Source organism: Trichomycterus rosablanca, chromosome 2 (genome assembly GCF_030014385.1).
Source record: "Trichomycterus rosablanca isolate fTriRos1 chromosome 2, fTriRos1.hap1, whole genome shotgun sequence".
Taxonomy (NCBI): Eukaryota; Metazoa; Chordata; class Actinopteri; order Siluriformes; family Trichomycteridae; genus Trichomycterus; species Trichomycterus rosablanca.
In genome coordinates, this window is record NC_085989.1 from 36,546,032 (window position 1) to 36,690,210 (window position 144,179).

The 144,179-nt window shown below is 38.7% G+C and overlaps 3 protein-coding genes across 5 annotated transcripts; 1 reads left to right on the plus strand and 2 right to left on the minus strand.

The window, feature by feature from the left end:
• Window positions 1-4,332: 4,332 nt before the first annotated feature.
• Window positions 4,333-25,223, minus strand: snx13 (sorting nexin 13). Of its 2 annotated transcripts, none has more exons than XM_062990800.1 (22): window positions 25,140-25,223; window positions 24,474-24,595; window positions 24,017-24,121; window positions 23,801-23,889; window positions 22,878-22,961; window positions 22,420-22,558; window positions 21,629-21,717; window positions 21,405-21,504; window positions 19,866-20,059; window positions 18,346-18,450; window positions 17,890-18,022; window positions 17,773-17,810; window positions 16,684-16,753; window positions 15,073-15,251; window positions 13,616-13,723; window positions 13,394-13,504; window positions 12,276-12,437; window positions 11,069-11,140; window positions 9,438-9,583; window positions 9,160-9,228; window positions 8,223-8,335; window positions 4,333-5,163 (listed from the first exon to the last, which is right to left on the minus strand). In XM_062990800.1, the coding sequence occupies exons 3-22, from the start codon at window positions 24,069-24,071 to the stop codon at window positions 4,931-4,933; spliced, it is 2,289 nt and encodes a 762-aa protein (XP_062846870.1). In that variant the 5' UTR covers window positions 24,072-24,121; window positions 24,474-24,595; window positions 25,140-25,223; the 3' UTR covers window positions 4,333-4,930. The 2 variants fall into 2 exon arrangements, with proteins under 2 accessions (XP_062846870.1, XP_062846872.1); XM_062990802.1 differs by having other exon boundaries at window positions 15,073-15,215; window positions 25,140-25,222.
• LOC134301507 (sorting nexin-13-like) lies at window positions 25,136-32,475 on the minus strand. The gene is made up of 5 exons (XM_062986233.1): window positions 32,464-32,475; window positions 32,139-32,251; window positions 31,934-32,036; window positions 29,953-30,042; window positions 25,136-25,261 (listed from the first exon to the last, which is right to left on the minus strand). The coding sequence occupies exons 1-5, from the start codon at window positions 32,473-32,475 to the stop codon at window positions 25,136-25,138; spliced, it is 444 nt and encodes a 147-aa protein (XP_062842303.1).
• Window positions 32,476-54,567: 22,092 nt separating this feature from the next.
• LOC134333177 (histone deacetylase 9-B) lies at window positions 54,568-116,085 on the plus strand. 2 transcript variants are annotated; one of them, XM_063015045.1, is made up of 12 exons: window positions 54,568-54,611; window positions 57,221-57,297; window positions 83,106-83,317; window positions 84,440-84,608; window positions 86,979-87,096; window positions 87,384-87,505; window positions 100,351-100,485; window positions 101,757-101,863; window positions 104,628-104,750; window positions 109,206-109,347; window positions 110,471-110,682; window positions 115,580-116,085. In XM_063015045.1, the coding sequence occupies exons 2-12, from the start codon at window positions 57,225-57,227 to the stop codon at window positions 115,949-115,951; spliced, it is 1,785 nt and encodes a 594-aa protein (XP_062871115.1). In that variant the 5' UTR covers window positions 54,568-54,611; window positions 57,221-57,224; the 3' UTR covers window positions 115,952-116,085. The 2 variants fall into 2 exon arrangements, with proteins under 2 accessions (XP_062871115.1, XP_062871107.1); XM_063015037.1 differs by lacking the exons at window positions 54,568-54,611; window positions 57,221-57,297 and adding an exon at window positions 71,000-71,099.
• The last annotated feature ends 28,094 nt before the right edge of the window (window positions 116,086-144,179 follow it).

Consider the following 144,179-nt stretch of genomic DNA (forward strand, 5'->3'; position numbering starts at 1 on the left):
TATTATTCAAACTCATGCATTAAAAATAAAGAACAAAAAATGTAAAATTACATATCTTCTACATAAAGCAGAATTAAGATTTGGATATCAGTATGTCTGTGCAAGTCTATGTGAAATGTCTTTTGGTTGTAGAATTAAGGCTGGCTCTATAATTCACACACATCTCGCTAATCACATCAGTTTAAATCTATTAGTGTTAAAAATGTGCACAAATGAAATTAGTGTTTGAGCTGAGTGTAAAACATAGGCCTAGCAGAGGCAGGTTTACCAGACATGTAGATATGCTTATTTTTAGCACCTATGCTATAACTAATGGCTATAGCGCGCACACCACACAAAAATTTCAGCTGGTTGCTATAGGGACCATAGGATGTGTCTTTTATCTGCTCCTCCTGCTGAGGCTCTGACTGATCAGACTTTTCTATCCTCACTACAGATCCCCAGTCATTCCCAAACCATCCATAATACAATCCTTGCAGTTAGTCCTGGGTCTGCTTCGTGGTCTAAACCACTTCCACTGGCTTCCTTAGATCTTCACAAGCAGTGACTTTGCTTTCTCATTGGCTGAGCATCTTATTCTGTTACAAAACGGACGTCCAGCTGCTTGCTGCATGATATTATAATGTTTGTGATGTTAATACTAATATTCCTTTTTTCTTCTGCATTAGAGAACAAAATGTACTAGAAGCACACCCACATCCTTCATTTTATTAAGGAGCTCAGCAGGACCTGCGTTTTGCATAATGTGGCAAACACCTCACAGTAAAAGCTGAACGAAATTCATGCACCCACTACAGTGCATTTGGCCAATAAGGGACAGGCTTTAAACAATGAGAACATTTATTCGCCATGTTCTTATCAGCAGCAAGAAGAGGAAAAGAAAAAAGCAACTGGACACATTTAAAAAAAGTATTTAAGTCGCTCAGGTGGCGCAGCAGTAAAATACGCTAGCACACCAGAGCTGGGATTTTGAATACATCTTATCAAATCTCAGCAGAGCTGGGCGGCCACATGAACAATGATTGGCTGCTGTTCAGGTGGGATGAGCAGAACCAGGGTTCCTCGTAACTGGTGCAATTATGACCTCTGCTGACTGACTGATGGCGTCTGAGCAGAACTGGGAAATAATGCTGATCAGGGTGTGTCTCTCCGTACACAAAGCTGATCTGCATATGAACTCGCCTCGTGCAGGTGAAAATAGGCAGTCGGTACTGCACACGTGTTCATGTCGGAGCTCCTCAGTCAGCAGTGGGGGGTTGTATCGGTAGAGGAGAAGCGTAATGCTATCAGGGTAAATGGATTCAAATCGATTAGGGGAGAAAATTGGGGGAAAATCGGAGAAAAAAAATAAAATATACAAAAATAATTTGAGGTATAAAACATGCGTTCAGTTTGCAGGTTTAAAACTATTAAAATTAGGATTAGCTGTTCTTGTAGTGAATAGTGAATTAGAGTTTTCTAAAATGTTGCCCTTCATAAAGCCATTAGAACAAAGTGTGCACTTATAGGGCTTAAATTGGATTTTTGACCAGGGCCCTTGTATATGTGTGTACATCACGCTGTGTATGAATTTGTAAAGCCATGATAAAGTTCACATGGACATTTACACTGGATTAAAGAAAATTCACAAGCAAATATTTGGACGAAGTCCTTTTAAGTACCACATCATTGCAAAACCAGCAATATGTGTTGTAGAGTATCGTTTGTTTAAACAGTTATTCCCATATAGTGTAGTGCACACTGCATAAGGTCAGACACAATGCAAGATCTCATTTCAGCAGAAACAACAACAACAACAAACTCAATTAAAATAAAGAGAAGAGAGTTTAGTTTGGGGAATTAGATCAGGAGTGGATTTCCAGGTTGAGTGTTATACTTGATTATACTATCATTATACTAGACTGGAAAACACATTTAGCAGGGAGCGGTGGTGCTGCTGCTGTTGTGCTGAGAGGATTTGTCCAGGCTATAATAGTACCTAGACACTGTTTCAAATACAAACTTTAATTCCAAATGTTAGGACAGTGTGTGAAATGCTTTAGAGACTAGCAATTCAGTGAAAAACATCTGAAACAGGTGATGCAATCATGGCTGGGGAGTGAAGCAGCATCAGTGAAAGACCTTGTCCTGAACTAACTGGACAACAACAGGTCTAAGCTTGCTGCATTGCTAACAAAACAATCCACTGTTAAAACTAGATTAATGTGTCCCTAGACTCTAAGTGATAATTAGGTGTTGGTGCAAAAATGTGATGCAACAAAGTGCTCCTGGTCCAACTTTTTGGAACCTGTTGCAGACATCAAGTTTGGAATAAACATATATTTGTACAAAAACAAAGTGCGTCAGGTAAAATATTTATAATGTTTCAGTATTTTTTTTAATGCATTTCACATACTGTCCTGATTTTTCTGGAATTTAGATTTGTAGTAGTCACCACCAGTGTGTGGTAATTTGACACACTATTAAAGTCTAATATGTTTCTTGAGAAGTGCTTAGTATGAAAACCAGCCCAAAACAAACTTTAAAAAGCCTGGAGGATTTAGATTCAACAGAATATCAGAATGTTCTTAGCTGTTGATCAAACAGTGGGGTGGGTGGTGAAGAATAAATAGCATTAAATGTGTGAATTAAACATTTTGCAGAACAGTTTTAAAGGCTTCACATACAACTGGGGTTTTTTATGTGAAACAAAGCGCTTGATTGAATTACACTGCTCCCAACTGTCTAAATGATGTTTCACGGCAATAAACCAAGTATTTTACAACACCCAGGCTTGTTCAATCTGTTGGAATCTCTCTGTTTGAAATAAAATCACACTGTCACACACATCTTGGGCAAAATCCTTCAAAATTAAGTTACTCTGCACTAACAAATGCAAATCTAAACTCGGTTCTGTACACAGCTACATGGGCTAGTTGCTTGAGAAATGGCAATTTACATTTATATTTTCAGCATTTATCCAAAGTGACTAACTGTACAGAGTCTAAGCAATTGAGGGTTAAGTGCCTTGCTCAAGGGCCCAACAGTGGCAACCTGGCAGTGGTGGGGTTTAAACCAGCAACCTTCTGATTACTACTCCAATGCCTTACCCACTAGGCTGCAACTACAACTGCAACTTGGCAGATTAAAAACAGCCTGTGTGTGTAAATGAAATGATGAAATGATGTGTTTATTAAAGCTGTGCAGCTAATTGGGTAATAAAACAGATACTTAATTTAAAAAAGAATAACATGAGCACTTCAATAGGGGGGATTTACCAGTGTTCTACATGCATGTTGGCCTTTACACAAACCAGATGCTCCATCCCAAACTGTCACTACTGTATATCAGTGTAGTAGCACCACTTGGTATACAGATTGGGATTGAAACAACTTAGAAGTGAGCAGAAGGTTAATGCACCACCCACACCCAATCACGCATCTTTACTAACCAAGCACCGCATGTGGGCAGCGAGTCAGTGCACTTGTTCTTTAGCCAAGCAGTGCTAAATGTGACTGCCCAAGGGCTTTAAAAAATGTATCCCACCATAAGACAGGCTGTAGTATGGTAGTGTGTGGTTTGGGACACAGCCAAGCATTTTGTACTGTTGAAATGCTTTGTTTTTTCTCTTACACTCTCGATAGCTGTTGCTCATCGCTAGGCTTTTTCTTATGCTTTATCTTGGTTTAGATTGTGGTGGATCAGGCATTAAGCACTGGGCAGAAATACCCCCTGGACAGGGGGCCAATCAACGGTATGTGTGGTACTGCACATATCATTTGACAATTTAAAAAAGCCAATCATATTCTTCGCGTCTATGCAAGAGTCACACAGACACAGGAATACTGTGACCACGGGTCAAACCCAGTATGGAACCCAGGCCACCAGAATCAGCAGCATGTAGCAGCACCCACACTACCAGCTGTGCCACCTCACTGACTGGTGCCAGGAAAAAAAACACATTCCTAAACTAGTCACAAATGGTAATGATAAACATGTAGTCACAGATGTACAGAAGCCTCGGCCACCTCCCCAATATTTGACGATGACTGCAATATTCAGCTCCTTTTGTTTACAGTGTGCACTATGCTTCAGATTTAATGTCATGACAGTATATTTTGTTTTTATAACATCTTATTCTTCATATAACTCCTCTGTTATGTAACAAATCAATTTTGAATATCATATATGCCTTACGAGTAGCCAACTAGGACTTTTAAAAACAAGCTGTGTGTGTCAGTGCTGCAAATATATTTGGTTATCAAATAGTTCACAGACTGTACACAGTCATACACTGACATGGTTTTACTTGTAAAACATAATCACGGTGCAATTAAAATTCATAGGCATGATTTCAGTTCGTAAAAAGTGACATGTGGTGCAATTAAAACCCAGCTGCAAAACCCTAAAATAATTTCTCATTACCTTAGCTATGCTTTTCATAAATGTAGCACAGTAAAGGTATCAGCTGACCTTTCTTTCATTCTCCACTCATTTGTTCAAAATCATATTGTACACATTCTAGGGGGTGACTGACCTTTGTGGACACAGGTCCAGGGAATCTTCCCACATTGCAACTTCCTCCCAAAAAAACTAAACAAAACAAATAAAATACTAATATGCTGCCATTACAGGTCAGACGTTGCAGCTTCTTAGTGGTGCAGGTGTGCACGTTTTTCAATGAACGCTCCACAATGCTAAACGGATCGCCTACGCTAGAGCCGCGTGGTTACAGTGCTTCTCTGAAGAACAGGGAGGCCTGAGCGGGCCGACAGGGAGGAGAACAAGGCAGGGGCGTGCCATCCGAGCACTCTAGTTCTGAGTCAGCACACAGACACACAGACAAACAAACACAGACGCACTTCCTCGGCCGTGTCCCCTGCTCCAGCCTGGCCGTGGGCCGGTCCCTCCTCTTCTGTAAGTGGTGCCTCCTGTTGGCTGAGCTGCTGCGTCACCTTTTCTGTAAGCTGCGCACTTTCTGTGTGTAAGCCTGGATGCGCGGCGAGCGTGAATGCAACTTGATGAAGAGCTCTGGGAACTTGTACTGAGGAAACATGGTCTCCAGAAAGCCCTCCAGGAAGACGTAGACGAGGCGGCGGTTTAGCTGCTGGTGCTGGAACATTTCAAAAACCCGGAGGATGCCCTTACGTGTGGTTTCTGCGCCGATAATGTGCTTCAGCTCGTCTGAGAAGAAAGTAAGGACAAAGTATTAGATGTATGAATACACCGATCAGGCATAACATTATGACCACTGACAGGTGAAGTATAAAACACTGATTATCTCTTCATCATGGCACCTGTTAGTGGGTGGGACATATTAGGCAGCAAGTGAACATTTATCCTCAAAGTTGATGTGTTAGAAGCAGGAAAAATGGGCAAGCTTAAGGGTTTGAGCGAGTTTGACATGGGCCAAATTGTGATGGATAGATGACTGGGCCAGAGCATCTCTAAAACTGCAGCTCTTGTGGGGTGTTCCCATTCTGCAGTGGTCAGTATCTATCAAAAGTGGTCCAAGGAAAGAACAGTGGTAAACCGACGACAGGGTCAGGGGTGGCCAAGGCTCACTGATGCACGTGGGGAGGGAAGGCTGGCCCGTGTGGTCCGATCCAACAGACGAGCTACTGTAGCTCGAATTGCTGAAGAAGTTAATGCTGGTTCTGATAGAAAGGTGTCAGAATACACAGTGCATCACAGTTGCAGAGCTGTTTTGGCAGCAAAAGGGGGACCAACATAATATTAGGAAGGTGGTCATAATGTTATGCCTCATTGGTGTAAGTACCAGTAACACTCATTACATGTGTCTAATTTAATCTTACCGAGCACTTTATTAGGTACACTTATCTGATATGTACATATGTATTTGTATGTTAAGTGTAGCTTATAAAATAATGAATAAATGTATGTACCAGACAGTTGTTTCTAAGAAAGTGCTTAGTGGGTGTACATTACAAAAGTACAGTATGACAACCAGAAATGAGGCAGTCTGTTATGTAGATCCTACAATTAATGTTATATAATATTACTTGTTTCCTTTTAAATGACCATTTTAAAGGCGGGTGGTGCAGCAGTCTAATGCGCTAGCCCTTATACCCCTTTGACAGGCACTCACACACTCTTAAAACAAAGACTTGATAATCTCAGTGATCTTGTATATTTTATTCAGCTGCTTACTCAGCGTTAAATGTTGTAGCTAGTATGAGATGCCCTACCTAAACCCATGGCCTATTTGACAAGCAATAACACACCCTGGGTTTGATGGTAAAAATGGTAAAACCTATGGTAAAACCTAATTAGATGATCACTTAATTAAAACGTTTGAGGAAAAGCATGTCCTCTTTAAGACTGCATTCACATGACGCAAAGTCGGCTGGTTGTGTCATTGTTTTCTGTGTAGCAGGATGGTGCTGCTTACCTTGCACTACACTTGAGCATCATGTGCCACTCATATATAGCACTTAGACGCTCGTTTTTTACCCCTTGCTGCTGCACTTAAAGGTCTGACTGAACTTTGACCCAGTTTGCCACTGTCACTGATGATGTTTACATAGCAGCAACAGAAGTGAAGCACAAACATAGAGGAGTGAAACTGATCGTCATTATGTCAGGAGAAAAACAATATGCCACAGCGACTTGTAAACCGGAAAATGTGAAGACAGGGTTGCATTTTAGATAGCAATCCCATATTTCATCCTTATTTATTTATTTATTTGGGATTTAAACACGTGTGTCATTTAATGGCAGGAACTGGGTATTATATATCTGTCTTTTTTTTTTTATCTTGTCTATCATTTGGTCCATTTTATATTTTCATTTTTATGGTTTCAGGCATGTTACTGGTTGTCTTTCCTTTGTGTATTTAGGGCATTCTATTAAAATGTGTTTTATTGTTGTAACTGTTTGGCAGGTTTCACATGTTGGTGGGTTTTCTCCTTTCACCAGGTATTGGTGGGTTACTCTGGTGTGGCCAATTCTGCATCTTGTGTGTATGGTTTGGTCTATGCGTCGACTTAGTTTTAGGTTGTCTATGTATGGTTTCATTCGGATCCCAAATGGTTGGATTTTATTTTGTCTGTTATGTCGGGTTAAGGGACGTGGTGGCTGTATTATTCTGTATACTGGGTTTCTGGGGTTGCTCATGATTTTGATTGTATATTGCAATGCTAGTTTTATTCTTCTGAGTTCAAGCAGGGGTTCTTGTGACTCTATGTGGAGACTTTGGATGGGAGAGGTGCGGTATGCTCCTAGGGCAATTCTGATCCCTAGATGGTGTATCGTGTTCAGGCTCTTGAGGTAGGATTTTCGGGCTGATCCATATATGAAGCATCCGTAATCTAGTTTTGTTCTGATTAATGTTCTGTATAGGCACAACAGTATATTAAGATTAAGATCCCCATTTAGTACTGGCTAGTACGTTTAGTATTTTTAGTTTTTTGAAACATTTCTCTCATAGTGCTTTAATATAAGGAGTGAATGTGAGTCTCTGGTCTAGTGTTAAACCCAAGTATCGTGTATACTATCGTGCTATTTTTATGGGTTCTCCATCCAAAAAGAGTTTGGGATCTGGGTGTAGTTTTCTGTTCTGGCAGAAATGGATGCATGTCGTTTTACTTTTGGATATTTTAAAACCATTTGTGTTTGACCATTTGTGTATTTTATTGATGCAGGGTTGAAGTTTTTTGTTCTACTGTTTTTATATCGTATTTCATCCTAGGATCACTTCTTATGGTTTCATAGCTCTTTAATAAGGTTTAATTTGCCCTTTGAATAAGGCACTGATTTAAAAAATTTTTTATTTTCCCATGTCTCCAAATGACAACACTGCAGAGCTTTATTGTTTTAAGAATACATTCCATATAAAACTGCATGTAAAGCAGTGTATCATATGAAAGGATTAGGCACAGTGTAAGCCTTACGGAAAACAAAGTGCAAAACACTCATGTGAATGCAGCCCAAGTGTTAAATTAGCATAAAGCTGTGTGTCAAACAGTGTCAAATGCCACACCTTATTCAGCCTCATAGCTTTACAAAGAAGGTAATAAAACAGTGACCGGTTATTCTTCCAAATTAAATAAGGGCTTGGTAAAGTCAAAAGCATGACGTTTACAGGTCTAGAGAAAATACAATCACATATAAATCTACCATAACACAAATCATCAAAGCAAACATAAGCTAACGATTTATTTTAAAACAAATTGTAGAGGTTGGCTGGAGGGCATCTTTTCATTGTGTGGGTGTGTACATACCTGGCATGATGCCTAGGAGGTTAGTCTTAGCTGCTACTCGTGTTCTCATGCGAATGTTCTTGTCTCTGCGTGGTGGCGTCTCTGCCAGGATTCCATTAGGCCAGTAGGAATCTCTGTAAGAAAACATGATCAATATGACTTAAACATGCTTTTTTCTATTTTGCACTGCAGATGTCTAAAAGTACCCTATAAACTTTGGCGAACAGTGGCAGATTTTTGCAGACAGCTCTAACAAGTACGGAGGTATTTGCTAGGCCCTCATGGTATGCCCTCTGTGGGACAGTGGTAGCCAAGTAGGTAGCGCTTTGGGTTATCAATTGAAAGGTTGAGACTTTGAATCCCAGCTCTGCCATGCAACCACTGTTGGGTCCTTGAGCAAGGCCTTTAACCTTGACTGCTCCATGGGCGCCGTACAATGGCTAAACCTGCACTCTGACTGCTTTAAAATGAGCTAGGATATGCGGAAAAAGGATTTTAATGTACTGTACACCTGTATATGTATATATGACAAACAAATGCTTTCTTTCTACTAAATATGCTGGCACCAAGTTCCTTTGGCAGCACCAAGGAAGAGACTACCCATCCAGCTTTCCCTCCCTGATACACTGTCAGCTGTATTTGCTGAGCACCTGACCACTGGGACTCAAACTTCTTCAAAGTGGTGGGCTAGCATATTAGATAGGTGTGCCACCTGACTGCCGCAACATTTACACTAATAACATTCAGCAGACGCTTTTATCTACAGCTACTTACATTTATGACAGATACAGTGCAAGAAATGGTTTAGGGCCTTGCTCAGGAGCCCAACAGTGGCAATTTAGTGGGGTTTAAATCATTGACCCTCTGATTACTAGTCCAGTACCTTAACCACTAAGCTTCCACTGCTAACAATATGCTATAAAACAAAAAAGACTGCAAAGTAATTTCAGAAGTTTACCTGAATCTCTTGACATAGTCTGCTACTTGTTCAGGTGAGGTCATGAAGTCTACATGATCCACAATTTTCCTAAGATGTCATAAAACAAAGATAAGTGCATTTGCAATTATTAATCCTTAAATGAATGCCTTTGTAAAGTGGACCATACTGAAGTGTTCAATTAAAATGATACTTTTACTACTTTACAATAATACCATTGTCTATTTTAATATATTATCAAATATAGTATATTTGTAAGTTTGATTCAAAGTATTGTGTGAACTGTGTGTGAGTTTTACCTGTTGATAGTGTCTCCATATGTGGCTTTGATGAGCTGCTGTAGAAGGTTCTTGATGTTCCTCCGGAGCCACTGGTTTCGTTCCTTCAAGTCAAACACCTCATCCATCAGCAGCAGCATCACTCGCAGAGGAATGTTATCATCCACCTTTACACGACCAGAGATAAGTCATACCATTCAATCAGAAACAATAAGACTACTGAGCAAAAAGTTTAGTTTAGTTAGGTTTAGTTCCTACTAAACCTTTCATTATCAGCTATTTGGCCATTTAGTTTTTGGCTATACAGTCAAATCCTTACCCCAGAAATCTCGGTGTTATTTTTGATTCTGAACTGAATTTCTCAATGCATGTAACAAAGCTTGTACAGGCTTGTTTTTTTCAATTGAGAAATATTGCCAAGGTCAGAAAAATGCTATCCTTCCAGGATACAGAGCGGCTAATTCATGCTTTTGTATCATCACGTCTTGATTACTGTAATGCTCTTTTTACTTGTCTGAGTCAAGGGGAAATGGCACGGCTGCAATTGGTCCAAAATGCAGCCGCCCGAGTACTCACTAAGACTAAAAGACGGGAGCATATTACCCCCATACTGGCATCGTTGCACTGGTTGCCTGTTGCTTTTAGAGTTCAGTTTAAAATCTGATCCTCCAGTCAGGGGCTTTTAGTTGTCCCTAGGACAAAGCGGAAACGGAAGGGAGACTGTGCGTTTTCCACGTATGCTCCCAAGTTGTGGAATACCCTGCCCTTGGATATTAGACTTGCTGGGTCAAAGAAAAAAGGCTTAAGACATATTTTTTATACCTTAGCCTTTGAGAATGGACTCTAGATGACGTTTCCTGTTTTATGGTTTATTAGATGAAGCTGCACTGTTTGGATAATTTATGTCTGTTTTTATTTCACCCATGGATGTATCTGGGTTGTTTTTCTGGTTTTATATGTATTTTATGTTTGTTTGATTTCTTTTAATTATATCATATCTTATTGATCTAATTGATTGTGAAGCACTTTGTAGCATTGCCTTAAAAAGTGCTATATAAAAAAAGGTTTACTTTACTTACTTTTTGTTTCAAGACACAAGAGTGTGAGACTTGAGTGGGGTGAGTTTGGGCTAAGTAAATTCTCAAACAATAAAAAACTAAATTAAAAATAAGGTCCTGGTTAACACCCAGTGAAAATATACCTATCTACAGCTTGGTTGCTGGAAGTTCTAAAGTGGTATCACATTTATCTTACATGTAGAATTTATTTTCTTTCATTCTTTTAATAATTATAGTTCTAAATAGAGGAACTCAGAAGTTATGCAAGTAAAAATAAATTAATACATAAATAAAAAAGGAAGAAGGATAGAGAAAGACCGCCAGTCTTTTAGCATCCCCCATGAACAACCTTTATTGGTATACTGATGTCCTAGCACAATTCTTTGTAACTTGACCTATGGCAGTACAAATGAACCATTATTTATCATGCCAATAAAACACTTTTGTATTTTAGTTTTGTTTAACAAAGTTTCAGAGAAAATATGTTCACTTCTGCCACAATTTGCTTTGTACCCTAATTCAATGTATTAAAGCTGACTGACTTGAATTCAAATTTCAGGTAAATAAAATTGTTTATTGCAAGTAGCCACTTACATTGTCATCCAACTGGGCAGAGACTCGGCAGTGTTCAGGGTCAATGTCGGACTTTGGAATTAAGGGCGGAACCTGTAAACGAAATCATATGATTAATGGCATTAAAAACATAAATACCCTGACTGCTAATGTCTGTGAAATTGCAAATTACACAAAGTGCATTTAATACATTAAAACTCATCAACTTGTATATAAATACAAGCTCCATTTATGGAAAAGTTGGGACAGTTTGTTACATGCAATAACAACAAGAATCAGTGATCTGACAATTGGATAAAGTTTTAATAGAATTAACAGAAGTACAAAGATTTCCAGTGTTTTTAATTATTGTTTTTCATTGTATTTTGTAAATGTAAACAGCCTACATTCCACTCTCTTTTGGTCCATCTCAGATGAGCCTAGGCCCAGAGAACTCAGGGGTGTTTCAGACTTGAGGTATGGTTTCCTCTATGTGTAATTGAGTTTCATGTTACATTTCTTGATGCAGGGGTGGACTGTGTTAAGTGACAATGGTTTTCCCCTTATCTGTTACCAAATCACCTGCTTATTGTAACATTTCAAAATGGTATGACATGAACATTGTGTAAACATGCAACTTTTTTCCTGAACTTTGAGTGTGCATCAAATTCAGAATTTGTTTATATTTATGAAAAACATCAAGTTGGTCAGCCAATATTTAGTTAAATATTAGTCAGTTGAAAATAGTTTTAACAGAATTTAAAAAGAAAAATATGTTATTGCATGTTTTTTGCATTTTACAAAGTGTTCCAACGTTTCCCAGAAATGGGTTTTGCATATAAAAAAACCACTGATAAAAATGTGCATGGCAGTGCTTAATTTCTATATATTAAATTTTGGGCTGATGGTAGTTACACATAGTACATTTGCTAAATGTAGCAAATACAATCATAATAATGACCTGAGTGACTCAAAACTATTAGATTTAACTCTTTTGGCATGGTCAATAGTTATTTTTTGATTCCAGTTACTTCTGAGATACTATTACTAGCACTGTTTTTGCCACCCTGCTCATTAAGCAGAATAAGGTGTACCCCTGTTAGAATTCAACAGAAATTGGAATGGAATGGCTGCCATATATGTTGAGATGCTGAGATATAATATATTTGTTGTGTTAATAGGGTTTCATTAAACAATATCTGTAAATATAGTTGTATTAAACATTCTAGCACAAAAAATATACTCATGCCTTAAATATGGATTGTTTGAGGTCCTGGCCCAGTCTCTCAGACATTCGCCCCATATTGTCTGACACTTTTGTCATTCCTTCAGCCAGACTGTCAGGAATCGATTTCACAGCATTTGAAACATTCCGCATGGAGCTACGAAGAGGGTTAACAAATGTGTCCATCTACAAAAAAAGAATAAAAAGTAAAAACCCCCAAACAACAAAAAAATCATTTAATCTGATCAAACCAATCCTTTTACTTGTACACGAATTACCAATTGCATTCAACAGTTATATGAGCATGGAGTGTGTGCAGACTTCCTTAGATCTTAAATATAAGCCATTTTAAAGACCTATAAAGCCACCTCAAATGTTGTTTTCCAACAGTGGTAAGCAAGCTGTAGAAAACAGCTGCACTACCAGCACTAAATGCGTGTACACATTTAGCATGTTTTATCAATTTAAACAGTTTCTTCTTCTTGTTTTCAGTTTTAATACCAAGTATATAAACTGCATTTTCCCCTTGCACCTGGTCTAACTACTGAGGAATCTGTATAGCCAAACGCACACCAGCATGGTTCAGGGTAAGAAAGGGAGTCCACCAAGGATGTAACCTCTCACCATGTCTAACATTCTTGAAGAACAAGTGATGGGAAAAGGCACTACAAGGAATTGCCTGATTCAGGATTGGTGGAAGGACCATTGGCAGTCTCAGATATGCTGATGACATTGTATTATTGGTCACATCAACAGACGAACCACAGAAGCTGGTGTGTTGTATAGAAAGACTGCAAAGCAGGCATCTATAAGATTATGTATGCTTTAGTCTCCTTCAGGACTTGGTGTCGTATGATGAACAAGACCTAACTAGTAGGCTAACAGATACTTAAAATAAGCTTTATGAATTATGAAACAATAGATTAATAATAAAAAATATTATTAGGATATGAAAAAGGGGCATCAGCCATGCCATTTCAAAACCATAAAGATCTTAATAACTCATCTGCCTTCCTGTGTAGTGCAATAATCGTGTCTTTACTTTCACAATAGACTTGTCAACTAAGCTCTTTAAGGGGTGTTAAGACTCAACGCATCATTGCTATTTATATCCAACAGGTAGGGAAGTAAATCTCTCTGACCTTCCGTGCAAAATCGCCCTTGCCCTTGCTGTACGCCTTGTTCTCCAGGAAGTCATGGACGTAAGGTATTAAAGTGGGACAAGCTTTCACCATCTCTGGATTTAACAGCAGCTAAAACAAAATAAACAGCCTTTTGATTTTACACATACAATAAGGGAGTCAACATGAATAACATATACTATAAAATAAATTGTGTATACCCGCTTTTTAACGTAAGCCTACCTGCAAATACGCATTCAAGTCCTTCTTCCTTCTCTCCAGGAAGTCCCTGTCCATATTGTTGAATGTTTTCTTTCCAGGAAGTTTTAATATAGTGTTGATGTTCTCAAACTAGAGCCAACAGAGGAACACTGAATGAGTAACTGAAGCCTCACTAATATCTTATTTAGTTGTTGTATTTAGACAAAAATAACACACTGCACTTTTAATTCTATACATTGTGATCATAATATGCTTGAGGAATAGGCATTATTTTAATATCTGAACAAAATATTTAAGCTGATCTGGTACTTGAGTTGGGTACATTATAAAAAACAACTTGCAAATAGACTTAATGTTATTTAAAACCATCACGCAAATAAAAATCAACACAGAAAAAACAAACTTAAGTAGAACATTAATATGTAATGTAAATGTTGATATTCAACCACCACATTGGTTACATGTAAATTCCTACTTGCTATATATTAAATAAACTAGTAAACTAATACAATTTATCAAAGTACCTAGAGAAAACATTTTTTGGAAAACTTCTACATTGATCTGAACAAAAAAAAACAATGATGGAAAGACTGAAGGCTATAGCTTATAATTATACGATTTCTGTGAGAATATGGTCCATTTCATGAATGTTTGTATTGCAGACCACTGCTTTAAGTGGGAACTTATTCACATATCAGTGCCTGTATCAGAAAGTACCAGCAAATAATTAAGAATTACATTCTGATTTAACATTACTTAGATTAAAATTAACATTACTTGACTTGTACTGGCTAATGAACCAGTTTATACCAGGTTTGGTGTATTTCAGAGTAGTTAGGTATTGCAGTGTTCTGGCAGCCATCGGCCAATTGTGTTTAGAGAAACTGACAACTGAGATTTGTCTCAAAAATGCACACCAGCACGAAATTCTGAGCTCCCCGGTTCGAATCTCGGCTCTGCTACTGGTCGGCTGGGCACAATAGTAGGCACAATTTGCTAATGCCTGCAGCAGACAAAATTGGCCTCTGCTGGTGGGAAAGACCGACCTATGGGGTGGGGTTATTAAAGCTGTGTAAGAACCTTTGCTGCCCAGGGAGCCTGTACAGAAGGGGAGGATAGCAGAGATTGGGGTGTGGCTCTCTAAATGCGAAGCTGATTTCACACGCAAATCCACCGAAGTACGGGAAAAAAAAAAGAAGGGACTGGACTGTGCACACATTGGAGGGGGTAAAATGCATTAAAAAAAGCTGACTGGTCTATCTCTATTACTGTCACTGATGCAAAGCACAAGTCTAACTGGACTACAGTTCCAAAAGCCCCAGAAATGTCTACCTGTGAGTTACAAGTCAGGTCCCTAAGGTGCTTGGTATTTAAAAAACTATAATCAAGGCATTTATGACATAGAAGTTGGCATTACACAGTGATTCCTACAACAGCATATAAAAAACAATATTAACAAACACATTATGGTCCCTCACCTGCTCAGTGATGCGCATGTGGAAGTCGTGGAAGTCGCTGTAGCGACGGTAGGTCTTCCAGGTGTCCTCACTACCATCTGGGTTCTTGCGGACAACGGTGATTGCGTAGAGAGCGTAGGTCTTCCCGTGGTCATTACACACTCCTAGCACGGGAATTAGGTTTAAAGAAGCATCAAGTACTGAACCAGAGGGGCACAGTAGGGGCATGGATGGGTAGCACCATGATGTTGAACGAGTGGGAGAGCCCAAGAGGGTGGAGGACCGTGTACGGTAGATAGTAGCAGATGAAAAAGAGTGACATGGCAATTGGTGGCAATGACAAGGCAACATATGACACAAGCCAAAGCAGAAGAGAAGGTAACCAGAAGACCAACAAAAAGTGCCAGAAATGAGATGAAGGCAGAGAGGCAGAGAAAAAGAAAAGAACAGAAAAAATAGTAAACTAATGGAATGATGAAATGAGGAAATCAAAAATTGAACACAAAAGGAGTGAAACACATGTGAGAAGCAGGCAGAACAAATGTGTGTGAAGTCGAAGGGACTAGGGCTTGAATAACATTACATGTTCTAATATTTATGTAGAAGACACATTTACATGTTAAACAGTCCTATTTACAGTTGCCTAATGTAATTCAATTAAGATGTTTCCTATAGTGTACAGGTGTTGTAGTGGTCTAACACACTAGCACACCACTGCAGTGTCTGAACTTGCAAGGTGGAATCTCAGCAGAGCCAATGACCTGGCTGAGCATCCATACAATAAATAAAATGTTTTCTTACAGTATAATCTGGAGAAAACACTATCCATATGCTCGCCAAAAGTTGGAATTGATTTGACGCCTTTTATAATGCTTCCAACATTTTTATGCACTGTTGGAGATTCAAACCCTGGATCCCATTAATTGTGGGCTAGAGCGCTCTTACTAGCAGATCTGATATTAAAAATCCCTTTAAAGCAACTGACCTTACATGTCATGTAATAGCTACTGCTTTGTTTTGCTTATCTAAACAATTTAAAGAGTTGCTGTTAATCAAATTTTGTTATGTTTGCTCTCAGAAGTCTTAAGCAGGGTTCACAACATTGTTGAACAATTGTGTTGCGTGACAGAAAAGATTAGGCTGGTTAGGATTTACTGGGGAAGATAATGATAGTGGAGTTGGACCATCCATATGACAGTATGATGCTGTAATATTTTAACGCGCCATGATTAGCATGCAAATGCACAGGTTGTAGGTTGATCAGTTTACTTGATAGATTTTAACAGCCCTGCATCATGGTATTAAACCACTAATAACCTTAAGCAATTACATTTTCAATGGACAGCCCTAGTGGAGTGCGATATCAAAACTGGATGAAACATGAATACGTATATAAAGGGTCGACAATGTGGACAGAAAGGCTAGTAAGGGGAACAAGAGTCACATAGTGTAGAGCATCGAAAGAGCTTTCAGCTTAAAGCAAATTCAATGCACAATGCAGATTTACTCGACACAAATATTACACTGCATTATACAGCTTTTGAATTCTACAGCTACTCATATTTAACACATAAGAAATAACATTGAACAGCTGGAACTTGAACACGTTTACACGAGGTGGAGTTTACCTACCAGTATCAGAGATGAAAGCATGTATTATCACAGACTCATCTGTAGTGGCGTTTGTGAGGTCATCCAAAGACTAAAGCACAGGAAAATGAAATGAAAGAAATGGCATTTTTGCTGTTGTTGTTTTAATTTAGAAGTAGTTTTACCATTTTATTAGTTAAATTGAAAATTTAGTCTTAATTAGTCAAAACTTTTAATTTTATTCTTAATAAAGAAGCATACTGTTTTGGGGAACAAAATCATATTACACTTAATTGCAGGCCACATTTCTAGAGAAGCTGGAACATTCTGTACAACTTTATTTTTTTATTAGCATTTTAACGTCAGGTTTTACACACTTTGGTTACATTTATGACAGGACAAGTAATTACTGGTTACTTTTTACAAGTTAAATGTCAAACACAGTCATGGACAATTTTGTATCTCCACTTCACCTCACTTGCATGTCTTTGGACTGTGAATGGAAACCGAAGCTCCCGGAGGAAATCCACACAGACACAGGAAGAACATGCAAACTCCACACAGAAAGGACCTGGACTGCTCCACCTGGGAATTAAACCCAGGACCTTCTCACTGTGAGGCAACAGTGCTACCCATCAAGCCAGTGTGTTGCCCGTAAAACTTTATTTTTGCTCATTCATGCTTGATACTTCAACTTCTCAGCACACACACTCTGTCAATAAAGCCACACTGTTTTAGTGTGTGGTTAATAAGAACGGGCATTGCTGAAATAACCATGAATATACATATAGAATATAAAACATATACAAAATATTACAGAAACATGCAATGGTAGACTGTGTTGAGTGACAGTGGTTTTCTGAAGTAGACAGAGCCCATGTGGCTATATATTTGTCATCAACACAGTAGAGAGCTGAAGGTCATGCAATCCAACAGTGTCATTTGTAAATTTTGTACTTGTGTTAGTTAAATAAAGGTGCGGGAGGACTGAATCACAGATTCTTATTTTTGGTCCAATAATAAACAACTAGCTTTTGTCAGTAATTTTGTTGACAGGATTTCCCACTGCATATAAATTAAAACACTATTACTGAGCTTGAGCAAAGAAAATGAAAAATTCAATTTCCCTACCAAATTAATACTTCCGGTTGGAGATCCATTAAAAGACTCTGTGGAAGAAAAATAATCCATTAAGCTTTGTAAATAGAATAAGTGGAGTGTGAAGAGGTATTGTGCAGGTCGGCTCACCCGCATCTCCATCATCAGACCCCCTGTAACTGGGTTCCTTCAGCATGTCCAGCTCGGCCAGCATGCGCACGTAAAGAGGGTGCTGCCTAAAAGAGGGGTAGAAGCGCTCATCTTTCAACATCATATCATACACCTGTGAGAAAAGCAAGTGGAGAGGCAGAGGGAAGAAGATCGAATGTACAATTATTAATGCATTCATAGCTACAGCAGTGGTCAAGCCATTTTGCTCACCACTGCACGGTGTAAAGCATGCCATTAGTATAATTTTGGAGGGGGCATAGTGGTAATGTTGCCAGATGGTTTATTTTATGGTGTGACTTCGTTCTAGAAATGAGGGAGTGCTAGCTAAGGAAAGAATTCAACCAACTTTATGCTACCTAAAAAAACTGTGTTCCATTACTAGTTGAATATCCTCAACAAATACACACAGCATGAATAAACTACTGTATATCTCACCTTTCTCTGGATGTCATCAAACATCTCTGGGGTTGGATCCTCTTTGTTAAGTCTTTCAGTCAGTCTATCTAGTGATGCCTGATCGACCTGCACTCTAGGAGAGGCCTACAGACAAAAGCATAGTTACACATACACATTTAAAAATTGTACATCATTGATTACAGACATTTTACATTTTAAACAATTAACCCACAATCATAACAGAACCCCTAAGACGATAAATTAAAACAATAGCATTCATTTAACATCAATCAGCATTAGAATGTATAGAATTTATAGCAGTCAGTGAAGTGATGTATGCAGGAGATAGAGGCATAGTGAACAAAAATGAAACATGCTTATGGTTTTTTGTTTACTGCAGTAGGTTTGTATTTGGAAATGGCAGCCTGGTGCTCAAGTGGCAGTAGCCTAATGCGGTAGCCAACCACCACTGAGATCCAAGTCTTAGCTGTGCTATCCACCAGTTGGATGCCCACGAAGGTTTGCTTTGGTTAAATACACCAATCAGGCATAACATTATGACCACCTTCCTAATATTGTGTTGTTCCCCCTTTTGCTGCCAAAACAGCCCTGCAACTGCGATTCACTGTGTATTCTGACACCTTTCTATCAGAACCAGCATTAACTTCTTCAGCAGTTTGAGCTACAGTAGCCTTAGACCACTTTTGATAGATACTGACCACTGCCGACTGGGAACAGCCCACAAGAGCTGCAGTTTTGGAGATGCTCTGACCCAGTCGTCTAGCCATCACAACTTGGTCCCTGTCAAACTCGCTCAAATTCTCACGCTCGTCAATTTTTTCTGCTTCTAACACATCAACTTTGAGGATAAAATGTTCACTTACATTTACATTTTTGGCCTTTAGCAGACGCTTTAGTCCAAAGCGACTTACAGTAGTGACAGTATACACTCTAAGCAATTGAGGGTTAAGGGCCTTGCTTAAGGGCCCAACAGCAGCAACCTGGATTACTGGTCCAGTACCTTAACCACTAGGCTACAGCTGCCCCACTTGCTGCCTAATATATCCCACCCACTAACAGGTGCCGTGATGAAGAGATAATCCAGTGTTATTTACTTTACCTGTCATAATGTTATGCCTCGTTGGAGTAAGTTAAAATAAGCTTGATATTTCACAATATATAGCTGTAAGCTGCTACTAAGAATAGCATGTATATAGGCTTATATAATTATAAACCTCTTTTGAAAGGTTAAATGTTACATTATGGAACACTGTTGGTCAGTAAGTGAGTTGTACCCTGTGACGGACTTGCACCCTGTCCAGGGTGCATCTCTGCTAAACTCACTACATGGTTAAAACAAAGAAAATGAGCATAGGAAGCAAGCAGCACATTACAATGTGGAATAAATTGAAATATTTATTCATTTATTTATAAAACTTAAAGGTAAAATAAATAAATAAAAGTCACATGAGTAGGTTTACCATTAAAATAGATGTTTGCCATGCCTTTTTGCAAACTGGCGTTTAAAGCCAAGCATGAGGGCCACAAAAAGTACTGACCTTCTCAGAGAGGTATTGTTCATAGACACCCAGTGTAGCAGCTTTTAACAGGCCCTTCGTCTGGTTGCTCTGTTTCCTGCCATCTTTCTGCCAGTTCTGCATGACCTCCAGCTGCTGCTGCGCCGTCACCCGGTAACCTTCCACAGTCAGCCAGAAGAAGAGATCTGCCTGACCCCCCATCTGCTGCATGTAGTCTGGATGTGTGTGTAAAACAGAGTGGGAGACACAAGAGAGAGAAATTCACAACAGAGAGAAAGAACAGTATAGAAAGTAAGTCATGCTTTCATTTTCACTTTTGTCCTGGTCAAGGTCATGGGGAGCATGGTTTTACTGGGGAAACAATCAATGCAAGACAGAAATACCCTGGACAGGGTGCCAATCCACCGCAAGACAACAAAACAACTAATATAACAAGTGGTATCTGTGAATTCAACAGAAAATCCCACTACTGACTAATGACTACTGCAGTCTCAGAATTTTTCAACCCCTTTATGACAACTGTCTTTAGTACTTAAGAGAGACTCATTTGCTGATATGACATGCTTCAAACATGCATAGCCAGACATTAGCTTCTGGCAGCATTCCTGAGGAATCTTTCCCATTCATCATATGCAGTGATCTTTAGTTCACTAATAATCTTGGATTTTCTATGTGAATCAAGTCAGGTGACTGTGACGGCCAATTAATAATCTTCCAGTGCTCCTTCTGAAACCAAGCCTTGATGGACTTTAAGGTATGCTTGGGATCATTATCCTGTTGGAAGGTCCAATAATGCCCAAGCTTCAGCTTGCAGGTTTCCAGTGCCAGATGAAGCAAAGCAGCACTAGAGGATCACTGAGCCACCACCATGCTTCACTGTGAGCAGGGTGTTCTCTTCAGCATATGCTTTATTTTCCCTCCTCCAGACATACCAGAGATCCATAGGCTTAAAAAGTTCCAGTTTTGTTTTATTGCTACACAGAACAAAATCCCAAAGCTTTTAAGGATTATTTATATGGTTCTAAGGTCAGCAGAGATGCATGTCTTGGAGTTTGAGAAATCTTGCTGCAAATCTTTTGCACTAATTTCAGGGGTTTTGACCACCTGCCCTCTTAGGAATCTGGTGACAGTCGGTAATGGCTACCTCTTTCTGCCACATTTGGGTAATTTAGCCAGTGTTCCTTTAACTCTGAACTTGCAAACTATGCTTCCAACTGTGTCTCTTTGCCATCTTTTTGTGTCATTTCCTTGTTTGTGCCAGACAATTATCTCTTAAATTTTTTGGACAAGTCTTGACTTAATATATCTCAATATTAAAGGTGTATTATTTTACGTAACAACAGCTACACTATTAATAGTTCATATTCTATTCCCTTTTATATCATTTAGTAAAATTAAGACTTAATTTAGTCAAATTATGAAACAGAAAAATAAGATGAAATAGGGACTGGTGCGTCCAACAGAAAAGTGCCACTGTAACCAAACACTAATATTTCTAGTCATCAAAAAATGCCATGTACTTGGCTCTCAGCAGTAAAGTGCATAAATGCAGACACTCACCCATAAAGAACTGCAGTGCTATATTGTGCACTAAGATGTGATCCAATGGGATTATACACAACTTTCCAAAACTTGCTGCAAGTTTCACAGCATCAACTTCCTGAAACACAAAGGTAAGATTAAAATGTAAAGAACATCATGCACATTTTTAAAATAATTAACAATATGGTAAATGACAGTTTTGGCAATTTTGCAATGCATTTGTGCTCTAGTTGAGTACTTGCCTTCCCTGACTGTAGTCTTTGTATTCTTGTATCACAGACTTTTTTCACAAATAATAAGCTGTTGATTTGATTTTTTATCATGTTGATATCTAGCCAGAAATAAAAGAGACATGATTACAGGATTAGACAATAAATGTACAGTATATGCTGTTGTACTGAACATGGTCAAACATATCTGTACACCAATATTTTAGCATCAAATCAGACAGAAAGTCCATTCATATTTGTTTGCAAACATTGACAGCAAAATAGCCTATACTAAAATACTTGGATATGTTTTATCCATAATGATATGCCATGTTAGATGGCAATGCCTCATGAATAAGCATAAAGAATTTGAGGGATTTATGCTGGCCAATTACATTTTTGTGCTGGGTGAGCCAGGCTTTCTCACCCAACATCATCATCTGACCTCACTAATGCGGCATTAAATGAACAGAGGTCAAGCATTTCAGAAGAGTGGTCTGAAAGGACCAAGGCCATACTAATGATGTGTTAAATGTATACAGTGTCTGGACACATAGGAAATACCAATAACTATAACTAACTAGATGCTTACTTAAATACACACACGTATATATTGCGTCACAAATAGCTGAAAAACACATTGAAGTTGTTATTGATTAATATTGTAATGATTTAAAATGTGGTTAAAAAATGTCTGATATTTATTGAAAATATGCATTTCGCCTATGTGTCCAGACTTTAGGGACACCCTGTAAAAACAACATGCAAGTTGAGGCATAAGATGCAGTAGCGGTGGTGGTGGGTGTGTGGGTGTGTGTGTGTACCATCTCCTGCAGTATCTAGTGAGCGTAGGTACTGGAGCTCCTCTAAAACTTTATCTTTGACAGCCTCTAGCTCATCTGGCTTGTCAGTCAGCTTTAAGATATTCAGAAAGGCTTCATAGTTGCAGCTGGAATCCCGAATCTACACAAAGAACACAGGGAACATGCATTCAGATACATGTGCATTTTAAAACCCTTTCACCCTAATACTGAAAAAGTATACAGTATATTCACAAATCCACCAAGTAAGTCTTTTCATAGCCTGTGTGTTGAATTACAGCAAATGCTGCATAATGGCTGCAGTGACTATTATCTTTATAGAACATCCACCCTACAATTCCAGTTTTTTTAAACAGATGTGATCATATGCAAACAAGGATTTAGACAAACAGAAGAAATACTGCTACTCAAACTCCTATATACAAAACAATAATGAAAAACATTAAAGAATACATGCTTACCATCCAGATGACAAACTGATTGATATAATCTGGATCACTTAGTTGGTTAATCAGGGGGAGCAATACTCCTCTTGACAAAATTTCCTATAAAAAATAAAAATGTTTACTTATCAGCAAATAAAAATATTGGCAAATATTGAACTTAAGACTTCAGGAGGGTGTAAAAAGACAATTACTGATACATTAAGATGAAAACTGTTTCCAGGAGCTACTGGTAACAAATTACAATATACACTATAACATTATGACCATTGACAGGTGAAGTGAATAACACTGATTATCTCTTCATCACTGCACCTGTTAGTAGGTGAGATATATTAGGCAGCAAGTGAACATTTTATCCTCAAACTTGATGTGTTAGAAGCAGGAAAAATGGGCGAGCGTAAGGATTTGAGCGAGTTTGACACGGCTCGAATTGTAATGGCTAGACGACTGGGTCAAAGCATCTCCAAAACTGCAGCTCTTGTGGGGTGTTCCCCATCTGCAGTGGTCAGTATCTATCAAAAGTGGTCCAAGGAAGAAACAGTGGTAAACCGGCGACAGGGTCAAGGCTCACTGATGGGGAGCGAAGGCTGGCCTGTGTGGTCTGATCCAACAGACGAGCTACTGTAGCTCGAATTGCTGAAGAAGTTAATGCTGGTTCTGATAGAAAGGTGTCAGAATACACAGAGCATCACAGTTGCAGGGCTGTTGTGGCAGCAAAAGGGGGACCAACACAATATTAGGAAGGTGGTCATAATGTTACACCTCATCTGTGTATTTCAGCCCACTCTTATTAGAAATTAGGCTGCATCTGCAGCTGTATACATCATTCACATTTTGTTAGCAATGAGTGGGGCTAAAACTCATCAACTCAATAAATAGAAGGGGTATTTTACATACTTTTAGCAGTTTAGTATTTTTGGTGTGAGTAAAACACTCACCCTGAGAAAGTATCTCATGTTCTTGTTGTGGAAGTCTCCTGGAGGTAGTAACAAATACAGCAGCACCTCGCACAGATCCCGTAGAAAGCCTAGGCCAGGAAAAGACAGAATTTAGCAACCTTAAAAGGGTAAATTTGTGGTACAGAAGCAGATGTGATTTGGCACGGTGGCTGGAATGTAAAGAGCATTTCCTGCTCCTGTTTCCTCTCGTTTTACCTTCCTCATCCTTGTTGGAGGTACACACCACATCTCTACAGATCTTTCTCTCCATCTCTACCTCCGTCTCAAAGAACACATCTAACAGCTCCTCAGGGGCTTCGCCTGGACCACAGAAACACAAACATTCATGTATTTTCTTTTAATCACATGTGACACACACTCTAAACTAAAGACTGAAAACTGGACTTATATGCACTTTGAGACAGATCCAGACACTATCCTGCAAACAAAGCTATATACAGATCTAGTCAAGATCTAAGTCCAACCTTCTGTGCCTTTGCATTAGCTGAGATCATTTACATCAAGCAATTTTTAACTATTTGCACCACTCACCACAGAACAAAGCAAAGAATGAAAATAACACATACTTCACCCTCAATAGCACCTACACATAAAATTAGCATTTTTAATATAAATTATATGCACTTCAAATGGCAAATGGTGGCAGACTTACGTTGTTTGGGGTCATCTATCTGGTTTAGCCTCTCCTGGGCCTTTCTGAAGATGCGTAGATGAGTGGCAAAGTCATCCACTAGCCTGGTGGTAAAATAAGGCTGCCAGTCCACCTCTTTGGACCTAAACAAGACAAAGTGTCATTACAAGCCTGTTTAATGCAAACAGCATTTAGAATCTCATCTACTCAGAAGGTCATTGAAACACAGTTCTTGTCATGTTGACTGAACAGACAGGGATGGAATATGTAGAGGTAAAATTTATAGACGAGATCCTTCCAGGATTTTTATTTATACAGAAACACATCTGATTTGTAGTTTAAAAAAAACTGTGTATCTAATTTGTATCTAATTTGTGGTAAAATTGCTTTTTCTATACACTATCTATATTTTTTGTCTTGGCAGCAGTTAAATAATGACAACCAAACGCCCACAGTCGATGATGACGCTTCTGGTGTGAACACAGGGCAAAGCAATCATCAATCTGGACAACAAGAGACGAAAAATTGCTGCCGGTCTGAGCGTAGGACAAAGTCTGTTTAGTATTACAGTTACTAGGAGACTGAAAAGGTAGTGTGTTCTTAAACACCTCAGAATAGAAGTCTCAACTTTGTTGAGTCTCAAGCTTGTTGCTGTAAACAGTGGAGTGGTGATAAGTGGTGTACTACCTTGTGGAAAACTGCACAAGGGCATTCTGCACCGTCTGTCTGATCTCCAACAGGAAGGACTCATCCTCACTCAGTGTGTAATACCAGTACTGGATGTAGTCTCTCAATGCAAACTGAATCACCTGCACAGAGACAAAACCATACAGAAAAACAGACAGACAGAGAGAAATAAATACATTAGTACACAAGGGGAATCTTAGTAACCTGTATCGTTAAAACAGACAGAGAAAGAGAGAGAGGGAAAGAGGGAGGGAAAGGGAGGGAGAGAGAGAGAGAGAGAGAGAGATTCAATTAGATCATTGAGTTACAACTGCACAGAGAATCCGATCAGCACAGAGCTCTGGGAAATCCCTGTTTTATATCTGATCATAGAAAAATGTAGCTCTGGTAATTTTACTCTGAGGATGTAAGATACCACCACTGGGAACACAATGTTGTCAATATTAAATGTATTATAATACAGTATATACAGTGATTAGGGACAGTGGTAGCGTAGTGGGTAAAGCTTTGAGCTATCAACTGAAAGGTTGAAAGTTCCTATCTCTGCCATGCAGCCACTGTTGGGCCCTTGAGCGAGGCCCTTAACCCACAATGTTCCAGGGGCGCCGTACGATGGCTGACCCTGCGCTCTGACCCCAGCTTTCGAACAAGCTGGGATATGCATAGAAATAATTTTGTTGAACTGTACTTCTGTATATGACATGGAATTTTATTCTATTCTTTTCTATACGATATTGAGTCAGCAAGATTCTTAGTTTACTAGGTAAACTATCATTTATTGTCTTCTTTTTAAAATCATCTTTAATTGAATACAGTGTAAAGAAAAATCAACAAATATGGTACACTGTAATCTATACACTAGAACAACCAGTATACTGGTAACAGGTGCAGTTTCTTTCCTCATGCCACCACCCTGACCAGTAATACCATCTGCTCAATCCATAAACTCATAACAATGTACTCTACAATCTCATACATGACAAACCAATGTTGTTTTCACTACCACTAGATCATTTTGAGTCTTTCTGGCATGTTAGCATGAACATGTACCATAAGTTTTCAGAAGGCAGTAACTAAGCACTGTATAACTGCAGATACTGCTGTTATGTTTACGCATTCAATGCACTCGCTACCCAACCTTTCACCTTCAACATCAGCTGATGCTTTTGTAGAGACATTTAACTCCAGGCTTATTAAGCACGTTGACATGGTCACACTACAAAAAACCAAGATCATTTCTAGCAAGACAAAAGCGCCCAGGAAAAACTCAATCTCCATCATAAAACCTAAACAAGACTGCATGAGAGCAGAGAGAAAACAGAGAAACACAAGGCTAAAGATTCACCTTGCTTTGTATAAAGCACAACTTAAAACCTTTACCATGAGATGAGAAAAAGCTCTTTCACAAATTTGATTGACAATCAGAAAAATAATACAACATTTATTTATTCCACCATAGACAGAGTACTGAACCCTGCTCAATCTAGCGCACCAGAATTGCACTTATCTGCTTAATGTAATTAGCTGCAACATTTTTAATGATATGATCGCTGATATTACAAAGAATACATATAGCATTTTTTGATGATGTGCAGTTCCAGTTTATTGCTGAACCGAGAAATCTGTACAACTGTCAACTAACTGGATTCACTATTAACACCACTGTGGATAAGCTCAAGTCGTTGCTATAAACCTAATAATGGGGGTGGTGAGAATGTCATGCCAAGTGGTTGTAAATGCATTGTTGCACTGGGCGACTGTGCTTCAAAATGTCAAACATTTCCCTGTGGAGTCCCTCAAGGATCACTGTTGTGGGCTTTGCTATTTAACCTGTATATGCTTTCACTGCTTGCTGTTATTAAGTGGCATAACATTTAAATAGTATTATATCCCAAGGACCAAATGCTGGTCTATCAGCTCACGGCTCATTTGGCAAAAGTGGTATTAATAAGTGGATGTCTTGCAATTTCCTGCAGTTGAACCGTTTCTTATTGTTGGAAGTAAAGAGAGGCTTATCTAGAACCTATGAATTTCGAGGCCATCCAATGTATCACGTTTCCTGAGGTTATTTTTGATAACAAGCTCAGTTTTGAAATATCACATTAGTTATATCTGTAAAACTGCATATTTCCAACTTCTGAATATCTCAAAGGTTCAGGACATTCTAATCCCTGTTGATAGCAAGGAACTTGTCCATGTCTTGGTAACATCTAGACTTGACTATTGTAATAATCTGTTGAGTTCTCTTCTACAGCTTTGATCTGTTCAAGAAAGTGGAATCATATTACTCCAGCACTTCAATCACTCCATTAGCTACCTGTCTCGCTTAGAATTGATTTTTTTAGAATTAAGATCTCTTTATTGGTTTTTATATGTCTCTATGGTCTTGCTTCATGATCTTAGTGAATTAGTTGTTAGATATGTTCCAGGGCTCTTAAATTATCCATATCAATATGTTGGTGGTTCCCAAAACATGACCAAAGAATAAGCGGAATCTATAAGTAAAAGCATCATTGCTGAAACTGATGTTAACAACATTAGATTAGATGATTTTTCTTACAGAGTACACAGTAACATAACCACATAGTGTCTTTAATGTGAAACACTGCTCTTAGTGACCCCAATTCTTTCAAAACACTGTGTGCTTAACTTTAATAAGTATGTCGGTATGTGAGTGGTCTATAGAATGCTTCCTGTTTAAGAAAAAAAGTAACGTTAATTTTCAGGTAAGCTGTGCATTCTTATTTGTTTAATTTGATTGATCAGAATGTCTGACAGTAGGGCTGGGCGTTATGACAAAGAATCTGTATCATGGTATTTTTTAAGATTCTGACAGTTTCACGGTACATAAAGGTATGTTTTTTTTGTATGACTGGGACTTTTTATATGTATGTGGCTTATTCTACTGTTATGAAGTACATAAAAAGTTTTAATTTTACTATGTATATAATGAAGGTTTTGAGTACTATAAGGTTTGCTTGGCCCCACAAAACGACAACATATGATGGAATCAGTACACGTGAAACAGTTGCAATATGTACAACTTGTTTATTTTATATTTAAGTATTGTACAATTACCCTTAGCTCTCCCTTTAAACGAATAAAACAATGTTTGCAAACTATACTGGACAACTTGACCACAGGTCTGTTGTAGAAAAGTGGACAAGTATTTTCGCCCCGCCCCATAAAGACATACCTGGAATCCAGTGTTTTAATTATTCTTCTGAAAGCTTCTTTCTCGACTGTCTATAGAAGAATCGTGCCCTTGCAAACCGTGCAGTATATAGTTTTTTGGTCTGTTCTAAACTGCCGACATGACTCATTTCTTTGGCAGGTTCTTCCGGTGCATATTTGGTCTTCCTCTCTTCATCCTCCATCTGTTTTTGTTTATTTTTTTCACCATATTAAGGAAATGTCTCTCACCTGTTAACACTGTAATGCTAACGCTACCTGGCTAACAGTGGCGGCTGCTGGTCTTTCAAAGAGGGGAAGCTCATTGTCGGCTTACATCATAAAATTTGTCAATTATTTATACATAAATTCTGCCCTCCGTCCCTTTTCAAAAAAATGGCCTGAAATGGGTTGCAGTTTGTCTTTCGACTTCACTCGCAAAATCTGCGATGGGACTGAAGCTCCCAGTGATGGTGTAGATCTCAAAATAGCTGTCAATCAAAACGGGATTCAGCTTTTCGACTGATCCTCCAATCATCTTGCAGAAGCTCAGCATCCCGCCCACAGCTCCATTCACCCCCAGAGACGCTCAGCGTCCGGGGGCGGGACAAAATTGTGGCATTTATCCAATGACCGGGGAGTTTCGAAGCAATGAAAAAAACCGTTCCATGCAGTCCCGTTGAAGTGAAGAGATGCTCAGCTTCTACGGGCAAATGCATTGATGCTGTGGGAATGTATGAGAAGTTAACATCGAGTCAGGCGATTTGTGATAAGTAGCTGATTCTGAACGAACTCGTCTTCGAGATGAACGTGTTGTAACGCATTTGTAGTCAATGAAATGTTAACACAACTGTACATATTTGACCATTTAATTTTTGACATTTTAGGGGAAGCTGAGCTTCCCTTGCAGTCTTAGATGAATCGCCACTGCTGGCTAACTAGCATGGCGCTCCATAGTGTTTTAAGTGGCAAACAACATTATATAATTTGCTTCCTTTTGAAGCCTACAGCTGTTAAAATTAACTATGTTATGGTGTGGCGGTATATGAAAAATCCATACCGTATGAGGAATTAAAGACCGTCATACCACCCAGCACTACCTGACATCATGTACTAATGCAGTACCTCAAGGCATCAGGCTTGTTTCATTTCTGAAAACTTGCCTGGCAGTAGGTGGGAATGGGATGAGCAAATCAATCCTAATATCAGTTTTAAAAATCTCTTTACACAAAACACCAGACATGCACAAAACAGTCGATCTAAAGTGCAGGATTCCTACTAAGGAATCATGAACCCACTGTGAACCCACAAGTTACTAAAATGTAGTTACAGACATGAAAATCAAGCAAAAGTGCTGAAGGGTGATTTTTTTAAAATAACACATGGTATGAAACTAAAACGCACAAAGGAACTTCTCCTAATAACTGCCCGAGTATGTAAAGGAAGGCAGCTGTGACCCTTGCCAACAGTTTGGTGTGTCTGCACTATTAAATTAGCAGAACTTCAACTGCGTGCACTGCTGCCTCCAAGGTCATGTGACCGTATTGTTGATGTGTCATCACTCTGGATAATGGGTGGTTATGCACGTTGAGCTTTCACACACTCATGACCCTGCACTTTCTAGAGCCTGTTCAAACTGTACCTGTTGGAGAGGCTCGTCGATAATGTTGGACCCCGTCAGACGCCGGTCTATCTTTATGGGCTTTGCTTCCTGCTTCAGCTCCTCCAACGTCTAAGAAAAGAAAGAGAATGTTGGTTTGCTTCTATTAAGTCACAGTGCATTGTAAGTCAGTCATAACGCTACAAGGATTAGCTTTCCTGTTGTAACAAGCTTGACTGTTTGCTTACTTATTAGACTTTTAACGTCATGGTTATATTCATGACAGGACAGGTAGTTACAGGTTACACATGATTCATCAGTCCAGATTCAATGACAAACACAGTCATGGGCAATTTTATTTCTTCACAAGGAGAGCCAGATCACCACATGTCCCCGCCAATACATGTCCAATCTGTGGCCGCTTTTTATCACCTGCCAGTGTTCAGTTCCCACACAAAAATGTAGGGCTGCTGCGATTAGTCGACCTAATCGATGACGTTGACGCATCAATATTTTAAATCGATGCATTGTTTTTGAAACTATGTTTATGAATGATCCCTTTTCATTTCTACAAGGTCTTCATTCATATAACCATTCATATGATTTCCCTCAGCACTAATTGTTGCGTACTACACAGCAGTAGTAGCACGATGTTGCATGTCTATATTGTTTCATTAAGCTTCTTAATCAAGAGATCTTGGAATACTGTATTCCTTTACGAGTTTAGTTTAGGGCGCATTCACGTGAAAAGCAACACGCGCCGCACACTTTTGCTGCGTTGGGCTAGAGATTTTTTCGGTTGCTGCAGCACTCAAAGCGCAAACAAGCTTCTCATGTGAATGCGCCTTAACGCTTGCCACTTTGATTACATTGCTTAGAATTTTAAGTTAGTTTTAAGTGAATGTGTAGGTTAGAATCTGGGCTCATTCTGTCTTTACTAGGGCTGTAACGATTCACCACACCATTCACCATACAGTTAATAACCGATTCAAAAATTCCACAATTCATATCGATTTTACATGTAAAATAAATCCATATTCACTTTAAACAGCAGAGGGAACTGGCACTATACACCTCGCCTTGATGACGTCACTGGCGCTATACGCCTGGTTGCCAAATTTGGGGGTTTTCAGCCAAATTGGGCTTAATTCAAAATTGTTTTGCAAAGTTTGTGCCTACCTCTGAAATAAAAGGACATTCATTATTTAGATAAATAAAAGATAAGCACAAATACAGTATTTCATTTTCTTTTTTAAGAGAAATAATAAAAGGAAACTTTGTCATAATTTGTTTTCAATTTCAGTAAAAAAAAGAAAAAAAAAAAAGGGAAAAAAATCATATCGTGAACCCAGTATCGTGAATCGCATCGTATCGTGGGTAGAGTGTATCATTACATCCCTAGTCTTTACTGTATGTTAGACTTAATGAGACATGCCCACCTCTAACTATTTTATTTCTGCTATAAGTTTAAGCACATTGCTTTGTGTAGGGAATGCCATAAACACGTGTTGCACTTTGTTTAATATGGATCACTTGAGAATTTGGTAATATGGACATAAACCCTGTTTACATTTAGTTTTGTGCCATATTATTATGCCATACAAGTTGTTGTTGAAATAAAAATTACATTTTTTGGAGGAAAATTAATCATTTAGATAAATCCACTAATCTGTAAAATAGTCTACAGAATAATCGATAGAAAAATAGTAGTTAGTGGCAGCCCTACTGAGGGCCAAACTTAGTTCCATGTGACTGTCTGACTGGTGGCTCTAACACTCCACAATGGTATGCTAGTGCATTAAACTGTGGCATTACCCAAGCAGCAACAAAAATTTTACTTGTCTATAATTACAACCCCGATATCAACAATACATCTACATTATCCTTGGAATTTCTTGAACTTCTCTTAAATATTACTTTCCACTTCATAAAACACCTCTAACGTGCATATTAGCAGGAATCAGCACATGTACAGGTACACATACCATTCATCTTAAAAAAAAAAAAAAACTGATGTTCCTACCTTTGCTATGCCTGTTGCAGTAGGAGGCAAGTAGGAGTGTTCACACTTCTCTAGGTGTTTTTCAGAATTTGTTTTTCCAAATAAAAGCGTGACTGCAAAGCCCCTGTAGAGAGAAAAAAAAAAGAGATTAAAGGGTATTTTCACATTTTTCAGAAACACATTTTACAGAGCCAGAAAAAGCCCTGCAGAGCCACGATTTACTTACCCGCCAAAAAAACAGAAGATATAAAATGCCAGATAAAAGATGGCAAATGGTCCGAATGTGATGAGGAAGAGCAAGACTCCCAAACCTCCCCATCCCCAGATGGAAAGATTGGCCTGGAAAACACACACAGAGTGAAACTGTTAATGACAGTAGATTGTAACTCATGGATATAGCTGCCGCCTGAAGAACACATCTAAAACGTCCATGGTCAGGATGAGCACTTGTATTTACTGTCCACACATTCCAGGTGAACTTAAATAACCCCACATCAAGAAATCAGATAACCCTAGTAAAAGAAGAAAGACTGTTTCTATAAGCAAATGACCTCAGGATACATCTTGGCTAGACTTAGCACTAAATACAAGTTGGTTGTAAGGCTAAAAAAAAGAAAACGCAGGCGCTTGGGTGGCGCAATGGTCTATTATGCTATATCCGTGTTCAAATGGCCGAAGGAGGATGGCTGAAGGATGGCCATGTGATGGATTGGTCTTGACCAATGTATTCCTGCCTTGCGCCCAATGTTTTCCAGTGGAACTAGACCCACGGTGACCAGGATAAAGCATTAATGTTTCATTGTTCCAACATTTTAATGAACATGATTAAAGAAGGGCAGTGGTAGCTCAGCGGTAGTGGACTAGTAATCAGAAGGTTGCTGGTTCAAGCCCCAACACAGGCAGATTGCAAATGTCAGGCCTCAGAGCAAGTCTCTGAACCCTCAACTACTCGAACTGTATTTAATCATAACTGTAAGTTGCTTTGGATAAAGGCATCTGCTAAATGCTACAAATGTAAACATGCGTACAGAATGACTGGCTGACGTGTTTAATAATAATAATAATACATTTTATTTATATAGCGCTTTTCAAGATACTCAAAGACGCTTTACATAAGACAAATAATCAAAACAAATACGTACATACACCATACAAATCATAGTACAAAATCAAAATAGTACATCAACATCAAGAATAATTAAGATAAAAACAAAGAGAGCAGCATAAGACAGTTCATTAAAAATTAGCTAAATTATGAGAGAGAACAACAAATATAGAACAATTTCTTAAAATTAGACAGAAACAGGACAGATTCACATGCAATCAGGAAACTGAAAACTTTATAAGTTTTAGGATCTAGGACTTCACATTTCTGTCGTGATCTAAGTATAAAAACTATTAAAAAGAATAGCAAAAATAAAAGCATTTATTTCGTGTTGTTACAAGTTAAATGCCATTTTGAATAGATGAGTTTTGAGAAGTGACTTGAATTTGGACAGGTCAGGACAATCTCGTAGGTGTTTGGGGAGAGCATTCCATAAAGATGGAGCAGCTATGGAAAAGGCCCCGTCACCCCAGGTCCGGTGCTTGGTCCTAGAGGGTATGGACAGTAGGTTAGCCTCAGAAGAGCGAAGGCTACGGGAGGGAATGTGCTGATGGAGCAGGTCGGTGAGGTAGGATGGGGCCTGATTATGGAGAGCTTTGTGAGTGAATAGAAGAATTTTGAATTGAATGCGTTGAGCAACGGGAAGCCAATGAAGTTTTTGGAGAACAGGTGTAATATGATCACGGGAGCGAGTATGAGTAAGGAGGCGAGCAGCTGAATTCTGGATATACTGAAGTTTTTTTAGGATTTTGTTAGATGTACCATAAAGGATGCTATTGCAATAATCAATTCTGGATGTAATAAAAGCATGAATCAAGGTTTCGGCGGCAGAAAAGGAGAGTGATGGACGTAGACGTGCTATGTTTTTTAGATGAAAGAAAGCAGTTTTGGTGATGTGATTTACATGGCGGTCAAAAGAGAGGTTGCTATCAAAAATTACACCAAGATTTCGGATGTTAGAAGACGGAGACAAAGTGTCATTATCAATGGTAATTTGAAAATTTTTTGTGGTTTTTGCCGGGGTTGTAGGACCTACGATGATCATATCTGATTTTTCACAGTTTAATTTGAGGAAATTAGCTTTCATCCACAATTTCATTTCAGTGATGCAATTTGTCAGAGTGGAGTGAAGTTCAGTATTAATGGATTTGGAGGAGATGTAAAGCTGAATATCATCAGCATAGCAGTGGAAATGTAAACCATGCCGACGTATGATGTCACCAAGGGGGAGCATATAAAGAATAAACAAAAGGGGACCTAACACTGAGCCTTGGGGAACGCCTTGGGACAGTGGAGCAATGGCAGAACTACAATTGTTGATATTAACAAACTGTTGTCTGTTTACGAGATATGACCTTAACCACAAAAGGGCAGTACCAGTGATGTTGACAGAGGATTCAAGGCGGGACAGAAGAATGGAGTGATTAATGGTGTCAAAAGCTGCAGTAAGATCAAGGAGGACGAGAATATTAATTTGTCCAGAGTCTGAGGAAAGAAGAAGGTCATTTGTGACTTTGAGGAGGGCTGACTCAGTGCTGTGCTGGGGGCGGAAACCAGACTGAAATTATTCAAATAGATTATTGGAATTTAGGTGATCTTTGAGCTGTGAGGCAACAACACGTTCCAGTATTTTCGACAGAAATGGAAGATTGGAAATGGGCCGAAAGTTACTCATAATGTTAGAGTCAAGTCCAGGTTTTTTTAAGTATGGGAGTAACAGCAGCCAATTTGAGTGATTGAGGGACTGAGCCAGAACTAAGAGAGGAATTGATTATCTCTGTGATAAGTGATGAGATAACTGGAAAACAACCCTTAACAAGTTTTGATGGAGCAGGATCCAAAACACAAGTGGAGCTTCGCATCCCTGTTAAGATCTCAGATAGGTCCAAATGAGACACAGGTGAGAACTGAGACAGAGGCTGGGTAATAAATTGAGGTGAGATAGGCGGAGAAACAGAGATGACAGGGGAAACTGTCAGAAAATTGTGGATATTCTCAACTTTTGTTTGAAAAAATGAGAGGTAAGAGTTACACTTGTCAACTGTAAAGGAATTGGTAGTATTGTCAACTGGTTTGAGAAGTTTATTTATTGTGGAAAAGAGAGTCTTAGGATTTGTTGATCCAGCATGTATGAGTTCGGAATAGTAAGTGGATCGGGTTTACATTCTTCCCCCGCACTCAGCATTGCTTTAGGTCTGTGGGGTTGGCTGCCATTGGTAGTACCACTTGTCAGTGCACTCTCAGTGCCGATCCCAAGTCCAGATAAAAAAAGAAGGGATGCATCAGGAAAGGCATCTGGCATAAAAACTGGTATGTGTAAAAGAATGGTCCGCTATGGCGACACCTAAATAAGCAGCCAAAAAAAACTAGATGTTTTATTTTTTTTATCACCAGTCCTTTCAGAGAAAAAAAACACAAAGAAATGTGAGCCAATGCAATCATGGTTTCTTATTTACAGCTACTTTAGCCTGTCCGGTGTCCCTTGAATTATCATAAACAGCTTGTTTAAACTGATAACTGAAAGTTTATTTTCTATCAAATAATCCAAAATTGTTAGTTAAAGGAAAACAAAATCTGGAACATAAACATTTTCCTCTGATGCATTTCGGTCAGTAAAATGTAATAAAACTAATCTTTAGTGTGTGATCATCACTCATTAAGTGATGACCAGTGTGCAGGTTTCCTGTTTTTGTCAGTGCAGGAAAGCCAGTACACTGGCCTGTTGTGTCACAGCACACTCCTGACCCATTACTTTTTACACATTTTCACAACCCCGAGGTGAAATAGCCCATGTGAACCGGACATACTTCTTTCCTTCAACTAGCTTAAAGAAGTGCATTATAGCTAACACATTATTAAGATGCCAAGTCAGGGTTTGGACACTGCTGATTATACTGGTCAACCCAGGAAATATTTACGTTATACCAGTAAAAAAGCATGCCTCTAAATGCTCAGCCCTCTGACCCCACATCCCACAGCCCTCTGACCCCACATCTCTGTCTAAAAAAAATCATACAACTGTGTTTTAGGGCCACTGATTTTTTCTTTTTTATATAATTGACATTGAGAATAAAGTCAAAATATTGAGATTTCAAGAATAAAGTAGTAATATTATAAGAATAAAGTTGAAATGTTGACATTTCAGTGAGTCATATTACAATATTATACATTTATTCTCAAATGTAGTATTTCAAATGAATTCTCAAAATATTATGACTATTTTTGAATATAAATATAAACAGATAAACATAATATGGCCCTAAAACACTGTTGTAGTGACCTCTCCTAAATCACTGCAAAAGTTAAAAAACAAAAAGGAAGACAAGAGTTCAGTCTTAGAATTGCAACCAGCATGGAGAGCGTTATCACCTGAACACAATAGCTCATTCATTAAGCAGATTGCAAATTCTCCTTACAAATAATTGCTTTATAACTAAAGCCCTACCTAATTCAAGGGCATTTATAACTGTAATGTAAAACTGCCATGAAATGAGGCACAGCGGTAAAATACCCTAGCACACCAGAGCTGGGATTTCGAATACATACGTATCGAATCTCAGCTCTGCCATCCGGCTGGGCGGCTATATGAACAACTTTTGGCTGTTCATACAGGGTTAGGGAGCCAGATAGGGACCTCATAACTGATGCAATTATGACCTCTGCTGGCTAATTGATGGCGAAGAGTAGAGGAATAATGCTGATCAGGGTCTGGCTCTCCATGCACAGGGCTGATTCGCATATGAACTCGGCTGGTGCAGGTGAAAAAATGCAGTCGGCTACTGCTCATGTATCAGAGCAGTAGCCGACTGTGTGTCAGTTCGCTCTCCTCAATCAGGGGCGGGGGTCAGCACCAGTAGAGAGGAAGCATAACGCAATTGGGTAAAAATTGGACACGCAAAAAATCGGGAGAAAAAGGGAGAAAATGCCTTAAAACAAATTAAGCACATTATCCTGTACATTTAATAGGGCCCTATTTATAACACAATCTTTAATACACTGCACCTGTTGATTCATACAGTTCACTTATACTATTAAACAGAACGGACAGTTAAAACAATCGTCTTTGCTTATATTATATTTGTTTACTGAAAATAAGAACAGCCATAATAAGTGTGTGACGTTACTATACTCGAACTTGTTAGACTTAAACATGTTCTTGTAGAACCATCTATATATTACAAATTGCATATTATATTATTGTTATATTATATATTATTATATTATTCCTGTGTCTGTGCATTACATTAGTGATAACACAGTCTGCCCATTTAGATGTGAAAAGATGTGATTGGTATATTTTACTGCCATTTGAAATTGGTCATAGAGAAACTGAAAAGCCCACAGAGAATGTGAAGCTGGACCAACATTCTTACTACTGCCAGCAGAGGGTGACAAAGAGGCTTCCTTCATTTAACCCTTTACATTCCGACATAAAATTGAGTAGGCAGGTGTGAATTATTTATTTGTTTAGATTTGTATTTGTTTAAATGTTGATTGTAAAATTATGAGTAAATAAAATTATAACTGAACACACACAAATACACATATGTCTAAGGCCCTCACATATGTCTCTAACCCGTCTGGCTTACACTAATTAATCCTCGATCCTGTCTTACAGGTTCTATGGGCAGAGAGGCCTTCATACACATAAAACAATTATACAGTCAGAAAAAGAAATCAGGCCAGGAAGTGTAAGGTGATCTTAAAAAAAACATAAACAACCTTCTCAGGAACTTTAACAATGCACAAAAGTCAGATTATTGTTAGATATCAGCACTTGGACTGCGGGCATAGAAGAGATCTAGATTGTTTAGTATTCACAACAGGCTTCACTACAGCTGCTCTTTTACTATTGACCGAAACTGGCTGGCTGACTCAGCCATTCAGGATAATTCTAGGATGTCGACACACTACAGACAGCACTTTATCACAATAGCTATTTTAAATGGCTATTATTGGTGGGGAAGCAAAGAAGCAAAATAGGTTTGGTGAGTTACAGTGCTGTGAAAAAGTATCTGCCCCTTCTGCAATTTCTTTTAGTCTAGTAGTGCACATTTTGTCACACATATGTTTCATATCCTTAAACTACTTTTACTACTAGATAACAATAACTCAAGTAAACAAAATGTTTCTAACAATGATTTACATTACTGAAGGACATCTGCACATCTGGACAGTATATAATTATTCTAAATTGAAGTTATATGCCGAAATAATACTTGAAACATTTACATTAACAGACACACAGTAGATTATACTATAATGTTGTATATCTGTACATTCATATCTTTACATGTATATATTGAACAGATGGTGCTAGTTGTATGTTAGTAAATGTGTGTTAAAACTGTGAGGGACTATGCACCCAAGATTTTCACTCACCTTTCACACCCGTGTTGATGTGACATGACAATAACAGTGATTTGATCTGATACATTTCTATACGAAAAAGTAACAACCCACTTATTTAATAAATTATTTAATTGTGTTTAGTCAGACATGACTACTGCCAGACCGGTTGAATCTGAACATCACTTAAATAGAAGCCGTCTGGCAAAAGTCATCATATAATGCCATATTCAGATGCAATACAAAGACACTGAAATCTGACAGTCTTGAAAAGGTTACAAAGCCATTGCTAGAACTCCGAGACAGCAAACTAGGACTGCAAGGCAGCAAACTAGAACTCCAAGACAGCAAACCACAGTAAGAGCCATTATACGCAAAAAGAGAAAACTTAGAAGTGATGAACCTCCCCACTGTCAACCAAAGTTTCAAGCATCTGTGACTTATAATATTTTAAAATGCCCACAAAACATAAAATAAAATAAAACATTCTCACAAACAAAGCTCCATCAAATCAATTCTGATGCTGTAATTAAAATTAGGATGTAAGTGAAATTAATTTACCAACTGACACTTCATTTGAATTAAGAGCGAAGCTAAAATGTGCTCTTCCTTTAAGACTCTCAGTGAACATGCGCTACTTAAGGATATAACTGTGAACATCACTACAGTTCTAATCCCAACATTTATATTAAATTATTCATATTTCTATAAGTCACAAAATAAAGAACTACATTTACATTTTCGGCATTTAGCAGACGCTTTTACCCAAAGCGACTTACAGTTGTGACAGTACACAATCTAAGCAATTGAGGGTTAAGGGCCTTGCTCAAGGGCACAACAGTGGCAACCTGGCAGTGGTGGGGTTTGAACCAGCAACCTTCTGATTACTGGTCCAGTACCTTAACCACTAGGCTACAACTGCCCGTGAACTATGCACACTAAATACACAATCTGGAAAGTATGGAGTCAGTCCTAGTCTGAATACTTTTGTAAAGAAGATATTTCTGTTTTTGCTTTTTAATTAGCCTTCAAAAACTCTAAAACATAGTTACAGGTTTATTACAGGTGATTAGGTGTACATTACTGGCTAAACTGACAACTAGCCTATATCCATTAAAATCAATAAAATGTACAAACATTCAAGGAGCCTGAATACTTTCTGAATCTACTGTATATTGTCATATCATCCAGCCCTAATTCTACCTAATCAGCGATTTGAAACCATCTGGGAAATTACATTTCTATCTTTCTTTTTTGTACTTTTGTCAAGTATTAATCATACCACATGGATAGAAGACCACTGAAGTAACACTCAGAATTACCTCAGCCATTTGTTTCTCCCAGATATGCTAAAAAAAAAAAAAAACATTGGAATAAACTCAGATGATTTCTCAGATTTGACTATCCAGGGAACAGAGTTATTTTAAGTTTTGCATTCAATGGTTTTCAGACAGGAATGCTGAATTACTTCCTTATCTTAAAGCTCTGAACATGTAGCTGTGATAAAGCTATTTATCAGCTACATTCCAAGCTACTGGACACTGAACTATTCATCATGCTCTCACCGGCTTTTCATAAAGAACACTCTGCTGAGGATTGATATCATTCTTGTAGACCCGACTGAGAAGAAGATAAAATGGTTTATTACACCAAGGGTAAAGCAATACCTTCTATCAAAAGCCATGTTACTGTACACTGAACATAAAGAACAAAATCCCACATTCAAATAGAAAAAAATAATGACAAAAAAAGTCACTTACACAGCCTTTTATAGTCACGATTGTCTGAACGTCTCTATTAATATTAATTCGAGTATTTAGTTAGCTCTTGTAATGAAGATCAACTTTAGACCAACTCTATATAAAATCAACATTCATGATGCTGAACTGGTTCTGCTCAGTGTTTATCTCCATCTTACTGTTCTACGTTACCGCCACCTTCACTACATTACACTCACGTTTTATATTTTAAATTTGTAATTGTAATTTTTATGGGGGAGGGGGACGGGGAGTAGCGTATTAGCTGAGCAGTTTACCATGTATAAGGATTTCGTGCATAATATTACCAGTGATTGGTCAGTGCACACAGGTTATGCTTATAGAACCTCTTATGAAGTTGATTACTGCAGCTGTATCCTCTTCCAAGCTGGACATGTTGGCTCAAGTCCCAGTCTGCACATGCCCATGTCTTAAAAAGCTCATTGCACTGGGGATTTGCCAGGACTACTTGGTGTAAGGACAGCAATGTTCTGATATCTTATTACTGTTTTCCATCAGAGTACAAGTACTGATGAAATAAAATGTCATAATAAAAAGTTGCTTTTATGATGACATGAATAGATAAGAACTGAAGTATTTCAGTGAAATACATATATTCTCACAGAGACCAAAATAATTTGTGCAAGGCCTACAGTAAGCTGACAGCCACCAACAATATTTCATTACATTTAATGTAATTTCTTGATGAGAGAACTAAGTACAAACCCCATTTCCAAAAGTGATTGATTGATGCTCGAAACACTCAAACAACTAGAAAGAGAGACATGATTACCAATGTTTTCCATCACCTTTCCTATTAATAACACTTTTTAATGGTTTGGAATATTAGTACACTAGTTGTTGTAGTTTTGTACTCAGAATTTGTGTCTAGTCAAAAACACAGCAGAGAAACCCATAATAGTTTTTATATTCATATAAATACCCTATATTATTTCATATACACGATATACTTAAAGCAAATGAGTCATTTATTAACAACAACAAATACATAACAGCTATTAAGAATAAGCTGTAGACAACCTTATGACATAGGACTAGTCGGCTAGATGCAACATGAGACAGAGAACATCGGAGAAAGCTGACCCGTCTGAGCAGCCAACCATTGCAAAGTGATGACGACATAGTAAAATGTTGTGCAACACCAAAAAACTACAGCAAACTACAATAAACTACGAAACAATTACAAAGTACATGCTTTAAAAAACTTGGCAGACACAGATTACAATAGGACGGCACAGTGTTGACTATACATGCTCTCATTCTAACACAAATAAGTTAATTCAGACTTTTAAACACGGCATAACAAATCAGCAGCATGTAAAAGTGGTCTCTATGTGTACACGTGATGAGCAGAAGCTTTTAATAAGATTTAGAAAAGTGTGCACACTTTTGGCAGCTTCAATAAGTGGTCAGGTGCTCTATGAATACAGCACTTCTATAATTCAGCTTTTTCAGGGGGTCTGTGCAAATAAGTGGCGTGAGGTTTGACTACTTAGCATGAAAAGCACTCAGTACTGTGTCCTAATAGAAGAGATGACTCATCAATAATTTGCTGAGCACTAAGACAGTTAAATAGCTGCTAATGTACTCGTGTTTTGTCAACTGTGCTACTGTATATAACCACATTGTATAAAGCAAGTCCAAAGGTCTTATCTGCGCAGACAAAAAAAATTCTACCCAGGGTGCTTGGGTGGTGCAGCAGTAAAACACAAAAGCACATCAGAGCTGGCATCTTGAATTTAGAGCATGGCCGCCTATATGGACAATGACTGGCTCGTCTGAAGGATGGTAATAATTTACATTTTCGGCTTTTATCCAAAGTGACTTACAGTCTAAGCAATGGAAGGTTAAGGGCCTTGCTCAAAGACCCAACAGTGGCAACCTGGCAGTGGTGGGGTTTGAATTAGTGACCTTCTGCTTACTAGTCCAGTACCTTGTTTGTTTATTAGGATTGTAACGTCATGTTTTACACTTTGGTTACATTCATGACAGGAAATGGTAGTTACTCATTACACAAGATTCATCAGTTCTCAAGGTTATATCAAACACAGTCATGGACAATTTAGTGTCTCTAATTCATCTCACTTGCATGTCTTTGGACTGTGGGAGGAAACTGGAGCACCCGAAGGAAACCCACATGGACACAGGGAGAACATACAAACTCCACACAGAAAGGACCCGGACCGCCCCACCTGGGGATCGAAACCAGGACCTTCTTGCTGTGAGGCGACAGTGCTACCCACTTAGCCACCGTGCCGCCAGGCTACAGCTGCTCTATAATGGAAATACGAATAGATTGGGAGAGAAAAACACTACACAGAGCATGTGGTCACTTGTGGAAACAGGCCTGTATTATGCACAAAATGTATGTAGGTTATCTTAACCTAGTTCCTGTATCACTCTTACATGCAACAGAATTTATTTAAAATGCTCATTAAAGGCCAGTTCCTCATGCACGATGCTTGTCATGCATGACAAGTTGTCTTCCCTGATGTACAGTAGCTAGTAAGACTTATACAAAAAGGTCTTCAACCATATTCAAGCTACTTTTAAGGTAATCAAGTCTCTGCAAACAGTTTATTCATTCATTCATTCTGTGGCAGGAATACACTCAAACTAGCCTAAGTGTTCACAGTTACGTCAAAAAAACTGGCACTGTCAAACAGGGTTTAACAAGTATAATGTGAAAGATCTCCATAGACCTGACCACAACCCTACTGAACACCTCTGGGATGAACTGGAATGTCAACTGCCAGCCAGGCTTTCCTGTTAAACATCAGAGCCTAATCTTATAAATGCACTGTTGACTGTATTAGCACAGATTGTTACAGATGCACTTCAAAATCTTGTGGAAAGGCTTTCCTTTTGCCCCTGAACTTGTTAGTCTAACACCTGCACTCTCACTAGTAAGCCACATGACAACAATAACACATGCACAATTCAGTTAGGCATTGTTGTGTTGAAGCATTAAATATCTGGTCTTTGTGCCATTTTAATTTCATGCCTGTAAAAGACAAATCAATAATGGGGGGAGTGCATTAATACAGAGTGAGGTTCACGTTGGGGGCAATAATGGATAAATAAAAACAGTTGATTATATTTTCTTTATTCATTTTTCCAATTAACATATAATATTATATATAACATATGATGACTGACATGATACCGATTTTGTACATGACTTTAAGACAAATTATTTTCAAGCAGTTTACAGTAGGTCACTAAGGGTTACTTTGTGCTTACACTAGCTGGCAACAAGTTGCTGATGTGGCTATAGTTCTGTCTCTTGTGGGCATGTAGCAAACCACTTCTGATTTTGCTTATGACTGGTTTTGGTTCCAGCAGGCATTATGTACAGAGAGCTTTTGCCATTATAATATTTTAATATTGTACTGAAATGATGAAAAAAGATAACACAGCAATATTTTTTTTCCAATAATGCAGGATAATGTTTAATAGAAACTAGATGCAGATATTAATGTAATGAGGGTTTTCAGATTCTAGAGAAATTCAGCAGCTTGCACTGTGGAATTGATCCAAGAGGATCATATGGATTTGTTCCTTGCAGTGTTCTTATAATTTGCATAAAATGCCAATTCAAATGCAGCCTATCGCCTGACTGGAAACTCACTTACTAAGTCACTCACATACATACTGGTCACTGTCATTTGCTGGTGTAAAGGCAGGTTCAGCTTATTTACTGTAAGAATGGCAACATCTGTCAATTTTAGGCATCTGCTGACTAACCCATATTTGGATAGATGGGTGTTCATGTCTGCATTTTATCCAAATATGGGTAAATAAGATTGCATTCAATTTTTTTCACACCAATGTCACTGTTTATTAAAAGCACTTACAGAACCCACAGATCGGTCAGAATGTTTTAGTAGTACAGAAGACACTGTGGTAAGTTACAGTGGGTATTTGCATTATACAGATCTCTATGGTGCTCATATTGCAGAGGCCCATCTTCCAAATGTACAAGGTTGTGAGCAGTCACATCCAAATGATAATTAGGAATGACTGAGATGATTAAAGACCTTTTTAAAAAATATATCAAAAGAACATAACCATAGATATGGGGAAAAACTAGGATGTCTGATTGCATTTGTTTAATATAAAGCTGACTTCACAGAAGCCAGCATCAGCTAAAATGTGTTGCTGATCTGATATTGGCATTAAACCCATCAATGGATCACAAAATATGACAAACCAATACATTACCAATCAGGCATTTCATGTTTACACTGGTATAAACGCTGGTACTCAGTACAAGATAAATGCACAGGCTACATTTCAATGTGCTTTCAGCAATGCTACATTGAGCAGTAGCTGAAATGTAAAAGCACCGAGACCTGATGATACAACAGATCAACAGTTTGTTTAAATAACAATATACACCAACTATGCATAACATTATGACCACTGACAGGTGAAGTGAATAACACTGATTATCTCTTCATCACGTCACCTGTTAGTAGGTGAGATACTGTATATGAGGCAGCAAGTGATCATTTTATCCTCAAAGTTGATGTGTTAGAAGCAGGAAAAATGGGCAAGCGTAAGAAATTGACTCAGAGCAGAGCATCTCCAAAACTGCAGCTCTTGTGGGGTGTTCCCAGTCTGAAGTGGTCAGTATCTATTAAAAGTGGTCCAAGGAAGGAACAGTGGTAAACCGGCGACAGGGTCATTGGAACTACTATTCATTAAAATCACAAACTTCATTTACATGTTTATTATATTGAACTGTTTGTGCACACTGTGTGCTCACTGTGATGATGATCATCTTACTGTTTCTTACATTTCTGCTATATTCACTACATCTGATGTTCATTAAATAATGTATACAGACCTGTTAGCCTGTAATGTCTAATATGCTTTACACCTTGATTAAATGCTACAAGCTTGTCAATTATCGGTTAACCATCAACTACATTTTACATTTATGATATTTATCAGACGCTTTTATCCAAAGCGACTTACAATTGTGACCAATACAATGCAATTGATTGAAGGTTAACAGCCTTGCTCAGGGGCCCAACAGTGGCAAATTGGCAAAGGCTGAGCATAAACCAGCTACCATCTGATCACTACTCCAGTAGCTTAACCCCTAAGCTATCATTACCCAAAGACTACTGATGGCTAGTTATAATAAAATGGTAAAATGTGTTCACAGTTTGAAATACTTCAAAGTTCAAGGTGTCAGACCAGTATTGGTCCAATACCATTACACAGTAACAGGCCAGCAAGTCAAATACACTTGAGCAGACTTGTGAGCAGAAAGAACAACAAAGATAGAAGCATCTGTTAAACACTACAATATATGTAAATATGTTGTAAAAGAAATACCAACTGAAGACACAATAAAGGTGTATTATTATGTGTTTATACTATAATATTGATATATTGCCCAGCCTCAGCACTAAAAACACTAAGTGTGTTTGTTTAATTAATTATTAATTATCATGTGTTGCCAGGCATTTCAAATGAGATGAAGCCTGAAAGCTAAACAAAACATTCTAAAACATCACAGTCAAGAAATAATTGCAATAAGGTAAACCACAAAAAAACTACTTGTCTAATAAAGGTCAGCTGGACCGTTTAATTTGGGATGCTCAGTTGGTGGAGTGGTCTAATGTGCTACTCCACCACAGCTGAGATTTTTAATTCTTTGTCTGAACCACTCAAACTGGCCAAGTCAATAACTGAAACTAGAAACAGTGGGGTAAAATTTACACTGGGTCCTGGGTTCGATCCCCAGGTGGGGCGGTCCCGGTCCTTTCTGTGTGGAGTTTGCATGTTCTCCCTGTGTCCGAGTGGGTTTCCTCCGGGTGCTCCGGTTTCCTCCCACAGTCCAAAGACATGCAAGTGAGGTGAATTGGAGACACTAAATTGTCCATGACTGTGTTTGATATAACCTTGGGAACTGATGAAAAGTGTAAAACATGACGTTAAAATCCTAATAAATAAAAAACACTCACACTAAACAGTCTTGACACTGCTGCACTTAAAATCATCCTCCCAAACCCTGATTAGGGTGTTTCAATCACTAAAATATAACATGCACAAATATCAATTTTAATAGAGGAATACCAATCCAGCATTTCAGGTCGTTATTGTACTGATGCCAAATCTCAGAACAATATTTGTACACTATAAAAACTACATGCTTAAGGAGATAATAGATTTTATTGCCTGATCAGTAAAGGCAGTAGTTATCAAACATTTTTTTTTATTTAGTACTAGTCCTAATTAAACCAAAATGCAGTGAGCACCTTTTTATTTTACACAGTGGGTGAGTGTGTGGGCTTGGTTTATCCTCTATCCCAGTAAAAGTAAATCCCATTCAGAGATTGCCGAGATGCTAGCAGTGCTTTTTTTGGTCCAAATCAACATCAGATATATGACTAATTAATAAAGGATTTTTTTAAACATTGGTGTGCTCAATCCCCCGTTTTCGAAGATGGCTGTCTGAAATGTCGAGGATCGCTCAGCTTGAGCGGTTGAAGTGTACTAGTGCAGCCACAACTGGGAGTACTGAGTCACTATGGAGTACATTTATGGATGTGGTAGGAAGGTCATAGGGGGATTTTTTTTTAACATGCTGTCTGTGCTGATTTACTCATTATTGCTTCTAGTGTAATTTTAGGGCGGCACGGTGGCTAAGTGGGTAGCACTGTCGCCTCACAGCAAGAAGGTCCTGGGTTCGATCCCCAGGTGGGGTGGCCCGGGTCCTTTCTGTGTGGAGCGTGGGTTTCCTCCGAGTGCTCCGGTGTCCTCCCACAGTCCAAAGACATGCAGGTGAGGTGAATTGGAGACACTAAATTGTCCATGACTGTGTTCGATATAACCTTGTGAACTGATAAACCTTGTGTAACTACCGTTCCTGTCATGAATGTAACCAAAGTGTAAAACATGACGTTAAAATCCTAATAAACAAACAAACAAGTGTAATTTTATGTATGGATTATTGTTGTTATGATTGTTTTTTTATTGTTGTTCTTTTTGAAAACTATAAACAAAATAATATAAAAAAAGAGATGTTTAGAGTGTGTCTAGCTTAAATATTAATTTAATTCAATGCTAAACTTGCACCAACTTTATTAGAATAAAAATGTGACACTTTAGATAATGTGATTTACATTATCTAAATTTTACATAAAACTCGACACCTGTTTCAAATATTTACTTTTCATTTTTGTGCACTTATCCAAATCTCCAAGGTCACCTGGTATAACACCTGTGGGTGCTGCAGATACCACCACTGGTACTCCCAACAGTAGAAAGTGCTGCATGATATAACTATATCACAGAATATTGATATATCATCCAACCCTCGCACTGGACAGCAATGCAAACTGGAAACACTGGGTGTGTGTGTGTGTGTGTGTGTGTGTGTGTGTGTGTGTGTGTGTGCCTGTTTAATGAATCATTAACGTGCGTCCAGGCTTTCAAATGGTGATGCAGACAGTAAGCTAAACACAAGCTCGATTCTCAATGCACAACTGAACTGTTTTAAAATATAACTGCATGCCAAGTGAGGTGCACAAAGCCTAATCTGTAGACAAGCCCAAATCTGTCACTACTGCACACCTTAAACACACAGCAGTTCCACCTGAACACTGACATCTGTACAACTCCACTTAACACACGTCAGCCAGTCTGGAGAGAAACGGCTCCAGCTGAGATTGGTTAATGTGTTTTATACTGCTGTATTGAAGTGTTAGTGAGGATCAGTCAAAGCTCCTGCATTAGCGCTGTAATCCACACACAGCACTGTGTTTACCTGTTAGCAGCTACACAGCTAGCGTGAATGCTAACGCCAACTAGCCAACTGCTGTCACACAACACGGCGGAAAACAAACTTGAGCCCCGGCAGCATAAGCGCACACTTACCTCAGTAAACATGGTTAAAAGCGTGGAGGCAGAAGCCGTTCACATTAACCCCAACACATTGTCTCAGTTTGTTCCAGCGCTGCTCTGCTTTCATTAAAAACACACAGCTCTACACACTCGGCACTCTCTCCCAACAGTCTCCATATTGCCAGGTTTACGTCCAGCATGCCCCGCCCCCTGGCTAAGTCGGAGCCTGATTGGTTCGAAACACGTGACGCAACAGGTTTACCCGTGATTAGTGTGATTAGTGCGAAGGCATTCAGCTCAGAGTGAGTGAGCCGGATCAAATTATAATAGTGCAGAATTAAATATCCATACCGAATGTGCGATTTGTATCAGTGTGATCAGGCTTATACAGCCTGGATGGGTGGCATGGTGCCTCACAGCAAGAAGGTCCTCGGTTCGATCCCCGGGTGGGGCGGTCCTGGTCCATGCTGTGTGGAGTTTGCATGTTCTCCGCGTGTCTGTGTGGGTTTCCTTCAGGAGCTCTGGTTTCTTCCCACAGTCCAAAGACATGCAAGTGAGGTGAAATGAAGATGCAAAAAAAGGTACATGACTGATTGACATTAAACTTGTGAACTGATGAATCTTGTATAACCAGTAACTACAGTTTCTGTCATGATTGTGTGTACACATGATGTTAAAATCCTAATAAATAAATACACACCCTGGATAGGGAACCCGTTCATCCCAGTGAAACACTCACTTATTTTCTCACCAAAGCCTCACAGGGGTGATGGGTTGTTCCAGCTTTGTGCCTAGTGTTTTTTAGGGGTGCTAGATCCACATCACTGATTTAATTTTGCTAGAATTAAGCAGTTACCAAACAGGTGTAAAAAGAACAGGAGAAACTTCTAAGACAGTGACCAGAGGCGAGGCTCAGAACCTTTGTGGCACCCACACAACAGGTGAGGATCAAAATCCAGGTCTAGAAAAACCAAGCTGCTGTGCGACACTCACTTTACCAACTGCGCCTCCATCCCACCTCTGTGTTTACTTGATTTCTCTCCAAAAAATTCATCCTTGTAGATGGAGTGGTTAATAACAGGCTTGTTAATTCCACATCTGTTACCGTTGTACCTCACAACAGAGTTCTTGCTGCACTTATAGAACCAAATATTATGAAAATGTTATATTTATTGTTCATATTGCATGACATGACATCTAATTTGGTACCTTGTGGCACCCACGCTACCCACTGCACCCACTACCTTCTCTGTATACTCTTTCCCCAACAGGCTGTTGTGTTTTATGTTTTATTCATTTACATTATTTTGGTTAAGCATCCTGTATATTGTGTTAAATCAATAACACCTGGCACCTCAGTAGTGTGGCATGACCAGCCCCAATAAAAGCCTGTTTAGCCAAATATTTATTATGTGTTGTGGTGAACCTATTAAAACCTAAATGAATCAGTTGTCTGCTCATTTCAGTGTTTAATGTGTCCAATTTAAATAAATGTAAATTACCTAGAGTTTGGTCTAAACTAGTCATTAATAAAATGCTTCAGTCCATAACAACATAATGCACACGTGTGGTCGTTATTTGCTATGCAGGATAAACATCAAGCAGCCACTGTTGGGGACATCATTCCTTGATCACTTAATTTAGTTGATCTCAACCACCCTTCCATAAGCCATTTGCTACATTAAAACGTAAAGGTCAAGCTTATAATTCTATGCCATAGGCCTATTATTCCTATTATTTCAATAAATTATTCTATTTTCCGAGCCTGTAGAAGTGGCTTTAAGTCACTGTTGTGGCCTGTTTCTGTCCAGCTAATAAGAAATGAAGAACCAATGGCTCAATTACTTTAATTGTGACCGCTTAATGACCTAAATTGTATTTGTGTCTCAACTATGAGTTGCTTTGGTCAAAAACGTCCCCCGACTGTGTAAATGTAAGCGTAAACTCAAATTAACTGCAAGTATCACAATAATTTATTCAACAAAGTGTTGGCACTATTTATTGATTTATTTATTTATTGATTAGGATTTTAACATCATGTCCTACACACTTTTGTTACATTCATGACAAAAACGGTAGTTACTCAATACACAAGATTCATCAGTTTACAAGTTCAATGTCAAACACAGTCATGGACAATTTTGTATCTCCAATTCACCTCACTTGCATGTCTTTGGATTGTGGGAGGAAACTGGAGCTTCCGAAGGAAACCCACGTAGACACAGGGAGAACATGCAAACTCCACACAGAAAGGACCCAGACCGCCCCACCTGGGGATGCAACCCAGGACCTTTCTTGCTGTGAGGTGACAGTGATACCCACTGAGCCACTGTACCGTGCTGGCATTACTACAGTTGTTTAAGGGTGCACTACAAGGTTACAAGGTAACTACTGCAGCATATTATGGTTTCCACATATTATGCTATCTATTTAGCCAGGGAGTCTGCCATGTTTTTATTTGTGAGCAGTAAGGATAAGGCCATTTGAAGCTGCAAAACCACTATCGTTTTAGGAAGGTGCTAAAAAACCTGAGTACCTAAAGAAAACCAATCTGGACATAGAGTCCATGGGAAACTCCTCACAGACAGTGACCACAGGTGAGGATCAAAATCCAGGTCCCAAGAACCCATGTTGCTGCAACACATAACCGCGTACATCACGCCTCTGTGTTCACATGATTTCTCTCCAAAAAAAATTCATTTCTGATGGATGGAGTGGTTAATAACAGGCGTGTTACTCCCACATCTCTTACTGTTCTACCTCACACCTTGCTGCAGTACCAAATATTATAAGAAAATGTTGTATTTATTGTTTGCATTAAATACCACATGGATCATTAACTAATTTGGTACACTGATCAGCCATAACATTAAAACCACCTCCTTGTTTCTACACTCACTGTCCATTTTATCAGCTCCACTTACCATATAGAAGCACTTTGAAGTTCTACAATTACTGACTGTAGTCCATCTGTTTCTCTACATACTTTTTAGCCTGCTTTCACCCTGTTCTTTAATGGTCAGGACCCCCACAGAGCAGGTATTATTTAGGAGGTGGATGATTTTCAGCACTGCAGTGACACTGACATGGTGGTGGTGTGTTAGTGTGTGTTGTGCTGGTATGAGTGGAACAGACACAGCAGCGCTGCTGGAGTTTTTAAATTCTGTGTCCACTCACTGTCCACTCTATTAGACACTCCTACTGTACCTAGTTGGTCCACCTTGTAGATGTAAAGTCAGAGACGATCGTTAATCTATTGCTGCTGTTTGAGTTGGTCATTTTCCAGACCTTCATCAGTGGTCACAGGACACTGCCCATGGGGCGCTGTTGGCTGGATGGCTTTGGTTGGTAGACATTTCTCAGTACAGCTGTGACAGTGAGGTGTTTAAAAACTCCATCAGCATTGCTGTGTCTGATCCACTCATACCAGCACAACACACACTAACACACCACCACCATGTCAGTGTCACTGCAGTGCTGAGAATTATCCACCACCTAAATAATACCTACTCTGTGGTGGTCCTGGAAGAGTCCTGACCATTGAAGAACAGGGTGAAAGGGGGCTAACAAAGCATGTAGAGAAACAGATGGAGTACAGTCAGTAATTGTAGAACTACAAAGTGCTTCTATATGGTTAGTGGAGCCGATAAAATGAACAGTGAGTGTAGAAACAAGGAGGTGGTTTTAATGTTATGGCTGATCAGTGTATCTACATTAAATATCAGAAAACAATATGCACAATTGTTAACAAGGTTCAGACATTTTTAGACAGTTTCTATGAAAGTTTACTACTAGATGCTCAAAATTTGGGGAATCCTAAAAGATTAATTTACATACAACATTCTTTCTTTGTTTCCATATCTGAAGGGGAAAGTGCCACATACACAGTTACCTGTTTCAGATTTAGTAAAGCTCCAAGTGGGTCACAATGCAGACATGGGTGCAGATAAACATAATCCAAGGCTCCATCCTCAGCATTGTAAGAGGTCAGCATAACCAGGTTCCCCATTGTACTGGAGCCAAACGTATCACTCACAAGCGTCTCATATTTCCATATCCATGTGTAAAGCGTCTCAGGTTAGCACATACAAAAAGATAATGCAGTTTTTAAAAGACCAAGCATCATGTTAACACAGAAAACACAAGTAGGAATTCTGGTCTGACTGGGTCACAACATTCCACATGACATTATCTGTCACAAGATAAACCTTTGAACCCTTTGCCGGTTTATGGTCACAAACAAAAACTATATATAAATGCACAAGTTCTCCTATAAAACATCAACTTTAAAAGCAATGAAAGTTGATTTAGACTGTAACATGAACACACATGACTGCAAATAGTTGGTGTTCATGAAACTACAAGACCAAAAGTATGTGAACATTTCATTTTAAAAAACATGCATTCATGGACTCATACAATGCTCTAGAATGTTACTGTTTTTAAGAACTGAAATTTCCCCTCACTGAAATGAAGAAACCCAGCTGAACCATTACTTCTCTTCTTCTCAGTAGAAAATAGCATTCCTCAGACATCTGTCAGTCCATTGGTGGTGTATTTTACATCTGTCCAGCTGACATTTGACACTGCTTATGGTAATTTTAGGGTTGTGTTCGTCTGCTTAGCCATGGGTGCTCAGTAGAGTTTCTGCATAGAGTTAATGTATTGCTTTCTCTTTGCGAAATAGTTTCAGGTTGTAATTCTTGATGCAGTACCAAACTGTGTTAAATGACAATGATTTTCTGAAGTACGAGCCCTTACATTCACATGCCAGTTTCTCATGCAATGTTATCTGAGGGCTCAAATGTCACTTACCTTTAACAGTGGTTTATGGTCTTGTCCTGGACTGGGATTTCTTTGGGTTACCTAAATCTTTTCACAATATTATGTAGGGTAGATTGTGAAAGACCTAATTTTGCAGTCTTGCATTGAGAATTGTTCTGTTTGATCTGACAGTAATGCCACATCTTATCTTTGCTTGTTAACACTGAGACTTTGGTGGATCGTCCTTTTAAACCCAATTATGATACCCTCACCTGTTTCCAATTCACAAGCTTGCACAGCCGGTGAACAAAATCAGAATCAGAAAGGAAGCCAAAAGAAGTTGCAACAGAAAAACTGTGTGATGTAAGGTTTCTTTGTTAGGCTGTAGATTATAATAACCAAATTAAATAGCAGATTCTTGTTTTTATTGCATTTTACAAAAATAACTGGGTTTGTATATGCATAGGCCTAATATATGCACAATTCATATAATCGATTTAATTACTGGCCCAAATAAATAAAATAGTCATATTCAATTATAATAAATAATGAATTACTTATTAAACCGATCATATGAACTTTTCAATTTGCATTATTTTAATGTAGTCAAATATTTTGTTCCAATGTTTATTTTATTTCTACATCTTATTTAATTTAATTCATCCAAGTCGTTCAGACCAGTACATTTGGACTGATCAATTTGAAGACATAGGTTTAAAGAAATAGGTGAGCAAATATGTGAATGGTCAACTGGGTGTAGTCTTGCCTTGAACTGGCGCCCTATCCTAAGTTGGGTGGCACGGTGGCTCAGTGGGTAGCTGGGCGGCACCGTGGCTAAGTGGGTAGCACTGTCACCTCACAACAAAAAGGTCCTGGGTTCTATCCCCAGGTGGAGCGGTCCTGGTCCTTTCTGCGTGGGTTTCCTCCGGGAGCTCCTGTTTCCTCCCACAGTCCAAAAACATGCAAGTGAGGTGAATTGGAGATACAAAATTGTCCATGACTGTGTTTGATATTAAAGACTTCAACTAATGAATTATGTAACGAGTAACTACCTATTCTGTCATGAATGTAACCAAAGTGTGTAAATCATGACGTTAAAATCCTAGAAAATAAATCAATAACTCTATCCTAACCCTATCTCTGTCTTGTGCCTTGCGTTTACGAGTGACTCCGGACCCACCTAGACCCTGATTTTGTTGAAATAAAATGTAAAGTGTCTTATTCTCTAAGCTTACATTTCCTAGACGGTGGGGCTGGTTGGAACAAGAGCACATACCATGATTGCGGTCATAAATGAACTTATTCTACAAACATAAATAACGTTCTGACGTATAAAGAGTGCCAAATAACCCTTCATATCTGTAATTCTATTTATTAGAATTAGGACTGAAAGGGTTGCTTCATGCTAGGGGTTTGTTTTGTGTGTTCTACAGTAGAGTACGTGTGTATCTGTGGAGTGTAAGAGTAGTTGTTTATGCATGAAGCGGACATGCTGCTGTCTCTATTGTGTTGCCTTGCTATATTTATTCAGTGTGGTCACCAACAGCGGCGACACGGAACACGGGCTTCCATCCTAATACTAACCTACTAAACAGTATGCAAGAAAAGCGCACCACTACAGGTTACCATAGTTACCGCAGCCGGTCTAGTAGAGCGTACTGTTTTTTTCGGTAGGGTAGTATGCGGACTGGGACGGAACTGTTGGATGTGCAGGACTGAGAGCGAGTACAGTACATGTATGCAGGCGGATTCAGTAAACAGTACTTGGACACTACTCTGCTCAGAACAGACCTGGTGAAAGTGAAAACTGTGATTTATACAAAGCAACGGGACATTGCAGGTAGGTTTAAATCATTTTACACTTTCTCGATCTTAACCGATGTATCACTTGGTAAATGATAGGCATGGTAAATTATCATCCATGAGTGTTTTACGGTTCCTATTGAATGTCGATTCTTTGTAACACATCTGATAGTATTATAATGCTGTTGGATATAAAATGCTATTTTATGTTCTTGTATTCAACTATTTTAAGTTGGTATATGTTGATATATAGTAAATGAAGGATTTATTTATTTATCAAGATTGTAACGTCATGGTTTACACACTTTTGGTTATTTTTATGACAGAAACGGTAGTTACAGGTTACACAAGATTCATCAGTTCACAAGTTTAACTTCAAACACAGTCATGGACAATTTTGTATCTCCAATTCACCTCACTTGCACGTTTTTGGACTGTGGGAGAAAATCGGAGCACCCAGAGTAAACCCACACAGGCACTGGGAGAACATGCAAACTCCACACAGAAAGGACCCAGACCGCCCCACCTGGGGATCGAACCTAGGACCTTCGTGCTGTGAGGCGACAGAGCTGCCCACTGAGCCATCAGTGTATAATCTTGATAATAATCAAGATAATCAAGACAATAATAATCTTGAGCCATGAGCTTGCTGGACATCATATGGAGTTGCTCCCCGCTCCCCCCTTGCGTCTATAACAGCCACAACTGATCTGGGAAGGTGTTTATGGATTGTTTGTATAATCAAATTCGTGCTAATTCAGTAAAAAAGCATTTTTTGTGAGGGGTGACACTGATGTTTTAGCCTAGCGATTAAGGTACTGAACTAGTAATTAAAAGGTTGCTGGTTCAAGCCCCACCACTGCCAGGGTGCCACTGTTGAGCCCTTGAGCAAGGCCCTTAACCCTCAATTGCTTAGACAATATACTGTCTTTGGATAAAAGCGTCTGCTAAATGCCAAAAATGTAAATGTTTTATGAGAAGACCTGGCTTACAATAGACATCCCAATTCGTCCCAGAGATGTTTATTAATGTTATGGTCAAGGCTCTCTGAGCAGAGATACTCCACATCGAACTTCAAAACTTGTCTTTATATATCCTGCATTGATATATAAGGGCACAGTCATACTGAAACAGGAAAGGGTCTTACTAAATTTTTTGACAGGACATAAGAGGCAATTTATTTTACATAGTTGATTTTACCTCTTGCCAATAGGTGAGGCTGAAGTACCCAAACTCAATAATTAGAAACTGTGTCCACACAGTTTGAGATAAGGCAATCACTTTTCACACTGGTAATATAGGTGTTGCAGAACCTGCTTCTTCATTATGTAAAATGAATATTTAATATGTTCTTTTTGTTTTATACTTTGTTTTGTAAAACAATATAGTGTAACAAACATGTAAAAATAGAACAATCAGGTGGGGCAAATACTTTTGAAGATACATTTTTATATACATAGTAATATACTGTAAGTCCAAGCATATATGAACATTTCAAATGGACACAGTTTTATACAGAATTTTGTCAGTAATCTTTCAGTGTGGCTTTCTGCTATAACATTTACGTGACTGAAGTATTAATAAAGGCTAGGCTGTTTTTACAGTGCATCTCTTCCTTTTAGTGTGTGTAGGGGAAACAGTAAGTGCTAAAAATAACACAAACACACACACAGAAAGAGAGAGAGAGAGAGAGAAGCGGATGGACTGATATAGCATGGTGAAAATCCCCTGATGATCAGTTTCTCGCTGTTGTTTCTTTACAGATCATAAATCTTGATATAAACCTACAATCTATTTAAATGCTGCAAGTTTTTAATCTGAAATGTTGTTTAAAATAATTATTTTATGCTAACGGGTGTATTGCAATTTAATTTAGTTTAAAAAGCTTCTTAATAGTTTGCCATTGGAACAGTTACATTTAGATTTTTAGCTCTGTACACAGTAAATAATTTATGTACATATGTACCGATACGGCCAGAGACAAGCCACATCTAAACACCAGTATACCAGTCAGTGGGCGATTTTCAAGGAGTGTTGTACTGTGTTGTATGTAGGATCATGCTTTACCCTATGTGTTCTTCCACTACTTGTGCTGGGGCCTTAGCCAGTCAGCAGGAGTCGCTGATGCAGTGGCAATGAGAAGAAACCCTATCCGACCTTTAGACATGGCCAGCTGTGTCAATTGAGCACCCAGTCTTGCTGGTAGCACCACTAAGACTCGAACTGTCTGTGGGGTTGGGCTAGTGTTGCCTGAGCATCTCTTGTACTTTAAATTCCTAATAAAAAGTACAGAAAAATATGGATCAAATAAGGTACATCTGTCAGACAGTGCCTTCACTGTAAAATGTGGTGGTAGTAGCATCATGTTCTTTATTATGCTTATTAGCAAAAGGGTCAGTCTGTCAGGCTGGATGAAAAATTAAGTGATGCATAAATCTTCAATAGGACCTCATATACTTTGCCAAAAGCTTAAACTGTAAAGAAAATGTAAGCATGCTGACCCATAGCAACACTAGAGTTGTTTCAAATAAAGTAAATGATTATCATTAAGTGGCCAAGTCAGAGCCTAACTGAACATCAAGAAAGGGTTGGGGATAAATACTGTTTTTAAGACACTATATAAATTTGTGTGTCTTTGTTCTGCAGGTCTATGGTCTTGCTTGTCTATGGAAGGCCATTACCACGTATAGATGCTGTTGATATGGATTCCACTGAACAACCCGGTAATACCTGCTTTACAGATTCTGCCTGTTGATTAAACACTATTATCATCTCTTTTTTTTGGTATATGGCATCTTTAAGGGAAGTTTAAGCCAGCGTTCAGGCTGTCAAAGGCCTCCCGCAGGCAGGCTGAGAGTTTGGGGATATTTTTAGCCTTCACTAACTGTGAGCCTGCGGCCCTCCTGTGCATCTTGGCATAGGAAAGCGAGCAGATGGGGTCCATACCGACAGGTGCCTGCTTTTATCAAACCACTGCAGATGCAATCTTACTATTATAAATATCCATCATCTTATTAAAGGCTTGTTTAATTTTTACTGCACATCATTGCATTTGATATGGATTGAACTTTAGTTATATTTTCTGTCAGAGTGTATAAACACATGAGCAATGAATTAAAAAATTTCTAATGAATTCATCTTCATTAAGCTCTTTATTCTAATTGGAGTCATGAAGGGGCCTAACACATACGATACTTGACAGGCCAGAAAAGGCTTTTGCCAATTTTGTCTCTCTCTTTTAGTCTTTCTGTGAGTTACTTGCTGTATGCAGAAAAGGCTTTTGCCAATTTTGTCTCTCTCTTTTAGTCTCTCTGTGAGTTGTCACACTTATATGTTTCAGATCATCAAACTACTTTTAGAATTATACAAAGATAACCAAAGTAACTGCAAAATGCTTTTTTAAATGATAAAGGAAAAATGCTGTTCAGCCCTCCCTCGCCCTATGTGAAATATAATTTTACCCCTTGGCTACTAAATCAACCAGTTAACCAAATTCAACTGACAATTGGGTTTGATTTTACTAGCCACATTCAGACCTGTTAAGATCACTTGAATAGAACCCATCTGCCAATGTAAAGCAGACTAGAAGGACTTAAAAAGCATATGGTGCAAGGTACTAAAGATGTTCAAATACAGATGTAAAACAAAGTCATTGAAATATACCAGTCTGGAAAGGGTTACAAAGCCAGCAAACCACAGCCAGAGCCATTATCCTCAGATGATGAAAACTTTGAATAGTGGTGAACCTCCCAGGATTTACCAACCTACCACAATTCTACCAAGAACACATCAACGACTCATCCAGGAGATCACAAAAGAACCTCTAAAGAACAACATGCCACATTTACATTTTCAGCAGATGCCTTTATCCAAAGTGACTTACATTACAGTTACAGTATACAGTCTGAGCAATTGAGGGTGAAGTGTCTTGCTCAAGGGCCCAACAGCAGCAACCTGGCATTGGTGGGGCTTGAACCAGCGACCCTCTGATCACTGGTCCAGTACCTTAACCACTAGGCTACAGCTGGCCCATTTGTCTCATTTAGGGTCAGTGTGCATGATTCCACTGGGCAAAATGGATCCACTGCTAAACAAAAAGAACAGAAAGTCTTGCCTTGCATTTGCCAAAAAAACATCTAGATGACCCTTAAGACTTTTGGGTAATGTTCTGTGGACTGATGAGTCAAAAGTGGAAGTTTTTTGAAAACGTGTCCTATTACATCTGGTGTAAAGTCAGCACTGAATTCCACCATAAGAGCATTATACCAATTATCAAACATGGTGGTGGAGAATGTAATGGAGAACATTCTCTCATAAGTTTGAGACCTAAAGCTCAGTTGTAGTTGGGTTCAGAGTAGGGTAACCAAGTCCAACTCTGAATAAGGCAATAGAAACAAAATTAAGGTTTTGTAGTTGCAGAGTCCTTACTTGAATTCTATTAAGATGCTGTGGCAAGATCTTAAACATGCGGTTAATGCTTAAAAACCCTCCCATGAAGTCAAATTAAAATGAACATCACACATTACTGCAAATGTTTGATCGCGGTTGACTTGATGCCACTGTACCAGGAGATTGAGTGTTTGTTTATTTGTGAAACCGATATGAAAGTATAACTTTATCCTCAGTGTCCCTCATTTTAACACAAGGACGTTAATAGCTATCTTTCTGTTGCACATCGTTTGGTCATAATATTTCAACCGTATTCTCAATGTATTCTCAAAAAAAGAATTTTAACCGTGACCCTAAAACACAGTCGTAGTGTCCTCTCCTAAATTACTGCAAAAGCTAAAAAACAAAAATGAAGATGATGATAGTTCAGCCATAAAAATGCAACCAGCAACCAGCACAGAGAGGGTAAACATCTAAACATAAAAGCTAATTTTCCAAGCAAAGCACAAATCCTCCTTATTCATAATCACTTTATATCACACAGGCTTCAATACACTGTACACATTGTTTCATTCTGTTCTCTTATACTCTTAAATAAACAGAAATTCACTGTTAAAGCAATTTCTTACCTTATGCTGTAAGAACAGCCTTAACCACCATGTGTGACTTCACTATATTCAAACTTGTATCACTATCACACTTGTGTTACTGTGTTCTAAACATGTTTGTGCGGAAACCATCACTATAAACAATTCTATATATATTACACCCAGCCCCGGTTCTGGACTGCTTTGCTTGGGGGGGCAGTAAAACCTAATGAGGGGGCATGTTGATAGTCATGTTTTTGAAGCCAGAAATATATTCAAGGCTTGATTTGTGCATGAATGATGACAGCCAAGCTATTGATACTGGCTTAAAGTGATGTATGAGGTAAAGAAATAAAAATGCATGTTTTCGAACTTAAACTTAAAACCCAATGATTAAAAAATACATGTTGATTATGTAAATGGCGAAAAAAGATTATCTAATTGTATTTCATTTTAATACGCCCCCGTAATTAAATTGCCATTACTAATAGAACAACTCTATTTCTTGAAAGGCTTTAATACAAATTTAAGTCAAAGCTGACAAATGTACCTACACACAGACTGAGAATATTCAAACGTGGAAATAGGAATGAGTGAGAATATTTATATTATTGGGAAATTAAAATATAAAGAAAACAAAAGAATACTAATTCTGTAAAAAAAAAGTGTTTACCAGTATACCTGCCTCTCGCTCACACTAACAGAACATATACTGCCGAACTGAACTGTTTGGGGCAGTCTGCCGATTTTTATATGACTCAAAGAGCCAATCAGGAATAAGCAAGGAAATATCTTCACACTGTAAAACAAAATGCATTTTTGTGATTGGTTCAGAGATAATTTTAAAAATAGCCGTTGCTTGCATTGTGCTTGGGGGGGCAAAGACACAATTTGGGGGGGCAATGCCCCCCTCAGCCCCCCCCTAGCGCCGGCCCTGATTACACCCGTGCCCGTGCAGTGGGCAAAACTCATCATGAAGAAACCCTGCCCATTTAGAAGGAGGATGTAATTGGTCAATTTTACTGTCATTTGAAATTGCTGTCTCATAAAATAAACTACAGTATGCCGCTCAGGTGGTGCAGTGGTAAAAACACACGCTGGAACACCAGAGCTGGGATCTCGAATACATCGTATCGAATCTCGGCTCTGCCTGCTGGCTGGGCTGAGCGACCACATGAACAACGATTGGCCTGTTATTCAGATGGGGGTGGGATATTAAAGCCGGATGGGGTCTCTCTCTCATAACTAATGCAGTTACGACCCCTGTTGGCTGATTGATGGCGCCTGCACAGAGATGGAAAAAGAGTGCTGTCAGGGTGTGTCTCTCCGTACACATTGCTGATCCACATTGCACTCGTCAAAGTGTAGGTGACAAAATGTGGCTGATTGATGGCGCCTGCACAGAGATGGAAAAAGATGACTTTATAGATGACCTAACGTTTTTTCTACTACCAGCAGACGGCGACAAAGGGGCTTCTTTAATCTGACCCTTTACATTCCAACACAAATTGAATATTTGGTATGAATGATTTATTTGCTTAGATTTGTATGTGTTTAAATGTTGATTGTAAAATTATGAGTTAATAAAATTAGAACCAATGATTGTTATATTACTATTTATATTATTTTATTTTTAGAATATCTTAGGCACCAGTCTTGCTTTTTTAAACTGTTTATGGAACCTTACCTGTTTGGTCTAGAAGGATGAAAATGTGTAGACTACACACATGCAGAAATACAAACATGAATACCCTAATCTGTATAACTGGAAGGGACCAAATAACATGGGGCCTCCACCCAAAAGCTTCCTGTTTTTAAGATACATTGTGTGTTTTTATTTTTTATATAGGGTAAATCATGGCCTAACACACCTTTGGGTTGTGTAGCAATTTAGTATTGGAAAATACTCTACAATTTTGAACTGATAAACACATGTTCAGCTAATTATCTGACAATAATTATCCTGCCGTTTTTGCCTTTTGACTGTTTAGGCTTACAAATACAAATGTAACTGTAATAATTACATGTTACAAATCACAGCTAAATGGTATATTTAAAACCACACTTTTTCTTTTCTATGTTTAATGGCGGGTTTCAAAGAAGGGGCATGTTTATGGGTGGGCTGAGGTGGGCATTGCCTACCCAGAGTTAAAAATTGCCCATTTAGAAGAATCATTTGCCCATCCAATGATTAAGAGGGTTTATAGTTTTCTGTAATTTTGTCACTCGTGTCAAAAATGCACACCGGCTCCCTTTGGCTGTTTAGAATGTGTGAGTGTGCTTAGTCGGTGGCTCGGTGGGTAGCACTGTCGCCTCACAGCAAGAAGGTCCTGGGTTCGATCCCCAGCCAGGGTGGTCCCAATCCTTTCTGTGTGGAGTTTGCATGTTCTCCCCGAGTTTGCATGGGTGTCCATCGGGAGCTCCGGTTTCTTCCCACAGTCCAAAAACATGCAGTTAGGTTAATTTGAGACACTGACTTGCCCTATTGGTGAATGTGTGAGTGTGTGTATGTGTGTCTGCCCTGCGATTGACTGGCGCCCCGTCCAGGGTGTTACTGTGTGCCATGCTCCTCCTTTACATTATCGCCAACAGAGTTGCCAGGTTCATAGTTTCCCCTCCAAATTAAGCTTGTTTAAAAATGCAGAAAAAGGCTGCAGGGTGTAATTTCATGGACTACTTTTAAACTTACTTAAACTACTGTGGCTGCCAAAAATCACAAACAGTTTGTTTATCACAAAATAAAATAAAACAAAATAAAAATGAGAAAAACAAAGTACAAATGTTTAGATGAAAAAGCTCTAAGACTTTGTAATCGTTTTTAATAAAACTCAAAAGTAAGGTGGTAGAAAGAGTTTGGAAAGGAATCCAAAAGACAAAACAGAAATTAGCAAATGATACTTTTTCACACATGCGATACCAACTTGCTTAAGTGAACCGCTAAACTTGTTTGTAGTTAGCTGCTCTTAGCAATCCAACTAAAACTGTTCATATCTTTAATTCATGTTTATTCTTTTCTTTTAGTTTATATAAGATAGTAGTCTTGTATAGTTTCACGGTTAAGGTTAAAAGTTTTGCAAGCTGTGTGTTTAAGTTACCAGCTCACTTAGTAATTAGCCAGCCAGCTCCAGACTAGCTATAGCTGATTTGTTGTTATTCACTGGAGCAGGCTTGTTGGAAAGGTATAAAGTAATATTACAGAATTCTCACATGATTAGTTTTATTTAGTTAGCTAGGTAAATCTTCCAGCATGGATATGTGACTCTGGTAATTGTATTCATTTTGTCCCCTTAAGTTACACCCTTACTGACATACCCTGTTTGGACGGCACAGTGGCTTTGTGGGTAGCACTGTCGCCTCACAGCAAGAAGGTAAGGTCCTGGGTTTGATCCCCAGGTGGGGCGGTCCGGGTCCTGTGTGGTGTTTGCATGTTCTCCCCGTGTCTGCGCGGGTTTACTCCGGGTGCTCCGGTTTCCTCCCACAGTCCAAAGACATGCAAGTGAGGTGAATTGGAGATACAAAGTTGTCCATGACTGTGTTTGATATCAAACTTGTGAACTGATGAATCTTGTGTAATGAGTAAATACTGTTCCTGTCATGAATATAACCAAAGTGTGTAAAACATGACGTTAAAATCCTATTAAACAAACATACCCTGTTTAGGAAAAGGAGCATATTTGTTGTTTGTTGCCCACCCAAATAAGACAAATGTTCACCCAAATGTGACATCATATTGACGCCTTTGTTACAAAAGATTCATAAACGTGCATATGAATGTTTGTCATTTTTGGAGAATGCCCAACTGGACACACTTGTTTGTCGACATCTTTTGGCCGAGCAGCATATTACATGAATTAGAGAATTCTTCACCTAGTTATGATCTCTGTGGTTTATTTATTTGTTTGTTTATTAGGATTGAAACGTCATGTTTTACACTCTTTGGTTACATTCATGACAGAAACGGTAGTCATCCGTTACACAAGATTCAATGTGAAACACAGTCATGGACAATTCCGTATCTCCAGTTCACCTCACTTGCATGTCTTTGGACTGCGGGAGGAAACCGGAGCTCCCGGAGGAAACCCACGCAGACACGGGGAGAACATGCAAACTCTACACAGAACTCCACACAGAAAGGACCCGGACCGCCCCACCTGGGGATCAAACCCAGGACCTTCTTGCTGTGAGGCGACAGTGCTACCCACCGAGCCACCGTGGAATTCTGTGGTAAAACATTGATTCCAAAACAAATTCTCTTATCATAAAGTTGCAGAAAATTTAAAATTGTGATGTCTTGATCATCAAACTGGTGTATGTGTATAGCAATGGGGTGTGTCAAAGAATTTTGAGATTTACACTCCGAGGGGGTACTCACTAAGAGGTTTAGGGGACTTTATGAACTTTGTGAACCATTGTCTTAATTTTTTTTTTTTTTTTTTAATATATTGAGGACACATTGGCACTGCTGGTAGAGTTGGCAGCACACAGCAACATGTGCCCTGGGCACTTAGGTTTGATCCTTGTAACTGTAAGAGTTTTCTTTGGGTAATCCATGCCATAAAGAGAGTGTATTGACTGCTACAATGGTCAACAAGTGTAAACGTGTTGAAAGGGTTACTAGGTGGTTTAGGACTTACAACCCTGATCAGATTAAGTGGGCAGTAAAAATATATAATTTCAGAACAAAATATAGTATCAGCTGACTAAGAAAGTAATGTAGTTTTTCCAAAAAATACATTAATTATTGCCAATATAGTTACTGTTATTTATCTGTAAATATGCTCTCTGTTGATCTAAGACTTAAGTTTTTGATCATGTACTTTTGTCTACTGGTCCAAAGAGGGGGCTGTTGATTTGAGAGTGTGTTTGTGTTAGCCGTGTTCCTATCAGCAGTGATTAATAGCTAAGGGTTATACTGGTTGGTTTGTTGTTGTTTAAGCATTAATGCATGACCAGCCCACTATGTTCAGATTTCTTTTGTCCAAAAACGTCTCAGTTTATATCCAGATGGCCAGCAATCTGTTTGGGATTTAGAGTTTTAAGCAACATGTGTTTGTTAGTGTACGTTAAGGCAGAATATGCAGATGCATTGAAATTCTCTTCAGCATTACATGACATGATGTTAGGCCTATTACATAGACTATTTAATGTATACAATACAGCAAGAAGAAATATATCAGATATTAGAAACATTAAAAACATTACTGAAACATAAACATATAGAGTTGAAGATGTAATAAGTATGTTGTGTATGGGTTATCTTTAAATGAAACAATCATTTACTCTATTTTTGTAAAATGCAGTAAAAACAAGAGTCTGTGATTTGTTAATTCTGTTATTTTATATATTTATAAGATACAATTGTGTCGGCCAGCAAAACATTCAAAGTCATTTATTTGTGAACTAAAGGTTCAAATTAACAAATCATTGATACCTGTTTTATTGCATCATATAAAATGGCATAAATTCCATGTTCTGGAATTTAAATTTGGAATATAATTTGTATAGAACCAATCTACAGACCTACAGCCTTGGTTTAAAAAGCATTAATATTTATAAAAAATTTTTTTATTGTAGGACACTTATTTCAATTACATTGCTTCAGCAACTGTGTTTTGTTGTGTTCTATTTATTATATACGAAACACATTGACCATAATTTTATTCAGTGCAGCCAAATGTTTACCATTATATATAATGGTAATCTAAAAGCACCAAGACGTCATACTAGAACAATCATATGTAGGCTATAGAAAATCAAGAATGGTTTAATAACTTTGTGTGGCACTTTTTTATTGACAATGCAAAAATGTGATATGTTCCTGTTGGTCCTTCTATACACACCTTGTTCTTGTATAGTTTTTTAGTTGTATTTTTGAGGCCTCTTTAACTTGGGGTGATAGGAAAAGACCTTTGCTGATGACCTATTTGCAGCAGCATCTGTTTTGTCTGGAAAGGAAAACACTGCTAGGAAGAATTTTGTATGTGTGTGTCCCTTGGTGTCGGAGGTGGTATTGTGTCTGTGAGATGGTGACAAGTCTGGGGAACTCCACAGGAAAGAAACAGAATCCTGATGCTACTTTGAGCAACAATAGCAGCAGAGCGAACCTTTTACACTGCTTTTACATTTTAAAAGGGAATGTCTCCTGAGGATTGAACCGCCTCCGCTGTACACACAGCTTTTCCTTTTTTTAATTCATTCACCCGAACTGGCTTTGCTTTTGACATTCAGTGGTTGGGTTTGGATGTGCTTTTTGCTTGTATTTTGGTTCTTTTCCAGATAAGTTTCCTGAAATGTTTTCTAATAAGTTTCTCATGGGTTACTATTGAGTAATAGGACACTGATATACAGTGCTTTTTCGTGTTGTCGATTTGATTTTAAATGAATTTAATTGCTATTTTTACATAATTGCCAATACTGATTAAGTGAAAACATGTTTTTCAAAATGTAATTAACAATTAAAAACTAAACTCTTATTTACAAAATCATTCAGACCCTTTGTTATCGCATAAATTTTGGTCAGGTGTCTTAGCCTTAGTTATTTTTAATTAACTGTACAAAGCTTGCAAAGGTCCACATCTGGCTCTGTAAGGATTCACAATACTTACACTGCATTGTCAGGACAAAAAAACAATTCATTAAGTCCAAGGAACTGTCTGTGGATCAAAGCATAGATAAGGGGTCATGTATATAAAGCGATAGTTAAGGCTTTGAGCATTCCCAGGACCTCAGTGGCCACATGAGGAAACAGATTTTCTTGTCTGATGAGATGAAAATTGAACACTTTGGGAAGAACAGCAAGCACTGTGTCTGGTAAAAAAGGCACATAGTGGTGCCATCATAATGCTATTGTGGTGCTTCTCAGTGGCAAGGACATGGAGACTGGTAAGGATTAAGGGATACATACAGCCAAATACAGAAACAACTTTGAAGAAAATCATATTTATTGATTTATTAGGATTTTAACGTCATGTTTTACACACTTTGGTTTACACATTCATGACAGGACAGGTAATTACTGGTTACACAAGATTAATCAGATGAAGTATTTAATGTGGGAGGAAACTGCAGCTTCCGGAGCAAACCCACACAGACACAGGGAGAACATGGAAGAAAATCATATAAACTCAGAATGAGGTGATAGTTCACATTTTAACATGACAATGACCTGAGACATACAGCCAAAACAACTCTGGAGTGGCTTCAGGGTAATTTTCTGAATGTTCTTAAGTGCCCAGCATAAGCCCAGAATGGCAGTTCACAGATGCTCACCATTCAGCCTCACAGAGCTTGAGAGGATATGCCAAATGTGAATGGAATACATTTTTTTTATTGTCATTATGGGTGATCAAATGCAGATTGATAGATATGACCAACCACTCTATCCATTTAAATCCACAACACAAATTATATCCATTCAAATCGACAACATAATAATGCGTGCAAAAAGTCAAGGACTTGAATCCACATGTGTATATATAGTCCATGGCAAATAGTAATTCTGGCTGAGAAGCTTGGCTTGCAATCAGTGTTCCAATATATGTCAAAGGTGTTCAATGTGTTTGAGGTCAGGACTCTGTGTTCCACCATACTAAACTAATCCAACAATGTCTTTATGGACTTAATTTTGTGCACAGTGCCAAAGTCATGCTAAAACAGAACTTTCTCTTTCCCAGTCTGTTGCCACAAATTTAGAAGCATATAATTTAATTTTATCACATTACCAATGGTTGTGGGTGAAATGCACAAGCTCTGTAATACTTTTGGTCATACAGCGTATCTGTAGGATCATATTTCAGACAGTTATTTATTGTTTTTTTGGAATGAAACAGTCTCCGTAGTCATTGCAGTGTATGTCAAACATGGACAAACAGCATTAGCAAAAAGTACAAGTGATAAGTTGAAGCTTACTGCCAAGGACAGACATCACTCTAGGGAATTGCAGTAGTGTACCCTAAAAGTATGGTCATAAAATATCCCAAAATAAATAAGAATCTCTTAACTCTCAACAACAACTGTGATGTACACTGATCAGCCATAACATTAAAACCACCTCCTTGTTTCTACACTCACTGTCCATTTTATCAGCTCTACTTACAATATAGGAGCCCTTTGTAGTTCTACAATTACTGACTGTAGTCCATCTGTTTCTCTACATACTTTAGCCTGCTTTCACCCTGTTCTTCAATGGTCAGGACCCCCACAGGACCACCACAGAGTAGGTATTATTTAGGTGGTGGATGATTTTCAGCACTGCAGTGACACTGACATGGTGGTGGTGTGTTAGTGTGTGTTGTGCTGGTATGAGTGGATCAGACACAGCAGCGCTGCTGGAGTTTTTAAATTCTGTGTCCACTCACTGTCCACTCTATTAGACACTCCTACCTGGTTGGTCCACCTTGTAGATGTAAAATCGCTCATCTATTGCTGCTGTTTGGGTTGGTCATCTTCTAGACCTTCATCAGTGGTCACAGGACACTGCCCACGGGGCGCTGTTGGCTGGATATTTTTGGTTGGTGGACTATTCTTAGTCCAACAGTGACAGTGAGGTGTTTAAAAACTCCATCAGTGCTGCTGTGTCTGATCCACTCATACCAGCACAACACACACTAACACACCACCACCATGTCAGTGTCACTGCAGGGCTGAGAATGATCCACCACCCAAATAATACCTGCTCTGTGGTGGTCCTGTGGGGGTCCTGACCATTGAAGAACAGCATGAAAGGTTGGCTAACAAAGCATGCAGAGAAACAGATGGACTACAGTCAGTAATTGTAGAACTACAAAGTGTTTCTATATGGTAAGTGGAGCTGATAAAATGGACAGTGAGTGTACAAACAAGGAGGTGGTTTTGATGTTATGGCTGATTGGTGTAAAGTTGTCTTTAAAGTAGCTTTGAGATAATGTCCAACAATAATAAGTACAGTGCACAGTCAAGAATCCATAAATGAATGGACACCATCTGGTTAACAGTCAAATATTTTAACGGGGGCAGGTGCACTCCATGGCACACTATTTTCTCTTAATGTTTTCATATTCCCAGGTGAAACAACTTCCATACATACAACTTAATTATTAAAGTTGTTTTTTTTCTATTTTTATTTATTCATTTTCTCCTATTTTCTCCCCAATTTAGCATAGTTAATTTGTCTTCCGCTGCTGGGGGATCCCTGATTGCAGTCGAGGAGGGTATATTGCTGCTCACACCTCCTCTGACCCGCGTGCAGCCCTTAGCGGAACCTTTTTTTTTTACCTATGCACTCTGCACAGGCGCCTCTTTCTTTGCCAGTCAGGGTCCTTACACAGCGTTTGAAGACCCCACCCACATAGATCGGTCATCCTGCCCTAGCAGAAACATGTCTGCTGCAGGCACTGCCAATTATGCCCGCCAGATGGCGCCCGGCCGACCGGTGGCAACGCCGAATTTCGAAGGAGGAGTTCAGAATCTCGTGCTGGTGTGCTAGCGGAATATCCCGCTGCGCTAAAAGAAAATATAAAGTCAGTAAGATTTGGTGAAACATAAAAGGATTTTAAAATAAAGATAATAAAACATAAAAATAGCTTATTGAGGCTAAAGTGCAGTATAATAGAGTGCAAAATTTTTAGCTTAATCATAAGCAGTTTTTAACTTGGATTTAAACATTTCTACTTTTGGGGCACATCTAATATCTTATGGTAGTCATATCTACAGTGTACAGTGGAGAATCCATAGTTGTATGGACACCATTTGGTTAACATAATAAAATGTAATTATCACTTTGCATAATAGTATAACAGTCAAATATTTTAACGGGGGCAGGTGCACTCCATGGCACACTTGTTTCTGTTAATGTTTCCATATTCCCAGATGAAACAACTTCCACATATAATGCTAAATTATTACAGAGTTGTTTAATAAACACTTTACTATGTTCAAACTCATTTTAAGCCCTCCCAAATGACCAGGTTTAAATATTGAAACTTTATGAAAAGTTCTGGAATGCAGACTGTGAACTAGATCTCTACTGTCATTATTCCTCAAAGAACTTAAAATGTGAGAGAAAACTAGAGTACAAAATATAATCCACATGGTCACTGGAAGCGAGTGACGGACCCTGTTCCCCCAGTTGTGCGACATTTAGCAGATGCTTTTATCCAAAGCGACATACAATTATAACTGAATAAATATTTTTAAGCAATTGAGGGTTAAGGGTCTTGCTTAGGGACAAAACAGTGGCAACATGACAGTGCAGGGGTTTGAACCAGAAACCTTTTGATTACTAGACAAGTACTTTAACCACTGTGCTATCACGGCCCTGTTCATACGTTTTTGGGGCGATTACATTTACATTTACATTTTCGGCATTTAGCAGATGCTTTTATCCAAAGCGACTTACAGTACTGTGACAGTATATTGTCTAAGCAATTGAGGATTAAGGGCCTTGCTCAAGGGCCCAACAGTGGCAACTTTGCAGTGCTGGAGCTTAAACCAACGACCTTTCAATTACTAGTCCAGTACCTTAACCACTAGGCTACAACTGCCGATTAGGAGGTTTTTGGTCTGTCGGTCCTGGATGCTGTAAAGTTGCTTTGAGACAATGTCTATTGTAAAAAGCGCTATACAAATAAATTTGACTTGAAATTTTTGACTTGATTAGTGTTTTTTTTTCAGCACTGACGGTCTGTAGAAAATGTTAGTGCATAAGCAAATACGAAGAAAAGTAAAAACTGATGAGTACAAACAGAAAGGTTTGGAATTTTAGAAGATCTGGACTATCTCAGTTCATTTATCATCAGAATTTAGACATGTTGAAAGGGTTTTCAAATAACTGCTGTGCTGCTGTTTGAAGATAGATTATCTGAGTACAAAGGAAGGTTCTGAAAAAGAGAAAAGAGGAATTTGCAGGCAAATCAAGGTAAGAGATAAGAAATGACTGAAAGGAGGAGATAAAGAGGAACAGCGAGCTAGGGAGAAGGATGAAGGCAGACAGCTGTGTTTTTGTGATGCTATTTTAAGCGCTAGCCGCTGCTCCACTCCCCTGGTTAGGCCCAGCCTATTTTTGTCCTGGGCCGCCCTGCTGCTATTCCTACCACCTGGGAGCGGGCGAGCAAGAGAGTGAGAGAGCTGCTGTACGTTCACATGCTGATGATAGAAAGAGAAAAAGGCAGAGGAGACACATAGACAGTACCGTACGAGTGTCTACAGAGACAGCTATTATCGGCAGGGCTACAGAAAGCTTCAGCTGGCAATCAGAAGCTCAGAGTTCCATTTTACTCGCCTGATGCAACCCAGCAAGAGGCCAACCAGCTAAAAGACTCTACAGACTGTACAGACTCTCCTAACCTTTCTGTGTCAACTGAAAGACGAGGACTTATAGAAGGAAAAGAGGTTTAGAGTTTGTTGTGATACTAGTAGGCTGGGGATTGGAAGGATTGATTGCAGAGAGACGAGGCTTGTCTCAGTGCTCAGTATGCTGCAGACTATTTATGAGAGTGAATCGCGCATCCCTGCCGAGTGGCTTAGGAACATCCTGGATACTCAAAGCATCGCTAGCAACGGGATTGGCTCAGGTACCTATGCAAAGACTAATTGCTCTCTTTGTGTTAGTTTATATGTGTCTCCATGTGTTCTTCAGTGGTTCTCCTTTCTTCTCATTTTCATCTCTTTTGACCACTTTTGTACTTTGTGTAAATAAGGGCAGTAGTATGACATCATTATTATGTCACAAAATTATTTTATCCTGGTATCGTATGTATCGTATATAGTGTGTGAATAGATAGATAGATAGATAGATAGATACTTTGTTTATCCTTAAGGAAATTATTGAATTATTGAAGTTATATAATCAACCGCCTCTAACTCCATATTAAGAACCAGTGTGGTGTTTGGTCCTACTGAACCTCAGAAAAGTAACATTTCTTGATACATATTATTGAATGTATTTAATTTATTCTTTATATATTAAATCCTTAGTTAAAATGTCATCCTGCTTGGCACACAGCATAAATGCACCCTAAACAGTGTCAGTCCAGGTAGACATCACACAAGTTTATACTTCCACATTCACACCTGGGTCGATTTACCTACTGGCCAATTTACTCGGGCAGCATGGTGGTACAGTATGAAGTTAGGGTACTAAAGTTTCTTCCCATTTCTCAAAACATAATGAAGGTGGATCATCTATTCTAAAAGTGTCTAAATTAAGGAAGTGAAGATAAGTGTGCATTGAACTGCAACAGCTTGGCACCCTGTCTAGGGCATTTTTTCTGACGCATAATTAATGGTGCCAAACCCAATGCGACCCTAAAACCAGTACACCTACTAGCATGTTTTGAAAGATGGGAGCTAACTATAGTACCAGGAAGAAACCCACACAAAGGGAAGTCTCAGTGTTTACTTGAAAACTATTTATTTATTTGCATTTAAGGCATTTAACAGACGCCTTTATCCAAAGCGACTTACATTACAGTTACAGTATACAGTCTGAGTGATTGAGGGTTACGGTCCTTGCTCAAGGGCCCAACAGCAGCAACCTGGCAGTGGTGGGGCTTGAACAAGCAACCTTCTGATTACTAGTCCAGTACCTTAACCACTAGGCTATGGCTTGGCCTTATTTATTCATTTAACTTTAAAATGTTCTTTATCTTTATCTATTTCACTTAAACAATTTAAGCAATATAGAGTATTCAGTCAACTTAATGACATGTTTTGAAAGGAAGGAAAATCCACATGGTAACAGGGAAAATATGACAATGGGTTACATCCATCCAATGGGTAACCTTTGCTGTGGGTTTTTTATAAATTTCTAGAATTTCTTATGTATCTTTATGTATTTCTATATAGGCAGTTGTAGCCTAGTGGTTAAGGTACTGGACTAGTAATCAAAAAGTTACTGGTTCAGAAGCGCCACTGCAAGGTTGCCACTGTTGGGCCCTTAAGCAATGCCCATTGCCTGACAATATACTGTCACAGTATATTGTCGCTTTGGATGAAAGCGTCTGCTAAATATTGAAAATGTAAATGTAAATGTATTTTTATTTACGCTACAAAACACAGGAAGAATGGAGTGTAATTGTTTTTTAGGAAAAAAGCTGACAGTGTAACATCCTTAGGAAAGTCAGAACAAAAATTATTCACATCATTTATAAAATAAATGAATTTCACTTTGTAAAATTCATTCATCATTGTAATTTAAGTCATCATTTTGGTGTTTGGTATTTTTGTGTTTTTACTGAACTTATCTTAAGCTCGACCTGATGCAGGAACTGAACAATATTTAAATATAGTAATATTGTGTTTGGATGTGTGCTGTAATAAATTAGTGCTGTTTATGGCTAGGCTGAGCATGATGGGGAATTTGGCCCTTCACCAATGTTTCCTAAGCCCAGTTCTCCAAGGATTGTTTCTAAATTGGGCCTGGACGGCCTAATGTAGTGTGCAGTCCTCATTCAGCTGCAAGGGACTGGACTATTTTAATATATTTTGGAGGGCACATAGAAGTGTTTTCTTTCTTTCTTTCTTTCTTTCTTTCTTTCTTTCTTTCTTTCTTTCTTTCTTTCTTTCTTTCTTTCTTTCTTTCTTTCTTTCTGTCTGTCTATCTGTACTTTATACAACATCTGTAATTTCAAACAAATAGCCGTCCTTTCTTATATGAGTGCAAAATTGTGCACATTTTCTTAAGCACAGACCTATGCATTCTAGTACTGTTGGTACTTAAATCCTTAAAGGGAATTGTTTCAGAAGCAGAAGAGTTTATAAGACATGTAATAGGTGTGGGCAGTATGGCATTATTACTATACCTAGGTTGAACTTGATTATATAAAATGTGATAGTACTGTATTAATATATCAATAAATTAGCATCATTTATTTATTCATTCATTGTCTGTTTTACTACTGTTTTATCTGGGTCTGGGTTGCGGTGGGTCTGATTCATTGGGTGAAGGGCAGAGAAACACCCTGGATAGGTCGACAATCTATCACAACAGCAAGATTATGATCAAAATATGTTTACTGTGGGTACGTCAAGCCTCAGTGCTGCAGTTGCAACTTTGTTACAATTCACTATTGTTAAACACTTACTTTTAGGTCGGTCTAAAATTGTATTAAGGAATACAATTAATTATTAATACAATTATTTATATATAATTTGTTCAGTAATTTATTGATAAATCTAATTAATATATTTATTAAAGAACTGGGCATTTAAATTAAAGGCTGAGGATTAACAAAATCTCAAAGCTAACAAAGTATGTAGAAAACTCTCCTAGATATTTAAATTTTCAGCATTTAGCAGACGCTTTTATCCACAGCGATTTACAGTACTGTGACAGTATACAGTCTAAGCAATTGAAGGTTAAGGGTCTTGCTCAAGGGCCCAACAGTGGCAACCTGGCAATGGTGGGGCTTGAACCAGCGACCGTTTGATTACTAGTGCACTACCTTAACCACTAAGCTACAACTGCCCTATTTAGTTGGGGTGTTTTTGTCACACTCATTACCAACAACTATATTAAACAAATCTAAAAGTACATGTTTTTATCGTTAAGGCAGTAGTGTGTTTAACATGATTGTGCTTCATGGACAAATTGATGAGTTTGGCGTAGTGGTCTGCACAGAGCGCTGATCTCAACCCTAATAAACGCCTTTGAAATAAACTGGAACATTAACTGTGAGGTACAAATTCCCAACAGCACACTTTCCAATTCTATGGAAGACCCAGAAAAGTGAATCTGTAAAGCCACAGAGAAAGGTGTGTGTGGTTGGGAAGGAGGGGTGTTCATAATAACGTCCACTAAAATATCCACTGTTGTTTACTTATCTTTAGTAACATCACAGGGTTTTATTGGGTCTAAAGCCAGGCCTGGAACACTGGGTTCAAGGCATGAATGTCCTTGTCCACTGCAGAAGATAAATATTCACTGACCATAAGCTAAATACATACACATTAATAGTTATATATAGGCAAAAAACAAGTTCATTACTTAGAACAAGACATTAGAAAGCTTTCTCTAGGGTCACTATGATGAACCCTGGTCAGAGATTGGATGTGAATCCAGTATGTTTGTTCGGGCAGGGCAAAAATGTCAGCCAGTGTTGCTAATTTTAACTGTGGCTGTTTTATAACTCTGGGATTCTGTTTATTTTAGATCTATCTGTTTCTTGTCAGCTCTGACTCACTGTGGCCAGTGAAAGACATTTTTGAGTTTTCATGCAGCTGAGAGTGGTGAGTCAGTGCCAAGAACCTTAAAGAAAAAAGATCTATAGGCACTGAATGTAGTCAAACTCACCACTAAACTCTCTGTAAAAGAGGAAAGATGGATAAGAATATTGAAATAATTGATTTAAAATGTTGGTTTAGCATTTTATGATACACTTAAGCCCTGCTATGCATACCAGCATCCTATTTTTAAGTATTTTTGCTTTTACTTATATAATGATCCAAAGCGATCTACACTTGAAGTTGAAGTTAAAGTTAGATGTCCAAAGATAAGTGGACACCCCGTCCAATCATTGAGGTCAGGTGTTTCAGGAACACTCGTTTCTAACAGGTGTATAAAAGCAATGATACATTATATCATTTATATCAATTTATATCAATGATACATTATAGCATACATTATATGCTTTCAAATTTATGGTGCTGGTCCCTTTCTGTTCCAGCTTGACTGGGCTTCTGTCCATAAGGTCTATAAGGTCTATAAGGACAAGTTTGATGTAAAGGAAGCTTGACCTTAATTGCTAGCCTAGCCTTCTCATCCAACATCAGCCCCTGACCTCACAAATGTAGTCACAATGCAAAATCTTTTGTGAAGCCTTTCCAGAAGTGTTGAGGCTGATATTGCTCTAAGAGTGGGGTTACGGTTCAAGTGAACCCCCATGGTTTGAAAAAATGACTTTAATGACTTCTACCTCCTCCCAAAAATAAACACACACCAACACACTTAACACACTACCTACATTTTTGTTTGGTGGTAGCACACTTGAGCTCCAACATTCATCCAACTGTGACTAACCATTATTTACTAATATTTTATGTATATTTATTTTATTTATATAAAGCATTGGTACTATTTAACAAAAAAAACAAAACAATAAATTAACTGCCTCTTATTACTGCCAAACTAAATACATAGTATTTTAAACATGTTTTCCATGACTGCCCATCACTGATCATGCAACTAGAATCTATATAAAATCATCCATGTTCTAGCTGCCAAAATCAGTGCAAGATCTGGCAAGACGAAGCCTACTAGTACATCTCCTGAGACTCGCTCCAGTGTGTATTCAATTATTTTTTTCACAGATCTTTACAAGACATGTTGGACTGAGGCCTCTGGCGCGAGTTAAAGACTAGCGTGACTGGCATGCTGTTTACCTCGCTCAGTCTCGCAGGGCCACAGAAGCACAAGGCCAGCTGAATGTTCTGGCCCCTTGGCGCTCAGGCACGGCTATTCCTGGCCTCGTTATTTTGGGCTCAGGGCATTAGGGTGCTAAGATTAGCTTTGGTTATCATTCTGTCTGAGTTAACTCCTAATAAAACTTCACGCCGGAAGGCTGTATTTATAAACCTTGCTCGTTCCACAGAAACACCACGTTTATTCACCTTCAGTATGGGACATTCTGTATTATTGCTGCATTTGTAGGGTTACCAAAATGTAAATAAGTGCAAGAACACTGGTTGATTTGAAGGTGCATGGTGAGAATTTTGACTTATTAGAATTTTAGTGGATGCAGAATAATTACAGCAGCAGATAAATTGTGTTTGTTCATATAATATATTATATAAAATTTTATTATATGGCTATAGTGAATGTATACACTGGTTTCCTATAATGCTATAATCAGTCACTGGTGATTATCTGGTAAGTGTTGCACTGATTGTGCACTTGGAGACTAAATATAATGTAGTTTTAATTAAAATTTGCACAACAAAGCAAACATTTGAAATGAATTAGTAGCATGGTGGCTTGGTGGGTAGCACTATCGCCTTACAGCAAGAAGGTCCTTGGTTCAATTTTCAGGTAGAATGATCTGGGTCCTTTCTTTGTGGAATTTGCATGTTCTCCCCTTGTCTGCGTGGGTCTCCTCTGTGTGGTCCATTTCCTCCCACAGTCCAAAGACATGCAGTCAGGTTAATTGCTTACTCACTTTCTTAACCGCTTATCCAATCCCAGCTTTTCAATGGGTGCAAGGCACACAGTAACACCCTGGACGGGGCACCAGTCCATCACAGGGCAGACATATATACACACGTACACACCCATTCATCTATAGGGCAATTCAGTCTCTCCAATTAACCTGACTGCATGTTTTTGGACTGCGGGAGGAACCCGGAGCTCATGGAGGAAACCCACGCAGACACGGAGAACATGCAAACTCCGCACAGAAAGGACCCGGACCGCCCCATCTGGGGTTCGAAACCAGGACCTGTACAGTGCTACCCAATGAGCCACCGTGCCACCGTCAGGTGCTCGTGTGTGTGTTTGTTTGCCCTGTGATGGACTGGTTAGGGTCCATTCTAGGTATTTCCTACCTTTTGCCCACTGCGACCATGACCAGGATAAAGCAGTGGTAAACAGACAATAAATGAATGAATGAATTTGCTTAGTCAAATATAATGATCAAATACCCAGCAAATAACTGGTGGTGTAGAAAGTTCTATTATGTAATTGCCACCTAATTTCTTATTAGTGATTATTATTCACTGTGTGAACTTCTCTGTGCCCATATAAACAATCTAGTTTAACTGTTTCCATTAAAAAGTGGTTCGAATTATTATTTTCTGTGATAAAAGAAAGTTGCTTTACATTGCAGTGGGCTCAGATGATGCCCAAGATTTGTGGATGCAAGCTTCAACCTGACTGTGGAAAATGTCACGAAAGTATATTTACTTAAAACCTCACAACAGAATAAAATAAGAACTAGAACTCAAGTGTTTTGAACAAAGAATAATGTATCCCTTACAAGTACATGTAAACCTTTCACTTAAACTGTTAGGTTAATACTTTTAAATAAAAAATAGCTCGCTATCATTTTTCATAGATTACTTAAAAGCGACCTGGCCTCCTAGAGGTCTAGACACATGGCGCCTTTCCTCAGTAGCTGTCATTATGTTGTGATTGGAACAGATGCTGAGAGCTATTTGTAGTGATTAACATGTAAGCCAGGGTTGTGCTGCTGTTTTGGTGTCCAGTGCTTTTTGTGGAGTGTGTATTTCGGGGTGAGGCGCCCCAAGAGTCACTCTTAGTTCTGCCTCTTGGATGACTCCATGGTCTCATCCCGAGTCAAATGAACTTGGCCTACCTTTTGAGCAAAAAATACATTCCTTATTTGCTGGGATCGGGCCATGTTGCTGATTTGATTCATGCACCTCAATTTAATCTTACAGATTGTCTGTTTGTATGCTGTGTTTCTAGTAGGTGGCTTGGCTACTCTAAATTGCACAATATGACCACTTACATAACAACCTCCACTCTACTTGCTTTCAAGATTTCAGAGTGTCATATGTCATTTGTGCCCATCCCCTAAATAGCATTTGTCGGATTGGACACTAATATTGGATGAGAAGGCCTGGCTCACAATCAATGTTCTAATTCATCCCAAAGGTTTTTAGTAGACTTAGTAGTCAGGGCTATGTGCAGGCTTCAGTAGATCTTCCAGACCAAACTCATCAAACCATAGACTTTACTTTGTGCAGAGGAGCTGGAGCAGAAAAGGTTCTTTACACAACTCATGCCACAAAATTGGAAGCATGTGGTTTATTCTAAATGTATGATTTATACAATGTTAGCAATGGGTGTGGTTGAAACCTTGGCAAGATGAAACCACTGGCAAATACATATGTCAACCCACATCACTTTCACAACACTTCTGTTCCCATAGAATATCTATATCTGTCACGCTCACTCTGTGCAGGTGTATACACTATATGGACAAAAGTATGGGGACACCCAATTTAATTGTTGAATTCATGTGTTTTAGCCACAGCAATTGCTAACGGGTGTAATAAAACAATTATGTCAAGGAAAATATATGCTTCCAACTTTGCAAGTCCATTGGTCTGCATTGAACAGCTTTGGAATTAACTGGAATGTCAGTTGAGGATTTCTTGACCAACATCAGTGCCCAGCCATACAAATGCCATTTATATATATATATATTTTGTTTATGCACTTTCTCCCCTTTTTCTCCCTTTTAGTGCATCCAATTGCCCAATTGGGTCATGCTTCCTCTTCACCAATGCCAATCCCCGCTCTGATTGAGGAGAACGGCGCTAACCCACTCCCCGTCTGACACGTGGGCAGCAGCTGTATGCATTTTGTCACCTACACTTTGACGAGTGCAATGCGGATCAGCACTGTGTACGGAGAGACACACCCTGACAGCACTCTTTTCTCATCTCTGTGCAGACGCCATCAATCAGCCAGCAGAGGTCGTAATTGCATTAGTTATGAGAGAGACCCTATCACTTTTAATATCCCACAACAGGCCAATCGTTGTTCATGTTGCCGCTCAGCCCAACCGGCAGGCAGAGCCGAGATTCGATACGATGTATTCGAGATCCCAGCTCTGGTGTTCAACGTGTGTTGTACTGCTGCGCCACCTGAGCGGCTATTCAAATGCCATTTTGACACAAATTCATACAGACATAGCTCAAAGAATTGTGAGAAGCCTTCTTAGAAGAGGGAATGCTGTTAAAGCTGAAAATATCACATAAAGATCACTTTATTTAAATACCATTAGTTTTGCAAAGGGATGTCCAACAAGCTCACGGTCAGGTGTCTAAATACTTTTGGCCATATAGTGTATATTTGTGCATGTACAGGTGTGTATGTGGGTGAGGTGTGAAGTAAAACGTGTATGTATTTGTGGTAGAATTGTAGATTTCAGATTTTAGTCTTATTAAACACACACTCATTCTTCTGCATTTCCATGCATATCAAACAGCTTTCCTTTTTCTGCTGTTTTGTTCACACGTGTAAAAATAGTCAAGCTGCATCTTGAACATGACAGTCACATGCTGTCTGTCTTTAGATTGAGCTTTAAAAAGCTTTCTGTCTCTGGTCAGAATGTCTTTATGCGTTTTTGCTCCAGGCACTTCAGTGTCAGTGTGAGCAGAATATTTTCACAGAGTAGTGCTGATGCCCTAAAAGTATTTATAACCTTTCCTGTATATAGCAAAGTCAAATTTGTGCATTTTACAACACCATGCTGACAAATGACTTTAACATATATATGATTATAATATGAAATCCAGCACAGTGCTAAGGCTTTTAACATCATTATGACATAATGATTACATACATTATGCATATACGGATATATTATGCAATTAAACATCTTTAGATTTCAGTATTAAGAACTTACATTATCCTAAGACATATATAAATGGTTAATAATGCATGGAAAAGAAGTAAGAGCACAAACAGTTGCAGGTCATTACAGGTGTGTTGTAACATGGCATTTTTTTAATTCATACATAAAATGTTTGGTTTTTTCTCTGTCTGTCCGTCCATCCATCCATCCATCCATCCACCCACCCACCCACCTACCTACCTACCTACCTACCTACCTACCTACCTACCTACCTACCTACAGTACCTAAATAGATAGATAGGTCCCAAAAAAGCAAACATGACAAAATAAAGCACTGTACTTCTGCCACCACTGCTTTATTGTAGATGTAGTGTACTCACTTTTCCATAATAGGGGACTACGCTCCTGTCATGCTTTTGTTAAGTAAGTAGGTGACAAAATAATTGAAGTTATAATTAGATCTGAGAATACATTACTCATTCATGAACTAATTTAAGTTCTATTATGCAAATTTGACATGCCAAAGAATGCAATAGGGGGATAGGGGCCTGAAAGTGTGGCCCATCATTGGTAACTTCAAAGTGTAGGGACTTGAACCAGTGACCTGAAGTAGTCAGGATAGAATAGAATGCCTTTATTTGTCATATTTACATACAGTACAACAAAATTTTTTCTTTGCATATCCCAGCTTGGTCAGAGCGCAGGGTCAGCCATTGTATGGCGCCACTGGAGCAAAGAGGGTTAAGGGCCTTGCTCAAAGGCCCAACACTGGCTTCATGACAAAGCTGGGATTCGAAACTCTTAACCTTTCAGTTAACGACTTAGCTATCACTCAAATAAATAAAATACAGAAACATTTGCAGAGAAACACTGATTTGAATTGAAATACCTGTTAGCATATAAAACATGACAATGTATTTCCACACAAGTTAAAACTGGTTGTGATCTGCAGAAAATCGTTTCTAGGCAGTATATAAATAGAACCAGTATTTAAATGACCTTCTATGTTGGATTATATTTCAGTTCAATGAATACAAACACCAAGTAATGAACTTAAATGAATTAAATCAATATCTTACCAAGAGTTTTAAATTTTTTTTATCTTATTCTGCTGTATGGAAGAAAATAGACTTACGACAGATATGTGGAAAAAAACAGCTTTTTATTTTGTATGCCTACTTTATGTTTTAAAGGGCAACACCAGGTACCTGTATTCTATTTGTTAATTTAGATTCCAGTGATAAGTACTGCTTATGCATCATTGCAAAATTAAACTGCACATAAAAATGAGGCTAACAGAAGTGCATAAAAATGTCATTTGCAGAAAAAAAATACAGGATGTCATGAGTCATATACTACTGTTCTAAATATAAGCTTAAAATTAAACACCACCAGTGGAGGTACGCCAACACATGCTTTTTATTATTTTGCCATTTGCAATCCAGCAAGGGTTTTTGTTGTTGTTGCTATTTTAGATTTTTTGGTCTTTAATGTAAGGGGAAATAAATTTGTCATGTTTCTGTCTTATTTAAAATAGTATAGTAAACTGAAATGTGTCAGTATGAGGCCTAAATGGAACAAAGTCAGCATTTATTAGTCTTCTAAATATGTACAGGACCTTTTACTTGCAATTTTCCACAGGTCTGCAGGTTCATCATAGCGTCAAGCAGCAGGGCCAATAGGGGCAAAGGGCAGAGGGACTATAGAGGACAGAGACCGTTCTGTCTAACATCTGGATTATAAAGAACTTGGTGTGTGCTTTTTTAGTCTTAGCACTGAGAGAGGCAGTGCTAATGAAAAACACCAGGCTGATGTCTCTTTGACACGGCTGTTCAGGGGTAGGTGTCTCTGGGGGAAATGTCTCATGGCTTTAGTGCAGATCAGAGTTGTAAAACACCTGACAGAACTGGCAGAGACAGCTCTGAGCAACGTGCCTGATCAGAGGCCATGCTGTTGACCTGGCTGGGACTCTGGGTTATACACTTGAGACTGACAAAAGCTGCATGAAAGTGAAAAAAAGCATACAGGAAAGCTTTGAAATGGCTTGGGTATGACTTGGGAATTGATTTATGAGGGTGATGAAAAGTAGAACCAAAGCAGATACAGGGTACAAGTAAGAACAAAGTACAGCAAACGTGTGGTTTTACACTGTTTTGATTTTCTTGACTTTTTCGTCCATGGGTTTATTTGGCTGGCATTTTTATCTGAAGTGATTTACAATGTAGTTAGAATACCCTCCTAGCATTTGAGTTTAAGGGTCTAGCTGTGGCAGCCTGGCACTTCAATAGCTTATTTCTGCAGTAATCACTGCCTGCTATAGTCTAAAAACAGAGAGTATTTTATTTTATAGTAAAACAGTAACATTATGTGGAAGCATATCTAATTTAGCTGTCTATTATGCAGGCCCACCACTGAGTTTGAACTAAGATCTTGGTTTGTATCTCATCATTGCCATCAACTGGCTGGGTATCTATCTACACAGACATTATTGGCTATTTCTTGGCCTATGGATTAGCATTCTGTACAGGGTATTCCTGCCAGGTCAATACAATTGTACCAGGATGATACATTACAGCAGAATAGCTAAGGCACCAGAACTATTCTGGTTTATTAGGTACATTCAGATGATGTACAGCATGTTAGTCTGGGGTGGCAAAGGTGGAACAGTGGGTGCTACACAGCAACATTGCCATTGGGTTTAATCGCCTCCAGTCACTGGATCACAGGATTGGCTATAAAATTTCCCCCAGGTGTGAACGAGCGTACAGTTAGGTAGGCAAAGCCCTGTAATAGATTGGTGGCCTGTCAGGGGTGTGTTCCTGCCCAGTGTCTCTCTGGACCACAATGTACTCCTGACCCCAGACAAAGCAGGAAAAAATCAATGCATAATAACAATTTTTTGCTGAATTATGCATTGAGAGAGGTTCAGATCAGAGCTTTGTGTCTGTTTGTAAGGAGCAGGTGGAAAAGGCTAGAAGCTTTATCCATCCACAGAAATCACAATAAATTACCAAAAGGCAGTCTGTAAATAGCCACAGGGTGGACACACTTTGCATTTTTGGTCTATGGATAAATATGTAGGGAGTTCCCCCGACAGGCCAGCTGTGCTGGCCAAAAGATTGCAGCAACATTTCGATCCAGGCCAAAACTAGGGTGTGGATCTGTATTGTCAGATTTGTCAGATCAACACAAATGCTCTAATGATCTGATGATTAGAAAATGTTCATTAAGCTAACATCTTTTTCTCACTCTCTTTAGGATCGGAGGTGTTGTCGCCGGTGGGCAGATCTGAGGTCAGTATGCCAGAGTGGGAACAGGATTCAGATGAATGGGAGAGACAGTTACAGCAGGAACTTCTACTGATTCAGAGACAGCAGCAGATCCAGAAGCAGCTGCTTATTGCTGAGTTCCAGAAACAGCATCAGGCTCTACTGCGCCAACACCAAGCTCAACTACAAGAGCACATTAAGGTAGATGCACATTTCAGTGTGTCATAAAACTTGGTCCCACTTATAATCTAACATAAAAAATCCATCTTTATAATTATGAATAACCATTGGGCAATTTGTAATTGACAATCGTCAATATAGGCGGCACGGTGGCTCAGTGGGTAGCACTGTCGCCTCACAGCAAGAAGGTCCTGGGTTCGATCCCCAGGCGGAATTTGAATGTTCTCCCCGTGTCTGCGTGAGTTTCCTCCGGGAGCTTCGGTTTCCTCCCACAGTCCAAAAACATGCAGCCAGGTTAATTGGAGACACTGAATTGCCCTGTAGGTGTGTGTGTCTGCCATGCGATGGACTGGCGCTCTGTCCAGGGTGTCACTCTGTATCTTGCGCCCATTGAAAAGTTGGGATAGGCTCCAGCACCCCCCGCAACCCTAACTGGATAAGCAGTTAAGAAAGTGAGTGAGTGAATATGTCAATATGTTTTATTTATGCATTTTCTAATTTTTCCTCCCAATTTTAGCAGTTAGTTAGTCGTCCTATGTTGGAGACCCCGATCGCATCAAAGGAGGGTATATTTGCACACACACACTCCCTCCGACGCGTGTGAAGTCCACGACCCCTTTTTATTCACCCATGCTTTGGTGGATTCACGCGTGAGGCTAGTTCTTTGCAAGCGCTGATCTCCGTGTTCCTCCACTTCTGTACAGGTGCCTCATACTTTTAACCAGGGTTCTTATGAAGCATTAAAGACCCCACCCTTCTTTTTAGTCTGGCTTTTTTCACCCAGCAGTCTAGTGGCCAATTTTGTCTGCTGCAGGCACTGCCAATCGTGCCTACTAGGGGGTGCCCAGCCGACCGGTAGCAGAGCTGAGTTTTGAAGCCCAGCGCTGGTGTTCTAGTGGATCATCCCACTGTTCCACATGGGCACTGCCTGATTTCTTTTAAGCTGCTTGAAAAAACACTTTTATCCATGGATCAGCTGCTTTAAAGTCACACATCTGACAAAATTGCTGACAAATGTCTGTTTTACACACTAACGTATAATGAGTCAGAAACAAACTGTTGACTGGTATATTCTGCTCTAGATGAAACAGGATCACTTCTGCGTACTCACACTAACATAAATACACTTGTTCCTCATCGTAGCTGCAGCAGGCTCTGTTGACTCTCCGGCAGCAGCAGGAGGCGCTGAACGAGGAGCGCCTGCCTGACACAGAGGAGGACAGAGAAGATGCACAGGGTGAAGAGCAGGAGCGCCACAGGAGGGAGCAAAACCAGCACCTCAACCACAAGAAGAAAGAGCGCTCCAAAGAAAGTATGTGTATAAAGTTCATTCGTTCGTCCACCACATTCTGAATGGCTGGTAAATTCAAAGATATTAAGCGTATGTTATAATCAGGGCTTATAAAAAGCTCACCAGCTGCTGTGGTTATGTATTTTCTGAATATAGTAGTTAGACAGAAATCTCAGATGACAGAAAACTGCTCTTTTGATGTGAAAGTGAACCCCACACTGAGAAAACAATTATTCAGTTGTAAGCTAGTGGTTGCACTATTATTAAGATCATATCAGAGCACTCAATAATTTGTTAATCATCAACACTTAACACTGGACTGCACAATGGCGAAAAGGTCCTGGCTTTGATTCCCAGGTGGAGCGATCCGGGTCCTTTCTGTGTGGAGTTTGCATGTTCTCCCCATGTCTGCATGGGTTTCATTTGGGAGCTGCAGTTTCCACCCACAGTTCAAAGACATGCAAGTTAGATGAATTGGAGACACAAAATAACCTGTGACTGTGTTTTACATTTAAATTTTTGCTGTTTAGCAGACACTTTTATCCAAAATGACTTACTTACAAAATGACAGTACTGTGACAGTATATTGTATGAGCAATTGAGGGTTAACGGCCTTGCTCAAGTGTCCAACAGTGACAACTTTGCAGTGGTGGGGGCTTAAACCAGTGGCCTTTCGATTACTAGTCCAGTACCTTAAACGCTAGGCTACAACTGCCCCTATTTGACATTGAATTTGAACTGATGAATCATGTATAATCTGTAACTACCTGTCCTGCCATTAAAATGTAAAACATGACCTTAAAATCCTAATAAATAAATACATTTTAACGTCATAAATAAAGAAATAACACCTAATACAAAAAACACCAGAGTGCAGTGATAATGCAGTATGCTTTTATATCCTGAAGATGGCACTGTTGTATGCTTGTCTAGCCTCTTAGTCTCTGATCTATGCTTCTGTTTTCCCTTCATTTTCAACAACCACTTCATCCTGGTCAGGGTTGCGGTCCTGTTCAAAGGCAGGATACGCTAGACAGAGCGCCATCCCCAGACATAATATACAAATCTGCTGCACCACCCGAATACCTGAACTTTGTTTAAATAAGCAGAATGTAAACCTGTATAATAATGTAAAGCATTATTTGCACCTTTATGAAACAGGTTTTTAGAAGGGTTTACACTAGGTGCTTGAAAACAAATACATGAAATGTAATATGCACCATACCACCCACCAACCAGAGTAAAAGCAAACCAAAAATATTTAGTCATATTTAAAAAACAACAAAATAAAATCCTGAACCCATGGTGGCGCAGCTGGTAAAGTGGATGTTTTACTAAAATATGCTTTCTGAACATGATCCTTACTTCAGGTCACTTACTTTCAGAAATTTAACATGTTCCCCATGAGTCTGCTGTGTTTTTGTTGGTTTTCTCCCACCTCCCAAAAGCAAGCAGAACATAAACTGTTACTGTAAGTTGCCACTAGGTATAAATGAGTAAGTAAGGGTTTGATGAATTGGCATTCTTTAATAGATTCGCAGCCTGTCCAAATTCTGGTGCATGTAAACCTGATTTAGCCTAGTGTTTTTATTGGGTTCAGACCCACCGCCACCCTGACCAGGATATAGCAGTTAGTAATAATTAATGAATGGAAAAAAAAACTTATGATAGACATATGTTGAATGTTGTAAATATATAACTGTCAACCTTTCTAATTGGTTGTTGTTTCATATTGCATGATTTCAGATCATTAAAGAGACTAAGCACAGCCAGGCATGATTTTAGCCAGTCCAGTTAACAGTTCAGTATGGGAATTAAACCCAGGACCTTTTTGCTGTGAGGAGACAGTGCTACCCACCGAACCACTGTGCCCTTCTGGAGGTCACAGAAATAAATTAATGAAAATGTGAATGCACCTAGTCTCGGCTTAAATCAGTGTTTATGACTTCACTATATAAAATAAACTAAGCAAAATGGAAAACAGACCAAATTCATGGTAGAAAAAAGAATAACAAAGACGAATGAGTTACAGTTCTTTCACGGTGATAGCATTTAGTAAGCATTCAGTCATGGTAATGCTCTTAAAGGTGGAGCAACCGTTGTGCAAAGAAAGCAATAGGGATATGTGTGTGGATAAATGTATTCCTTAATTAAATGAAACAGGTTTTACACAAATGCCATGTTTTATTTAATGATCATACTTAATTTAAAACATGCACTGACAGGCTGTTAAAAAAGGGGGCAACTACTTTTTCTCACCAATGTACCTACATAGCTTGATATGCTTTTCTGTATTTATAAAATGATCTGTCCTTTTATTTGGCTAGAGCAGTTCTGCTATAAACAAATCACTGCATATTTTAACACATAGGTCTTATTCCTTTTTTCCAGGTGCCATGGCCAGTACAGAGGTGCGACAAAAACTACATGACTTCTTGCTAAATAAATCATCTAAAGACATGTCTCCCTCTGGTCACCCTCTGAACCAACGCTCCAAATTCTGGTACATGTACGTGATGTTCTTTCTTTCTGAAATTAAGCCCAATCCACTGATCCGTAGCTCTGCAGCCCTTTTTGTTTTCTCTCAAAGGCATTATGCAATGAAATAAAAGTAGAGCAGAACTAAAGTCAGATCTGCAGTGTAGATTTATAAAAAGGGTAAAAGTGACTAATGTGACCGTGAGGCTGTGTGGGAGGTTTCCGGACTGAGGGTGTGTTCATTTTTAAACTGCCTCTGAGACCTGTCTGTATGGATAGAGATGAAATATTAATACAGTGTACTGTCTTTTCTCTCAGCACCACTCAGCACATGTCCATGGAGCAAAATTCTCCTACCTTAGGGGAGACGCCTTCCACATTCAAATCCCCTCTGCCCTCCGGCCTGGACACCAGGGAGGACTTCCCCCTCAGGAAGACTGGTAGGTCACAGTGCAGAGGTCACTTCTAGAAGGTGCCATGAATAACCAGTTAACAACAATAACTCTAGAGAGCCATTCATCAAAACTGGGAGGTGTGGACTAAATCTGCAAGTATAGTGTATGGTGGTGCTTGTGTTCGGCACTTGACAGCAGAAAATTATGTAAGCTATGTTACTCTGTTCCTCAGGGATGGAGGCTATGAAATTTTAAACAGTTTAAATATGTCTATAATATATTTACACCAGGATTATTATATAGCCCCTATTTAAAAAAGTTGGGACAGTAGGTAAAATGCAAACACTTTTCCCTCCAAAATAAGCCCAAAATAATTTGTAAGCAATTGTTTACATGTGTATCATTGAAAGCAGAACAAAAGTGTTTTGACTTATCAACTTTGTATTTCGTAGTTGTAAATATTCCATCATTTGTAATTTAATGCTTGCAACACATTACAAAAAAAGTTTGGACAGTGGCCATGTAGGACAATAATGTTTGTTAAATTATCAATATCACCTGTTTTGTTTATGTCATGATTGGCTATTACAGGAACCAGGAAAGGTTTGGTTCTTTTCAAGCAAAGTTGGATTAACGTTTGTAAAAGTGTACATAAGCTAATAGCCCAACAGTTTGAGAGCAATGTTTCGTAACTCATTATTGCAAGGAATCTGGGGATTTAATCATCTTCAGTACATAACATAATTAAAAGATTCGTAAAGTACATAGAAAGCTTTGAGCGTAAGTGCCCTTGAACTTTGATCCCTCAAAGAGCACTGCAATCTCCAACATTACAAAACAATATTAAAAGAGGTGATAAAACAAAGTGAAAAACAAAGTGAAAAACAAATTTAAAAAACATAATGTATTAAAACACAATACATTTGTAAAACAAAATATAATGTGAAAATTAACAAAATAGACACAATCACCTATCAGAAAAAAATAGTTATCCACTTGGTTCTCAGTCTCCAGTTCACCAGATTAGATGTTTAACCTGTTTGTTAAAACTAGAGCAAATGAAAGTAAATAAGAGCAATTAAGTAATTTTGGTATGGGAATGAACTTACCAAAAAACACAACCAAACAAAAAACAACAATAGACAACCCGCCTAACTGAACACACATACTTCCACAAACTTATCAAAATACCAAGAAACTAAAACTCTTTTAATTAACTTTAAACAGGACACAACTGACTTATTAATGTCCATTTATTATTATTTTAACTTATGTCATATAGTGATTATCACCTACAAACCATATTTATGTAAAATGCAAAATGCAGTAAAAACTAAGAATCAGAATCTTTTTGCCAAGTACCAGATGTACAAGAAATTTATCTTGGTGAAGGTGTCAACATATATACATCAAATTAAATAGTAAAAAAGGAACACTATGTATAAACACAGAATAAACAACACAACAGTGACATAAACAGTACAGCATCAGACAAGTGTGCAGTGGAGCTGTACAGTACAGTTCACTGACAAACTTCAAGTAAAAAATTGTGTGACAAGAATAATTAAGTAAATAAGGTGCAAGTGTGCATCTTATTTATTTAAAGAACAGAGAATAGAAAACTTAACAAAGATTAAAGAACAGAGAACTCTGCATTATTATTTTGTTCTTTTTGCGTAAGGTGTTTCTTGATGCAGCGGTGGGCTGTGTTAAGAGACAGTGGTTTTCTAAAGTACTCACAAGTCGATATGGCTGTATTTATGACAGTAGCCTGATGGTTTTTTATGTAATGCCATCTGAGGGCTCAATGGTCATGTAATTTAACAAAAAAAAATTCAATTTTTTCTCAACATAAAGTAAGATTTCTCTGAGATCGCTGTGGCAGTTGTGGCCTAGTGGTTAAGGTACTGGACTAGTAAGCAGAATTTACTGCCACCACTGCCAGGTTGCCACTGTTGGGCCCTTGAGCAAGGCCTTTAACACTGAATTGCTTAGACTGTATAATGTAAGTCGCTTTGGACAAAAGCATCTGCTAAATGCAGAAAATTTAAATCCCTGAATCTTTTTACAATGTTATATATGGTAAATGGTAAAACACTTAAATTACTTTCATTATCTTAGATAAGAAAATGTTCCTTTTATACAGATTGACAATTCGTTCTCAAAGTTTGGAACAAAGTGGTGTGTCATGACCCATCTGTGCTTGCAAACACTGAGCATTCGGTGGATCCTCCTTTTATATCATGATATATAATTTAATAATGATTCCCTCACCTGTTACCAATTCACCTGCTTATTGTGGAATATTTAAGCACAGTGTAATTTAAATAGTCTCACTGTTATTTTCTTGGAGTGTGTTGCAGGCATTAAAGTCAAAATTAGCTGAGATATTTTACAAAATAAAACCAAGTTGCTCAGCCAAAATATTTTGAATTAAAGAGAATTAACAAATAGCAGATTCATGTTTTATAAAATGTCCCATCTTTTCTAGAAATAGGATTTGTATATGTCGTACAGGTATTAACAGTTAACATGGTGTTACAGAATGAGTCAGTAGAGCTGTGCCACCCACTCTCATTAAACGCGTGTCACCGGGCCTCCGAACTGGTGATGCTGCCTAAATGTTAGCAGATGAGTCTGAGCGATATTTAATCATAGAGGTCAGAGGGCACTGGTGTGTGTCACAGAGCTCATGGCCCTGCGGCCTAAGCTAATGAGGCTTACCAGTGGTCCTGTTTACCTTCGGGGTCAGCCTGGTGAGACTAAAACCCAGTGTCTGCCAACACCGCTGCAGGGCATCCAGTGCAAGGCTTTTGCAAACAATTACCCAGTGGAGAGGTTAAAGGCATCAGGTCCGAGCCAGGCTGAAGGTTTGGTGCATAATCAGGACGACAAGGGGGCAGATGTGCTGGATGGGGGCTAACCTCCTAGGTGGAGGGCAGAGGGGAGGTAGCTTTAGGCCGTGTGCTCGTACCAGGTCTCCAAGGAAAACCATGATACCTCTATGTCTCAGTTATTTATGCTGAGGTCGGTTAATATAGGCATTTGACCTTTCACCTTTTTCTTAATGCCTTCCTCTTGTCCTCAGGACACTGGTGTCACCTCCACTGGAGAAAGATGGCACAGATTCAGTGTAATGCTTATGATTTTAGTTTTTTGGTTTACTGCCAACATGATTGCTGGACAATGTGGTAAAGATGTTGATGTAATGACGCACTGACTTTCTGCCTTTTTTAGCCAAGTCAGGGTTGAGGTGGGTTCAGAGTCTATCTTAGAAACACTGGCATTTAAACTCATCCATCCATCCATCCCTATCTGTCTGTCTGTCTGTCTGTCTGTCTGTCTGTCTGTCTGTCTGTCTGTCTGTCTGTCTGTCTGTCTGTCTGTCTATCTATCTATCTATCTATCTATCTATCTATCTATCTATCTATCCATCCATCCATCCATCCATCCATCCATCCATCCATCCATCCGCTTTCAAAAATTCAGGTTCATCTCATGTTTATAGCTTCTTATCTGGCATTTATTTTACTCTAAATTCATTTACCAGTCCAGGTATAAATTGTCCAACTGTCCATTTCCACTGGGTACACAACACATGATCCTGCCTTTTCTGAAAACACATACCTAATTGAGCTAATTTACAAAAAGAACTGCTTTCTTTGGCTAAACTTCTAAGTCGGCAACCACAGCGTTAACTCTGTGGTTTCATCAATTGTGAGCATTGTGAGCACTTGCTGTGAGTGCGATAACACCGGTATACATTTCAGTGCCGTTTTAAAAATAGGCCTGCTTTTCATACACGCTCATTTTTTACAGAATCTCAGGCTCAGCAAAACACCCCCCTTCCCAAAAAAACAAAACCCAACCCTCTAGGTAGGCATTCATAACGCTCTGTGGACAGGAACAGTGCAACCCTCTGGGGAGACGTTTTCTGTACTGCTTCAGACTGCATTTGAGATCTGCATACGACTCTGGCCCCCTGCCTTTCATCCTCCCTCAATAACTCAGGTAACAGCTTTTTAAGGGGGCCAACCATGCACATTAGAAGATACAAAAACAAAAGGAATTAAACTGACGAGAAAAAATCTGAAGAGAAGCAAAAGAGTCTAGTTTTTATATTCATTCTTAAAGCAGTGGAATAATTAGTCTGAGCTGACAAGACAGTCTGCAGGACCACTTCCTGCGGCTCAGGTTTCAGGCAATAGATCAGAAATAAAAAAGATAGAAGCAATGTGGCCAATTAAAACAGAAAGCACTTCCTTAGGTGCTAAGATCTAAGATTAGATCAAATTCCCATCAGAGACTCACTCCTGAGTGTAGCACAATCAAAACCTGCTCTGTGTGATATGTGCGAAGATGTAAAAAGTGTGTGAGCGAATGTGTATTCGTGCGCTGGAATGTGTACGTTTGTTTTGTAAGGACCCCTCCTCCACTTCCTGTCTGTCCTACCGGTAGGGGGTGAGGTGGCTGAAGGGGAATACGCTGGGTAGAGGGGGGGGGGGGGGGGGGGGGGGGGGGGATAAAGGTGGCGTTTGTTCTCTGCCCTGGTTGAGACCTTCCGTGGATGAGTGATTGACAGGTCGGAGGGGTGGGCGGGGCGCCGGGAGATGCAGAGTGAGTGCGACAGGCATGTTTATTTAATGAGGATAGATAGCATGAGGAGAAGGTGAACCACCTTAATAGGACCCTGCACACATACACAGACATAAAAAGTCAAGAAATCATTTTGTGCCAGCATGACACAGAGTACATGCTCCTGGGCCTTTTAAAATTGGGTAGTATGGCATGGCAACACACTGGCACAGAGTACATAAGAGTGTCTATTTTTACTACTGGGTGATATGACAGGGCGGTACAATGGCACAGAGTCTATAATGATAGCCTTTTTACTACTGGGTGATAATAGGGTGGTAAAGTGGCACAGAGTACTTACCACTGACCATTTTTACTACTGGGTGATTTGGCAGGGCAGTACAGTGGCACAGAGACTAAAATGATTGTTGTTTTACGGCTGGGTGTTATGACAGGGCAATACAGTGGCACAGAGTACATAAGAGTGTCTATTTTTACTACTGGGTGATATGACAGGGCGGTACAATGGCACAGAGTCTATAATGATAGCCTTTTTACTACTGGGTGATAATAGGGTGGTAAAGTGGCACAGAGTACTTACCACTGACCATTTTTACTACTGGGTGATTTGGCAGGGCAGTACAGTGGCACAGAGACTAAAATGATTGTTGTTTTACGGCTGGGTGTTATGACAGGGCAATACAGTGGCACAGAGTACATAAGAGTGTCTATTTTTACTACTGGGTGATATGACAGGGCGGTACAATGGCACAGAGTCTATAATGATAGCCTTTTTACTACTGGGTGATAATAGGGTGGTAAAGTGGCACAGAGTACTTACCACTGACCATTTTTACTACTGAGTGATTTGGCAGGGCAGTACAGTGGTGCATAGTACTGTACATACAGTATATGAGTGTTGATAACCTTCGTCTGGGTAGTGCTGGACCCACCATGATTTTGGAATTAGAGATACTTGTTGATGACTTATTTCTGAATAGACTGACCTTATTTATTAATGTATCCTATTAAAACACTTAAATAGAGTATTGTATTCAAAATACTTTTATACTTGTACTGTTATAAGATATGCCTCAACCTTGTAGAGATCAAAGAACAAAAGCATTTTTGTACCAATATGCTGTTTTCTTATGTTTTTATTAATATTGCTTCTGTGTTTTGCTAGCAAAATTATAGCCAAAATAAATAGCTTCATAAATTGTAGATTCTGAGAATGTCTTTCTAATAAGAATAATAGTAATTTTACTACTGGGTGATATGATAGGGCAGTAGCCAAAATAAATAGGTTTATTAATTGTGGATGCTGAAAATGTACTTACAATAATAATAATAAGTCATTTATAAGCATCTTTCTAGATATTCAAGGATACTGTACAACCACAGAAAATAAAACAACATAACAATAATTAATATTAAATAAATAACAGACCAATAAACAGCTCAAAATATAATAAAATTATATATAATAATAATAATAATAATAATACATTTTATTTATATAGCGCTTTTCAAGATACTCAAAGACGCTTTACATAAGACAAATAATCAAAACAAATACGTACATACACCATACAAATCATAGTACAAAATCAAAATAGTACATCAACATCAAGAATAATTAAGATAAAAACAAAGAGAGCAGCATAAGACAGTTCATTAAAAATTAGCTAAATTATGAGAGAGAACAACAAATATAGAACAATTTCTTAAAATTAGACAGAAACAGGACAGATTTACATGCAATCAGGAAACTGAAAACTTTACAAGTTTTAGGATCTAGGACTTCACATTTCTGTCGTGATCTAAGTATAAAAACTATTAAAAAGAATAGCAAAAATAAAAGCATTTATTTTGTGTTGTTACAAGTTAAATGCCACTCTGAATAGATGAGTTTTGAGAAGTGACTTGAATTTGGACAGGTCAGGACAATCTCGTAGGTGTTTGGGGAGAGCATTCCATAAAGATGGAGCAGCTATGGAAAAGGCCCTGTCACCCCAGGTCCGGTGCTTGGTCCTAGAGGGTATGGACAGTAGGTTAGCCTCAGAAGAGCGAAGGCTACGGGAGGGAATGTGCTGATGGAGCAGGTCGGTGAGGTAGGATGGGGCCTGATTATGGAGAGCTTTGTGAGTGAATAGAAGAATTTTGAATTGAATGCGTTGAGCAACGGGAAGCCAATGAAGTTTTTGTAGAACAGGTGTAATATGATCACGGGAGCGAGTATGAGTAAGGAGGCGAGCAGCTGAATTCTGGATATACTGAAGTTTTTTTAGGATTTTGTTAGATGTACCATAAAGGATGCTATTGCAATAATCAATTCTGGATGTAATAAAAGCATGAATCAAGGTTTCGGCGGCAGAAAAAGAGAGTGATGGACGTAGACGTGCTATGTTTTTTAGATGAAAGAAAGCAGTTTTGGTGATGTGATTTACATGGCGGTCAAAAGAGAGGTTGCTATCAAAAATTACACCAAGATTTCGGATGTTAGAAGACGGAGACAAAGTGTCATTATCAATGGTAATTTGAAAATTTTTTGTGGTTTTTGCCAGGGTTGTAGGACCTACGATGATCATATCTGATTTTTCACAGTTTAATTTGAGGAAATTAGCTTTCATCCACAATTTCATTTCAGTGATGCAATTTGTCAGAGTGGAGTGAAGTTCAGTATTAATGGATTTGGAGGAGATGTAAAGCTGAATATCATCAGCATAGCAGTGGAAATGTAAACCATGCCGACGTATGATGTCACCAAGGGGGAGCATATAAAGAATAAACAAAAGGGGACCTAACACTGAGCCTTGGGGAACGCCTTGGGACAGTGGAGCAATGGCAGAACTACAATTGTTGATATTAACAAACTGTTGTCTGTTTATGAGATATGACCTTAACCACAAAAGGGCAGTACCAGTGATGTTGACAGAGGATTCAAGGCGGGACAGAAGAATGGAGTGATTAATGGTGTCAAAAGCTGCAGTAAGATCAAGGAGGACGAGAATATTAATTTGTCCAGAGTCTGAGGAAAGAAGAAGGTCATTTGTGACTTTGAGGAGGGCTGACTCAGTGCTGTGCTGGGGGCGGAAACCAGACTGAAATGATTCAAATAGATTATTGGAATTTAGGTGATCTTTGAGCTGTGAGGCAACAACACGTTCCAGTATTTTCGACAGAAATGGAAGATTGGAAATGGGCCGAAAGTTACTCATAATGTTAGAGTCAAGTCCAGGTTTTTTAAGTATGGGAGTAACAGCAGCCAATTTGAGTGATTGAGGGACTGAGCCAGAACTAAGAGAGGAATTGATTATCTCTGTGATAAGTGATGAGATAACTGGAAAACAACCCTTAACAAGTTTTGATGGAGCAGGATCCAAAACACAAGTGGAGCTTCGCATCCCTGTTAAGATCTCAGATAGGTCCAAAAGAGACACAGGTGAGAACTGAGACAGAGGCTGGGTAATAAATTGAGATGAGATAGGCGGAGAAACAGAGATGACAGGGGAAACTGTCAGAAAATTGTGGATATTCTCAACTTTTGTTTGAAAAAATGAGAGGTAAGAGTTACACTTGTCAACTGTAAAGGAATTGGTAGTATTGTCAACTGGTTTGAGAAGTTTATTTATTGTGGAAAAGAGAGTCTTAGGATTTGTTGATCCAGCATGTATGAGTTCGGAATAGTAAGTGGATCGGGCTGCCGTAAGAGCGTCTTTGTAATGTTGAAGATAATCAGAATAAATCTGATAATGTACTGTTAGACCGGTTTTCTTATAAAGTCTTTCAAGCTGGCGTTTACGGGATTTCATTTGGTGAAGCTCAATTGTGTACCATGGTGCGGAATGACTAAATGAAACAAATTTGGTTCTCAAAGGAGCCAGCTCATCAAGACATGAGGCGAGTATGTCATTATAGTAATCGACAAGGTCAGATGAATTACTAGACAGTACAGGACAGACAGACATCTTTTTAACAAGAGAATCTGAGAAAGCAGAGGGAGAGATATATTGAAGATTCCTGAAGGATATTTTACGTTTAGCTCTAGTGATGGGCCTAGTGACCTCAATGTCCATGATGATTGTCAAATGATCAGAGACAGTAAGGTCATGGCTGGACGGCTGATGAACTAGGACACCAGTAGAGCAGACAAGGTCAAGAGTATGACCTTTTTTATGAGTTGGAAAATGTATATGTTGTGTGAAATTAAAACACTGTAACAATTCCAAAAATTCCCTGGCAAATTTACAGTTGTTGTCATCAATATGGATGTTAAAATCACCCATAAGCAGTACAGAGGATGAGAGGGCACTAAGCTGGGTTAAAAAATCTGAAAAATCAGAGAGAAAGGAAGCGTTTGGCTTTGGCGGACGATAAACTACAGCAGTGACCAGAGGAGTAGGCCCTGACAACTTGAAAGCCAGGTGTTCAAAAGAAAGAGCAGCAGGAAAAGACAAAGTGGTTATTTTAATATCATCCCTATAGACTGCAGCAACACCACCACCTCGCCCTTCCATACGAGGTTCATCAATATACGAGTATCCCATTGGCGTGGTCTGATTTAACGTAAAATAATCCAAGGGTTTATGCCAAGTTTCAGTGAGACAGATATATAGAGGCAGTATATATATATATATATATACTATGCAGGGCAGTTGTAGCCTAGCGGGTAAGGTACTGGACTAGTAAGGTAAAAAAGGCTGCTGGTTTAACCCCCACCACTGCTAGGTTCCCAGTAAGGCCCCTAACGCTCAATTGCTCAGACAATATACTGTCACAGTACTGTAAGTCCCTTCAGATAAAAGTGTCTGCTAAAATGCTGAAAATTTAATATATATATTTACACCGATCACCCATAACATTAAAACCACCTCCTTGTTTCTGCACACACTATTCACTACTGAGAATAGTCCACCAACCAAAAATATATCCAGCCAACAGCGCCCCGTGGGCAGCGTCCTGTGACCACTGATGAAGGTCTGGAAGATGACCAACTCAAACAGCAGCAATAGATGAGCGACCGTCTCTGATTTTACATCTACAAGGTGGACCAACTAGGTAGGAGTGTAGGAGTAGGGTGAGAGTATTTAAAAACTCCAGCAGTGCTGCTGTGTCTGATCCACTCATACCAGCACAACACACACTAACACACCACCACCATGTCATTGTCACTGCAGTGCTGAGAATGATCCACCACCCAAATAATACCTGCTCTGTGGTGGTCCTGTGGGGGTCCTGACCATTAAAGAAAAGTATGCAGAGCAATAGATGGACTACAGTCAGTAATTGTAGAACTACAAAGAGCTTCTATATGGTAAGTGGAGCTGATAAAATGGACAGTGAGTGTAGAAACAAGGAGGTGGTTTTAATGTTATGGCTGATCAGTGTATATTTACAATTTAAAATCACAGAAAAATAAATCTAAAAAACCTATGTCGTTAACTGCTTTTTAAAAATTAAGTTATGCCAATGATTGTCATGCAAAATCCCCACTGTGCAAAAGTAAAACAAAAGTAATGCAGGTGTACGTGTGTCTATAATTTTCTCCTGGAGCCTCATTCCTCTTTCTGTTTGTGTAAGGAAGTTTGAGCCTGGCTACATTCGAAATGTCCTTTAATGACACGTGCTAATGTAAACACAACGTCCAGGTCATCGTATTTTTCTATCGAATTAAAAACATGTAAATCCTTCCTGCTAATTGTTGTGAAAATATTTTGGTGGTATTTTTCTAATAGCCCTTATTCATCATGTGTCAATGAAGCTAATAACACTGTTTTGCTCTAGTGATGGCTTGTTCAGCCTAAAAGCATCCTTTTGATGAGGTCATGCTTTTGTGTCAGTGCTGTTCGGGTTTGTTAATTACCCATCTGCAGGTTTTTTTTTACATCAGTTGTAACATTTTCTCTGGGGTAATAAGCTCAGCTAATAGTCGTTTCTCCTAACAAGCGTCAGCTCCAGGGAAACCGACTTTTACAGTGGTAGTGAATTTTCTCCCGTATGGCTTTGATTTCGGACTGGTAATATAAAAGGTGAATGGATCTTAAAGCTAAGCACTCATTCACATGAAAACCCCCAAGTCTGCTCATGAATGAAAGTCAGGAGCAGGAGGGAAAATGCCTTTGTATGTCAGAGACTAAATAATGAACAGGACTGATTATTCTCTGAATAGGTTGGTCTGTGTGTTTTGGTCTCTGTATACTATAGAGAATAGAAATAATTCCAAGTCTACATTTTGATTAGATTATGTTTTTTTTTTTACTATTTTGATTTATGCATTTTCTCCCTTTTCTTTCAATTTCGCATAGCCAATTAGTCTTTTACTGCTGGGGACCCCAAACACATCTGAGGAGGGTATATTTGCCTGACAAGCTCCACTCACCCGTTCTTATTTGCCCATACTTTGGTGGAGGCCAGTCTCGCATATGGAGAGTCGCACACTGCTCTCCACATTCTTCCACTTCTGTACAGGCACCTTAGGCTACTAACCAGGGTCCTTACACAGTGTCAAAAACTTCACATCCTTTTTAGTCCAGTCTTTTCCCACCCAGCAGACTAGTGGCCAATTTTGTCTGCTGCAGGCACTGCCAATTGTACCTGTCGATCGGTAGCAGAGCTGAGATTCAGACTTAGAGTGTTCAGAATCCCAGCACGGGTGAGCTAGCAGAATATCCCACTGCGCCGTCTGGATGCCAGATTATGTTTTTTAAGGATTATGTCTTGTTGAGGATATTGAAAGGACAGCTATGTTGTTAGGACAGCTTGTTCCTAGACAGCACATCTAACTTATTGTGGACTAATCACAAGTGGCAAAGAATACATGACCTAAAGTATGTAGACACCTTTTCTTATGTGTGGATCTTTGTGTGTTGTCACACCAATTCTTAACATGTTTGTAAAATCCGTGAACTGTGGAAGGAAACCGGAGCTCCCGGAGGAAACCCACCCCAGACACATGGAGAACATGCAAACTCCACACAGAAATGTCCTGGACCGCTCCAACTGGGGATCAAACCCAGGACGTTCTTGATGTGAGGCGACAGTGCTACCCACTGAACCACCGTGCTACCCATGACAGTAATGATAATGAGTAATTTAACCAAAATTAATTGTATTTATGGATCATGCATGTACAATGATTCATCAAAACACCCGTAAACAGTTTGTCTGAACCTTTCAGGGGGTCAGAAAATATAAACATAAAACATGTTACTTGGGACACCTGTTGTTTTGTGCCATTCCTATGGATGCCATCCCTGTCTTCTATATCGATTTAAGCAACACTAGCCTCTCCCAGGTGTGGGTTTATGTGCCGTATAGGGGTTAGGAGTGTAATATTGTCAGATTTACAGCCAAAATATTGTGCAGACCTGGAATACACACAGAACTGGCTAGCATTTTTTTTTTTTTTTTTTTTGAGCAATAAATACATAAGCATATGTGTAAACAGGAACTTGTCACATACTCCACTATCTAAATATTCATTTAATGCCCACAACACACAGTGAAGGAGGACACTGCAGTGTAATCACAGTGGGTTTTGATGTGTATTTGATGCCCACCCACTGGCTAAAAGTGGCGTCTCTGAGACTCCAAGTTTGCGTGCTTGCACTGATTCACCAGAGTAAACTTGAGGGAATAAGAGGTCAGAGAGGAGCTAGGGGCATGGTACTGTGTGACCAAAAGGGAAGGTGGGGGATTCCCTTATTCCAGGCCAACAAACACAAACACACACACACACACTACATCTGTGTGTTAGTTTAACCGCTGCTACTGTAGCACGGCTGTGGTTGCAGGGCCGGCAGGTAGCGGACTTTTTCACTTAGAGCTCTGCTGCTCTGGGCTAATCTAGTCCAGATGAAGGAGCAAAGTGATCCCCTTTATTCTGACTTTATTACAGCTAGGAGGTATCCCAGAGTGCCTCAGCAAGCCTACGCACACGCTTACCATGCACGGCATGTGTGCTTCTGGAATATTTAGATGAGGTTATATACCTGTGCAACAATCACTGCAGAATATATTTAGATTAATATATTCATATGAGTACATTTGTTTTTATTACCAAATTGGTTTGGACATTAGTAGTTTAAACACTTACTATTCTGACTAAATGCATTCCAAGTAATTCAGGGTTAAGGGCCTTGCTCAGGGGGCCCAACAGTGGTAATTTGGCAATGGTGCGACCTGAACCAGAGACTTTCTGATCATTAGTCCAGTAGTCTAACTGCTAAGCTACCAGTACCATAAAATGTCTATAAATAATTCCATCTATATACGTCTTATCCATCTCTTCCTCTCTTCTTTATCTTTCTCAGCATCTGAACCCAATTTAAAGGTGCGCTCAAGGCTAAAGCAGAAGGTTTCAGAAAGAAGAAGTGGCCCCATCCAGCGCCGAAGAGACGGCAGTGTGCTGGTGACACCCCCCAAGAAGCGCCCGCTGGATCCCAGTGGTAAGAAGTAGCCTAAGGCCTTATCCACCACTCAGAATAGCAAAACAATTGGCGCTGAAAAAATAGAATTGTTCTCTTTCAACTGCCCACTTGTCCAGCACCAGTAAAGTGTGTATTTAGATTTGGTACCAACTGGATCTAATGGTACTTTTTGTCAGTTAGCATTTACCAAAGATAGGAGATAGCTCAAACACTTGTTTTATTCATTTATATATTTTACTAAATGCTTTATCTTGGTCAGGATCATAGCAGGTCTTCAGCATTTTCATTACTGATCAATGGGTGTTAATATGGAGTTGGTTCCACAAAACTTTGCACAAAACTTTGCAGTGTTTTTAAAAATTCGTGCCCACAAGAGCATTGATGTTGGACATGAAGGCTCTCCAATTTAAAAGTGTTTCAAAAGGGCTTTGTGCAGGCCATTGGAGTTCCTGCACACCAAACTTAAAATAAGTGCGCCCCATTTCTTTAATATGATCTTCTTTCCTTTTCTTGGTTTGCCTTGATTTCTCCTCATTTCTAGGATTTGAGGTAAGGGATTAAGGAAAAGAAACAAGAACACAGGAATTAAGGCCAAACGGTTCCAAACTGATCGATTTCAGGGTCATGGGCTAAAGGGCATTGGAGCTTGAAATCAAGGTGGAAAAACCTTTAATGAAATACATCAGAGACTGGATTGTGGGTAGAAAAGATTTTTATTCTTGTCTGCAGAGAAGGCTCGCACTGACACTGTCTAAGTCCCACAAAGAAATTCGGTGAATGTGATGACAGAAAGAAAGTAATCACCCTTTATAGTCCCATCAGTGACTTTATAGGACAGTGGAAGATTCCACCGTTAACATAGATTTCTTTGCTAGAATGTAGGAACTGGTCTAAGCCAGCTAGAACTCGGTTTTAGAGGTCATACCATGAAATTGATACACTTCTTGTCATGTAGACCACTTTCCAGTAACTTTCTATTGTAGCAGTATTCTTGGAATATTGGAATCTGACTACTGGCTATTATGCCCTAAATATATCTACACGCTCTAAGTATCAGGAATACTTCTAGTGTAAATGATCATTTTTCTCCCACAAGTTTTAGGATGCACCCATGGGGTAGCAATTGAAAACTGATTGTATACAGTATGAACAGATGCTTATAGACCACATTAAAACCATTAAAATGTTTCAAATAAACAAATAGAAGAACTAAACAAACTGATAGTTAGAAAATGTTGAGCAGATGATCACTATAATCAACCATAAAGTCTTCTTTAATTCTCTTACAGATTCTTCAGCCAATGACAGCTCTCCCAGCTCTGGCCCCAGCTCTCCCATTGGCCTATGCAGAACTGAGAATGGCCCGACCCACCAGGCCAGCACCTGCCAAATCGAGGTACCGTATCAGCTCAGAATAAAAATTCTAGCTCATCCTAGCACAATAAGGACATGGATAGCATTTGTGCTTGCAACACTACCTTGCGTGCTTGGCTACTGTAAACTCTTAGCTTGACATCGCTGGTTCGGATCCATGCTGCTTTAGCACGCAACGAGTTGTTTACCCGTGTTGGCTGGAGGTTTTGGGCTCGGCAAATGATGCATTGTTTGGAAGGACTGTGAAAAGCCGGTGAAAGAGCATGAGTGTGTTCCTCCAGGCTCTCATAACTGAGCGCTGTGAAATAAACAATACTGTTAAAAAGTCATTCCGCGGCACAGCGGGATTACATCAGTACCCACCAACACATAGGATCTGCTTAACCTCCTTCACTCCCTCTCTTCCTCTGTCCTGCTTCATTTATCCTGCTCTCTCAAAAGGCTTGCTTCCACTTTTTTTAGGAACCTTTCCAGGAACTAAGGAACATTTCAGGGTTGCTATATGTTCCTAAACCACAGTACATGGAACTTGCCACTGAGTAGGTACTCTTCTGCAGACCAGAAACTAATTGGGGGTGAAGATTCATTCACTTATTTACTTACGCCTATTTAGAGCAGCCAGTTAACCTTCTGCATGTTTTGGGGAGGTGGGAAGTAACTGAAGTACCAAGAGGAAACCCACACTGACAAAATAAAGACATGTCAGACTCCTCACAACTGACTGGTGGTGCAGTCCAAACCCAAGTTACTAGAACTATAAGGCTGTGTAACCCTTTGTGCCACATCGATTAAGCTGTTTAAAAAACCTGATGTGCACACACATACACGTCAAGGTTTTTGTAGCGTTTGTGTGTGTGTGTGAACGTAGGCATGTTTAACTTTTTAATGTTTGTATTAAGCTCTGGGCTCAGTGACTGTCCTTTCCGCTCTGTGCTGCGGTTTCTACCCCAAAGCTGTTAGGGGGTGAGGGGGTGGATGGGGGAGCGCAGTTCTGTGAAGTTCTGCCCAGGCATTTCCTCATTGGGCTGCGGGCCAACGTACGAGGGCCGCAGAGCCCGCGTCCCTCCTCCTTCAAGACCCCGGGACACAATGGAGCTCTTTCTGCAGCTCATCTTCACACACGGCCCCCAGAGACGGCCTGTTTGTGTTTGTGTGCCATAACTCTGCCCTGAAACTCAAGGAGGGAATGCCCTTCTGACAGTGTGGGTGGGTAAGGTTGTGAGTATGTTTTCAGGGCTTAATTGCTTTACCAGACACCAGGATCTCTAGACCCCCCATGTCGCTCCTCACACACTTATATATACACATAAAAGTTCGATATGATATTGACACAACCTCAGTTCACTCAGAGACGCTGTACACTTAGAGCTTCCTGTTTGTCTAATAGAGGCCGGGCATGGTCTCTCGAGAGCTTTGTTACATTACGCTTTCCCTTTCAGAGACCCAGGGGTGTCGTAAAAAGGTTAAAACTTCGAGAGAGAAAGGGGGAAGGGGTGGATTTGTGTTCTTATATAGACTCTAACCCAAATGGTCCTCTGAAATATATGAAGTTTGTAGATTTACATGGCTGTCAGAATGACTTTAGCTATATAAATAATATAACAATACTATAACAAAGCTTCTTTTCTAATCTTATACTATTGAAACACAGTGTGAGTAGAAAAGAGTTATATTCCTGTCTGCAGAGAAGAGAAGTCCCACATAGAAACTCAGTGAATGTGATAAGACAGAAAGAAAATAATCACCCTTTATACTCCCATCAGTGACCCTATAGGGCAGTGGAAGATTCCACAGTTAAAAGAGATTTCTTAGCTGGAACATAGGAACTGATCTAAACCAGCTAGAACTGGGTTTTGGAGGTCATACAATGTAATTGACGAACTTCTTGTCTCGTACACCACTTTCCAGTAACATTCCACTGTTCTAATTATAAAGAATACTTCTAGTGTAAAGTAGTCACGTTATTTGGAATAATGGTTCCAATACATATGTTACTCATTGCATTCTTTATTTTGTTCAAGAGCTGCACCATGTTTGGAGAAGCAGGATGTTGATCTGTCAGCCTCTCAGTAGACAATTACCTATGCCTTGTATCCCTCTGCACTGCCTAGTTTGGTAGGCACGTGGGGTACGAGGTCCAGTTGCGTTTAATCTTTTAATTCCTGTCACCTGTACCTAATAAGCGTTAATTCACTTCAGGTGAAAGGTTTCCTATATATCATGGCTTCTCACTGTCCTCTTTGCCAGCTCCTTGGTTAACATACGTGCATTTTTCTAAAACGGCTTTGATTTTTGCTGATGCAGAATGTCAACATGCTATATATATATATATACTGTATCTGGGAACCACCATTATCCTTTAAAAATGACTCAAAATCCTTCAGTCAGTTGTGCCAATTTTTAGCCCCGATGACTCATTTTGACTCATTTTAACTTTGTACCTTTTGAGTTTTGTAACTTGTAACTTGTTTGTTATTTGTTCTTCTTACAATCTTCTTATTCTATATATTGCAGCTTCTCACTGTCCTCTTTGCCAGCTCCTTGGCTGGCATACCTCTCACTACTTCATTACTCTTAAAACCTAGTATTAGTATGTGTTTTCCCACCTGATAGCAGTGTTTGGGTGTATATTTCAGTTTATTTGAGTTTAAGAAATCAATTAGAGCTCATATTAGTCATCTTATTATTTGACCATATAAGTCTGACAGTGCTGATTTTTTTTTAGATTTTAACTTTTGATTTGGGTGGGTATTGGTTGTCTCATGCACATTTACTGTCTGTTGCAGAATTATGTGCCACAAGGGGGAGTACTGAAGGCAGACGGCTCTCTGGCTCTGTTAAACCTCTACACATCGCCTTCCCTTCCCAACCTCACCTTGGGCCTCCACTCTGGTCCATCTCCAATCAGTGTGAGTTTCTCTCAGACCTGTCCTCTAAAGTCAATCACATCTCAAGGAGACTGGGTTCTCCCAGTTACTCCTGGTTTATCCCAGGACTGTTTGCTCCTAGATTTGTCTTTTTCTTGCTACTGTCATCTTTGGCTTGCTCATTTGAGGTTATTGAACTAATATCTGTAAAGCTATTTTAGAGACAATTTATATAATTAAAAGCCATAAACAAACTTACTTCTATATTATTCTTAATTCTTTTATCAGTTTATGAGCTTTAGTTGCTATTAATTAGAGACCACAGCAAAACTGTCGTCAGGCAGTTAATGTTTCATTAATAATCAGATGATCAACCAAGTATTGTTACCAGCATGGAGAACCAATGATCTGTTTTAAGAACTGGTGTAAATGCCAAACCATTATGTAACTGAAAGATTTCATTCTTGCTTTTGTTTTACATGATCCTAGACTTTGTTGGCTAACATGATATTGAAAAAAGGCAACTTATTTATTTACACTTTAACTTTTACACTTTAAGATTTAAATTATGTTATAAATAATAATATAAATAATATGGATGACAAAACAACACCACTCATACAATTGTTTCCTAATACCATTCTTTCTCTTAGATCATATTTTACTATCCAACAGTAGATTATTTAGGCGACCTGGTGGCGCAGCGGGATATTCTGCTAGCACACCAGTGGCAAGATTCTGAACTTGCCACTCAGTGAATGTGATAAGACGGAAAGAAAATAATCACCCTTTATACTCCCATCAATGACCTTACAGTACAGTGGAAGATTCCACCGTTAACAGAGATTTCTTAGCTAGAACATAGGACCTGGTCTAAACCAGCTAGAACTGGGTTTTGGAGGTCATATAATGTAATTGACGCACTTCTTGTCTCGTACACCACTTGCCAGTAACATTCTATTGTTCTAAGTATCAAGAATACTTCTAGTGTAAAGTAGTCACATTATTTGGAATAATGGTTTGCATTCGGTATTTTTGTCCAAGAGCTGCACCATGTTTGGAATCGTGTCTTTCTGCGCTGGGGACACAGAGATGCAGCAGGATGTTGACCTGTCAACCTCTCAGTAGACAATCACCTGTGCCTTGTATCCCTCTGCACTGCCTAGTTTGGCCGGCAGGTGGGGTATGGGGTCCAATTGCGTTTTGATTCCGTTTGATTAACCATCTGGGCATAATTGGCAGTGCCTGCAACATACACGGTTCTGCTAGGGCAGGATGACCGGGCTATGTGGGTGGGGGCTTCAAATTCTGTGTAAGGACCCTGATTGGCAGATAAAGAGGTGCCTGTGCAAAATGCATAGGTGAAAAAGGGTTCCACTAAGGGCTGTGCATGGGTCATTGGAGGTGTGAGCAGCAATATACCCACCTCGACTGCAATCAGGGATCCTCCAGCAGCGGAAGACAAATTTACTATGGTAAATTGGGAGAAAAATGGGAGAAAATGCATAAATAAAATACAAAAAAAGTAGATTATTTAGTGTTAAATAAAAAAAATGAGAGATACATGTGGTTGCTTAAAAGAAATCTTGTATGAAGAGCCCATACAATTACTGGCCCCTACTCTGACAACTGATTTAAGGTTAAGCATTTATTTTACTAATGTTTTAAATTAAATAACTTACTATCAAATCCTAGTCCTTTTTACGTTTTTGATGGTAGACATTCATATAACCAAACAAGTCACTTTAACAAATGTCTGTCTTAAAGTTTAGATTCTTGGTTTAAACAGCAGGATGGAACAGAGTTCATTTTGCCAGCCAAGAAAATTTTTTGTGATGGGATCCCAATAGAATAAGAATAAAACAAATCTAGACAGAGCACTGTTTTAAAGTTGTTTTATGATAACCAGCCCATACTTTAGTCTGCACAGAAACAGATATGAATAGATCCTCTTAAAAAACATGAGGTATTTAAAGCAATATTTTTTAGCAGTTATGTGAGCCGTTGGGCCCCTTCTATTTCTGGGGAAAGCAAAAAAATATCATGAGGAATTCTCCTGGTGGACCAGTGGACAGATATGAACAGAATACTCCTTTGGGAGAGAGGTGCAGTCATGCGAATGTATTTATGTACAGGATTTAGAGTGTACAAGGTGACTAGAACTGCTGGTACAGGACCCAGGACTTCCAGGATCCAGGAAAATACAGAATAAGAGGAAAGAAAAAAGGCACAGAAGGGATACAGAGACAGACCTCAGAAAGAAAACAAGAAGTTGTATGTTTGCTCCTCCTTAGCTTTAGATTTGTTCTAACATGGCCACGGGGGGCTCTGCTCTCTGACCTGAAGGCTTTCAGGTCTGTGCGTAAATAGGGAGAGTGAGTTTTGGGTTTCAGGGTGAGCTCTTTATCACCTCATTCATCACAGTACGATAAAACCTTAAGGAAACCGGGTCCTGTAACTGCCCCTCATAAATATGCACTGCTAGGTTTTAGGTTTCAGGTAAACCAGTTGTTATGCAACTCGTTTGCATGCACGAAGGCTTTGAACTTTAAATAGATTATGCTGGAATGTATTTTAGCCAAACGACAAGCAGCAGAATATTAAAACACACAGCTTGTCCTCTGTTTCTGTGGCTGAATGTCTTAGAAGGTGTGCTAGTGCTGTTCTGTAAATATGATGTGAGGAACATCAGGCACAGAAGCATTTTAAACATAGCAGCATCAGTCAAAAATATTCAGCTGACAGTTTTCTGTGATTAGAAACTAAAAATGATAAAAGGGTAAAGTAAGAATAACTCGATAAGGAACCATGGAAAAAAACATAAAAACATAAAAATAATTATTTTTAATTAAACCACATAGAAACTAAATGTAACTAAAGCATTTCCTATTTATATTGAATTTTTTTTAAAGTTGGTTAGTGTCTAGAAATTTTCAGTCATTAGTCTATGACTTCCTGTTCCACTGAGGAATATAAATGAGGTGACACAGAGGTCAAATTCTCTCATTCTTCAACATGGAAAAGAAAGACACAAATCAAATAAGGAAAAAGTGTGCTGACCTTCGGAAGTTAAGGACATAATAAAATATAATAATACTGTACTTAAAGGCTGGATTTTTTGTATGTTTTCCAAGTGAGGTTAAACTAATTCACCTTGTTATTCAGCTTTACCAGGTGCCAAGTATTGTAGTGCGACTATATTTATACACTGTATTTACTAATACAGATTAAAGTAGACTAATGCCAGTCTTTGTCTTACACATATTATATGTATACAGTGTAATCACGACAAGTACTCTATCATTCACCTAAATAGACTTTATCAACATGCCACCTTCCTATTTTGAGTTTTTCCATAACATCATTGATGTAACCCAGATACTATTACAACCTAAATATAATTTCAGTATTGTTTAATATATGTCAATATTTACAGTGTTTAATAACAGCATTATATCAGGGAAATATGATCTGGGCATTCCTAACTGTGCCTAATACACAATCAGTATTAATAGTAATGTATCCTTTATGTTGTGCATGAATCTAGACCTTGTTGGGTAACATGATGTTAATAAACAGGCTATTTAACCCTTTAATGGTCTCACCAAAAAAATAATGTAAAAAAAAAATGATTTCTTTGCATTTTAAAGTTTCTCGAGACTATACCAACAACAAACAATAATAATCTTTTTTTATCAGTGCACACAGTATTTTTTTAATGAGCCTCTACCAAACAGATGAGATGATTCATGGATGATTTTTCAGCTGCTAGCTTTAAGCTGACATATAGGTTATAAAGGCTGTTTTCCTAAAACCATCTACCAATATTTTTGAGAGTAACACATTAACCAAGGAGTAGATACAGCCCAAACAAGATTAATTAAATACAGCTTATTTTTACCCAAGTATTTAGACTCAAAGTAAACTCGACCAAATGGGTAAATTAATTTTTATAAATTCTTAAGGTCAGAAACGAGAATCAGGAGACCATCAACTAGTTTGTATATAAAAAAAGAGATTTGTTAAAGATCTATTGATTTCATACACATACAAGAAAATAGAAAAAACTGGCCTTGCACAGTGTCTGTATGAATGACTAAAAAACACCCATCATACTTAGAAAAAATGGTCAGTTTTATGTCAATAAATAGGATAAGTCAAGAAGATAAGTAAAAGAAGATTATAGCGAGGGCTATCAAACACATTTTTGTAAAATATATTTGTCTAAGTAGATCAGAAAATAGGGAATAAGAATACACTATATAATAAAAATATAGCAAAACAGGACCAAAACCTTTAATTTGTTTTTAAAAAAATGCTTTCATTCAATAGACGAATAGACAATAGACGAAATATTAACCTATACAGTGGTATGAATCTTTACTTTGTTACTAAACCAGTAGTTACATGTTCTCATATCTTTTAGTTACACACATTTAATTTACTTTGCCCTAACACTGTTTTTTTTTATTCTTGGTCTTTCTCTTTGCCCTGCAGCCTGCCTCATCTTTGAAGGAACAAGCAGGAGAGTTGGGTAGTGTACCATCTTTGCGGGAACCAAAAAACATCAGCCATCAGGCTCTGCTGCAGCATCTGCTTCTAAAGGAACAGAACAGGCAACAGAAAATGCTATCTTCTGGTGAGCAGACAATATGTTTAAATATATGTATTTTATTTGTTTGTTTATTAGGATTTTAACACCATGTTTTACACTTTGGTTACATTCATGACAGAAATGGTAGTTACTCGTTAGAAAAGGTTCATCAGTTCACAAGTTTTAACGTCAAGTACGGTCATGGACAATTTTGTATCTCCAATTCACCTCACTTGCATGTTTTTGGACTGTGGGAGGAAACCGGAGCTCCCGGAGGAAACCCACGCAAATACGGGGAGAACATGCAAACCACACAGAAAGGACCTGAACCGTCCCACCTGAGGATCGTACCCAGGACCTTCTTGCTGTGAGGCGACAGTGCATCCTTTACTTACACAGTTTCTTATTGGCAAGAGTCCCCCCTTCCTACTAAACCTTTAGTTACCTTTTTCAAACTGTTATGAGATTGCTAGCTTTTTAGGTTGTAGTTAATTCTTAGCTGTTATTATTGACCTTTAGTGTAACCGCAGCGTATTGCATAAATTTCTATATAATATTTACTTAGTTTACTTTGTTTTATTAGCCTGCTAACTATATATGCTAAGCTATAGTATCCTCTTATGCTAGCCATTTTAACAGCAAGTAAGTTCCTTTTAAAAATTGCCCAAATTCTAAATGATTAAAATGCATTTTTGAGAAGTAATTTCACTTAAGCACACAAATATAACAGCCACATACTACTACACAAGCAACTTAGGTTAAACCAGTTATGGTTGGTATCATGACAGGTAACTAAACAACAAGTCCTAAGGTTTAAGTTTTCTTGCTATATTTATTACAGGTCTAATCCCCTTAGCTATATTTAAAGGCTAGAGGTCGTCAGTGCAGTAGCTCAACTTAAATAGCAACATAGCTAGCTTGCTACAAATAAGCTCACATTACAATGGGTTCTCTATTTAGATCTGCCCTTTCTTGATAAAGCAAAAACAAATGACAGTTTTACCTGGAGCTCTGTAGGAGCTCAGGGTTCTGCCCTAACAATGACTACGATAGGCACAAAATTATTTTATTCAGGTCATTCACTACCCCCAGTTTAACCATATCTCTGGTTTGATTTAGTAGCACATCTTTCCTATTATCATTTCCTTTACATTTTTTTTGTTCTTAGGTAATGCCTCAGCGCTTCCCCAGTCTCCTCTAGTGATAAAGGAGCGGTCAGCAGGTGGCGCTCGACCCAGACTGCCTCGTCATCGGCCTTTGAATCGGACCCAGTCAGCACCACTGCCCCAAAGCACACTGGCTCAACTCGTTCTCCAGCAGCAGCACCACAACTTCGTGGAGAAACAAAAACAATACCACCAGCAGGTCCACATTAACCAGGTACTAAAGCTAGAGCAAACGAGTAATACAGTAATACAATATAAAAGAGTGATACACTCCAAAATGTCCAAACTATTTCATAAATGGCTTATAGTCTGTGACAACATTAACGTATTATTTAATAACTGCAGGTAGTAAGGTTATTTAAATCAAAATTAACAGTTGATTCAGACTAGATTGTTTTATTTCCTTACGCACATATTATACCGTCAACCACAGAATGATTGCCACCTTATTAAAGATGGATCAACAAAGTTTGCAAAAATAGTATTTTGTGGTTAATTAGCCCAGTCTAATTACAGCTCTGTAATTAGTACCTTGTGCAACCTGCACAAAACCTTCCTCTATCAAGCTCTTATATGTCTTATATTATTCTTAAAAAATGTTTGTTAGGGGTTATGGCTCTGAGCTATTGATCAGGCCCTCAGACCATGATCCTGCACTCTAATCCAAATAAGCTTGTTATTGTAAATAATAATAATAATCATTTTGTTGTACTATAAACCTGTGTTTACTATGTAGATATTTACACCGACCAGGCAGTAAACATTTTACACCTGTGATGTTGATGTGTTAGAAGCAGGAAAAATGGGCAAGCATAAGGATTTGAGCGAGTTTGACAAGGGCCAAATTGTGATGGCTAGACGACTGGGTCAGAGCATCTCAAAAACTGCAGCTCTTGTGGGGTGTTCCCAGTCTGCAGTGGTCAGTATCTATCAAAAGTGGTCCAAGGAAGGAACAGGGTCATGGGCGGCCAGGGCTCACTGATGCTCGTGGGGAGGGAAGGCTGGCCTGTGTGGTCCGATCCAACAGACAAGCTACTGTAGCTCAAATTGCTGAAGAAGTTAATGCTGGTTCTGATAGAAAGGTGTCAGAATACACAGTTCATCACGGTTGCAGGGCTGTTTTGGCAGCAAAAGGGGGACCAACACAATATTAGGACAGGAAGTGGTCAAAATGTTATGCCAGATCGGTGTATATAAAAATACTAAATTGGAGGCATTCAAAAGCATAAACAAGCCAAAGCAGTTCACACAAGAACATCTCTTAAAATCAGACTATATTTTTGGAAGTTAATCTCTGTAGATAATTTAACAGTGTTCTGCCAAAGGATCCAGTTAAGATCACATTTACATTTACAATCATCTGGTATTTTATAGTCAGTGTTGCCATGTAGCCTAATGATTCCCATGGTCTTTAAAGGAAAAGCAGCCCTAAAACCACAGATCCTGCACCTTAAATGTGGTTATGTTCTTTGTATTGTTGTGCCCCACAGGAGCCCAACTAACTTCATTTATTTCATTTAATTAGATCACAGTAATGCATTAGTTGTATGATCAAACAAGTCAAACAAGGACTTTTTAAAATGTCACATGCTTGTGGGTTACTGATGTTTTAAGGCTAACAGCATGAACAGAAAACACATCTAAATCGTGATTGCAAGATTACACATAAGTCTTGGCCAGTTGTGTGTGTGTGTGTGGGAATGCTAAAGCTGAGTTAACAGGCCCTCTGGTTCAGTGCTCAGTGTTGTAGCTCTTGATGGCATTTTATAAGAGCTTGGGGCTTTTAAAGAGCCAGAATATTAAAGTCCCTTGGCTGCTGCCTGAACATGACAGGAAGTTGATAAATCTTGGCAGGATGTTTACATTGGGGCCACTATACCAGGGCCTCACCTTTCTCTTTCCCTCCTTCTTTCTCTTTTTCCTTCTCGCTCTCTTGCATATCTTTTTTCTTTCTTTCTCATATTGTACCCTCATTCCCCTCCTCAGTTTCTTTTTCTTTCTTCTATCATTTATCCCCCTACCCCTCTCAGTGGTCTCTCTTTTTAATTCCTGGCTCATGAGTCTTGTACCTTAGTTTCATTTCCTGAAGGCCTAGGAGGAAAGCAGGCTGGCACCAGCACACTCAGAGCTTTCATATTATACATGTTTCATACATTTTTTTTTCTTGTAAAAAGAGCTAGAGCAGCTAAAATCCCCTGTCTCGTTTGTCTCAGGATTATGCTGAAAGCCCTTAAACTCCTAAAAGTGCCACAACATCATTCTACAACTGGTCTAAGTGGTAATATTACACCAACTATAGCTGTATGCTACAAAATATAAGTGCATGATAACTTCAGTAATGTTGGAGCAATTTAAATGAATTAAAAACAATCGCTACCGCTACAGTAAATGCTGTAAATGTAGAAAGTAGAAATGTAGAATGGAATGGTTTTATATGGTTTATGTGGTATATTAAATAAAACCTTTATGACATTGTGCTTTAACTTAATAAAAGTGTAATAAATTGAGGAGCATACCAAAAATAAAACATTTAATGCATAACAAATGAGAAAAGGTAAAAGTTGCTTACATTCGAAAAAAGAATAGCAAATGATTGTATTATCTTAGTTTCAAATAAGTCATTTGCTTCTTTTAAACAACATTTAAGTCATACATAAGCCTTGTGTATTAGAACAAATGAGAAAGCTTAAAATACAAAATTTAAAAATGTATACAAATTTTGTACAATGTGTATCCACCTTTTTTATGCATTTTCGTCCCCTTTTCTCATGATTTTTAGCACGTCCAATTTTTACCCAGTTGCGTTATGCTTCCTCTCTACTGGTGCTGACCCCCGTCCTGATTGAAGAGAGCGAACTAACACATGCCCCCTCCGACATGTGTGCAGTAGCTGCATCTTTTCACCTGCAAGAGGCGAGTTCATATGCCGATCAGCTTTGTGCACGGAGAGTCACACCCTGATCAGCATTATTCCTCTACTCTGTGCAGACAGCATCAATCAGCCAGCAGAGGTCGTAATTCTGTTAGGAGGTCCCTATACTCAGTTATGAGGTCCCTATTCAATGGCCTATGCTGCTTTATCATACCCTTTGAACAACAGCCAGTCGTTGTTTATGCAGCCAGTCCAGCCGGATGGCAGAGCTGAGATTCCATACGATGTATTCGTAATCCCAGCTCTGGTGTGCTAGTGTGTTCTACCGCTGCGCCACCTGAGCGGTGTGTATCCTTTTACTTTTCACATCTAGTATTAGAAAACTAAAAAAAAGATGTGAAAATGTCTAGGTACGAATTCTAGCATATAACCAATTATTCAAAATGGGGAACATTCTATTTATTTATCTATTAGGATTTTAACATCATGTTTTACACACTTTGGTTACATTCATGACAGGGCAGGTAATTACAGGTTACACAAGATTCATCAGTTCAAGTTTAATGTTAAACACAGTCATGCACAATTTTGAATCTCCAATTCACCTCACTTGCATGTTTTTGAACTGTGGGAGGAAACCCATGCAGACACGGAGAGAACATGCAAACTCCAAACTAAAAGGACCCAGACAGCTCCACCTGGGGATTGAACTCAGGATCTTTTTGCTGTGAGGTGACAGTGCTACCCATGGCTGGATTACTGACCGGGCCAGTGGGGCCAGCGCCCAGGGGCCCTTGAGGTCAGGGGGCCCCGGGGGGGCTCTGGCCCAAAACATTTTGCGATGCCTATCAACATTTATGATACAATATATTTTTATTTCCGAGGGCCCTCCATTTTAAGGATCCTCTGACTATTAGGGACTTTGACCCCAGGGCCTCTTGGGCGCCCTAGCCATGCTTTTGGGGCCCCTAGCCATGCTTTTGGGCCCTAGCCATGCTTTTGGGGGCCCTAGCCATGCTTTTAGGCCCTAGCCATGCTTTTGGGCCCCTTATGAAAATGGATGAGGCGTTGTGGCACTGCTCTGACTTCGACTTCTGGCTATTAGGGGTCCTAGGAAAGAGCGGGGCATATTTTTAGAGGGCCCTGGTTATGAGAGCCCCTACCAGGGGGCCCTAGAGAAGAGCAGGGCATACCATTAGAGGGCCCTTGATCACGAGGGCCCCTGCTATGGGGCCCTTGACTTCCATAGAAGTCGTTTACCATGGCTCCTTGACTTTCTAGGGACCTACAAATTGCCAGGCAAGCTACCATATTTCATAACAGACGTTTTGCCCAGGGGCCCAGACTATCCTTAATCCGTCCTTGGTGCTACCCAGCGAGCCACTGTGCCACCCAAATGGGGAACAAATCACATTTAACAGCTAGCTTACTAAGAAAGTGAACCAAACAGAATAACCCATGCTTAAAATACAAAATCACATAATTTCATCCATACCTATAAAGTATCGTAGATAAATCTTACAGACTGAGACTAGTGTTATTTATAAATGTAAACAAGTACTGTCTTACAAAACACCCTCACCCACATTAATTTTGTAGAAATTTATTTAGCTGCATTTTTAGTCAAAAACTAATGGTTTACAGGCTGTACAAATAAAGGACTTTATTTTTAGTGCTAGATACTAAAGCGCAGACTTATTATATTCACATTTAAACACAAATGTTAAGTACAACAGCAGAGGTTCTGTTTTAAATGTCACCATAGTTCCGCCTTCACTTTATCCCTTGTGTGTCATTAATAATTTGGGACCTTAAAAGCTTGGGATTTGTCCAAGATCCTAGGGACAAAAGAGCATTCATTCATATTGCTTGTCAAATTCACTGCAAGATCAAACCTTCAGCACTAACCAGGAAGAGCTTTTTACTATTACATATACAATATAAACCAACACAGGAAAACCACGATTAGCTGATTAACCATGGTTTTCCTGTGAGATGGTTTATTCAGCTTGAAGATGTTAGTGATCATCTTATTGAGTTGTCTACCATGTCACTACCATGTCCATAAGGCAGATCAGAATTGAGAGCTGTTACTCCAAACCCTAAAAGGTTTTTGTACCAATCACCCAGTTTGTCATAATCCCAAAATGATTAATAAAGTGAATAAAATGTTGTCAGAAAAAGACTGTGAGGTATTTTGTGCACCACCTGACATCACTCTCTTTATTACTTTAAATAGATGCTGTCCCAGTCTATCGAGCAGCTGAGAAACCCCACCGCTTACATGGAGGAGGAAGAGGAAGTGAAGGCCCCGGAGCGCCCTCTGCCCCCTGCTGGAGTGATACGGAGCCACAGCAGCTGCAGCAGCGCCAGTATTCATTTAGATATCAGCACAAAAGCCGAAGCCTCCAAAGTCCCTGCCAGCGTGATCAAGGTGAAAGAAGAGCCAGTGGATTCGGAGGGCAGGGTGGAGGAGGAAGCACTGAATTTAGGTGTGGTGGGAAGAAGAGAAAATGGAATAGAAAGAGAACTGGAGCAGCCGAACAAGGCTTTATTGCTACAGGTGAAAACTGAACAGAACGTAGAGAGCATGACTGAGACCAACGTCTGAGAAGAATTGAGTTGAGAGAATTGTGGCAAAAGGAATAAATGAGACAAGGAATAATGAAAGTTGGACGAATTTAGAAAAAGAGAAAGAAATAATAATAAGTAAAGGACAAAGATGACAAAATATAAATATTCATAAGAGAGTTAAAGCATCTCTGTGGCTCTGTGTTCACACTACCAGATCTTACCTTTAATTTACTGCTCAAACTGCTTTCTTGTAAGGTTGTTCATATTTATTTTAAAGTGGCATATACACCGATCAGCCATAATATTAAAACCACCTCCTTGTTTCTACACTCACTGCTCATTTTATCAGCTCCACTTACCATATAGAAGTAGTTCAATTACTAACTGTAGTCCATCTGTTTCTCTGCATGCTTTTTTAACCTGCATTCACCCTGTTTTTCAATGGTCAGGACCCCCACAGGACCACCACAGAGCAGGTATTATTTAGGTGGTGGATCATTCTCTGCAGTGACACTGACATGGTGGTGTGTTAGTGTGTGTTGTGCTGGTATGAGTGGATCAGACACAGCAGCGCTGCTGGAGTTTTTAAATACCGTGTCCACTCACTGTCCACTCTATTAGACACTCTTACCTAGTTGGTCCACCTTGTAGATGTAAAGTCAGAGATGATCGCCCATCTATTGCTGCTGTTTGAGTTGGTCATCTTCTAGACCTTCATCAGTGGTCACAGGACGCTGCCCACAGGGCACTGTTGGCTGGATGTTTTTGGTTGGTGGACTTTTCTTAGTCCAGCAGTGACAGTGAGGTGTTTAAAAACTCCAGCAGCACTGCTGTGTCTTATCCACTCATACCAGCACAACACACACTAACACACCACCACCATGTCACTGTCACTGCAGTGCTGAGAATGACCCACCATCCAAATAATACCTACTCTGTAGTGGTCCTGGGAGAGTCCTGACCATTGAAGAACAGCATGAAAGGGATCTAAAAAAGTATGTAGAGAAACAGATGGACTACAGTCAGTAATTGTAGAACTACAAAGTGCTTCTATATGGTAAGTAGAGCTGATAAAATGGACAGTAGGTGTAGAAACAAGGAGGTGGTTTTAATGTTATGGCTGATCGGTGTATGAAACTAGTCTAAACAGGCCACAATCCCAAACTGACCCACATAGGCAAAACGCTGACATTCCATAAGGGCTGAATATAGTACTTCTGAGCCCCAAACAAGTAAATTTTTATAATCCCAAATCCCAAAAACAAACTACAGCCGTGGACCCCTAAATATTACCAGCCATAAGAATCGCTTAATAGTTTTACCATACGTGTTGAATAATTGTATTACAGGGTGCATTCTTTGTCAGAATATGGGAAAATTATTAAATGCTTGTCGCTCCCAGTGTGCAGATCTCTCATGCACCCACAATGAATTTTAACAAACAGATCAGTCACTACTACAGTACTAAGATGCCATGCTGTTAAAATATTATTTTGCGTCATGTACAAAGTATCTTTTGTCCCAGTAAGAAGGTTTCTGTTTATGTGGAGACTATAAGGACCTGCTTTCTGAAACTAGTGTTGAGATAATAACCACTGTAATTTGTGCTGGCTATGCCATGTTAAGCTAGGGTGATCTTTGTGCTATACTTTTCTCTCTCTGCCGACAGGTAACACTGACCCTCACTTATTAAAGCTTGCCACTGATGTGGCATTTATGTGTATATTGTTGTGTATAATATAGAAAAGCAATGACCAGCAGGATTATGAGTCACTGATCGATACATTACACCGTCCACTGTCATCATGTAAGAGGCATCTGTAGAAACAAAAATCTTGATCGTGAGCTTTTCTGTTGTTGATCTAAATGTATATATATGTATATGAAAATGACACTTCTTTTTATTTGTTGCCTTATGGCTGATCTTAATCTTTACTCCCTGTGCATTTTGAGCATGTCGGGCACATTTTTGTCACATTTTGCCTTCCGGTGTGCAATCAATCCAGCTAGTTTATTTGGCAGCAGACTAATCAAAGCTGTTTCTCACATTTCCACACTGTGCAGTACTTGTGTTTGATTAACCTAAACACTGAGACTGTTGTTGACAATGTACATTTTCTGTTTATTACAAAGTATGTTTGAACTGATCTCATCCATCAGTTGATTGGTGTGAACATGTGTGAAGCATATGAGGATGTAACCGCTGGAAGTCCCTGAAATAAATGAAGGCTTTGGTGTTTTTGAACTAAATATTGATTTCGAAAAATCTCTTGTTTTGATGACTAAGTGTGAAATGAATGAGATGTTGCAAATGCAGATCTGTTAACAGGATACAGCAAACTAGTTTTCTAGTTTTTTTTTAACAAAATTTAAAAGTAGGGCAGTAGGGCAGTTGTAGCCTAGTGGTTAAGGTACTGGACTAGTAATCAAAAGGTTGCTGGTTCAAGCCCCACCACTGCTAGGTTGCCACTGTTGGGGCCTTGAGTAAGGCCCTTAACCTTATATATAAATACTGTAAGTCACTTTGGATAAAAGCGTCTGCTAAAGGCTGAAAATGTAAATGAAATGTAAATGTAAAAGCAAATACATATATCCACATAAAAATATAGATCCTGTATGATAGTGATGATACAATTCATGGTCAAAATTATGTGAACCCCCTATCCGACATGTGTGCAGTGCTATGTGGCTTATCCTACCTTATGAACAACAGCTAATCCTTGTTTATGCAGCCGCCCAGCCCAGCTGGATTGCAGAGCTGAGATTCGATAAGATGTATTCTGGTGGACCCCCTTTCTAAAGATTAATATCAGGCTTTCTGCCACACCTATTTGTAGTATTACAAACAAGCATATAGTCAGGTCCACATAGTTATATACTTTGCTTTATAGTTAAGCATGTAGCTCTTTCAGGTACAAGTAATCTATGTTAATAACTAATGACAAAATACTAAACTTAACTCTTAGAAGGATCTGTAAATATACTTTTTATTTATTTATTAGGATTTTAATGCCATGTTTTACACACTTTGGTTACATTCATGACAGAACAGGTAGTTACTGTTTACACAGAATTCATCAGTACAAGTCTTTAATGTCAAACACAGTCATGGACAGTTTAGTATCTCCAGTTCACCTCACTTGCATGTCTTTGGACCGTGGGAGGAAACCAGAGCTGCCAGAGGGAGCCCACACAGACACAGGGAGAACATGCAAACTCCACACAGAAAGAACCTAGTTCACTCCACTTGTGAATCGAACCCAGGACCTTCTTGCTGTGAGGCGACAGTGCTACCCACCAAGCCAACGTGCCACCCATCTATAAATATACAAAATATTAATCTTAGAACTGGAGCTGTACTAAGTAGTATGTCAAATTAGTACATTCAAAGTAGTGATGTTACTTGTTACCACTGCTGGACCCCTGAGCAAGGCCCTTTACCCTCATTTACTGAAATTAGGAGGTGGTCATAAGACAGGAAACGTGAACCTATGCCTACAGTAACCTCAGATTCCTCCAGATTTTTGAAAAACAGGAGTTTTACTTGATTGCTCGCTGAAATGCTTGTTCGATTAATATAAAAGTTACACATTAATTTTGTTGTTCTTCTATTTGTAGGGTCGGCGAGACGTGATGAAACATAGTGCTCTCGTTTCACTGTGGGAATAAGCTCTTTTATTTAAGAATTTATCTTGTGTGAATCACAAGGGTGTGGAAAAAGAGACCAGATCTTATATACGACAGATCCCTGCCACTATGCTTAAACAAGCAAACAGAACAGGATGGTCTCTGAACACAACACACTGCGTTCTACTTTATATCAAATACATCGCTATTACAACAGTTCAACCATTTCTAACCCTTATTAATGTTTTGGCCGTAGGCTCACTGCATCGTGGGATACAGCCTCTGACGTAAGCAGGGGAACGTCCCTTGCTGGCTGCTCACCACATATTGATGGATTTTAGATGAGCCTTATAGCAATGGTCACACTGACATTTTAATCCAAAACTTTTTACATCAGCTGTCTTTGGTTGCTGCAGCACTAAAGAAAATAACATTCAAGTAATATTATTTTTAATTTGATTATAGATTACATACAAAAGCACAGTTTAAATTATGAATCTAAGCTTTAGTCTCCTAGTTTAACCACCCTTTTAATGTTAGTTTTGACAAGAGAAAAAGCCTCAGTTCTTAGTCCATGCTTAGTCTGATATTAAATCTAAAGCTTAATTAAATCAAAACTGCTTCTATATCTTACCTCCTAATGCACTATAGCTGAAATTATGGCATTTTTGCTGGGGGGGTTCTGGGAAGCTTTAACACTGTAAACACCATGCCATAAAATCAAGTGTTTTTAGTGCTGATCCTAGATCAGTTTTATTTTTTTTTCAGACCTATGTTACAGGTTTGGCTAAGTACTTATGATTCTGATCCAAAATCATCACTTTGTTTGTGAGATTCAGTTTAAATAAATATCTGGGAGCGAGCGGTCAGTCAGGTCTAGCTCTGAGTTCAGTGTTAGTCTTGACCCCATTCCTGTCCCCTGCTGACACTTTTCCCACAACCATTTACATCCCCAGAAGTTCCCTGGCGAACGTTACGCTAACCCCCTTGTGCTTTGCCAGGGATCGGGGATCAGGTTAACCCTTTGAAGTCTGGCTTAGCATGCTTTGGCATCTCCCTGGGTGTAAGCAGCAGACAGATATATGATCACTAGATCACAGAAGCTGGATCTGATCTGTGATTATGGAAGCCATTTGTGGATTCCCAGTTTTAAGAAAAACAACTTGTCTTGTATTGGTAAAGACATTGTGCCACATTTATGCTAGCCATATCACTTTACCATTTGTTATGCACTGTTTTGTACCATGCAATGACAACTTCTATATAACGTTATGCTTTCGGATCTACAGGAATTAAAAAATCATTTATAAAACTTTTAAAAATATACAAGAAGCCTACAAATTATTCTTGGAAGCTTTTTTACCTTGACCATGCACTACATCTATAGTTGCTTTGCTTTTCCGTCGAGCTGGTGGTCTGATATGAACCATTTGCTGCCATATTGGTCTTTCACTCCCTGAAAATAATGTGGTCAGGCCTCCCCTTAAGAGCACGCTTCCACATGCAGTCAAGGGGCCTGTCAGTCCTCCGCAAATGAAGGTGAACGCTGACCATAAAGAGCTTGGGAAGCCCTTCAGAAAGCAGAAATTATCCTTACCTCAACTTGACAGTGGGAACAGGGAATTATCCTCAGCTCAATTAGAGAGTTTTTGTCCTCTCCCTTCGGATTATGTCATTATCTTCAGCCACCGAGGGGCTTCTCATTTGCTCAGATTATAGCAGGGGTGGTGGTCCACCTACAACACACTTTACCAGCTGTGAAAGCAAAAGCAGTACTAACCAAACCGCAGTTTAAACCCAGAGTCAAGGCAAGCTAATACAGTAAGCTTCTTTCCAGACCAAGATATGGCAGTGAGCATGCTGAACTGCTAAACATGTGACTTGAATACAAATCTGATTTTACAATTATAACAATGCCCGAACACATTTTGGCAAAATAATTAAAACAGTTGTGTGTCATGTGTGTTAATTAGGCACATTAATTAACAATTCACAGCCATAATTCTAAGTCTTAGAGCTTGTCTAATGTCAATAAACCATTATTAAAATGGTTTAAAAGTTCACGTCATAACCTAATTAAAATACTGTGGTCTTTTTACTGTTGTGCAAGTCTTATTAGCATCTACATTAATTGTTATGCTTCTTAAAAAAGGTTTTACCAGTTAGTACATTCAAGGGTCCATGTAGTTCATTCAGTCTAGACTGTAAATGATTAATCACTGTGTTTAATAATGACAAAAAGCATAATTGTTTCTGTGGTACTAAGTAAGACAGTGCATACTTAAGTATTATTAAATCTTTAATGGATGTAAATTAAAGCAGAAATCCAGATAATTAAAAAAAAAAGTTGTTTTGCAGGACCAGATCCAAGGACCAGAACTAACGGGATGGAATTATTTTTTGTGAGTTATTAGCTTGACATTTCTAGAGCCAAATGGCTTCAGTAAGATGCATCAAGAAGAACTTTCAGTGAGCAGCACTTACTCTTGTTTAAACCATATACTGGTGCTGGTCATAAAATTAGAATATCATGAAAAAGTTGATTTATTTCAGTAATTCCATTCAAAAAGTGAAACGTGTATATTATATTCATTCATTACACACAGACTGATATATTTCAAATGTTTATTTATTTTAATGTTGATGATTATAACTGACAACTAATGAAAACCCCAAATTCAGTATCTCAGAAAATTAGAATATTACTTAAGACCAATACAAAAAAAGGATTTTTAGAAATGTTGGCCAACTGAAAAGTATGAACATGAAAAGTATGAGCATGTACAGCACTCAATACTTAGTTGGGGCTCCTTTTGCCTGGATTACTGCAGCAATGCGGCGTGGCATGGAGTCGATCAGTCTGTGGTACTGCTCAGGTGTTATGAGAGCCCAGGTTGCTCTGATAGTGGCCTTCAGCTCTTCTGAATTGTTGGGTCTGGCGTATCGCATCTTCCTCTTCACAATACCCCATAGATTTTCTATGGGGTTAAGGTCAGGCGAGTTTGCTGGCCAATTAAGAACAGGGATACCATGGTGATTAAACCAGGTACTGGTAGCTTTGGCACTGTGTGCAGGTGCAAAGTCCTGTTGGAAAATGAAATCTGCATCTCCATAAAGTTGGTCAGCAGCAGGAAGCATGAAGTGCTCTAAAACTTCCTGGTAGACGGCTGCGTTGACCTTGGACCTCAGAAAACACAGTGGACCAACACCAGCAGATGACATGGCACTCCAAACCATCACTGACTGTGGAAACTTTACACTGGATCTCAAGCAACGTGGATTCTGTGCCTCTCCTCTCTTCCTCCAGACTCTGGGACCTTGATTTCCAAAGGTAATGCAAAATTTACTTTCATCAGAGAACATAACTTTGGACCACTCAGCAGCAGTCCAGTCTTTAGCCCAGGCGAGACGCTTCTGACGCTGTCTCTTGTTCAAGAGTGGCTTGACACAAGGAATGTGACAGCTGAAACCCATGTCTTGCATAAGTCTGTGCGTGGTGGTTCTTGAAGCACTGACTCCAGCTGCAGTCCACTCTTTGTGAATCTCCCCCACATTTTTAAATGGGTTTTGTTTCACAATCCTCTCCAGGGTGCGGTTATCCCTATTGCTTGTACACTTTTTTCTACCACATCTTTTCCTTCCCTTCGCCTCTCTATTAATGTGCTTGGACACAGAGCTCTGTGAACAGCCAGCCTCTTTAGCAATGACCTTTTGTGTCTTGCCCTCCTTGTGCAAGGTGTCAATGGTCGTCTTTTGGACAACTGTCAAGTCAGCAGTTTTCTCCATGATTGTGTAGCCTACAGAACTAGACTGAGAGACCATTTAAAGGCCTTTGCAGGTGTTTTGAGTTAATTAGCTGATTAGAGTGCGGCACCAGGTGTCTTCAATATTGTACCTTGTCACAATATTCTAATTTTCTGAGATACTGAATTTGGGGTTTTCATTAGTTGTCAGTTATAATCATCAACATTAAAAGAAATAAACATTTGAAATATATCAGTCTGTGTGTAATGAATGAATATAATATACAAGTTTCACTTTTTGAATGGAATTACTGAAATAAATCAACTTTTTCATGATATTCTAATTTTATGACCAGCACCAGTAAACTAGAATTAAAGCTCAATGGTTATGTGTAGTTGGATCAAAAATACTATGAAAATACACACTATATACAGCAAGAAACAGTCAGACCATTTAAAAACCAATAGATTCCCAGCAGGATTTAAAGTTTGCAGGTGTGCGCTCCAAATCATGCAGACCCTTGATATTCCTTTGGAGCTTTACAGGTAAGACACTACCAACAAAAACGTTTTAAGAGGCCACATTAGGAGACCATAGCTGAATTAGACCTAAGCGTAAAGCCAGATTTAAACTGTGTGATTCAATTGTTGTATAAGAACATTATTATTATTCTTGTCTGGTTTATTAACACACTGTGCAAATACAACATCATGTCATTTCACCGAAGTGGTAGCTAAGCAGTGAAGGCACTGCACTACTCAATTGCTAGGCTGCCACGACATTCTGAATAAAGCTCATGAATGTCTTTAACCCACAATATCTGCTGCCAAAAATGCGTGATCCATACTGGTATAGGTAATGCATAGTCATAAAACAGGTAGCAAAAACAAAATACATTTTATAGGAACTGGTGCACCCTATGGTGCAAACCCTTTTCCTAAGTGATATCCTGTTATTACCTGTTGAAAGTGGTTTGATGAACACCAGGATGAAGTTCAGCAGGTTCTATAGTCTTCTCAAACACCAGATAACAAAAAAAAAATCATTGTTTTTTTTATAGAAAGTATGTTTTATCCACTCCATATACACTGATCAGCCATAACATTAAAACCACCTCTTTGTTTCTACACTCACTGTCCATTTTATCAGCTCCACTTACCATATAGAAGCACGTTGTAGTTCTACAATTACTGACTGTAGTCTATCTGTTTCTCTACATACTTTTTTTTTTTAGTCTGCTTTCACCCTGTTCTTCAATGGTCAGGACCACCACAGGACCACCACAGAGTAGGTATTATTTGGGTGTTGGATCATTCTCAGCACTGCAGTGACACTGACATGGTGGTGGTGTGTTAGTGTGTGTTGTGCTAGTATGAGTGGATCAGACACAGCAGCGCTGCTGGAGTTTTTAAAATACCGTGTCCACTCACTGTCCACTCTATTAGACACTCCTACCTGGTTGGTCCACTTTGTAGATGTAAAGTCAGAGATGATCGCTTATCTATTGCTGCTGTTTGAGTTGGTCATCTTCTAGACCTTCATCAGTGGTCACAGGACGCTGCCCACGTGGCGCTGTTGGCTGAATATTTTTGGTTGGTGGACTTTTCTCATACCAGCACAACACACACTAACACACCACCACCACGCCAGTGTTACTGCAGGGCTGAGAATGACCCACCACCCAAATAATACCTGCTCTGTAGTGGTCCTGTGGGGGTCCTGACCATTGAAGAACAGCAAGGGGGCTAACAAAGCATGCAGAGAAATAGATGGACTACAGTCAGTAATTGTAGAACAACAAAGTGCTCCTATATGGTAAGTGGACAGTGAGTGTAGAAACAAAGAGGTGGTTTTAATGTTATGGCTGATCGGTGTATATTAAAGTTAGACACGTTGCATTTAAATATAGGGTAAATTGGGCATTGTTAGGTATTGGGTGGTTGCTACAATTTACCATACTCAAAGAATGTTTAAATGGCAAAATCAGTTAAGCCACATGACTCCAACAACACACCCTGCCACTGTCTGCCATTCACAACCTTGCTTTAACTATAAACTTCCAAATTTTGGCAGATTTAATCTCTAAGAGTAAAGTTATGGCATTAGCTTGTACAGCGAAATATACTCTATATTCTTTACAGGGAAACATCTTTTCTACTGGGCATATAATCATAACTGACTGACTGTGTCCAATTTATATACACAGCACTAAGCTCTGATCAGTCTTGAAATACAGTGATGCCAGGATGTTAAACAAATAAAACATGAATCCCTCATTGACTTCAGAGTGTGCTCTAATTAAGGGCACATTTATAATTCTTTGTTTTTACTTTCAAAAAAGAGAGAAAAGTAGAGCTACATAGCAGAGAGTGCATTCTTTCAGGGTGAGCTCAGCTGCTGTAAGACCCTAGTGAAAAAGATAATATATTTGCACTGAGAAATGTGTGAAATGTGGACTTAAAAAAACAAAACTCATCGTGGGTGTTTGAGCCATATTAAGGCGCTTCAATGCAAATGACACAGTCATAAAGCTAAATGTGAAAAACATTTGAAATGAGGCACACTGGAGGAAGCTGTTCAGATGACATCATCCAGGATATAAATAAGAATGTGTCTACAGAGGGCATTATTATGAACGGAATATGAAGGATTAAGACTTAATGGTTAATGATAGAGTCAGGGTGACTCATGTAGTATGATTACAATTGGTGGAAGAAGTGATTCACTCATTTACTGGTCTTTAGTTTAGTCCTTATGGGCCCCTTATTAATGAAACAGGAGGAGCAGTGCTTTACTGTCCTTAATTAACTGGATCAGTTGTGTTGGGAGAGACTTAAGTCAGTTCAAATATTTTGATACAACACTGATTACAACAAGTGCAGATGGAATGAAGGACTTACTTTGGTCACATCATACGAAGAGAGCGATCACTGGAGAAGGACATCATGGTCAGAAGAATAGTGGGAACAAGGCGAAGAGGAAGACCAGCAGCTCGATTGCTCGACACAATCACAATAACAGCAGAGAAGACCCCATACGCAACAAACTGTGATGCACTGTGTATTCTGACACCTTTCTGTCAGAATCAGCATTAACGTCTTCAGCTGTTTAAGCTACAGTAACTCATTTATTGGATCGGACCACACGGGCCAGCCTTCGCTCCCTATGTGCATCAATGAGCTTTGGCCGTCCATGACCCTGTCGCCGGTTTACCACTGTTCCTTTCTTGGACCACTTTTGATAGATACTGACCACTGTAGCAGGCTACACCCCACAAGAGCTGCAGTTTTGGAGATGATCTGACCCAGTCATCTAGCCATCACAATTTGGCTCTTGTTAAACTTGCGTAAATCCTTATGCTTGTCCATTTTTCCTGCTTCTAACACATCAACCTTGTCGGTGTAGCATAGCCATAACATGTCATTTTGAAGCTTTGCACCTACACATTCTGGTAAAACCAGGCCAAGAAAGCAGGAGACTTTTCAGTATAAAGCTGAAACCTAGTTAGTTTAGTTCACTGCTTAGATGAAAGTAATGATCAGCTTGTTGTAACTGAACATTAATCAGTCCCTGGATTTAAGAAGTAATTAAATAACCCGTTAATGAGGGCAGAAAAATTTATTGAAGTTTATTTCTTGCCTGTTTTGTGACCATTTGTTCTTGTAGTCATTTTTTTCTTTGCCATAGAAACTTGGGTACCTCTTAAACTGCAGAAAAGAACTGTGCTTACTGATGAAGTTAAATAAAAAAGGGGAAAATCCCCAGATAGCTTTTGCCTGTAATTAACTGCTCATTGAGATTATGGTTAACCATTTAACAAAGGTAAATAAACTTAGACAAAACGTAGATGACTGAAGCAGTTGGGCAGTTGCTAATGATAAGAGAATTACTACTCTGTTGCCTTAACTGTCTATGTCTGACTAGTCATTAGATTTAATTTAGGTTAACTCACAACAACAAAAACAGATTTAAGTTTGTTTTGAATCAAATTAAAATAAGATATCTGTACATGCTTTTCGGAATACCGTAAACAACATAAAAGAAAGCCATCATGAGAAATTACAGGGGAAGAGAATCTAGACCTAGAGCAACAAAGAGGTGGTCGGTCATGTGGGTGAATGACTGTACAATCAAAATTGAAAGGCACTTATAGAATATTGTTTTATAAAAAAAAAAGGGTTTGCAAAGTCAAAGCAACAAGACCAGCATATGATAAACATTTAACAAAGAAGATTATACAAAGACATTAAAGATAAGATGCCAGTGTAAACTCATAACCATAACAACAAAAAGCAAAAAAAGGAGAAAAGAAATTATTTATTATGAGGAAATATTGAGCTCTGGGCAAAAACAAAACTTTATAATTATTATAATTATTACATTAACAAATGCTCAAAGAAAAACCATTACAAAACCTTGTTTATGTTAATTCTTTCTGAATGCTCCAGGCCAGTATGGCAAGCAGGCATTTGACCGAATACTTTTTAATTAGGTTTATGTCTTTAGTTATTATTATTATTATTATTCAAAGTTGGTATTTTGGCACAGCTATCACAGTGTCTCTGTAGAATAGTGCAGTTCACAGTGTACTTTCCAAATGCTAAAAAGTGGTGGGGCACTTCAAGCAGAGCCCACTAAATAACACAGAACTTAAGAAACGTGCATAGACTAAAGATGAAGCTACAGTAGACCCTTGACTTACGAATTTAATTGGTTCCAAAGTCAAAATGTTCGTTAGTTAAACCTATTTTTCCCCATAGGAAATAATGTAAATACAATTAATCCGTGCCAGACCTCCCAAACCACCCCCTTACCTAACCTTTCTAATGTCTTAAATGCTCTTTTTTGTTATAAATACAAGTATATTTTCCCTCCCTAGTACTGTACTGTACATAAACACACATCAAATTTCAGTACAGTACGAGTGCTGTACCATACAACATAATACATTGTATCTACCAGAAACAACAACTCTCATATTTCTCTATTATTTCCTTCTTTATTTCAATAGTGTTGTATTTTCAATGTCCCCTCTGTCTGATGACAGCTACTGGCAGGAGTAATTATACAACAACAAAAAACTGCAGTTTCTCTGCACCTTCTCTGGGGACATTTTAATATTGAATTTTACAAAATATAAAGAAAACACCGGAAAAACACCGTCTGCTGTCCGAATGTTCGCTCACTGTATATATATAGAGAGAGAGACGGTCGGAGCCAACTTGTTTGTGATGTCACGTGTTTCGCGAATTTCGGTTCGTAATCCGAAATTTGTTTGTACGTTAAGTTGAAAAAGATCGTTCATAAACCAAAATGTTCATATGAGTTCAAATCTCAGCTCGGCTACCGGCAGGCTGGGTGCCTACATGAACAATGATTAGCACATTCCCAGGGAGGGTCCTGAGGGGGATACGACTAAATTGGGAGGAAAATCGGGGAAAAAAAGGTAACCGATCTGGATGCTCAATGAAATTTGACTACAGTCTAACCAGACATTAGAGCTGATAACTGTGAAGATACTTATTCCAATCAAATTTGAGAAAAAGATGACATTATTCCTGCTCCCTGAACATAGACTTTTCTAAGCTTTTTTGACTTCTTAGGCCTGCATTCAACACTCTGGCACTTTACACCCACCTGTCATCACGTCTGTTACGCTACAGCAGCTTTAGCAGCCTTCAGATGTTTGAGTACATTATAAAATGCTGTACATGTGGGACAGTATGAGGAATCCAAGTTTATTATCCTTCTTTTCAAAGTCCTACAGTCAAGAAAAAAATCCCAGTGTGTGCAGGCGTTCGACTATGAAGCGGTAATGGCTCGTGGTTGTTTTTCTTTCCGTGCATGGTTACCGCACGGGCATCATGGGATAGAGCTGGCAGGTCAGGCACGGGAAAGACTCAAAGCATGAGCGTATGAAAGGACCACCTCTGACTAGAAAACACTGATGATTTTAACCGAGCTATTTATTTCCGTGCTGTCTCCTGACTAGTTCCGGAAGGCTACGTGGTGATGTTATCCTAAATTGCTTGCATGTTGGCCAATTGTTCAGGCAGCCAAAATGGCTCTTAGGGAGTGAACTATAAAATATTGATTTGTTCAGTTGTACAGGGATTTTCGCTGATAGAAGAAAAAATGGTGACGTAAATAGCACGCAACAAATTTCTCTAACAAAGTAATAAAAGTACAGCCACACACCACCTTCTACTGAATATAACATATTAACATATTTTTCTTTTGAAAGTCACTGTGTGCTATTAAATCTGCAGTAAATGTAAACGACCAACAGTGTACAACGAAAAAAATTGTTCAGCATGCTACATACAATACATAACAGATGGTTTGATCTGTCATTGAGAGTGACCAGATCATTGACAGACAGATGAGCAGCTTGATTTAAGCAATATGAGATCAAATCCACCTGCAAAACTGATACAAATAATATGTTATTTATTTATTTATGTTTTAATGCCATGTTTAACATATAAATGTCAATTAATGGCAAAAATAGGTACAGTGGTACCTTGTCACTCAACGTCCCCTAAACTCAAAATCTTTGAAACCCAACATTCTTCGTCGAGAAATCTGTACCCTCAACATGTTCAGTTTGTTTTTTAAAAATTTATTTAATTTCAAATGAACAGTCGCTTTGTTCAGCGCTCGGCTTGAGTGGTGCAGTAAGACGTCATCAAAGTGTGCATATGAGACAAATCTGCATTTGTGTGGAATAACCATCCGATTCACTCTGAAAGCTCCACATGTATCTGTGTTTAGCTGGATTTTCCTCACTGTTTCACTTTTAAACTTGTGTTACAGCTCCAGCTGCTGAGAAATTGTTTTTATATTATATTTGTGTTATTTTCAGTGTATAAGTGTAAAAAACAACCCCATTATTTTACATAAGCCTAAAATATATCATGCGACCATGGAACGCATTAACAGGTTTCCCATACATCTTAATGGGAAAAAATCTTGAAACTCAACACCTTTTAAACTCAACGCCAGTTCCTGAACCAAATGACGTTGAGTTTCAAGGTACCACTGTATTATGTTTCTGTCTGTTTATATTTTGGTCCATTTTATATTTTCATTTTTATGGTTGCAAGGTAGGTTAAAACTGTTCTTGAATTGTCTTGTGTAAGAGTTTATTTTATGGTTTTAGGCATGTGTATTTTTTTCTCTTCTCTTGGTGTAAAAATGTGTAATTAATAAAAAAGTTGATGTAACATAGTGGTATCATACATTTGTCCACACTTTTTTGAGTGTATTGCAGGTATCAGAATCTAAACTACTGTAGTTTTAAGGTTTAATTAATGTAAGGTTCAGTGAAAACCAGATGAAGCAGTCATGTCTCTGTATATGCTCGGCCAGCTGATGGCCAATAGGTGTTGGGCTGGCACAATAGACGAGAGGTAAAATGTTGATGAATGTTGATTGGTTCTTTTAATGAATAACTGTATCTAATTTAGTACAGTTTCAGAGTAATTTATGTAAAGATGCATTATGACTGTTTGGTGATTGTGGCCCAAAGTATAATCATTTAAAACAATTTTGTTACAGAATACTCTGTTTATTGAACTGCATATAAATAATTATATTTTGTATTCTAAATACACATTCTAAATTCCAATACTGCCCCCCCCTGTCAGTGTGAAAATGAATGAAATGAAGAAAAATTGGTCTGTGATATCTTAACCTTCCTGCAAACCTAAAAGGAATTTTACAGAGAGATACTTTACACACACACCTCATCTATAGTGAGATGAATGAGCCCAAAGTTGGCAAGGTTTATGAACCTGTCAGCGTGATAACTCACATTGTCCATACTGTTATCTCAACCTCTCTTAAGGGTGTGAGCCTCCCTTCTAGTGAAAGGAGATAAGAATTGGGGTGCAGGGATGGGGAGTTGAGGAGGTGGGATTGCAGGTCTCATATCTAAAGGAGTTCAAAGGGAGTTGTTTTATCTCCACCATGATGAGTATTGGCAGGGCTGGAGGTGAAAGCCTTTAAGACCTGCATCCTTTAGGGCAAAGCAAAAGGACAATTTTACATAACCCCTCTGCACTCCAACCCAAAACCATGTTTGAGTACTGGCACGTCTTTTAAGCTTCTTAAGAATCAGCAAACTTACAGCTTCATGATCAACATTCACACTGCCCGAGGAAGACAACCAACATGTGTGATGTCATCAAACTCTTTTTCCCCAACCATTAGTTGACTCCTATATTAAACATAAAACATGCATGATGGAACATACTCATATACTCAAAGTATTCCTTCACAGTTTATTCTGGCACCTCAACCAGAGAGCAGCTCCTACTCTCAGTTAAAATAAGACTTTATCCATGTGTGACTAGAAATTGAATTTGCAATTAAGGGTTAATCGAGGTCCTGGTTTCAGGCTCAGGTTGCTTAAGGTCCCAGCAGTGGTGACTAAGCAGTGGTGGGGCTTGAACCGGCAAAGGGACCAAACCGGTAGCTACCACTACCTTTACTCAGACATAGGCACAAGTGTCTGTAGAGTGCCCAATAGGCTGGTGATATTTCTAAGCTTAAGAGTCTATGCCACTCCAGAGCAGCAATTTGACATTTTAGTAGATTACTGTCATAGAAAAATGTGATTGTACAGTACTATTGCTGTAACCTCTATTAAGCGCAACATTGTTCAGATGTTGCATTTTTTTACCATTGACGTTGATATGAATTATTCTCACTTAAAAACCCAGGGAACAGCCAGGTATCAGAAAGACACTGCAGTTGCAACATATATTTTTGTAGGTTTGTGGTGTTATTGGCTTTTATATAGGTTTGTAGTAGTGTGCTACATTCAAATCTTGCTAAACTACCTCTGTAGTAAATGTGCCCCGCATTTGTTAATTACAAACATTTTATTGTGATTTTGCTCTATACAGTACAAAGAACAAATCTGTTATGTCAAAATAAACCTTCAAACTGTTAAGTAGAAATCAATAACCAAACTCACTGCTCTCTGTCCCTGTGAAATAAAACCACAGTGTAGGAAAACTAATATTTAACTAGTTTTTAATCCATTTAGGATATGTCAGTAGAAATGCACCTATGACTTTCAGTATGAGACTGGTCAAGATCTTAAAATGTCCCGCACATTTCTACTTTTGAACTCCATGTGTTCCAGTTTTCATCAGGATATAAAAACTAAAAAGCTGTTCCCACTGTGACTTCTACTGAATCTCTTTAGCAATTATTAAATAAGATGCCAAAACAAAGGACAGGAACACTGTATGTTAAATCAGTCCACAGAGCTTTTCTGATTCTATGATTTATGGTACACAATTTTAAAGGTCTTGATCTTATGGGACATAAAAAGAGAGCGGTCAAGGTTATAAAAAGGTCAGGACCATAAAAATGTCTCATTTTGTGTCATGAACTATAGGGAGTCATGTTTTCATTTATGTTAGGTAGAGGTTGGAGTTAGTGCAGGTCTGACTTTCTGAAGTTGCAGTTGATGTTTTTAAATGGTTAAAACTCTTGGATCGCTGATTCTTATGGTTGTGTTAGTAGTTTTGGGGTCATATTAACTATAATGTATATTTCTAAGAACTTTTAAGTACAAAATAACTTTAATACAAAAATTACTAAATGTTTTAAATGCACAGTTAAAAGCAAAACAAAACTTATAAATTGTTAGGGTTACTCAAACAATTGAAAAAATCATTAATTATATATTTTTAAATCTATAAATTATACACAGGGGCGGCACGGTGGCTAGCACTGTCGCCTCACAGCAAGAAGGTCCTGGGGTTGATCCCCAGGCAGCGCGGTCCAGGTCCTCTCTGTGCGGAGTTTGCATGTTCTCCCTGTGTCTCCCACAGTCCAAAAACATGCAGTCAGGTTAATTGGAGACACTAAATTGCCCTGTAGGTGAATGGGTGTTTGTGTGTCTACCCTGCGATGGACTGGCGCCCTAGTTGTGAGTGAGTGAGTGAAATTATACACACAATCATAACTGCTACCATTTATGATTAGAGCTCATGACAGTCCAGTACACCTTAATCTTTTCCAAAGTTTAAGGTATTTATAAAATACTCTGGGCACTCATGTGGTGTATGGGTCTAATACCCTAGAACAAAGTTTTGCAAAGAAGGGAAGGTTAACAGTGGCTCTCCTTCGCAAGTGCGGGAATGGTGCAGGCGGCAAGGGTATTGCAACAGATATTGGCTATGACTAGATTCCCACAAAAACATTTTACATTGATTAGCTGCAGGTGATTATAGTTATGAGCAAAAGTTCCTTCACTGACAATGTGGTGATTGGAATTGACTGTACAGCTTTAGAACAGACAACATAAACATAAAGCTAAAACAGGCTGAAAATTCAACAAGGATAAATTTTCTGCTAGTTAACAGTGGGCACAAAAGAAAGAAAGCTAAAGACCATAAACATGAATTTGATGACTGCACAGTTACCACTTACTAGCTTAGCTTCAGCTACCCAAAAACTTAGCAAAACAAACAAACTTAAAAAAAACCCAACCAGATTAATGTTAACAAAGAAATACTAATAAATCAATTACTGAGCATTTTTGCCACTTACATGATAGAATTAGGATCTACACGTATAAGGAAACACTTTGAGTAAGAGCACTGGCTAATTAGAGCATGTTAGCAGTGTTATCCAGATAGCTTAACTGGTAAACTTTAAATAACAAGGCTACTTATAAATCCCTGCAACAATTAAACATATAAAAATTAAAGGACTTACTATAAACACAAAGTAATAAAACAGCACAACAAACACCATTCATCTTAGCATGCACTTACCAGTTCACATTAGTAACTCAAGGCCAAATGGAGATCAACAGGTCTGTGACTGCTTCAAACAAGGTCCACAAAAACTTAAAAACTGGCTAACAAACCAGCTGTTTCAAAATACATTATACAATTTTAAAATAAATTTCAAATATATTTAATTCTTATTTCTACTTAAATAGCTGAAAATCTAATAGTGTAAATGGAGACTCTGATATTACAATCACATTAATTTCTACCTGTTACAAATCTGCTACTTATATAAACTTTTGTTTTAATTTTTTACACATCATGGTAGACAGTATCTATATAAATAAAATAGTGGTTTTTAAAATATGGCTTATTTTAATTATTTTGGCTAAGATGTTAGGGTATCAGTAGATTACTAAGAATTAGTACTACTAATACTAAGATCACAAATGAGCTAGTTAGCTATCCAACATGCTAAATTGCTAGTAGTTGATGCCACATTCCAAATGTAGTGACTAGTAAACTTCATAAAATGTTAAGCTTAAAAAACTAAAGTGTATAAAGGCTCATTTTAAACTGTTTTTTATTTTTATGTGGGACTTGTGAATACTAAAAAAGAGACATAAACATTTCTGGATAAGCTTGTGTTTTGCATTTCTTTTATGGCCGTGCATTAATAATGACCATATTGTAAACAATTTTTTTTCCAGTTTACAAAACTCATATAATACAGACAAAATTCAACAAATGACAAATGTGAAGAAAAGGAAAACATGCAACATTAAACAGACACCAGAGCAGGCACAAATTCAAAGAAATCTCAGCTAGTTAACAGTGCCCATGAAAGAAAGGAAGCTATCGACTGTACCTAACTCAGAGTTCCATCATGCTTAGCAGGCTATATCACATGATCACACACCTGAGGCTCATTCAACACCTGATTACTTCCATACACATAAGTGATGCAGTCCACAGACTCTGAGTCATTCTATAATTTGGGGTACATTCCATGTCCAATGATAATAATTATATTTATTCTAACTATTTTCTTTAAAAATGTCATATTTTACCTATTAATGGAAAACATGTTGTAATATCACAAAAACATTATGTGCATCATATGCTTCATTTAGCTTGAAATTTGTCATGATGTTCCTAAATGAACAGTTTTTGCTGTGTCCGTTTTTTAAGTTGAGGGTGCCTTGGTTTTAAAATAATGAATAAAATCATTAAGGGCAACAACATCTATTTTTTTATTTATTTTAAAAGTTTAAATACCAAAGAAAAATAATATTTTTTTAATTGAGTTTCTCTTTTAAATAATTTAAATATCTTTATTTATTAATGTCCGCAAAAGTTCTGTCAACTATGTTACTAACAGAACTCCACTCAGCAACTCAAAAATGGTTTGTTCTAAAACTATGTGACCAGCATTACATGATATAATTTCTCTCTGTGGAGGGTATATTGAACAAACTGTGGTGAATGTCCTCTTATTTTTTTATATATTTTATCTATAATAGAACATTGTCAATGAGTATATTAATTGACCGTCAACTATGTTACATACATTGTTATGGTTAAATTTTTTTTTATAATTTTAATTCAAACGTATGTTCAAATTAGACATTATTCTGTTCAAGAAATGACATGTGGTCAGCCAGGCAAGGTCTACCACTGAAGTTATGGGTCAAAATAGGGAAATTGTCAACTATGTTACCTGTCAACTAAGTTACCTAGTAGTCTACATCTACTGTCCCTTTAAAATAAAAAAAATAAAAAATAATGTTTAAGCTTTGCAAATAGTGGATATGTTACACTAAAGAATATATTAACTTGAACCACTGATTGTTTTATTGAGAGAGAACACTGTTTTTGTACTTTTTTGGTGATGTGAAATGTACCCCAAATTATAGAACGACCCTCTGTGTAGCATTTTACTTTCTTGTTTGCTGTAGCACTCACTATGTCTATGTTAGTGTTATTGTACTTTTTATCCCTTGTAGGTTGGTGTTGGGTTAGTAAAGTCTTGTTTACACTCAGGATTAGCATTTAGCGATCACTTCAAATTTGTTGTTAGCATAAGCTTATGCGTTGACTAGTTTTGGTTTTCATGGTGGTTTTGTATATAATCATTATTTTAAAAAAATACAACCGCACTAGTATTCAGCATTCTGTGTTTTTTCAGTGTTTTACATTACATAGACCACAAATATTAAGACTGGAACAGTTTAAGCACTTGGGTGATGAAGCTCTAACATACACTAGCCCACTACCGTTGAGATCTGGGTTCAAATCTCAGCAGTGCTATGGCCGGTCAGACATGATTGGTTGTGTCTGATTTTGGGTGTTTAAACAGCCTAGCCATTGGGAGGTGCAATTGTCAGTGTGCTCTCAGTGCTGGTCCCAGGTCGGATAAAATCAGGTTGCTTCAAGAAGGGTAGCGGACATAACACTGTCACAATTATCCACTGTAGTGACCCTAAAAAATACTTGAGAAAATACATTACAACAAATAATAATGAAGGCTGACTGTGTTGTTTATGATACTAATGTAATCTAGGCAATGTTTCTGCTTAGTTTCAGCCAAAACTTTTTCAGATTCTCCTAGCTTCTAAGTTCACTTATGGTCAGCAAATAGAGTTAACATCAATGAACTGGTGTGGCTTTTCTAAAAGCTTGATTTTGTGTTACTTAAACCATTATCCAGTTTGAGCCTCTTTGCCATGACTGCCAGATTTTACTTAAAATCTCCTGGTACCTCCTAAAATCCATAATGCCATTTTTCCTAGCAAGAGCTATAAGAGGTAAAATGGTACTAAACCCAGTGCTTATACCAAACTCACATTTTGTGAGTCTCATCTGACTATAGAACAAGGTTCCAGCCAAAGTTATACAAGTCTAAAACACAGTTGGTTAGTTGAATGATAGGACGTTCTTTTGACATTTGGCATAGGGGTTGCATCTCATTGTAGAGTTGCAGATTTACTGACCATGAATTGACACTCATTTCTTCAAATCCATAACTGTAATTCTGATAAATAAAATTTCCTCCTGGTATCAAAACCTCTTGTGTCCAGGCAGTTTTATTACAGTTTGGGTTGTTTTAAATGTCATCATGAGTGGCTTAGTGGGTAGTGCTGTCGCCTCACAGCAGGGAGGGCCTGGGTTCGATCCCCAGGTGGGGTGGTCCAGGTCCTTTCTGTGTGGAGTTTGCATGTTCTCCCTGTGTCTGTGTGCTCCACTGGGAGCTCCAGTTTTCCACCAGACATGCAGTGAGGTGAATTGGAGATACAAAACTGTCCATGACTGTGTTTGACATTAAACTTGTGAACTGATGAATTTTGTGTAACCAGTAACTACCGTTTCTGTCATGAATGTAACCAAAGTGTGTAAACATGACGTTAAAATCATAATAAATAAATAAATGTCATCATTATTGTTCTAACTGTGGATTTTTACATGTTTAGCCATTGCTTGTATTACGGGCAATACATTTTTGTTTTCCTAAATCTTCCCATGCTGATTAATGATGAAGGACATTTGTCCCTTGTATTACCTCATGTTTCTGCCCCAGTTAAAGGAAATATCAGAAATGATTAAATCTTTCTCATAACCACTTCTAGTATGTAACTTGATTTTTGGTCAACCGTTTTACCACCCATCTTTTGTCAAAGCTGACCTCATAACCCATTTTTGTTGATGTGAGACTTTTATAAAAATGAAAACCTCCTTTAATTCAATAATAAACCCTGAAAACTGGATTTAATCTAATTATGGAAAGATCTACTCTGCTTTTCCTTTATTTTCCTTATAAAGGGGCCAACATCAAAAAAGGGAATGGTGAATTGTTTTGTGGAACACTGTGGCTAGGGGGGTTATTCTTAACCCAATACTTAACCTTAATATGCCAGAGCAAGCTTTGAAAAAGAACTCCCTGTTATTCCCTTGATGTTCTCATACTATTTCTTAATACACTCATATTGCTGATCTTCATGGATATTGGTGACACAATAATGCTTCATATTCATTATATTTTGTGCCAGTAAAGACTTTATTTTTCCAGCTTTATTTGTGTGGACAGACTTCTATCCCACATCTGTAAGGCATTACCCGTAACCCCCCTTACCCATACGCACACCTAGACTCTGTCCAGTTGGTCAGCAAGGGGTCAGCTTCTGTGAGCTGGGGGTCAGGCTGGCCTGAGCTATAGGACATGGGGACATGGCGTCAGGGATCCGTGGGTGTTTTTGAACAGGAGGAGGTTAACCCCTACTTCCTCTTGGGTCAAAGGAGTTATTTGAGGTCCCAAAAAACTCAATGTAACAGTGTTAGGGATCACATGTCCACAAGGGATTCAAAACATTGTGTCTCTACAGACATTATGCTTGCTTTTTAATAATGAAAACATTTATATTGATTATTATAGATATATGCTGGTGTGATTGTGGAACCAAAGCTGCATGTATCAATACACATAACCTGTGTTAGTAGAAAGGCCCCATAAAGAATTGCGTACCAGCATCCTCATCTTATATTGACTGTAAAGCATTTTAAATAGTGTGTGATGGTTTGGACAGCTTAAAATCCTTACAAAAAGCTGTGAAAGCAAAGAATTCAAAGGTCTTTTGAAAATGTAAACTTTTTATGGGTTGGTATTACAACCCCAAATCAGAAAAAGTTGGGACAGCATGGAAAATGCAAATAACAAAAAAACACAGAGTTTCTTACATTTACTTTGACTTTTATTTGATTGCAGGATGTACCTGATATACTTTATGTTTTGTCTGCTCAACTTCATTAATTAATTAATAAACATCCTTTTTGTCTTTGGTCCGGAGCACACGGCGTCCATTTTTTCAGTAAAGTTTTAAGTGGCATTTAACTCCGTATTGTAGTGCTTGACAAAGGTTTGACCAAGTAATCCATTGCCCATGTGATTATGTCAGCTATTGTTGAGTAGCGGTTCTAGATGCAGTGCTGTCTGAGGGATCGAAGATTGCAGGCTTTTAGCTTAAGCTTGCGCCCTTGGCCCTTTATGCACTGAAATTCCTCCTGATTCCTTGAATGGTTTAATGACATTATGCACTGTAGAGGGAGAAATATGAAAATCCCTTCTGATCTTTCTTTGAGGTTCATTGTTTTTAAACTTTTCAATCATTTTCTCACACATTTGTTGACAAACTGGAGATCCTCTGATCATCTTTGCTCATCAAAGACTCAGCCTTTCCTGGATGCTGCTTTTGTACCAAACCATGATTACAATCACTTGTTGACACCTGCTGTTTGGAATCACATAATTATTTAGTTTTTTCACCTCATTACTAGCCCTAAATTGCCCCGTCCCAACTTTTTTTGGAATGTTTATTACTAAATGAAATGAAGTTCAGCAGATAAAACATGAAATATCTCTGCAATCTGCAATCAAATAAAAGTCAAAGTAAATGTAAGGAACACTGCATTTTTTATTTTATTTGCATTTTCCATACTGTCCCAACTTTTTGGGGTTGTACAAAAAAAAATCTATTCATCACTGAGAAACGTAAAAAATTAAAAAAAATTATGATCCCAACCATGTCATGATGGACTCTATGAAGTACCACAATACTTAAATGACAATCTGGCTATAATGACATTGATGCCGACCTAAACCTAATTTTAAACTTGCTAGATACACGAAATTAAGTGTCCAATAGAGAGAACCTTGGAGTCTGGAGTATATAGAGAGTGCAACCAGATGTCTTGCTCTATAGATAGATAGATAGATAGATACTTTATTGATCCCGAAGGAAATTAGAGAATTAGAATTATTCTTTAATCTCATCAATATATATTTATACTAAATAAGAGGATTAACCCATTGTTTAGTCTGAGATTTAGATGATTAATACAACATGTAAATCTGTCAGTTAGTGAGTTTATCACCATTTCTTATAAATATTTAAAAACAATAAACAGCAGCAGTTAAAGATATACTTTTTATTTTATTAACTAATCCCACTGCTAAATTATGGAATTCCTGGAATCTCGGCCTTGCTCCAGCAGAGATGATGAAGTTTCTGTGTTTATATGTACTGTGGTTATAATCAGAAATTTGATCCAGTCTTCTAATCAGAGCATTGATTTCCCTCCCACCAGCACAGGTCATACGGTCCAGATCTGCTTACACCCGCAGCCGCAAATCGAACCCTGCAGAACAAATCCCTTCTGTGTGTCAGAGCAGAGAAGAAGGTATTGAAATGCAGCTCTTCCTCGAGTACTCCCACAGTCTCTCATCAGGCGCTAAGGCGACAGAGCACGGCTTGGCTTGCTTTTGCAGTCTAGCGTTTGATTAGCGGAAGGCTCTTTCCGTTTTTCCGACGTGCAAGATTAAGCACAGTGATTCCACCCTTTAGTTGTGGCCAGGGAAGACACTGCAATTTGTGGTTTTTGAACTCTGTGTCTGGAAATCACTGATGCTGATGGTGAAAGGTATTGGGGTATGTAACTGTGGTACATGCTGAATGGCCAAAGTCTATGCAATGTTCATCAATGTTTAAGTATTATAGGAGATTTCTCTAGAGTTTCCCTCGCATTCAAAATTCAGAAACAGATCTCATGTAATCAACTTCAAGTCTATTACGATGTACAGCATTTAATAACCATGACTGATGTTCACCAGGGGGAAGTTCCTACATCTAACTTTCAAACTGGATTCATTTCAAAAGTATCTCATATTATTGTTTTTATTATTTCCTATGCTGATATCATCACCTTTTAAATGTAACTTGCTCATCAACATATAATCATTTTCAGGTCTTATCTTGGTAACTGAAGCAGTTTTAAAATTAATTTTCCTCTAAAATAACAATAAAGAGAAAAAAACAGAGAGAAAGAGATGATTTATACTGGAACAGAACGGAGCACAGAGGTGGAGGAGAAAGATTCATGACAGCTTAACCCTGCATGATGAACTGGTTAATTGAGGCTTGTGTGCCAAAACAGAAATTTAAACCTGGCCAACTCCAGCTGAGCGAGGAATTAAATTAGGGCCAAAGATTCCTAAGAAGAGGTATGGCTTAAAATAGAAGGCCTAGAAAGTAGAAAGTAGAAAAAAGAGGCTGAGAAAATGCAGCTCTGTCCCAATAAGCACCAGAGGTATTAGACTGGATTAAAAAAAGTTTTTAAAATTAGAAAATTATGTTTGTATTTGATTTTTTTTAGTACACTACTTAGTGGTTTTGTGGTTTTGCAGTTTCTTTCTTTAACTGTTAAAGATACAGATTTGAAGTACTTGCCCCTTTTCTCTTTTTTATGTTTTTGCACTTTCCACACTTAACTGTTTTCAAATGACCAAATACAGTTTTAAATAATCATTTCAGGAAATACATCCAAGACCAACTGGCCCTGTGTGTAAAAGCAATTGCCCCCTTTAGTTACTTAGACCATTCATAACTAAAGGCCTCCGCATACTTCCTGCGAAACTAAGTTCGCACAAAGCCGAACACGCCTTCGCGAGCTTACAAACTGGCATACATTCAGCGGTTTCGTTTTGCCTGTCGCGTCTGCTCCACAGCTGCAGGTGACGCTGTGACATTTATGGCGTTAAGTTCCATGACTACCGAAAAACGATGATCACAGAGACACTTCTCAAAATCGTCCATGTTTGTTTTAATGGCACGCCTCTTTTTTTGCCGACCAATCACAGGCGTTGTCATGGAGTTCGCCCAGCTTTCATGTTCGCGACGAGGCGAGTGAAGCCTCTGTGCGACGTGTGTGGTTGTTCGCGTTCTCCGCAATTATGTCACATTGGTCGCCAAAGCCAGACGGACGTTGTCTCCGCATGAAGTATGCTGAGGCCTTAAGGCTAAAGTGTCTTACAATAGCAGCACGCTTTGCCAGTAAGTAGCCAACCACTTCTTTTCACCTGCACAAGGTGGATTCATATGGAGATCTGCATTGTGCACGAGAGTCATGCATTGAGAGGAATTATGAGGAAACCCTGTTCAGCCATTGTTTCACCCCCTACAGATAATTGTGTCTGCCAAAAGCATCTGGTCGGATGATAGCAGAACTGAAATTTGAATTCTAGAGCTTGAGAACCTAGCACTGGAAGGCATCTGACTTAATCCCCTTTTAAATGCTTGATAGCCCTCCAATGTGGCTGAATAAAAGCAATTGAGAATTGCCAAAATTCTTTCAAAGCAACGTGAAAGACTAATCTACCCTTATTGGAAGCAGTTGTTGCTGCCTAAAGACAACCAAACAATTATTAAGTTTAGGGAAGCATTCACTTTTTTCACATGAGTCATATACTGTACGTATTGCATTAACTTTTTTCTTCAGTAAATTAAACGATCATTAAAAGTTGATTCATGTATCCTCATAGTCTTCTTATAATACAATTTGTATGTAAAACTTTTTATTGGAACAAAAATGCAAATACAGAAGTAAATATTTACTCTTTAGATCATTAATCAAATAATTAATTAAAGCCTTAAAGTCGTCTTTCTTGTTCCATTTATTTATGTTTGTGACAGTAGCAGTTAGTACCTGTTATGAGGGATGACAGGAGGACATGGAGCAAGTTTAATTGACATAATACTGAATATTAATAGATCCTGTTTTTAAAAGGGGTTTATGTATAAACATGTTCACAGAAAATTTTATTGGGCATAAATATACCTTATGAACATATATTTCCAATCTCTTACAGTTGTATTTGTCCCAAGCTTTATCAATATCTAGGATCATTTACAGCTCAGCCTGTATATATTTGTATATACGAGAGTTCTTCAAAAAGTTTCCTCACTTTTTAAAACTCTATTTATTAAGTACTTCAAAAACAAATGACATCACTTTTCTACACAGTCACCTTCTGATGCATTTTTCCCACCATCAGCAAAAAATGTTTTTGGTTGAGTGTGTAGCCACTGATGCACCACTGCTTTCACATCATCATCATCACATGAAAGTCTTCTTCCCTTTAAAGCTTCTTTGAGTGGTCCAGAAAGGTGGAAGTCTGATGGCACTAAATCCGGACTATAAGCTCTCTCTCAGTCTCTAAAACGACTAATTACTACTCCTCCTGTCCTCACCATTTTCAAGGAAAATATAAAAGTGCGGAAACTTTTTGAAGATACCTCGTAAATTATATTTGTCCATACAAATAGTGTAATGCAAGCTTCATGTCTTTTATGTCAGATATCACTTGTATTTGTGATGATTTTAAACAAATGTACTATAAATTTTTTTAATGGTTGGATTCAATAAAGGGCGGCACGGTGGATCGGTGGGTAGCCTCACAGCAAGAAGGTCCTGGGTTCGATCCCCAGGCGGGGAAGTCCGGATCCTTTCTGTGCGGAGTTTGCATGTTATCCCCATGTCTGTGTGGGTTTCCTTTGGGAGCTCCTCCCATAGTCCAAAAACATGCAGTCAGGTTAACTGGAGACACTGAATTGTCCTGCGATGGACTGGCGTCCCGTCCGGGGTGTTACTGTGTGCCTTGCACCCATTGAAAAGCTGGGATAGACTCCAGCACCCCCCCTCATTGGATAAGCAGTTAAGAAGAGTGAGTGGATTTAATAATGTGCTTAGTTAGGAACTATAATTGAATACTGAAAATTTTTGTTTTAGAGCACCCAGGCAGGACAGTGGTACCCCTAAGATTTAAACAAAAGACACTGTGGTGGAGGGTTAGTACAGGTGGATAAGACTGCTGAACCAAATGTCTTTAAGTTATATTAGCCTCAAAATTAAAAGTGCTATAAAAATTTATTATTATTACTATTATTATTATTGCTGTTGTTGTTGTTCTTAATAATAATAATAATAATAATAAGAAGAAGAGCAAGAAGAACAAGAACAAGAAGAAAAAAAATGTAATAATTATAATAATAAGAATTATAATAATAAATATTAATTATTGTTATCTTTTTTTTTCTTTAAGAAGCACTAATACTGTGTCATATTAAGAAAAAAAGAATAATAAAAAAGCAGACTTATACAAGAGAACAGTATGTTGAAGAACAAATATTATTTTCCAGAAGCAGCTCGCTGAGTGAGTCAGAGCTGGGCAAAGCATTTTTGAGGGGGTTGGAGAGGGGGGCAGGACTGTGGGACGTCGTGTGTGTTTTTTGTCCCGGTTATTTCTATTGG

Coding starts and splice junctions, on each gene's coding strand:
- snx13 (XM_062990800.1), bottom strand. CDS start 24,071: ATGGAGAGAAAGATCTGTAGAGATGTGGTGTGTACCTCCAACAAGGAT. Junction 18,451..19,865: donor AACAATACCTCTCTGAGAAG/GTCAGTACTTTT, acceptor TTTTGTCTGTAG/GCCTCTCCTAGAGTGCAGGT. Junction 15,252..16,683: donor TGCTTTCATCTCTGATACTG/GTAGGTAAACTC, acceptor CCTCTGGTTCAG/TACTTGATGCTTCTTTAAAC.
- LOC134301507 (XM_062986233.1), bottom strand. Junction 30,043..31,933: donor CTGCAACAGGCATAGCAAAG/GTAGGAACATCA, acceptor TTCTTTTCTTAG/ACGTTGGAGGAGCTGAAGCA. Junction 25,262..29,952: donor TCGACGAGCCTCTCCAACAG/GTACAGTTTGAA, acceptor GTCTCTGTGCAG/GTGATTCAGTTTGCATTGAG.
- LOC134333177 (XM_063015037.1), top strand. CDS start 71,000: ATGCTGCAGACTATTTATGAGAGTGAATCGCGCATCCCTGCCGAGTGG. Junction 71,100..83,105: donor TAGCAACGGGATTGGCTCAG/GTACCTATGCAA, acceptor CACTCTCTTTAG/GATCGGAGGTGTTGTCGCCG. Junction 87,506..100,350: donor CTTCCCCCTCAGGAAGACTG/GTAGGTCACAGT, acceptor TATCTTTCTCAG/CATCTGAACCCAATTTAAAG.